The 101,437-nt window shown below is 39.1% G+C and overlaps 1 protein-coding gene and 1 pseudogene across 1 annotated transcript; one reads left to right on the top strand and one right to left on the bottom strand.

The window, feature by feature from the left end:
- Positions 1–11,574: 11,574 nt before the first annotated feature.
- Positions 11,575–74,017, top strand: LOC127631784 (tyrosine-protein kinase receptor UFO-like). Its single transcript, XM_052110123.1, has 20 exons — positions 11,575–12,097; positions 18,661–18,868; positions 20,494–20,591; positions 20,798–20,980; positions 33,512–33,592; positions 36,067–36,182; positions 42,363–42,558; positions 56,238–56,377; positions 57,466–57,610; positions 57,901–57,921; positions 62,409–62,538; positions 64,638–64,729; positions 66,182–66,277; positions 66,367–66,444; positions 66,533–66,625; positions 66,824–66,945; positions 67,530–67,639; positions 69,018–69,177; positions 69,313–69,449; positions 69,803–74,017. The coding sequence occupies exons 1-20, from the start codon at positions 11,959–11,961 to the stop codon at positions 70,254–70,256; spliced, it is 2,799 nt and encodes a 932-aa protein (XP_051966083.1). The 5' UTR covers positions 11,575–11,958; the 3' UTR covers positions 70,257–74,017.
- Positions 74,018–88,382: 14,365 nt separating this feature from the next.
- Positions 88,383–94,590, bottom strand: LOC127632047 (E3 ubiquitin/ISG15 ligase TRIM25-like; annotated as a pseudogene).
- Between the last annotated feature and the right edge of the window lie 6,847 nt (positions 94,591–101,437).

Below are 101,437 nucleotides of genomic sequence, written 5' to 3'. Positions count from 1 at the left end.
TCATTACTCTTGAGCTGTTACGTAATATCTGGTTTGGTTGAGGCTTTATTCCTAACCAATTTAGCCACAGTACTGAATAAACATCTAGGATTGTTGTGGTTATTTTCTATGAGTTTACTAAAATATGCTGACCTGGCAGCTTTGAGTGCGTGTTTGTAGCTACAGACACTATCCTTCCATGCACCCTGAAATACTTCTAAGTTTGTATTTTTCCACATGCGCTCCATTTTCCGAGCTGCTCTCTTGAGAGCATGAGTGTGATCATTGTACCATGGTGCAGGGCTTATTTCTTTAATTTTCTTTAATCGAAGTGGGGCGACAACATCAAGGGTGCTAGAGAAGACTGCATTTAAATTTTTTGTTATTTCATCAAGTTCTTCTGGGCTTTGGGGTTTATTGAGTATATGAGATAGATCTGGAAGGGTATTAGTGAAGCTATCTTTAGTGGTCGAAAGAATAGTTCTACCTGAACGATAGCGTGGTGTAAATTGAGCTGATTGCACTAAAGAAGATATGATTGTTTTATACAAAACTACGTTGAAGATGTGTTCTCTTCCTCTGTCCTCAAGAGGTAAACCCCCTGATCAACAATAAAATCACAATGGCATTTCTCAGTCACAAAATAAACTATAGACCCGTTGCAAATTATAATCAGCTTGATATTGCCAAAGACAAGTCCTTTGACATCCTTCTCTAGAACAACCAACATGCCTTTCTTGTACTTTGTACCTTTAATTGTGACATGATATGCAGCAATGGTGTCCTCTGGCTGAAGGCCCAAGTGTGCACCAGAGTGTTTTATCTTCTCATTTGGAAAGAAATCTGTGCCCCTTTCAAAAACTACAGAGGGTGGAAACACATCCCCAGCACAGATATACGTATGCTTGCAAAAGCTAATGTCTTTCAGCAAGCATGGAACATAGGTTCTTGATGTTTTGTAGTTTGTGAGTACACTGCTTAAAATATGTGTGTTTGCTCTCAAATCTAAGAGTCTATAAATGAATAAGTGGTCCAAAGCAAAGTATGAGATCTGGATAGATGCACTAATACTGGTAATTGGGCTTGAGTAGATGACTAGGAAATGCCTCCTGTCAACTCTGCAAATACTCATCAATAAGAATTTGCTGGTGGGCTACCTGGCTTTTTGCAATTGCAGGAGGACAAACAAATTCAACACTTTTCCTAAGCTGCAACAAAAGCTGCCAAACTTGATTTGACAGATTTTGTATTTTGTTCCCAATCAAGAGAGGCAAGAGTCTGAGGAAACACCAATTCTGAATGGCATGGCCACTTAATTTCATACTTCCAGGATTTACTTCACTTGACTTGTTGTTGGCATCACTGCCAATGTATGTGAAGTGATTCAGCCACTTATTCAGTTCTTAGAAAGTGAACAAAATCTCAAATGTTTAGAGCCAAGTCATGTGAGACCACACCTTCACAAAGTTTGTGGCCCTAACAAGGGGACAGACCAGGCTGGCAAATATAAAAATGGGATAGTTCATTAAATTTGGAATAAAATGTAATTCCAAGCGACGAGTCCAAGTTATTTGAAATAATGTGCTGCACACTGTGTTTGTATGACTCAACAGTCCTCGTTTTACCCCTTGCCCAGGTAGAGGATAACAGTGTTGCATGATCAATTGTGAAAAATCTGCAGATGTAGTTGCTTTTACTGAAATTGTCTGTAAAGCCACCAATGCAGTGTGATCCAAGATTATCACCAGCAATTGCACACAGTGTTGCATGGTACACATGTCCATCAGGTAAAACTATTCAGTTTTGTCCTAGATCTTTTAAGTCATTGATAAGAGAAGTAAAGGCTGTATCTAGACCAAAGTATTTATAATCCTGCTCTCTGCAAAGGAGACCAATCTGCATTTGGTCCACAGTGGATGTGTGATAAGTTGGTATATCTGCAATGCTAAAGTAGACTGTAAGAACCTTGTTTTCTCTTACCAGAGCCCAATGTATTTACCACTTCAAAGGCATCTTGGTACAATATAAAACCCAAAGTGTTATCAGATGTCTGTAAAAGTGCATTTTCTGCCACATTGCTGCCATTCCATATGTCTTCCAAAACATCCATAGACCTAGACAAAGACAGCATCTGCCTCTTATGGAAATATGCTTGCTGTGAGATTGGCTGACACTGTAAGAGTGATTTTAGAGTGACTTTGACTGAAACATATTGAGCAAAACATTATTTTCATGAATGATTCTGTCCAAGATAGAGGGGTAAAGGCTCAACAAATCTGAACTGATTTTTGAACACAGGTTTTCATCTCTGAGCAGATTTCAGACTAACAGTGTTACATGCTCGTAATAGATCTTCAGATCTCAGGACATATACAATATAATTTTTCTCACCATTAGGAATACCCAATACTGCAAGCTTAATTTAGCTTATGATGCAAATGAGATTGGTAAGATTTGATGATAGCAGTAAAAGCTTCACCTGCAATTTCAAGTAACACAGAGCCAAATTTTGAATGACAAGTAACTTCTGCTTTCTCTTGTGAAACTTCTGCTTGGATTGAATCACCAGTTAATTTCTCAGTGAAATCCTCATCTTTTACATTTACATTTACATGTACATTTATGCATTTGGCAGATGCTTTTATCCAAAGCGACTTACAGAGCACATATTACAGGGACAATCCCTCTGGAGCAACCTGGAGTTAAGGGTCTTGCTTAAGGACACAATGGTGGGGATCGAACCAGCGACCGTCTGATTTACAGTTATGTGCTTTAGCCCACTACACCACCACCACTCTATGCATTATATTGAATTGTTTTAAAAAGGAATTAATTCTATTTTCATAGCAGTTCTACAGTGCGCATGAGGTCATCATCTCTGTAGATTCATTTAATATTCTGTGATGTTTGCTGTAAGCTGTATGTCTGTGGCCTGAGTCGGAGTTTGTCCTCCAGCAGAGCTGACTGGATTACAGGCACAGGATTGTAATTTTCACGCATCTGTCGTGAGCGCCAGCAGCCGCTGCTAATCTCAGTCCATGCAGGCATACGCTCTTTAGCCGCTGCTCTCTGTAATATTGATTGTTTTGAGTTTAGCGTGCAAGAGAGAAAAGGAACAAGGAGAATTACGGTCTCTTCGGCATCCTGCCACAATATTGTTACGTAACAAACCTTCAACAGTAATAAAAGGTTCATCTTCTTTCTTAAGCCCACCACCTTTTTTAATATTTGATTTATCCTTTATTTACCCAGAAACGTCCTACTGAGATACAATATCTCTTCATCCAGGGAGTCCTGGTCAAAACGGCAGCACATAAAAAAAAAATTCACTTTTAATCGCCTTCTGGACAGTGCCTATAGAGAATACACATGACTAGTATAAGCAGACATAACTAATATTTGACTGACTCTAAACCAGAACTAGACTTGATTTAAGATTTTAGCATTTGGAGAACCCTTGATGTATACAGTATCACATATTATGTTTCCTACTATTTCATACCATTTTTGCAGGAGTTTCCTGAATATTATGTCAATTGTGTGCATTATGTTTGCATGTAATATTTTGTTGCTGCATTGTTGTTTGGTGAGTCCCAAACTGCACACTTCAGCACTCTTCAACCCCACTTTGTAGTGTAAGTAGTGTGAGTCGTATGTTAACACTGAAAATGCAACAATAAGAAGTGTACTTTTAGTTCCCAGATGATGCACTTTTTCAGCCGTCCAAACAGATTGACACTTCATGCACATGACAGTTACCTGGCTGCACTGCTGGCCCGAAAAATCAGTTGTAAATAATAAAGAATGTTGCAGCTGGCAAAACTTTACTGGTAACGGCACCTTTCAAATGTGAGTTGAATACTTTACCATCACACCACACTGTATGTACATTGTTTAAGATACATGTGTTGAACTACCTTACAAAAATTGAGAGTTTACTGCAAAATTCGCCTCAGAAAACGTTTACATGCAAATGAGCTTTGTGGCAAACATTTGCAGTGAATCACAAGCTCATTTCAGTGTGAAAATAACGAGCGGGAAATATGCTTCAAATTTGCGGCTAGTTTAGATTTTTTTGTAAGGGTAATTAAACGCACGTTCGTGACAGCACCACCAAGATACCACTGTTGGGCCCTTGACGCTATCTGCTCCAGGGGCGCTGTTTCATGGCTGACCCTGCACTCTGACCCCAGCTTAGTTGGGATATGCGAAAACAACTGCATTTCATTGGCTCTGTATCTGTACTCTGTACAATGACAATAAAGTTGAATCTTAATCTTAGATCCTGTTACCATTAAAATAAGTTTAAATCCGCAGAACACACAACAGCAATTTTCAATCCATCAAAGAAATGTATACGTTTGCATGGCATGAAAAACACAAACGTACATTTAGCAACATTATACGTCACCCCTAACAAAAATTCTAATATTTTGACAAACTTACCGCAAATTTCCCACTCATTATTTTCACACGTAAATGAGTTTGCAATTCGCCAGCTCTTCACTGGTAGTGGTGAACCTGCAGCAAACCACTGGCAAAAATGAACAGTTTGCCACAAAGCTCATTTGCATGTAAAAAAAATACAATAATTAGCAACAAATTTGCGGCAAGTTTGCCAGAACTCTGGACTGGCCCGTTACGGCACATGGCAATTCCTTCACTTGGCATGAAACTCTCACAAACTGGATAATCATTGATCCCTGTTGAGTAAATGAAGTATAAATTTCTTTTAAAGATAACTTTTATATTTTAAAACTAGCCTGGATGTCAATATATTAAAGTTGTAAAGCAGTTACCAAAGCATTGAGGTAAGAGGATATGATTGATCTGATGATGACTTGTTAGCAGACATGTGTTTACAGACCAGGGCTGCTAGCAAAAAGGCTGGAAGTCTGATCCCTAGCTTTCAGAGGATTTTGAAGCAAGCAAATAACAAGATTTCAATCCGCATCCAACTCTACCACCCTGGTGTTCTGTGGACAGGAGACTTAACCTCAAGATGCTCTGGGGGTTTTCCTCTATCCCCTCAGTTCTTTAAAAGAACCCTTAGCATTCTTTAAAAGCACATTAGATTAAAGATCTGTGACTCAGAAAGACATGTACTGGAATCAGTCTGAATTCCCAGTGTTGCCTTATTGTCACATAGGTGGCTTCCATGACAGCAAAGGTTGGCCATCTGAGTTTTACAGCCAAAATCTTGACATGACTGAAACATCTTGATATAGAAATGAGACATTTTCTTTCAGATCACCAGTAATTGACGACGCAATACTTATCAACCTTGTAGTTTTGTTAGCTCACCAGAGGAAGGCAGTCCAATACAGATAAATACATGGCCATAGCACTGCCCTCTTTCTCTCTAACTCATTCACTCACTCACTGTAATCAATCACATTTGTGAAAGTGCTGTGATTTTACTGTTTACTTTATTTTCTGTGAGATTGTGTACAGAGGCTAAGAGATAAAAGACTATAGACAGATGGAAACTCATACAAGTGACTCTTGTTGTGTCTGTTGTTGTGAGATATGTTAACACATTAGTTGTGCATAACAGGTTGCCAAAATAAGGATTTTTTAATATCTTGGCTGGCCCAGTTGGACAATTGTTCAGATTTTTACTTGTTTTGCAATTTAGTTTTCACTAAACCAAAAATAATAATACATTTGAAATAATGATACATGCATATTTTTGAATAATAATAACAAATATATCTAAAATAAAACAAATAATATATTACATTTTTAATTTGTAATAATAACTAGAACATTACACACAATTTAAGATTCATATAAACTATTGACTATAAAACAGGCAAACTGTATGAAATGATACAAAATGATTATACAAGTGAATTGGTTATAACTTTCAACCCATTTCAACCCAAAGTAACACTTTACATTAATGTTCCTTTTGTTAAAGGTTTATAAAATGGTTAATTGAGGACTAATAAGTCATTTAAAATGCATTATAAATCATTTATATACAATTGGCATATCATCATCCAATACATACTGTACTAAATGCTTAATTAATGCTTAATTAATGCTTAATTAATATCTATACTTATTTGTGTAGCACTTTATAATAATGTTTCATTTGTTAACATTAGTTAATGCAACAGGGATCATGAACTAACAATTATCAATATATGTTTTACAGTATGTATTAATATTTGTTAATGTTATTTAATAAAAATACAATCTTTCATTTTAATTCATAGTGCATAAACTAATGATAACATAAACAACTTTTGTTTAAAAAAATGTATTAGTTTATGTTAAAATGAACACAAACCAAGATGAATAAATGCTGTAAAGTGTTGTTAATTGTTATTTCATGTTACCTAATGTTAACAAATTGAACTTTTATTGTAAAGTGTTAAGACTTACGGTATATTAATCAAAAACATAAAATGCCATAATTCATGGTTTATATCACAATATAGTAAAATAGACTTTTTTAGTGAGATTAAAAGAGGGATTATGTCATTTTACAGTCCGCTTTGTGTTTACTACTGTAATGCCTTGACTCACTTGTGTTGTCACTTTCCTTGTCATGTTGATGTCAAAAAATTGTTTTATATAGTCCTGGTTACCTAAAGTCATCTGCATAAACTGTATATATAATTTAATATAGCCTGATGACCATTAAACCATACTGAGCTTTATATACAGGTTTTTATGTTGGTAACTCCTTAATAAATGCTAAATAAATGAGTTTTGCTACATGAAAATAAACAACATTTATGGTGAGGTCTAATTTGACTTACTTACAAAAAGTACACAGCATATGAGTTGTTCCTCAGGTTTTTCTTTGGTTTTGTGGTAAATCTCTGTAACTGATTTTCGAATGACATGATTGACATCGCTTCTGACTGGAGGTAGACCGGGTCTAACCTGTTTGGCAAGTTTAGTGTGGCAGTTTAATCAGCTTCTGAAGTTCTCTCTCTTTTTCTTGTTAACCTTACCCTCCACATTACCCTCTCTGTCTCCCCAAACAAAGTTTCCTCATTCTCTTTCTTTTTGCATGTTTCCTCTTCTCATTCTTTTGAGACCCTGTTTGATACTTTCTGCCCCCTTGTTCTCCCATCTCTCTCTGTGTTTGTATCTATGTGCTGTGTGAGCTCGATTCCTTGGTGTCTTTTGAAAAGCGAGAACACAATGGGTTCTTTCTCAGACGGGTTCAGTCTCCATTAAAGACCCTGGGAATACTGTGCGGCCCCATCAACCTCCTCTTAAAGGGCCAGTGAACTCGCTGTCCCGACAACCTGAGAGCACAACAACAGTCCCTGCTCTTTCATGGGAAAAAGAGGGAATCATTTATTCATGAAGGGTGCATAAATCCAGCTTCCGGTGCCTCCCACCCGTCCTTCATTCTCTTTCCCGTCACCCAAACAAACTTCACTGGTGTTTATCAGCCCTCAGTCTTGTAAGAACAGCAGATATAGCCACGAGAACGACATAACAACCAAGAATCAAACGAGTAATGACAATACTCTGTGTTTCTCTGTTTGTTTTCCTCTGTGTGTTTATAATGTTCTTGTGACAAACAAGTCAAGTACAACAAACAGGGTTCAAGCTTTCATGAGTATTTGTATTTTTTGGTGTTTAAATGTGTTTATCTGAGCAAGGATGTTCTCATGGAGATGTTGTGAAACGACTATTAGGCCAGTTACCTTTAATTGTTACAAATTAAAGTAGATCTTAAAGAATTGTAAATAACTGCGTCGAGAATATACCATCCCTGCGTCCACATGGGTGGACGTTATATTTTGACTTTCCTATATACAGTGTATAATTAAAATGAATTTTAACTAACTGAATACTGTTCACAACACTCTAGACTGTCATTTACGTGTTAAATGTCTGCCGCACCACGTCACGTGACACAATAGCATGACGTTGATTTCTCTGAATCGCTTCTGCAGGTGCAGCGCCAACAAAAGTGCCTCTGGTAAGAAACCTCTTTAGGTTTTTTGATTGAAACCAGTTTGGTTGTAAAGGGTAGCATCTCTAGTTTCATTTGATGTGCTGTTTAAATAATCAATTCATTTTTAGTGCGTCAGCGCGCAGATAAACATGATGTCCACATATGTGGAAAATGGGAACTTATTCCCTCAAAAGTTAAAAAAAACATGTTAGTTATTTTGAAAAACTTTCAGCGTTAACACATCTGTGGGTCATTTTGCTTCATTTTAATATAAATGTTGTTATATTTTATTTTGTTATTATTGTATAATATGGTTCTATTAATAACCATTAATAAATGCATTCCTATATTAACTGTGTATATTTACATTGAGAATTCATATAGTCATGCAAAAGCTGAAACATGTTGCTTTCAGAGGCTTTATATAGAGTTAGGATGAAAATAAGGTGCATTTCAAACTGTTCTGAGACCAGTGCAGACAGACAGCACACTGGAGGTTACGTCATTCACTAAATAGGGAGCAAGGGTGCATCTTATAGCTTTCCTGTGCAGTTAAGTGCATTCACTTCTAAAATCAGATCAAAAGTTCAGTTTCAGGCTGCAGATGATGTTTGGATCACTCAACATGTTTGACACACATGGGACAATGATAATAAGTACATAGATTCAGAATTTATAATGCAACATTTTATTTGAACATGGCTGGCAGTGACTGGATGATTCTGGACATTAATTTAAATAAGAATTGTTTATTCAGATTTTAGAGCAAATAGTTTTCCTACAAATGTATGTCCACACATGTGGACAGCGGGACTAAGTTGTTCAATTGTAAATAATACCAAGCTATAGAAAGTTTTTTTCTCATCAAATTTTTTATTATGTTTCCAATTCTGATTCAAAGTAAAGGCCAGCATCATCACTGCCAGCCATGTTCAAATAAAATGATGCATTATACATTGTTAATCTATGTACTGATTAGAAATGCACCTTATTTTCATCCTAACTCCATATAAAGCCTCTCAGTTCATTAATGCTCCATAAATATAGGATTTCTATGGGGAATATAGCCCTGTAGTCCACGTCTGTGACTGTTGTGTTTAACAGTGTATAAGACACATTTTCAAACAGGCATATTTGATCTAAAATGAATGAAACTACAAGACTCTAGACTATTGACTTAAACCGGTTTCAGTATAAAAATGTAATGAGGTTTCTTGCCAGCTGTATTTATGTTGGCGTTTCTCCCAAAGTCAAACTCTGCTGTGATCTGCGCCATAGTGTTTTGACACATGACATTGTGAAATTAAATTATGCATAGCATATAGCGAAGACAAAACACAATGTCCACACAGGAGGATGCAAGAATGTTGTTCCTTGTGAATAAATGGTGCTTTTTTAGAAGTGTAGATTATTTTCGCTATTGTTGTTCTTAAGTCATATATTCGGGTATACACAGGTCAATGCCAATGTCCCCGGATGAAGTATCTCCAAAATCTAGTCATACTACTCGCATGCACACCTAAAAGAACATACTATTTTACCATCCGAGATGTTTGTCTTTCATCACATACAGTCAACCCGATCTCATGAATTATCTCTATATATGTATTGGAGTCTATGAATTAATTTGAATATGAGTTGGCTAAACCGTAAAAGCTTGTATGAGTTCACTTGAATTCATTTGAATTCGTAGGAATTGTAGATGTAAAAATACCGGATGTGCAATGCAGAAGCAAACGTTACGCATTATAGATGTTGTGCACATACTTATCAAATGTATGCCCTAACCCAAACCCCATATCTACAAAGCCTCTAAGCATGATCTGAAGTGTAAAGATGTTGTGTGTGAAGGAAGTAAAAGTATTTGTTGCATTTGAGGAGATGAGCGAGAGTCACCTGATTGGCAGTTGTAAAAGTCGTACGCATTCGTAAGACACATGTCGTAAGATTTCATATGATTTAGCAAATCCATACAAATACATTTTTCATGAGAGTGTTGAATGCAGTGCATACTCTGACAGTACACGATTTTGGACGTAGGGATTGTCTCTGTGGTGCTATAAAATTCCTCAGCCCGACTCAACAACATTGACTCAACCAATTGCGTGAGTTGGGGGCGGGACTATCTGTTTTTGATCAACAGCAGACAGTGGTGCATACTGAAAAGTGTTTAAATACAATGATGATTTTTGCAATTCCTTTTGGTGACCAGCGGCACAGAAATTACCCACACAATCTCATGACAAATCGTAATAATTCATGCAAGATGGCGAAATCGTAAGATATAAAATGTACAACTTTAGACCAACCAATCACATACGCTTCCCTCATCTCATTTCCAAACCCTGATATTTTCTTTCTTTGGTGGTACACAAAAGTAACTATTAAAATCTCTTTAATAATCATTAAAATCAACGTAAGTGTGGACTTGATATTTAAGTTTTGGGTTATAATAGCATTGTGCGTTGCTTCATTTCTTTCTTTCTATAGCAGTAAAAGTTGTATGCTTTTGTTCAAAACTTGAAGGATTTTGCCGTCACATACTATTCTTACAACTTTTCTTGAGATTGGATTGGAAATTACACACTTCAGCTTTAGACATATTAGACGTATCAGCATATTGGTTATTTTGATTCAAATTTCACATAAAACAAACTTTTGAAATGTAACATTAAACACCCCTATGTACATAACTGATAGCAAAAATAAGAAGAAACATAACTATTCCAATAAAATATAATCAAATGTGACTTCTGGGAACGCCTGAGTATTGTTTTTACCGTAATTTTAACAGTACTTTACCATAGTAGTACATGTATTAATAACTTGTTAAACATAATATGAATTTCCACCATCAAAGATAAATCATACTTTTTATTTTACTATTAATAAAAGAAAATATATTTTATTACAATATTTTACTGTAAAATTACATGTATTTTCTTGTTAAGCAAAATAAATCTCTTCATTGTACATGTTAATGATTACCAAATTTTTTTTTTTTTTTACTGTAGCAGTAAATTTGTACATTTTATGTAATTAAAATGTATTTTTGTGGTGAATTTAATAATAATTTTTTCTATTGCAATTTCAAAGTACTTTATTTCTACGATTGTTTTATTTAATGACATTCTTTTTTATTGTACAGATGCAATACCAGTTAAAAGTTTGTGTATACTTTATTTTATTTTTCTCATAATTTTATGAGTTCTAATACATAAAGTACTGTGTATTATTTATGTAATTGATCTTTTATCTGCAGAGTGAAGGAAAAGCAGTGTAGTGATTTAGACAATTATAAAATCATTTCATTTTATTTATTTTTTGTCACTACATAATTCCCATACTTCCTTTTGTGTAATTTCATTGTGTTGATGACTTGATCTAATGGAATAGGCTAATAATAAAGTATGAGTAGTAGTTGACAGGTGACAGGCAAGCTTACTCAACAAACTTTAACTTTATCAATCACTAATAAACGACTGATTATTAGGTCAGATATTTCAGTAAGAATGTAAGGAAACATTTGTTGGGTGTGTTATTTTTAGTGGGTTTGCAGTCGTCTTCATGTGTATTGGAGTGATGAGAGGGAGGGCGCACAGGAGACACTGAAGGAGAGGGGGAGGAGAGAATGAGACAGAATGGACAGAAGTTGAGTGGAGGAATGCGAAGGAATAAAGGCGTCCTGATGGGAGAAAGAAGAAATACGCGTCAGGATTCCAAAAATAACACAACTCGGGTTGGAAAACTTTTGAGCGCGTTTTGATTCTTTCCTTAAAGGATTACTAAAACGTCTTTCGAGGTTAAAAAAGAAGAAAAAAAAATCAAAAGTAATCGTTTACACTTCACCATTGCGTTTGGGAACAGCTCTCAGCGGAACTTGGGGACACTTCGACAGATGTATTTTTGAAATTTCTGGGTTCGTGTTTTTTTTTTCCCTTCACGGATTTCTACTTTTTTTTACTTTTTCTTGAAGTTTGCTAAGAAAGCCGACTTCGTCCAAGAAGAAACGCTCGTCTGTTGAAAGTGACCACCGGAGCGATGCGATGATGCGATCTGATTCACTCTCAGCGATGACGCGGAACCGGAGCGGCCCGAAACCAGACAAAAGAATGACCGGACCGAACTTACTCACTCTGATGCTCATGATACCGATGCGCCTCGGCACTGCGGAACATGAGTCAGGTAAGAGGTCCACGAATTATTACAAACTGGACAGGTCACTTGCATATAACACATTAAGGCATTCAATGTTTTAAATGGATTTTGCAGTCTGGATCTTCCAGAATCCACGACAGATCGTTCATATTGAGTTTGGAGATAAACTAATCGATGTGGCGTATCAGGACGTGCAATGGTCCAGAAAGTTTTTGGACACTTATATCACCCTTCACAATAGAACATTGCAAGTGACAATTATGTTCAAGAAATATAAAGATGTATGTCGGAGGAACCTGTCCATATAGTTCATGTGATGAACTCAGGAGAGTAGATTCCGGGGAGGATGGAGGTACCCACCCCCCAATTTTAAAAACAAGCAACTACAACCCCGCCCAATGTTCAAGCCAAACCTACGCCCTTAGTTTAACTACACCTGTGGTTACTCTGCTAGCCCAGGACATCTGTGTGAACTTGAGGGGAAATGACATCATACATCCACTAAAAAACATAGGGACACCTGTTACTTAAAAGCCATTGCACACAGAAAGCACACAAATCATTTTGTGAAAGTCATCAGCAAACAGAACACTGACACCATGTGTGCCTCATGCTAAACTAACGTCCTGTCTGTGGACAATAATTGAACATTCTCTAAAAGAAATGACACGGTTTAAGGTACAGCAGCCATCACTGTGTGGGTGGTACCCTCAAGGGGGCCTTTTTTGTACATCTTGTTAAAAATATAACTTTTTTAGGTACATAATTGTACCCTTAGGACTTATTGTGCACCTTAAAAAGTAAAATAAAATATAGGCTATCTTTTTGTAAAATCTCACCATAATAGTTTTTTTCCTGCGTTTATAAATAATGTAAATATTAAAAAGTGTATTTATTAAGTTGAAATAAGTTAAAATGCTCACTATTTGGCAAGTGTTGCATAAAAGTTGCCCTTTTTGTTTTTATAACTGCATATTAATGATTTATAATACATTTACAAATGACTTATTAGTCATTAATAAACCCCTCTATAAACCCTTAACAAAGGGAATATTAATGGAAAGTGTTAAAGAAAATGTGAGTGGTGCTTGCCCATGCACAAGTCACTGTCACAATGCTAAAGTGTTGTGGGTGGTTGCCAGGGCATTGCTATGTTGTTGCTAAGGTGTTCTGATTGTTTTAAATACTAATCTGCAAAATGTACTAGAATGCAAGGAGAAAAAATGGATCAAACACACTCTCCTAAACCACTCTCATATGAATCTTTAGAAAGTTTGAGTGAATTGGTTTGTTTGGATGATTTATGTTTCTGAAGCTCTCATCAACATCTTGCTTGTTAGATTCAAGACCATACAAGAGGCTATTTTGGGTCTCAAAAAATATGATGTATATATATATATATATACACAGCTCTGATAAAAATGAAGAGATCAGTATTTGGTGGAATAACGCAGATTTTCAATCACAGCTTTAATGCTCTCTACCAGTCTTACACATTGCTGTTGGGTGACGTTATGCCACTCCTGGTGCAAAAATTCAAGCATCTCGGCTTTGTTTGATGGATTGTGGCCTTCCATCTTCCTCTTGATCACATTCCAGTGGTTTTCAATGGGGTTCAGGACTGGATGACAGGGTCTTGATCCAGTGGTCCTCCATCCACACCTTGATTGACCTGACTGTGTGGCGCGGTGCATTGAAACAATCCTCAGTGTTGGGGAACATTGTCAGAGCAGAAGAATGCAAGTTTTCTTCCAGGATATCCTTGTATGTGGCTTGATTCATGTGCCCTTCACAAAGACAAATCTGCCCAATTCCAGCCTTGCTGAAGCACCCCCAGATCATCATTGATCCTCCACAAAATGTATACAGTGGGTGGGAGGCACTGTGTCTTGAAGGCCTCTCCAGGTCTCCGTCTAACTATTAGATGACCAGGTGCAGGATCGGTGATGATCTGGGGATGCTTCAGCAAGGCTGGAATCGGGCATATTCAAGGCCAGACCAATCTCCAGTCCTGAACCCCATTGAAAACCTCTGGAATGTGATCAAGAGGAAGATGGATGGCCACAATCCATCAAACAAAGTTGAGCTGCTTGAATTTTTGCACCAGGAGTGGCATAACGTCACCCAACATCAATGTGAAAGACTGGAAGGGAGTGGAGTGTCTCAACTGCTTCTGTCTCTTAATGTAACCTCAGACTGACACGATGTTCAGTAGGGGACTTTGTGGGGGTCATGACAGCTGTTGCAGGGCTCCCTGTTCTTCTATTCTAATCTGTTTGCAAAAGTAGTCTAACATTTCTATTTCCTATTGACAGACTAAAGCTGAAGATATAAATAACCATCTTAAGACAAATGCTTTTGTGCCTAAACATGCAGTCTCTGTGTGTGTGTGTGTGTGTGTGTGTGTGTGTGTGTGTGTGTGTGTGTGTGTGTGTGTGTTGTTAGGAGATGAATACAGGAGCTGAAAGGGATTGAAAGAAAAAGTCTGAGACTGTGACAGGGGCCCTACTGAATCAGACAGGGGAAATGATGGATTGAGTTTGTGGCAAAGGAATGATTTTGAAAGAATGGAGAGCTAGAGGAGACTGAGATGGGCAGAGAAGAGACGACATAAAGGAAGAAAGAATCAATGATTTGTGTTAGACTGCAGCAATAATGCCAGTAATAGAGAAGGATGTCTGGGCAGCATTTTCTGAACAATTGTCCTGGACAGGAAATGTAAGGTTTTTACCAGTGAGAGAAAGACTAAAGAAACTAAGAAGGGAGAGATGAGGGAGAGGAAATGCAAGTAGAAAATGCAGAAGAAGGACGAGCACTATTGAAGTTTATTTCTGTGTGCTTTAATATGGCTTGACAAGCGCAGTATTCTTTATGTGTTGAGGTATCGTCTATTATAACAGGAAGTTGGGAACAGACATGCTGTAATGAAGGGCTCATCCTTATATATATATATATATATATATATATATATATATATATATATATATATATATATATATATATATATATATAAATATGTATCAGGGAAAATGACATCAAAGCTAACCTACTATTATTAACTCCTCCTCTCCAACCAACCACCGTCATGTAGACCATCTTTCACTTTCCAATCGATTCCTGACAGAACACTGTTTTTTCTTTCATCAAATTCGAGTTGACCGCTCCTTCAAAGTTGACTACCCATTTTCAAGCCATCATATACAGAGAGACGTTTAAAGGAACTAGTAAAGCTAAAATCCGTAATAGTCATAGAAAGAAGAAACTAGCCATGACAGGAGGATTTAGAAGGCCTTGTTTTTAACATCATCCTAGGACTCTTGCGTCTGGTGAATGTTTGTGTTTTCCACCGAAATAGCAATGGTTCTCTTGCCGACCCTTTGCTCTGCTGGTTCATGGCCGGGGCATTCTGGAGGCTATCATAAACTGGCTGCGATTTTCAGAACGGTGAAGTAACAGTTTACTGTCTACGTGGTAGTTTCACATGACTACCTCAAACATAAAAAAACTTGGCACATCACAGTGTGTTGGTATGCAGCTTTTTCTCTTGTTTTTGAGGATATATTAAAACATATGGATTAATGCAATCCATCGTTATTACATTGCTCAACAAGGATGTCAGAGACGACATCTACGCTAAAGATGACAGGCAATGTAATTACATTATACTGTATGAATTATGGCTTAACTTGCTAAGGTCAACTGTTACAGTGGAATCATTATTAACATATAATAATGTATCTGAAAGCAAGACATAATATGTTAGTTTGCATCTTAAGTACATTTCTCGTTTTAAGAATGTTGATATATTTTTATTGGAAATCAAGACAGTTTTTTGTAAATCATTTTGCTGACATTATCAAGTCTTCTTGTTTATCAGCTGCTCCCCTCCAACCACAATCTAACCTAATTATTTCCCCTTCTGTTTTACTTAGAAACGGGCCAAATTTCGGAAGTAAAATGGGCTGCAAACGCAGATTAATGTTGACTTTTCCCAAAGCCTGCCTTGTTACTCATTATAGATGAGGGAAGGTTGTGTGTTTCTAAGTGTTTTGGATACAATTGGTCACACTGGGTGAAGAAATCTTCCTAGGGTCAGAGGTTAGGGGGTCAGGGCTATGCTGACAGCTTTGAGAAAATCCAAAACTTGACTTATTAAGCGGAAAGGAATCTGGAATGAGTGGCGTCATCCAAAGCTAAACTACACGGATCTGCTCTAATACTGGATTACACGCCTCTGGTATCTCAATAGCCGTATCAGCAGAGCTTGTTATCAGGTCCATGCCAACACAGGAATGTCAAATATTTCAGTTCTTCAGGCAGATGGAAAGTGATTCACCGTGCTAATGTTTGCAGAGAGCCGATTTGCAAGCCTGCAGTCTTATTCACATCATAACAATTCATGATAGGGAGGGCTGGTAGTATTTCTCAAAGACTCCCTAGAAAGAAAATATGTTCTTAAAGTTTCTCCACCCTACTGGCTTTGTGAAGGATGATTGTCTGATAAGTTCAAATGATGTTATGGATGGGAATCGTAAGGAATTTTACAATTCTGGTTTATTCACCATTCCATTAATGATTCTTTTACATTTATGCATCTGGCAGACGCTTTTATTCAAAGTGACTTACAGTGCACATATTACAGGGACAATCCCCCCAGAGCATCCTGCAGTTAAGTGCCTTACTCAAGGACACAATGGTGGTGGCTGTGGGGATCGAACCAGCGACCTTCTGATTAACAGTTATGTGCTTTAGCCCACTACACCACCACCACTCCACTTTTAGTACTTTTAAAGAAGACATCTATGTAAATAAGAAAGGTAATTAAAAATACGAATAGATGAACACTTAAGAACTGAATCTACAGTTTGAAACATACAGCACAACCAGTGCGGTCTGATTCCCGAACAAATTACTCATCATGTTACACTCGAAATGAACCAAGAACTGTTTCTGTAGTATGTGGCTTGTGAGAACTTAATAAGAGTAATTACTGAATTGTAGTCGATAGGAAATGTGTATTTAAAGATTCACATCATGAGTTATGTTCCAATTCATTGTATTTTATAAAATATTAATAATAATTCTAAAAAGTCTCTGTCATCACACTTAAATTAGGGATTAGTTTCCTAACCCTTAGTATTATACTTAACCCTCATATGGTATTGAAAAATGGCACCTCCCTTTGATATTCACAGTCATTTTTGACCGGAAGGGTCAGATGTGTAACCTTTTTTTTATTTTTTTATTTTGATGATAATGATGATGATAATAATTATACCATTTCTTTTTTCCTGAAGAACAATAAAATCATGCATTTATTTTTAGATTTGATGCTATTTTGATCTTATTTACATGTACATTTTAATTTTACCGTAAATTTGCATATACCAAAAAGCTAAATTTTGAAGAAGAAAAAAACTATTCAGAACCTAGACTTCTATAAGCAGCATGAAGAAAATATGTGTGCAGATTGCTGCCATCTGGTGAACAAAATATAAATAATGTGACTTGAAAACCATTTCACGCCAGTAACAGCCAGTAGACAGCTTTAGCCGCAATGTGTTAAAAAACGATAATGTATGTGTTCTTCTGAGTGTGTTTGTTAGCATTGTGACTGATTTATTTATTTATTTATTTTTGACAAGCGTAAAAAAAAAAAAGGTTTTTTTTTGGGGGTCTGCATTATGTTTGATTTATTGATTGCATTTGACAGATAAAAAAACAAAAGTCGTTTTTGACCTTTCAATTTTGACCGCGAATACCAAAGGTGTCGCTTTTTTATTACGTCCACTTCGTTTTTCTTTGTATGTTCATATGGCAAATGGAGGAAAAGTCACCATGTCTTGTACTGCTCAGATAAAGGAAACCATTTTTTATAAAATGAGAATAACTTATTTAGGTCAAAAATGACTGAATACCATAGGAGTGTTAAGCATGTGACACGTCCCACACTGTTTGTGCTGTGAACACGAATGTTCCCTCAAATCATGCTGCTTGTTGAAGAGAGGACATGTTCGCCTCTCCATAAAATGAGTGGAAAAATCCCATAGACTGGGTTGAAGTTGAAGAAGGAACCTGAAAGCTCAGAATATCATAGAGACTCAGTGCCATGGTATAATCAAATTACAACAATTTTGGGGATATAATGTTCCATAATTAATTATCTTGTGAAAACAAACGCAAAAAGTGTCAGTGAAGAGCATGCTTGAGATGAAGTATGAGACAAGTGATGTTTGAAGAAAACGAAGAAAAATCAAGAGAAATATCACATGTGAGCAGAATTTGTTTCATTGGAGTCATTTCCAATCAAGCTGTAATTTTGCCAAATAATACAAAAAGAATGAAAACACACTGGTGAGACTTTCAGAAAAACATAAATATAGACATAAATCTCCTGATGTATGTACATACACTGTTGGACATTGATAGCAGACAAATGAAATACATCTATTTAGTGTGAACATTTTTAAATAATACTTTACTTTCTAGAAATCCACAGTGCTAGATGTATGTACCCATATATGGAAACCTAAATGATGGAGTTAACTGTAGAGTTAATGACTTTTCCATGATGTTTCTGTGCCGTGCAGGGCTGCACTTTGTGCAGAGTCCCGGGAACGTGACTTCCTCTCTGGGGAAGCCAGTGGTGGTGCAGTGCGTTCTGCGGGGTAACGGGGTGGACCAGGGGCCCCTGGACGTATTCTGGCTGAGGGAGGGACAGCCGCTGGAGTTTGCTGACACTAACCAGATGCAGGTGCCCGTAGATGAGGAGACCTGGCTGGTGATCAGCGAACTCAAGTAGGATTTTTATCTTTCTCTGTCTTGTGTGTCTGTCCTTTTCCATTTCATCAGCCATGATGAATTTATGTTGTCATAAAAGCACATTGAGGATAGTCATGAATCAGGATGTCAAAATTAACCTGCCATTTGGATGTAATCGAAATTCCTTTAAGATCTTTCAGATCACTTGGTGACCGTATTCGTAACACCTTCAGGCAGCTCTTTCTAGTCACACTCCAATCTACTTGAATGGGGAAAGACCAAATCTCCACAACTGATGGTCAATATAACATATTTCAAATTGACAATTAAATCCAACAACAATGATTTGCTTCTTTAGCCCTAATCATGCTAAAAAAAAAACAACATTTATTTCAAATTGGACTAGATAATCTTTGCATGTGTGTGTGTTATAGGTTTACACTAACTGAGGAGCCACTTGTGTCGCTTATAGTTAAAAGTAGTTTATTGTCGGACTCTCAAAAATGGATGATGCTTTTTGAATGTTTTTTATGTGAATAAATAAAAGGTTTATTTCTAGTTTCAACATTATTTGTACTTCAGACCTTTGTTTTTGTTGGACAAGAAAACTAGCTTCATACCGTTTGGTTTTCGACCATTGCAAATGGATAAAATTAACAATTAAAACAATTTATGTTTGTATCCCTGTTGAGAGCCCCACATCTCTGGGATTTAACCATAGAGGGCCTTAACAATGAAGATACAAATAGGAAAGTTTGTTCTGAAGCTGAATCTATTAAGATATTCAGATATCTTTGATATTTCTGGAATTATAAGCACTCCAACTTTCACAAACTACACAAAAAATAGATTTTATTTGGTGATTTTACGATTTTACTCATTGTTACACACGTTAACTCTCAACCTTTAACACATTACCCCGACACTGATTATAAAGTATATAGAAACCAACATATACATTTTTTAAAAAGCTAACAAATGATGAGAAACTATCTTTAGTTTTACAGCTAATTGGTCACTGATTGGAACATCCAGATCTCACAGTGAAATCGGAAATAGTATGTTGACTTTTCTTTAGCTGAAATCGATCCTTAATTACCGGATTGCGAAACATTGCCCCCAGTGGCCAAAGCGGTAAGTGTTGTTGGGCATATTGGCTCTATTTTATGGGTGTAATGTCCACTGTGGGTTCCAAAAGGAAGTTGTTTTCAGTTGTAAAGTGCAGTGCAGTGCAGTAAAGTGTACCCCCCAAACCTAACCATCAGTGGAGTAAAAATTTAATATTAAAAAATTTAAATCTCAGAATCGACCTCAACATTGATTAAGCAAACACGATAACTTCCTGGATTCAACACAAAATGTGAACCCGGGTATCCCAGTTGCATCACAGGAGAAGGTAATCAACTGGAGCCGATGCAAAAATGTCTGACAGGAGATGAAGCTTGTCCGTGAATAGGCACAATTTGGCTGTTCCTAGGCAAACAAAACAATCGAAAACAACATGCTGACTTCCCTTGAGATCATGTTGTAACATCTGTATCTCTTACTCAACCAATAGAGCATAGTGCTGACAACTCAAAAGGTTATTGGTTCAGGCACGTGCCAAATATGTAAATGTAACTATAATTCCATATTAATAATATCCGTGTCTCTGTTTACAGGATTGAGAAGGTACAGCTCTCAGATATGGGCGCCTATCAATGTGCGGTTTACTCACATAAGGAGACTTTATCCATTGAAGGACACATACAGCTGGAAGGTATGATTCACTTTTAGTGTGTATTAATATATTAAACACCATTCCATTCAAATTCACATAGTTTTATTTAATAAGAAAGCTCACCTGCTGACTGGTGATCACACTGGGTTGAGTATATAACAGTAGGCCGTACTGTTACGGGATCTCCACTGCAGTACAATAATGATACACTCATAGACTCCCTCTGTCTGTTCCTACTCCTCCAGGTCTCCCTCATTTCTCAATGGAGCCGCAACATATGTCAGTGGTGGCTAACATTGGGCTCAGTTTGAGTTGTGTGGCTCACGGTCCTCCTGATCCGGTTCGGGTCATCTGGCTGCAGGACGGGGCTCCACTCAATAATCTGAATGACCCATTATCTCTCTCACCCTCAACTCTCAACATCTCAGGTAATTACTCCATAAATGTCCTTACTGAGAGCCTTCCAGAAAGGACAAATACCTGTTCCATTTACCATATGTGTCCAATGCCACCACCATGCCCAATTCAGTGAACCATTCTTGAAATTAGGGAGCACCAATTGACTTCAATCCTCTAAGAATTATTTGTCTGCCGATCATTACACTAGTTTAGAACCAGCTTTTTGTATATTTGTCACCTACTTTAATGACCGCCTCATCACCCAATATACATAGGAAATATATATATAAAACCTCAAAGAGAAAAAAAGAAAAGCCAGTGGGCAGACAACAGAACAACAAACTCTCTCAGGCTGCATTAGTAAAATGTATGATGTTTAGTCTGCATTGTTGATCGAGTGCAGGCAATATTACCCACTCAAACCATTGATTTAATGAAGGCCATAGCTTGTCGTGGGCATGTAAAGTCTTGCATCCCTCCTTGGCATCAATTCTCAGCCAGGCAGGAAAAAGAATTACCTTCTGTTGGTGCTGTAAGATTTTACACTCTTTGAATCCATCCTGCATCACTTGTGTCGCTTCATCAATGTCAGGAAAAACCATGATGTTGTGGTCCTCCCAGCACAACTTGCCTTTATTCCTCACTGCTCATAGTCTCTGTCAGCTGACCGCAACAATCTTGTCAGGATAGATAGGGATCTGTCACCTGCTTTGGAAGCTGACCGAGAGCTCTGTGCGTTCTCGAGCCGGCGGCTCGCTGTGTCGATCAAATTTGAAACAACCCCTAAAAAATCCGCACCATGCCTTGACCTTCCTTTACCTGGGGGATTCCAATGAAACAAATATAATTACATCTGCTCTGATTTTCCATATGCTCTAGTGTTTCCCACACCCGTTCCACATCTGCCTTGGAAGCAGGCGGGTTAGCCTGTAGCTCTCTTTCGGACGACTCCAGAAACTCAACACATTTTTCAACATCATCCATTCTTGTGATCAGGTTGGAAAGTTTCGCCTACATAGATGTGATCGCTCGACGTATTTCTGCGAGACCATCCATGTTGGTTGAGATTTTCGTTAGTGCCGCATAAATGTTTTGAGATATCCTGACCTACGTCATGAAGGTCGGTGTCACTATCGACTGGACCTCTGCCATCTTGTTCCTTGAGGCGTCCGACTTGTGACTAAATTTTTCCGACATCCTGCACTCCCAGCGAAGTTTAACAAACAAAACTATTACAGTTATCACTGGTTAATATTGCTTGATAGGATAATTGTAGCAAAGTTTAGGAAGAGCGCTCCTCTAAGTGGCCAACCCTCGCATAGCATCACGTGATACACACCACACTTTTCAGCTACACTGATGGCGAAGTACTTCTTCACTCATCCCTCAGAGCTAGAAAGATGGTCGAAACATTCAAGCATTGGTATACTTTTTGCAAACATTCAGACACTGGCTATGCCGCAGTGGGAGACGTTTAGAAGAGCATATAAATATAAGAATGCTCAAGACTGCATGTAAAACATCAACTAATATGATATTAAAATGTGTTATTAATGACTTCATGCCTCATTCTATGAGTCGAATTCACTTGAGATCAGTAAAATATACCATCAACCCCTCGATGATGATCTTAAGTAATATATATGCAGTAGATAATGTGTAATTTGTAATGGTTACATTATGCATTCATGGCGCTAATGCGCTAACATGCTGTATGCAGCCGTTATATGCATATTGTTTTATTACACTGATACTCCTGCAAAGATGGGTGTATAACAGGGTTCCAGAAAGGTGTCAATGAGCAGAATGCAGACAAAAGAAAGATGATTAGCGGCATATCTCACTTTGAGCAGAAGTGTGAATGGCTGAACACAAATGAAGTAGCAAATGAAACAACAGAGTGAATGGGCATTTCAGAGACATGCTTAAAAAAATGACATGACTTATTCTTGGAAAATGTCTTTATGCGAGCGATCATACAGATGTAGGTCAAAGTCAATCAAAGTAGGTGGAGCACTGGGTAACGCCCGGACAGACCGGTCAGGGTTAGTCTCATGCTTTTCCCTCCATTGCAGACTGGAAACCAGACAAGTTAACCTCTCTCTCATACATTATATAAACACATGAACATGTGAAAATGATGGTCACAGCAGATCAAAGGATAGGTGGATCTATACAGCAGCTGCTCATATGCATACATACACACCCTTTTACACACACAAACTTAGCAGGCACCCGTGTGTGTGTGTAAACACACACACACACACACACACACACAAACACAGGGCTCCTTGCAGAAGATCGACTGTCTGGCTGTTTTCCAGCTGGAATCGTTCATTGAGACGCAGCTCTTTGATTACCACTGAAAGAGCTGCAGGAGACGAGAGGACGAGCTGACAGGAAGAAAGAGAGGAAGAAAAAAACACTGAGGAGGACGCAGCCTTTGAAAAGTTGCCACAGCAGAGTCTCAGACAGACTGGGCTGTTATTCCAGCTGTACTGACCTGAAGGGAGAGACAGAGAGACAGTCAGTGAGACAGACAGAGGGACAGTTGGGTTGTGAGTTGGATTGTGGCTTTGACTCATCACGGATAACTGACCATTAGTGATGCAGTCAGGTCTTTGGAATGAGACCACTTCTGCTTACTCACTCACACACAGCCACACACACACACACACACACACACACACACACACACACACATACACACACACACACACACACACACACACACACACACACACTTGTTGTGTTTCCATGTTTTATGGGGACTTTCCATAGACATAATGGTTTTTATACTGTACAAACTTTATATTCTATCCCCTAAACCTAACCCTACCCCTAAACCTAACCCTCACAGAAAACTTTCTGCATTTTTACATTTTCAAAAAACATAATTTAGTATGATTTATAAGCTGTTTTCCTCATGGGGACCGACAAAATGTCCCCACAAGGTCAAACATTTCGGGTTTTACTATCCTTATGGGGACATTTGGTCCCCACAAAGTGATAAATACACGCTCACACTCACACACACACTCACACTCACACACACACACACACACACACACATGTTGTGTTTCCATGTTTTATGGGGACTTTCCATAGACATAATGGTTTTTATACTGTACAAACTTTATATTCTATCCCCTAAACCTAACCCTACCCCTAAACCTAACCCTCACAGAAAACTTTCTGCATTTTTACATTTTCAAAAAACATCATTTAGTATGATTTATAAGCTGTTTTCCTCATGGGGACCGACAAAATGTCCCCACAAGGTCAAATATTTCGGGTTTTACTATCCTTATGGGGACATTTGGTCCCCACAAAGTGATAAATACACGCTCACACACACACACACACACACACACACACACACACACACACACACACACACACACACACACACACACAGTGTTCCAAAATGCTACAGATAAAATATGAGACAAGTGATGTTTGAAGAAAACAAAGACAATTACTGGTACTGGCATCATTTCCAAGCTCTAATTTTTCCAAATTACAATAAAAGTGTGAAAATAGGATTTAATTGTGTGTATTTAGGGTACAAAAAAAATTACATATGAAATTAGCCTTAGCAGGACAAAGGAGTCTGTCATTTTATTTCAAAAATACTTGAATAATGTCATTTCCAACAGTGTCATTTCCAGCTCATAATTATTTTTGGCTTTGTGCCACTTCATTAACATACCACATACACGCACGCGTATGTGTGCATACACCTATAATAGCACAGACAATTTCACACACACCCACATGCACTTTGCACTGGCATGAAAATTGCAATTAGAAATGGCGCACTCGTGAAAATTGGATAAGACATTGTGAATGGTCATTGTGCGTAGCGCCGTGCTTTGCTGTTCACGAAAAAGATCCCTTCATGTGTTAAACTTGCTATAGTTTACGTCCACGTTGTTACTTTGTCAAACAGCAATGTGAAATATAAATCAAGTAAATCAGTGAAACATCAGCACCAGCTTGAGTAACAAATAACATGCATAATATTTATGTCTACATGCATATTTCATACTGATAATTAACCATTGTCATACAGAAAATCAACATGATATAGTGACCCCCACAGTGAGTCTGGTTTCTCCCAAGATTATTTTTCTCCATTAATCAACATCTTATGGAGGTTTGTGTTCCCACAGTCGCCTACAGTTGCTCACTGGGGTTATTAATACAATTATTATTTAGTTACTTATTTTTAAACACGATTAACAATTGTATTTTATCTAATTACACAATGATGATTCATCGACTTTATAGACATTACAGTTTTATCGTCTGTTAATACTGATATTCTGTAAAGCTGCTTTGAAACAATGTGTGTTGTGAAAGGTGCTATACAAATAAAAATTACTTGACTTGACATGTGTCTTGTAATAAACCAAAAAAATATATCTCTTGATAAGAAACTTTTGTAGATATGTTATAATCATATAAATATTATATAAGGAAGTAAAAAAAAAAAAGAGAGACACCATTTCATATCTCGGGTCTTTAATGACCCCATACACTTCTGGTAATTAAGCAGTTATGAATGATATATTTTTGACTATTCAAAAAGAAATGTTGAGGAATACTAAAGAGGTGTTGGCATAACTCCAAAACATGGATGAGGTACAGGGGGTGGAATGAGGTCCCGGGTCACTAAAGACAGGAGGTATGCATTTAAGGGTTAAACACAAAACAGAATGTGAGATGTGCTGGAAATGACGCTGTGTTGGGAATTTTCATGACTTAAAGAAAAAATGACAGAAAACTGACTTTCTATAAGTTAAATAAATATATACTATATTATACAAATACTATATACAGTGAAATCACTTGTATTAGGAACACATTTAAAAGAGTGTTCTGAATGTCATTGCATTACAAAAGAAAATATCAGTGCAAGTGTCAAGTCAAGCTGCAAAACTAGACAATTTTTTTTTTTTATTATTGTGGGAAAGTGTTTTTATCATGCTGTGACCTTCATTCAGTATTTGATTAGATAGCAGAACTACTTTGAGTTGAGCAATTAATGACTTTTCACTGATAGAGGAACACAGTGGTGTTTCTGGTGATTTCTGTGCTGATGAGACCAATTGTGTTTTTAGGGAAGGAAACAGAGATGAAACTGAAATGTGGCTTGTTTTGATCTCTCTCTCTCTCTCTCTCTCTCTCTCTCTCTCTCTCTCTCTCTCTCTCACACACACACACACACACACACACACACATGTATGCAGTCCCTGTCCATCAGAATGTGATCTGGTGACCTCTGATTTTGAACTACTGTGCTCTTGCAACAATGGAAGATGTGTTCCACTATAACACACATTAGTGTGATTTTCACTGAAAGTGTGTAGAAGTGTATGTGTGTGAGTGAAAGAGAAAGCATTCATTTGACATGGCTCTGTGAATGTCAGCATGTGTCTCTGTGTGTGTACGCATGTGTGTGTGTGCGTGGACAATGTCCCATCGGTGATTTCCTCCTCAGGCATGGTTGTGTTGGCCGAGTCATGTAGCCAGCATGCCCAGCCACCGCATACCTAAACAGCTTTTGTTCGGCCGGATAGAGGGGGCTAAGCGGGCGCGGCACGGGCTGGAGAAGAGATGGAGTGATGTGGTACAGGAGGATGTGGAGCTGAGTGGACTTGCCAATGACTGGTACCAGCGGTGTCAAGATTGGCCTCTTTGGAGGAGGCTTGTGAAGGACGCTACTGGCCAGTTGGAGGCAGTCGCCCTCCAACAACAATGAGCTGAGCACCGGGTGGCTAAAGCACAGCAAGTTGGCGCAGTAGGGGGCACAGGTGGTGCATCAGCCAGTCACCTCAGTCAGTTGACCCATGTCACCTGTTGGATCTGTCTCGTGACCTCCTGCCAGCGGGCGTTTGACACTTCACATGGCCTCAACATGCACATAGCCTGGCACAAGCGTCACCCCTTAGTGGCGAATGGTGGTTGTTGTGTGTGTGTGTGTGTGTGTGTGTGTGTGTGTGTGTGTGTGTGTGTGTGTGTGTGTGTGTCTATGTGCTTTTCAAGGTTGTCCTGAAAGCAAAAGTAGTTATTTTCAAATTAGCTCTTTTTAAACCCCCACATTTCATTCTCCAAATTCACGTGCATAATTATCGGCTGTTAAAAACCACCAACACATTATGTAACTTAATGGAAGGTTTCAATACGAGTTAAGGTCCAATTGTGCAAAACACACGGTTTGGAAAATAGCAACAAGAGTTAAGCCTTACATGTGTCAACATAAGATTAAATCACTTACTGCCACCACATGTTTTGCTTGAGGAGTGATTTTTTCATGATTATCGACACAAACGCTGCTGATAGAACATAACCTATAACACAAAACTCCACAAGATGTTGGTTAATGGAGAAAAATAACTTTTGGAGAAACCAGACTCACTGTGGGGTCAGTTCCCCTCTGACTAATGCCAATATCAGTTATTTATGTGCAGTGTAAGTCATGGTTTAAAATTAGTAAACTAAGTAAGTGTTAAGGGCAGGTGTTTAAAAAAAGATTTTGTGAGAACTGTAAGATTAATGACTAATGTCTCTAAGTTTATATTAACTGCAGAATTTCATACAGATTCATTGTCCTTTGTTAGTTGGCTGATGAATACTTTTGTTGGCAATTAATTGATAGTGTTTGTATCCCATTTCAAGAGTGTAGTCCATCAATAAACAAAGGCAGAGATCAGTGAGGTGCATCACAGTTCAACCGGCAGGTCATTTCGGTGAGGTTCGGTGGGTCCATTCTAAGTCCAAGTTTCAGGCAATGACATATGAATTGTCCCATATCTTACAGTTGGAGTTGGCATCAGTTCATCATCTGAAGTGCATCGTAATAGACTGAAGCGATGTCTGTCTGGCACCGGCTGCATTTAGTCATCATCACTCAGAGACACGTAGCAGTGGAGTCTGACACCAAGCAGGAACAGAGCTGGAAACCTCGGAATATGAATCTCAGGGTTTACAAATACAATAATATTAGCGTAGATGCCATTTAATTTTTTTGCAGAGTTATAGTATATGACAAATCTTTCTTAAAAAATGTACAGGTATCCAATGTAACGATGATAAAATGGGGCTAATATGATCACATTTCTTGGTTCTCGTTAACACTTTGGCTCCTGCATTTTGCCATTGAAGTTTATTTATTGAACTTACTGGACATCCTCCCAGTAGTGCATTACAATAATCTAGTCTTGAGTTCATGAATGCATTTATTAATTAATTTTTCAGCATCAGCAACAGAGAGCATGTGTCATGATTTAGCAATATTTCATAGGTGGAAGAATGCCCAGCCTGCTGCTCTGCAGGTGTCTGCTAGGGAGGTGACGTTGGCCAGTGCCCACGAGGATGCCACACTTCTTGTCGAGTGTGCTCGAACCCGCAAGGGCACGGCCTGGGTCTTCCGCCGAAATGAGGCGGGAGCCAGGCGAACTGAGTTGCGTAGCCGAGTCGGATGGTCCTGGCCAACCAGCGCGACGGTTGACATACTGGACAGGGCTTTGCTGCAGGGGGGAGCAGGTAATAGCACATCGGGAGGCAGAAGAGCGTCCCGAGGCTTGGGTACTGAGAAAAGACTCAAAGCACTTACCTTGCTTCGTGCACCCTGCAGGGGATGTGTTAGAGACTGAGGAAGAGGTCCTAGAGAGGAGTCTTCAGAACTAATCAGCGCTGGCCTGCCGGGGCTGAGCAGTTGCTGGTCCAGAGGCGAGAGAGCTGTGTCTGGGGAGCCGGGACTGTACAGTTTTGGGGCCGGTGTGCCGTGAGAACGGCGGGCACCGGCTGGATGACCTAGGGTGTGAGGAAATCGCTCTTTATTGAGAATGTGGGTGCCGCAGCCTGAAGGTGGTGCGGCAAATGAAACAAGGATTCTCCTCCCGGCCCTCCACTGTGGGTGGGTACCAGCTCCGGAGCGAACGTCTGACTGCCTGGGTCGCCCATCTCAGGAGCGCTTCGGAGCTTTCCTGGTCCTGGAAGGGGTCCTGGAGACGGGGGGTGTATGCCGCCTGCAAGGTGTTCGACGCTGGGACTGAGAGCTGGGCCCGGGTTGAGGTGGATCTACCTGTTGTATAGCCGCAGGGGGATGCCCTCGGCGAGCAGGCGGGGCATGCTGGTTTGGTGGCACCACGGCAAGATTCTGCTTCTTCACCACTGAAAACTGCTGGGCGACGGTGTCACTGAAGAGGCCAAGACAGGGGCACTGAGAAAGTGTGCCTTGTCAACATCGCGCAAATCGACCATGTTCAGACAGAGGTGACGCTCCTGGACCACGAGGGTGGCCATCGCCCACCCGAGTGCCTGCGCTGTGACCTTCGTGGCTCTGAGAGCGAGGTCGGTGGCAGAGCGCAGTTCCTCCAGCACGTTGGGGTCGGAACTACCCAGGTGCAGATCTTTGAGTGACTTGGCGAACTTGCAGGAGAGCCATGGCATAGCCGTGAGGGGGAGACGGAGGTTTCCAGTACAGCCTCGCGCTCACAGCGGCCTGGGATAGCATAGCGGACATCTGCGCGTCAGCCTCAGACTGGACGAGCAGACCCGAATGTGGCAGCCCAGACGAGTTATCAGCATCAGACGCCGCTGTGATGCTCTCATCATCCAATTCCGGGGGCTCAAGGGAGAATGCCGACTGGCCGCGAGGCGAGCCGCACTCATCCCGTGCTCGGATGGAAGCAAGTAAGCGTGCCGGGGGCGGGTGGTTCGCAGGGATTTATCCGGCGAAACCGAGCCCGTCGTTATCCCCATATTGCCTTCATTGCCAGCCGGGTCGTCTTCAATCCCGTGGGAAGAAGGAACGACGCGGGGGCGGCTGAAGTGGCGTTCTCTCGTGAGAAAAGACCGCAATGTTCTTGCACTGAGAACACGAACCATTCATAAAACGCTGCCTGCGTGTGATCGTAGTCCAGGCACGCGAGGCAGCTTTTATGACCGTCAGAAGTGGAGAGAAATCAACCACATCCAGGAAATACACAGAGGCGGAAAGACATCTTTAAAAAGACGCGTTCTGAAATGGACATTCAACGTCTGCTGTGTATTGCTCATTTATGAGTGGGAACTCAAACTCCTTTAAAGGAAATAAACTCTTTTCAGGAGGAGAAAGACTCTTTCAGGCAATGAAAGTGCTGTCGAAGCGCCCAGGGGCGTGGACTGCTCAGCATGCAGAGAGAGAGAACGCCAGCTGGAAACGCGCCGTAGATCCAATAGCAGTGCTTCTTGCCAACAGAGGTGAGTGGAACAGTGGTGAACTCAGCTTTGCTGTTGCACAACCGATCGGCTCCGAAGAAAAATTTTGACTGACACTCGCTGCCCCGCTTCCCTTTATACCCGTATGTCCGAGGCGGGGCATGCAAATTCTGTCTTTGAACTTGACATTGGCCTTTTCTCAAGTTCAGAGGTACATTTGGCGTCCCAGGAAGACCCCTTGTGTCACTTCATTCGACACAACATCGAGTGAGTGACAGAAGGGGAACACCTAGTTAACTGTAGTGTTAAACATTCACTATAGTTACTTGTTTTGGACTACAAATAATACACTGTAATAATAATTACAAATTAGGAGTAAAATCCATATTTTCCTTCAATCCAGAATATTTCATAGCATTTAGCTTGTATATCCAAAAAGTCTCTCTTTGATTAATGGTCAATACGTTAAGAGTAGATTGATTACTGTTGTGCATTAATTTAAAATGTTTAGCCATAGGTTACCTTCATTACCCCTCCTAATGGCATATTTACATGTATGTTCAGCCAGATGGTCTTGCAATCGTCTTTTTGTTCTACCAATATAGAAAACCTTACAATATGGACATTACAACCTGTAGATAAAATGAGTAGTTTTACAGTTAATGAAGTATTTGATAGAATAAATATTATGTGTTTTTCTTTCTAGAAAAGGATTTCTTTATACTAAATGATCACAGTGATTGCACTGATGACATTTATAACAACCCTGTAGGGTTATCTCCTAACCAATGCTTTTCACGAGTGGTTGGTATGTAACTGTACTAATCTGTCACCTAAAGTAGTGCTTTTCTTAAAACTTATCATTGGAAGGTCTGGGAATGTATCTCTCAAAACATCATCTCTCTGTATAATGTCTGAAGTTTTTCAGATAATCCGTTTGACTTTTTCAGCAATAGTGCTATATTGTGTAACAAAATAAATGTTATTTGATGTTTTGGATTTCATTTTCCTTTTTAACAAATCTGTCCGTGTCATATTTTCACACGTGTTGTAGTTTTTGGATAGTTTTGAACTTATACCCTCTGTTTAAAATGTGTTTTTCTAAGTCCTTAGATTTATCCTCAAAATCTTGCTCTTTGTCACAAATCCTTCACAGTCTTTAAAATTGTCCAAAAGGTGTGTTTTGTATCAATTTAGGAGGATGAAAATTCTTAGCATGAAGAACCGTATTTCTATCAGTAGGTTTCCTAAATATTGATGTATGTAAAAAGCCATCTTTATCTTTACTGATTTCAAGTTCCAAAAAAATGATCCTTTCCTTATTGTACTCTAGGGATAGTTTAACATTTGAGGTGCTGTGACAGTTGGTTGCATAAGTCCAATTTTATTTCTGATTATTTTTATTTTATCAGTAAAAAAATGTAAGAAGTCATTACTATTGTGCTGGGATAGAATATCTGGTTCAACCTATGCTTTATTCCTAACCAATTTAGCCACAGTACTGGATAAACACCTAGGATTGTTGTGGTTATTTTCTATACAGACACTATCCTTCCATACGCTGCAAAATACCTTGAAGTAATTTTGTATTCTTCCACTTGCACTCCATTTTCTGAGCTGCTCTCTTGAGAGCATGAATGTGATAGGTGCAGGGTTTTTTCTTTAATTTTATTTAATCAAAGGGGAGCGGCACTATCAAGAATGCTAGAGAAGACTGTATTTATATTTTCTGTTATTACATCAAGTTCTTCTAGACTTTCTGCCTTACTCAGTAAGTGAGACAATTCTGGAAGATTATTAGTGAAGCTATCTTTAGTGGTCGAAAGAAGCTAGCATGCGTAAAAAGATAGTGTCATGTAGATTGAGGGACATTAGCTGATCGCAGCAAACAAGAGATGAGATAATGATCTGAGATGTCATCGGTCTGTGGTAGAATTTCTATGATATCAAAATCAACTCCATACAAGAGAGTCTACCATATGATTATGTCAATGAGTTGGTCCTGCCACATTTTGTCTGACTCCAAGAGAGTTGAGAATATCGATAAATGCTTATCTTTGTGTGTCATATTTATTATCTATGTGAATGTTGAAGTCACCAAAAATTAAAGCTCTATCTACAGTAACTACTAGATCTGATAGAAAATTAGCAAATTCACCAAGGAAATCAGAATACGGCCCAGGTGATCTATATACTGTAGCAAGATTTTATATCTGATTAAGCATTATTAGTTCAAAAGACTTAAACTTTCTTTTTTTAAAAAAAGGTTCATGTTTATAACAATAACTTGGGGGAATATATTCCTTTAAACTAATATATTAATCTGGTTTAAGCCAGGTTTCAGTCAAGCAGAGCACATCTAAACTGTGATCTGTAATAATTTAATTTACAATCGGTGCTTTGGTTGAAAGAGATCTAATGTTTAGCACCCTTACCTGCAATATGATATTTATCTTACATATTTTTTTTCGAAGTTTGACATTAATAAAAAATGTCCTAAATTATTTAGTGAGGGGTTTGTGTTTGGTAGTTCAGAGAACAGACACAGTCTCTATATAATATCTAGGTGATACAGTCTCTATTTGTTGTAGTTTATGTGACCTGTGTGATGTCTCATGGCAGCAAGCAGACGTTTGGATTAATCAGTTTGTCTGCTTCCTGACCTGGGCCCCAGTTAGTCTAATACTATCTCTATTAAGACTATGAGCCAAATTACTAGAGAGTGGCACCTTCCCTGGAGGATTGGAGTCTTTCTCTCTTTAGCGGTTCAGGTCTACACCAAAAACTTTTCCAAACAGGATCTACTGGCTTTTCTTTCTCACTGACCTCCACTAGCATTCAGATACGTGTCTCTAACTCATTAACCTTCTCTATCTGACTAATTCCTTACATTTGTCACATGTACAGTATATCCCTCAATGCTGACAATGCAATTGTTTGTTGTTGTTATGGTTGTTCTTGAGCGGCGAGGGTTTGAGATCAATGTGGAACAATGTGGTTCCTGATCAGCAGAGGTTTGAAATTGATGCAATAATCTGTGTAAAATACATTGGAGAAAACAAATGCACACAGTCAAGATGCGAGATGTGTACAAGCGAAAAAAAAAAAAGAGAAAACGGGTGCACACAGTAAAATACACATAGTTGAAACTGTAAAAACGTGGAAAAACCCGAAGCATGTAGTAAAATGACAAAGGATAAAACAATGAATATACAAGAAGAATAAGCAATGCTAAGCAGGGTAGCAAGCTACAAACACAGACTTGTGTGGTGTGCCAACAGCAACCGGAACAGGAAGTCAGCAGGAAATGTTTTTGGATGTTTTGCTAATGGTTTTTCTTTCCTTTGCAGGTTTGAATAAAACCAGCTCTTTCTCTTGTGAGGCTCACAATCGTAAAGGTGTGGCATCATCTGGCACAGGTGTTGTGACAGGTAAGTGTCACATCCTGAGGTGAGGCTTGTGTGTGCATGTTCAGTTCAGTTCAGTTTTAATAATTATCCCTTTGGGAAATTTCATTTGCACAAGAGTCACATTAAAACATCAAAACAGAAGTAAAAAAATTAAATAAACCAGATCAATTTTCAGGTCAAGAGCAATATGGATTTGTCAGGAAATACTTGTATATGGTTCATAAATTCTACAAAATAAAAAAAAAAAACGTCTTGTGTTGCTTCCTTAAGAAAGTGTGTGGACAAAAACATATTTTAGCTATAAAGGAAGAGTTCACTCGAAAATTAAAACTCTGTCATTATTTGCTCACTCATGACGAGATAAGAAGGAGCAATGCGGGAGGCGGCTGGAGTGGCGTTCCTTCTGAGAAAGGAAAGCCGCGACCGCAACGTTCCTATGGTCATGTTCTCACATTGAGAACATGAGCCATCCACAAACGCAGCCTCAGTGTGATCGCTGCCCAGATACACGAGACAGCGCCTGTGGCCATCAGGAGCGGAGAGCACTCTACCGCATCCAGGAACTAAACAGGGGCGGAAGGGCATCTTTATAAAGACATGTCATGAAAAGGACGATCAATGCCTGCTCTTTTAGAGAAATAAACACTTTTACTGCGCTGTTGAAGCGCCCAGGGGCAAAGCTGCACTGCCGTGCAGAGAAGGAGAAAGCCGCTGATATACGCCATAGATCCAACAGCAAATTCTGTCTGCCAATTTCTCATTGGCCATTTATCATAGATCAGAGATGCAAAAGGCTCTCAAGAGAGACCCTTAGTGTCACTTCTTCGACACAACGTCGCAGTGAGCGACAGACGGTGAACATATGAATATGTTGATAATGATAACTGCTTAAAAAAGGCAGCGAACAACGAACGTGCAGTATAATAGAATTAACATATTCAATTTAGACATGTTGTGGTGGAAATGAAGAAATACTTAGACTGGTTGCTGTTTTGTCTGGGCATACTGTGGCAGATGGCAGAGGCAAGAACAAAACTTACTGAACATGGGGGGAAGAAATTGAGCATTAAGTGATGTCTAGAAATGTCTTAGTTCGAAGGCACCATACTGAGTGATCTAAGTGGAGCGTTAGATCACGCTGGTGGAGCAATGAATCTCATCTGCTAGTTGATTAAGGAGGCATCAATAATAATAGCAGCCTTAGCTTCGTTTCCTGCAGGCCACAGTCAGTATTGAAAACATTATGCAGTTAACAGGCGTAAATGCGTAAAAACCACCGCTAATGTCACGATTCCCTTGTTGTCTGCCCTGGGTTTCACTTGTCATTGTTAAATGTACTACACTTCCCAGAATCCACCTGCCATCACCACTGCCATTTTGTTCATTGTTCTCACCTGTGTCTAATTCAGTCATCACTCCCTGGTTATTTAAGCCCTGCTTTTTGTTCACTCCTTGTCGTTCGTTGAATGTTGTCAAGCCTGATCTGTGTTTCCCTGCCTGAGTTCTTAGTTTATGTTTGTTTCCCCATCGAGGGTTTTTCCTTTGTATTTGTTTTGTATTTTGTTAATAATAAAGAAGCCTGCATTTAGATCCTCTCTCCTCGCTGCCTCATTCCTAACAGCTAAGCTGGTGAATAATGGATTTTTATTTACAGTTGCGAGATGTTATTCTACTCTCCTTACGGTTATTTAGAGGGGGCCGAGTTTGTAGATGTCGAACATTAATTTATATTTTCTGGATTAAATGCTGGAACATGCAAAGCAATCAGGATATATTGGCACACAAGCATACATATAAACTGGCGGCCAAAAGTTTGGAATAATGTACGGTTTTTGTTTCAGAAGGAAACCGGTACTTTAATTCACCAAAGTGGCATTCAACTGATCACAAAGTATAGTCAGGACATTACTGATGTTAACAGCACCATCACTATTTGAAAAAAGTCATTTTAGATCAAACCTAGACAGGCCCCATTTTCAGCAGCCATGACGCTATACATAATACATAATTATACCATGGTTACTGTAGTAAAACAATGCTTTTTGTTACCCTAGGGAATATCACCCTAATTAGATATATAACCATCAGGTGATATTATTGAATTCAATCAGAACTGATTGGAGAATTAATTATTACCATCCTGTTGTATATATACTGTATGTGTATATATATATATATATATTTTTTTTTTTCTTCAATAGCTTCAATGTAGTTAGCAACTTTTTATTAGTAGCGTGTTGTGTAGCTTGACGGTTTAACTTGAATAACTTGTTTAAGTTATGATTAGCTTTAGTTAGCTTGTAATTCATTGTATGGTAAAGACTAAAGAGATTCTTTAAAAATCATTTTATTGTGTTTAATGGAAGAAAAAAGTCTTTGGAGCAGCATTAGAATGAGAGTGAGTCAATGATGACAGAATTTGCAATGAATATATTCAATTTATGGACAATTCACATCAACTGAATAGTAAAATGAACTATTTTTTGTCTCTTCAGTCCTTCCTGCTGAGCCCCATGACATTAAAGCTGAAGACATCACAAATTCAAGTATACATCTTTCTTGGCAGACAGGCTTTGGAGGAATCTATCCCATTAGCCACTGCAAGGTTGAGGTACCTGGCAAAACAATCTTTCAATACAGAAAAGAATGAGTGCATACATTAATCTGTGTGTGTGTGTGTGTGTGTGTGTGTGTGTGTGTGTGTGTGTGTGTGTGTGTGTGTGTGTGTGTGTGTGTGTGAGAGAGAGAGTTTGTGTTGGTTTAATCATGTAAAGATCCATCAATTAACTTTGTAGCACCAGTGACACGTTTGATTTGTCCTACAAATGTGACTCAGAACACTTTTACCTGCTTACAAGTTCTGTTTAATCATTTGGTCGAGTATCACATTTCACACTTCGAGAGAGGCCCCTTATGCATCACATTTGAGGCCCTGTTCCCCCCATGTTCTGGGGCCCTGGTAGGAGACGAGCCTGTGTGTGTGTAGATGTGTGTTTATGTGTCACACACTCGCTAGTACACCACCCTAAAGAGCCTGTTTCTAATAAAAGCAGCTCTCGTGCCCGAGCTCTCACCCCTCCTCTGGTTCCCCAAACTCTAGAGGTAAATACATACGAGAAACCCGCCTGAAGGAACTGAATAAGTGGGAACAAAGAGAGAACTAGAGAAAATGAACAGAACTGAAACATAAGGAAAAGCACAAGAAACAACTGAAAGTGTATGCAGAATTTAAGAAGGGGTTTACTCCTCCCATTAATGGAATAGTTTCATCCAATAAATCAAGTCCTGTCCTTATTTACTCATCCTTTATATATTTACTTTCTGGTCTGATGTCTTTAAGGATAGACAGAGTTATATAGGTTAATAAACTGACCCACCATAGCAGAATTCAGCTGTTGTGTGAGTCAGTGACCACCAGCAGTCTTCAGTTAACTCTGTTTATTGACTTGACTCTGAATCACTGTGTGGTGACTCACATATAACCACTCACTTCAGAGAGAAGCCCTTCACTATAATCAGGAAGAACAGGTTCTTCATTGAGCTGTGAGTGTTATGACACATCCGCTCTTTCATACCAAAGCACTGACCCATTCATCACTTCATTCATTCAGTTATCACTCCATCACAATGCATTACAATAAACAGTCACATTATAATGCAGGAACTGAGCATTGATATTGCAGTGGTCGTGATCTCAGACTGATTGTATTGATCTTTGGCATTCACACATTGAAATGTTTTGTTGATGTTTGAAGACAATTAGTTTGATTTGAATTGTGATTTATTATGTCATTACGTGATGCGAAAGTTTATGCCTCTCATCCACACCCAAACTGTGTTTTCCTCCACTGAATACAGAGAATTTCAAAAATGCTGTCTTGCACTACATATCATCACTGTCCAATGAAAAACACGTATCTCCACTTTTGGCACGTTTGACTTTTTACCATATGACAGAATGCGCCAAATGACCCCTTCCTTCTGTTTGAATTGTGCATCGAAAAAGTTGTGAAATCAGGATTTTATCTATTTAACAAGTATCTCCATTGGCTTTGAGAAGTGTCCATCAAAACCATGTTTGTCCTGCCATTATGTTTTAGAACAAAAACTTCAAACATGTGACTGACCAAGATCATTACAATCAGTCCAAGACCACAAACATTGCAATAACAATAATGTAATGTGACTGTTTATTGTAATGCAGTGTGATGGAGTGATAACTGAAAGAATGAAGAGATGAATGGGTCAGCTCTGTGGAATGAAAGAGCAAATAGTAGCATGCATAAAAAGGGCAACATTCATCTAATACTTTCCAAATAGTCAGCATGTGAATTTACGTGTTATAAATGCTTAATTAATACACATATTCATACTTACCTTAATTATAATCATAAAATTCCACTTATACTCAATCCGGGTGGCGGAGGACAAATCTCAGTTGCCTCTTATCACATGGCTTGTTGAGTGTGTTACCGCGGAGACATAGCTCATGTGGAGACTTCACGCCATCCACCGCGGCATCCACGCACATCTCACCACGTGCCCCACCGAGAGCGAGAACCACATTATAGCGACCACGAGGAGGTTACCCCATGTGACCTTACCCTCCCTAGCAACAGGGCCAATTTGGTTGCTTAGGCGACTTGTCTGGATTCACTCAGCACGCCCTGGATTTGAACTCCAGGAGTGATAGTCAGCGTCAATAGTCATTGAGCTACCCAGGCACCCCTGAATAAGTGTTATTAAGCATTTATAACATGTAACAAAGTAATGTAAAATGGCTTACTATTTGGCAGCTATTACATGACAGTCTCACTTTTTCAATTATTTAAAACGCATTTGTAAATGACTTATTAATCATTAATAAACCCCTTTATTAACCCTTAACAGAGTAACAATTCATATAAAGAGTTACCCATATGTTTATAGATCATAAATGTCTTTGCCCCACCTCTTGTCACCCTGACATATTTACACTCTTTATAGTGTTTTGTATCATTTTAGATTTTTTTAGCAAGTTTTTCCCCAAATTCTCATTACTTTAATAAAACATTTTTTTTTATATAAATCTCATCGTCATTACCGTAATCCATTTATGAAAACATCCTGTCCAGACACAATGATTTGTTTAAAATATACAAATTAAATGCAACAAATGCTACTATGATGTTTACATACTTTACAAGTGAAATAATATTCAATTATTAGAGAACTGTGGGCAATATGTTTAATTGTAATGCAAATAATGCAACATGATCACCTGGGAAGTTGACAGATTGTTCCAGTACCCCAACATCGACCACATTCTACAAAGTTACTGACAAGCGCCATCTCCCATCAGGCATTTCAAATTTCAGAGTTCAAATGTGTTTCCCTTTTCCAGAGTGTGTGACTAATAGTGTGTTGCATTAGCAGTTTCAGAAACAAGCAAGTTATCGCGTGACGTGCACAATTCGGAGGTTCTATTTTTCCCTCTAAGATGACATTTTTACCCATCTGATGGGTATGGAGGGACGAGTTAAGAAAACATGCATTCCTCCTTTACAGAATTCCATCATTTACAGCTAAAAACAACTCTCTTATGGCGCCCCTCTGTGGACACAAGTATGACATTTCTTGGCAGTTTTTTGTGAGACTCTCCCTCATTGTAATTTCTTAGTTTAATTTGAGTTTTACTTCTGGCAAACACCTGTCTGCAAGCACTTGAATGATTTTGCATTATTGTAATCATTTACAGTCATGCCAGTAAGAGAGAGATCAGCCCCTCTTTCAAACTCCAGTCCCTCCTGTAGCTTTATACTCTCATTTCTAAACAGCTGAGAACAATTTGAAGCAGTATAACACCAGGTTGGTGGTTTGTGAAGTTTTCTGCTAGTGATTGATGTTATTGGCTGTTTGTTGTGCATCTTTGCTTCGACAGCATGTTCCTCCCGCTGCGTTCTGTGTGCTGTGTCTCCAGGTGGACATGAATGTTAATGACTCGGTGTGTGTTTGTGTGTGTGTGCTACATTACTGTGTTTTTGTTAATGCACACACATGTGTTTTAAACATATCTTATCACTGATTTCACTTCAAGACACATGCACAGAACCCTTTGGAAAGGAGAAGTGGAAGAAATTGCTTCTTCTTTGTACTAAATTGAAAGTGAACAACACACATATTCTCTCAAGTTATTTGTGGCCAGAGTGTCGGTGTTCAAGCACTAAAAACGAATTGTTTGCTCCTTGTTTTTCTTCTGATGCTGCAGGATGTCAGTTCAGTATACTAAACATGTAGAGAGATTTACACGATTTTCAGATTGATTACGACCTTTATTTAAACTATTCTGATATTGATCTTTAAAATCCCACGATTGGTTTTGTTATTTTTTGTTAAATAAATAACAATTGAACTACATATTTTGGGACCTGTAGTTTAATACATTTTCGCAACATACCAAGTTAGAAATGTATAATATAAAGCATTATTTGAGAGAGAATGTGAATAAATAATAAATCTGATCAAATTGTATCGAAATTGGAATTGAACTGAATCAAGTGCATGTGAATTGGAATCTGTATCGATATCCAACCCTAGTTTCCTCTGCTTCTTTTATCTGTGTGATTGTAAATACAGTAAACAAGTTGCATTGCATTAATATGAATGAATTTAGCACATTTCCTCTGGCACGTTTTTACTAGCAAGAGATTTTCTTAAGAATTCATTTAATTAATTTAAATTTTTGCAATTACTTTTTTTTTTTTCCAGTTTTTGTCACCATTTCTTTATTATAAACACTTCTCACAAGTTTGCTAGTAGTTTTGACAGTCAATAAAAAAATATGACAAAAGTGTAAAGATGCAAAAATGTCAAGAAGAACACGTAAAAATATACATATAACTTACATAAATCATTAAAATACTGTAAATGTTAAAATAATTGATTTACAACTTAATTTAAAATTATATTGTACTCACTAAAACACACAAGTAGCAGAGAATTGGGCTATTCTCATGAAACCTGTCCAGAAAATGTCATGGACCACTTTTCCCAATATCTTAGCAGTTAAGAGCGTTTTCTACGAGTGATTCCCCAAACTGCACATAACATGAACGTGCGAGGACGCGCTTTAAGTGCTACTTCAGAGAGATGCTGTCTATAAACGTGAAGTGCTGAAATGTGACTGTATAGAGCTACTCGTCATTGCAACTTCATTATATTTAACCATGACTTTCAAAACATTTGCAATTTACCTCACTGGAAATATTTGCAAATATTTTCTTTAATGTACAACTTAATTGACCACATAATTGCATTTTGTTTTGCGATCGTTTTGTGCAGAACGATATATTTCTTTCACACAATCACTGCTTCATTCATCAGATGTGAATTTTAAATTTTCATTTTCAAAATGAGCATTTTTACCGTTCTCTGCAACCATCATGCCACCACTTTGTTATTACCAAAAGTACACAAATAACTTTATTTGTTTACTTATTCATTTATCTGTTCACCCAATATTGACTAACCATTTTCTGCTTGTGTTATTGTTATTATTGTTGTTATTATTATTATTAGCCATGTCGGTCACAAATAATAATAAAATAAAACATATGTATACTGATATTATATGAGCATAAAGTGTACCTATAGGTATTTAAAATTGTATAAAGTGTAATTTCACGATTGTCCTGCAGGTGTCTGCATAAGTCCATGTGCTTACGATGCTCTTAGTGCTGTACGATTACTCCAGAGCAATCGTTAATCTACAAGCATTTTCAAGTACTACTTAAGTTATGATGATTTTGGGAAACAGGCCGCAAAGCTAAGATGAATCATAAAATGGATTCTACGATCTACTTAGACTTACGATCCTTTTGGGAAATGAGGCCCTGGTCATATTTAACCCCAAATCAGTACCCAAAAAGAAGTATTCAATTTTTTTTTTGCTTCAACAAAATGAAGCAGACGTTTTTGCATTGTGACATTATTTTCAGGACACTTAAGTACATTTTACCCCCAAATTCTCATTATCGTAATGCATCTGGACATTTAACTTTTAATATTCCCATTGTTGTCAATGAGGATTTACATTGCCATGACACATTTATATTGTCGATTTAACGCGTTAATTCAGTGCGATTAATTTGATAAAAAATAACACGTTAAAAAAATTCACGCAATTAATCGCAATGACCCCGGACCGTAAAAAGAAAGATTCCTGATAAATGCAAGCTTGTAGTACCACCTGTTTACTCCAAATGGCAGTAAGTGAAATTTCAGCTGTATGAGCAACTTTCTCAGCAAATATTTGTATATGCGATTAAATGCGATTAATCACGGTTAATTATTCGGGACACCATGTAATTAATTCGATTAAAAATTGTAATCGATTGACAGCCCAAATTGATATGTTTACTGTATCACAGTAGATAGATGCTATTGTACAGTACAAAGGGAGTGCTACTATGATGAATAAAAACTTTCAAATGTAAAATATACATATATATTTCACATTGCGGTAATGCGGTTTGATTTGCTTTGTGGTAATGAGAATTAGGGGGGTAAAATGCATGGAACTGGCATGAAAATGGCCCTTAATGGCCCTAAAACAATTCTTCATTGTCTATATGCAAAATATAACTTCTTATTTGTTTCTTTTGACTTTGGAGGTTCACAGTATTTTATTTTACTTGTTCCGTGAGAATCACCCTTTTATACAAATAGATGTAAATGCAGAGGACACAGTGGAATGCTTCCGACTAAACTCTACAGATGATCTAAGTATTATGTTAATATGATCATCTTTTAGGTTAAACCTTCTGGCAAAGACTTCATCGAAAATGCTGATCACATGATCTACAACCAGAATGTTAATGGATCAATCACCAGCCACCTGATGTCAGACTTGGAACCCTTCAGCCAATATGATTTTAGAGTGGCCTGCCAGAGCAGCCAGGGCATCTCTGATTGGACGGCATGGGTAACCATCAGCACCAATGAAGGGGGTAAGAACTTCTCCACTGACCAGAAGTCCAAAAATGTATTTAAGTGAAAACCATAGAAAGATTTGTTTTGAAGCCACAACTATTGTCTGTGATGTGATTAGAATAGAATCTTTATTGCACAAGGTTTCTGATGTAGCTACTCAACTTACATAGAACAATGTGCGAATAGCAAAAATGACATTTCTGACATTATTTCTGAATAACAATAATGATGACATTTTATACACCATCGTGAAGATTTCAGTTTTCCAGTGACACCTAGATTAAGTTTATAGTCCACTCAGAGGCCGAGATATTCAATTAAATAATGGGGAAGATACGTGGAAACACAAAATAGAGTGAACGGTGAGGCATATGGCGGGTGCTCAGCTGAATTAGAGCATCATCTGCATTTCAGATCTGTATATTACGATGGAAGGGGATTGAGGAAAACATATTCTTCCTTATACTTCCATCTAGTGGAATTTACTAAAGCTGCCTTTTCACTGTCTCCGACATTCACATACGACTGTCGTATTTCTCCCCCTAGTGGCAGTCATGATGAACTGTCGTTTTACTCACAATGGATTTTACCAAAGGTTTGCTTCCAAAGAATGACAACATTGTTTGTGACTTTGGTGTGCAGATGGATGAATTCAATGAAATTCATGATTAATATTCACTCATTTTGTATTATTAATAGTAGCCTATTATTTAATATTAATACTGTTTTTATAGTTAATATTATGATAATTAACAGCAAAAACAACCATAATTCAGAAAACGGGAAGCAGAAATTCATAGATGTGATTTTAAATATGTAGGTTTTGCGTGTGCAGAGATATGACACATGTAAACATTGAATCACACATTGACTGTAATTACAAAAGCTTTTTGCAATATACAGTATTTACAATGTAAACAGTCATTTCTGACTTTTACAATAATATTTGTCCAAAACTAAGTAGTAGGCATTTAGAATAAAGTTTAGAACAAAATCTGTTGATATTTCTCACTTTTTGCTGATAGTTTTACACAAATACATCACTTCAGGTCGGGCGGTCGCATACGGTCCAGTCGCACGAGTTCAAATATTGAAATGCAGCTGAAGCTCAAATTGGGTCCAAAAATGTCACATTCGGAGATGGTTGGAACCCCACGTAGCCTCCGTGTGACACTCAATTTGAAATAAATGACTTCCGGTTTGTCAGATTCAGTGAAAAGGGGGCTTAACACTTTTTTTGCAAGGACATCACAGTCTTTCAAAGACAGGACAAAAAATCATACGATTAAACATTTTATTCTGGGAAGTTTCAAATTCTTCTTGCACTCTATTTCCATTTCTTTCTCTCCTACTCTCTTTATCCGGAGTTCTACTCCAAGCTGTTTATATACAAGAGACATTTCATAATGCCAGTTAATGGAAAGTACCAAAAACTCACATACCCACCTCTCTCTCTCTTTCTCTCTCTCTCTCTCTCTCTTCAAAAACTTCTTCATTGATGAGCTGACATGGAAAAACTTAACAACTCAAGTACAGTTCTGCCATACAGATGCTCTGTGCTGATGTGCCGTGGAGAGGGAACACAGCCAGACCAAGACCTTTTACAGAACTAACACACACCAGAACCTAAAGAAGAATTTACTTTTCTCTACTCACACACAAATCACACAGAGAACAATAATGTTCATCAACAGTTCACACTTCACACGTCTCTTTCTGGTCTTTCTATCCTGGTACTTTCCATTTCAAACAGTGTTGAGTGTTTAGCAGTGACACACACACACGCACACACACACACACATACACACACACCTAACTAACAAAATTGAGTTGTTAAAACTGTGCCAAAAGAGTAAGCACAAAAAAGGAAGTCGAATGCAGAACAAATAGATTTTCTTACTGTGCACATGCAAATGTGTTTGCCATTAATTTAACTTCATAGAGATCATTTTTGAAAGTCTAGAGGAGACACGTGCGATCTAGTGGTCTAAGGCTGCATGAATTTACAATATTATAAAGTCAATTAATACCATATAATGATTTTCGAGTTACATCACAAATGAATTTATTTCGTCAGGGTTGCAGTATCCCTTAAGAAATATATATATATATTATTTTTCACATGTAAATTGTTAATTTCCATTCAATGGCCATTAACGCTGGAATATATATTTGATATATCATTGTTTTATGGCTTTTAATGTACTTGAAAATATATTAAATGTAATTTTGACACATTTATCTTAGGTTTATTGCATCAGATATCGAATGTTTCGTCCATATCGTGCAGCCATTGGCGTTTATTCTCAGTAGAAGTATTTGAGAAGCAGACGTCTCCATTTTATGTCATTGCTGTCTTGGAGAAACGATATTAAAGACATCTCATTTGGAATTTCTCTTTGGGATAGGTTCTGCCTAACTGGCTGTATTTAGTCTTTCCTCTCAAAATCCAAATCTCACTTTTCAGCCTAAAGTGAATAGCAAATAATCATATTTTCCCTCTCAGCTGTGTCATTGTGTGGGATGTGCAACAGAAGGACAGATTGAGAGGAGAGAGAATAGAAAACAAGAGAACTAGAGAGAAAGAGATGGTGTCATGTTTTCCAGGAGTGTTTTTTGGTCTTGCTGGACAGTGACAGAGTTTTTGACCTTTCTGGTGTGTGTGTGTGTGTGTGTGTGTGTGTGTGTGTGTGTGTGTGTGTGTGTGTGTGTGTGTGTGTGTGTGTGTGTGTGTGTGTCATTAGTGTGTATTAAGTGTATTTCTTATGTATTGCCAGGGGGAGCCTGCCTCTAAACTCTTCTTACACTCCTTCACTCTTCAATACATTTTCATTCTACAGTCCCTCACTCTATTCTGCCTTCATACATCTGGAGCAGTATAGAAATATAGTAGAAATATGTCAACTGGTAAAGATGTGTCAACTGCTATACTGTTTAAACAGCAGTTAATGTATTTGCACTGCTATTATTGGGGTGCAGCGGGACGTGTCTCAAACAAGTTGAGGAAGATCATATTATGAGCCGTTGATAGGCACGTGAATCGACTACTTACATTGACTTTGTATGTAGCTCATCCAATCAGAACTTGGGGGGGGGGGCCTGGGTAGCTCAGTGAGTATTGATGCTGACTGATCACCCCTGGAGTCGTGAGTTTGAATCCAGGGCGTGCTCAAATCCAGCCATGTCTCCTAAGCAACCAAACTGGCCCGGTTGCTAGGGATGGTAGAGTATTAGCGACCTCGTGCAAATTGAATCAAATCGATTCGTGAAATCTGTATCAATACCCAGCCCAAATAAATAAAAATGGTTTATTTTAAACCAGGATAAAAAAAAAAAACAGATATTTGCCTTTTATAATTACTTTGAGCAATTATTATTATAATTATGATATATTATTATATTAATGGTTTGGAATTAATATGAACAATTTTATTATGAACTATTTTAATTCCATAAACTTGTATAAATGTAACATTTTTAATAACATAAATGATAGGGACTAACTGTATCATTGGCTTGGCTTGAACCATGCGTAATATTAATATTAATACATCATTTTTCAGTCATGGACCTCTCCTGAGTTATGACAGAGTGATACAATTTCTCAGGGTCTCTCTCTCTCCATGATCTAATCCTACAAATTCTGTTCAAGAATGCATTTCCTGCATTCCCAAACATGTTACACTCCTTCTTTCTCTCCCTGCCCCCTTTCATGCAGCGCCCCCGTCTCCTCTGCACCAACTCCAGATGACCTTTGATTTATCCATGCCAAAAAAAAGAAAGAAAGGATGAAATACAGACATGCTCATACTGTGGGAAAAGTGAATGAGGCAGAGAACGACAAAGATGTGTGATGGATAGAACAGGAAAATAGAGAGAAGGGGGTTGTGAAAACAGAACAAAAAAACATGCTTTTTGCTAGTTTCCCAGAGTCCCACATTGCCCAAGGGATAAGAGAATATACCAGAGCTTCTGCTGGTATCCCAATGAAATTGGTTTGGCACTTTCTCTTTGAACGGATTAACTCAAACCTGTTTGAACAAGTTACATAATCATAATCACACATTTACTTTGACTCCCCGCATATTCCAACAGACTGTTTACCACACCACTATCCTGTAAACACAGCCCACCTCCAGCAGTACACACGGCAAAAAATCATTTCGAGGAAAAACATCTGGGGTTTATGCTTACAATTATTTGCCAATGGGGTAAGAAAAAATTACTTGTTTTACCTTTAAATCAAGTTTCTTTTTCTCACCCCTGAGCAGTTTGTATTATTATTATAAGAAAATACATTTCTGAATTGATTTAGATCTCTCTAAAAAACAAGACAAAATATCTAGATTTAATTTTTTTAGTGCAGTGACAAAAACAAGCAAAACTTCCTTAAACATTACAAACATGTCCTAAAATAAATCCAAATCTCCCAGTGGGATAGGTGAAAATGAATCTTCAGAATTCTTTAAACTAGCAATATATGTAGTCACTAAACCATTAATGGATCTTCAAACTAGACAGAAATGCTTAACGCTTGACAAGTTTAACATTTTAGAAGCATGCTTAATTTAGTAAGGGATCATGTATTGATGTAATTTGTTGGCAGCCATATCACCCTGCAGGTCTTGCCTGGTTACCCACTAAAGCTAAGCAGGGTTGAGCCTGGCCAGTACCTGGATGAGAGACCTCCTGGGGAAAACCAAGGTTGCTGCTGCTGGAAGTGGTATTAGGGAGGCCAGCACGGGGTGCTGACAGTATAGTGATGGGGACACTATACTGTAAAAAGGCACTGTCCTTCAGATGGGATGTTAAACTGAGGTCCTGACTCTCTGTGGTCATTAAAAATCCCACACACTTCTTGTGTCCTGGCCAAATTCCCCCCATTGGCCCCTATCTATCTATCATGGCCTTGTATTAATTGTCATCCCTGAATTGGCTACATCACTCTACTCTCTCCTCCCCACCATTAGCTGGTGTGTGGTGGGTGCACTGTGGCTGCTATGTAAAGCGATTTGAGTGCCTAGAAAAGCGCTATATAAATGTAAGGAATTATTCATTATTATTATTATGTACAGTCAGCCGATTGTTATAGCACAATAAACCCTGACAGGGTGATCAGGACAACGGCACAAAGCGGAGGACCCTTATATCACCCTGAAGGGGTTTATTTTGCGATAACAACCGGCTGACTGTACAATATCCCTCTTATTTCACGGCTACTAACCATATAAATAAATACATGGACATTAAATATTGATTTGTGTTGAAATGATGTAATTTGAGAAGAAATAAATCACTGAACTGCTGAAATCAACCTCCGGTTTGCATTGGAGTTCTGTTGGTGTTTACTTTGTCCGGATGTGCGGTTGTTACAGAGCAATATCTGACCACTGGATGGCACAATTGACCAATCAGAATGGAATATTACAGAGAGCCGTGTAATAAGCAATTTTAGTGCAGCTTTGTAACCAATTCCTCATGTCAAAACACTTAATATATTTATGATATATATATTCAAAATACATTCTAAGAAAGCAAGTCATGGATTATACACAATAGTGGTAACACTTTACATTAATGTTCCCTTTTTAAGAGGACATAAAGGGGCTTATTTATGACTAATAAATCATTTACAAATGTGTTATAAAGCATCAATATGCAGTTATAACATGCAGAAAAGTGGCAATTGTCATGCAATACCTGCCAAATAGTGAGCCATTTCACCTCACATGTTATAAATGGTTAATAACACTATGAAAATGTATCTTAATGTAAAGTAGACAAATGTGAAGCATTTATTAAGGAGTTACCAACATTAGAAACCTGTATACAATACAAGTTCAGTATTGTTTAATGGTCATCTGGCTTTATTATATGATATATGCTTTGAATGAGCAAGAAGAGCTAAAAAGTGTTTTTTCAGAGGACTTTAGATAACTAGGACTAGATCAAATCATACTTTTGACATTAGTGTGACAAGAAATAGAGACAACACAAGCAAGTCCAGACATTACAGTTATTAATATGTTAGCGGAATGACATAATGCCTCCCTGAATCTCACTCTAATAGACTGTTTTTGCTGCATTGTGACATAAATCATGAATTAAAACATTTTATGAAGTTGATGAAAACAAGTATGAAAAAGTGTATTATTAAACATTTATAACATTTCAGTTAAGACGCTCATTGTTTGGAAAGTATTGGATGAAAGTTGCCCTTTTTATGCATGTTGCTATAACAGCATATAAATGATTAATAACGCTTTTGTAAATGACTTATTAGTCAATAATGAACCCCTTTATAAACCCTTAACAAAGCGAACCTTAATGTGAAGTGTACCATAATAATATATGAAAATTGTGCTTCTCCAGTAGATTTATCTCGAGGGTATTAATGAAGTTTATATATTTTTACTGAAAAACAAGACAAAGATAAGGACTAAGAAAAGGATTGTTTGTATGACACATCAGAGCAGTCAAAGCAAAGCTTTGTAACAGCGCATTTGACACTTTCTTGCGACCGCAAACAGTAAACAACACAATTATTGACTAATTGCTTTAACACAGAGGTTCAGGTCTTGTAAAGCAGCACATGTGTTTAAAGAAGCGCTCGATTCATTTTACAGTTAAACAGTTCGAAATGCTGACTGAGGTTTATAGTTGTTTTACAGTCGAGAAGCATGACTCCTCCTGGGTCAACATGCAACAGAACGGTAGTTTATAGAGCGTTACGAAAACCATCCACTGTGCGTTTTTGGCTAATATGTGCCAGCTGTACATGTGTGTAGGATTTTGGAGGAACTCTGAGACTGTTTTTCTGTAATGTCTCATGCATTTCCGTACTGTCTACATTTTAGACAAACACAATAAACACACACACAGACATTATGGAGTTCCATCAAAAGAAATGGGTTTGTAAAGTGTTCATATTTACTTCTGAAGAAACCACAATTTGGTGTGATTTGAACTTTTTTTGTAATTTATTTTTTTTTATAAAAAATTTGTTTTTTATAGCCAAATTCCAGCTGAAGGACTACACTACCCATAATCATGAATTGAGATCCACCAATCAGAGAAGTCACTACTGCCATGGAAACAAAAAGCATTTCAAATGGCCACATCAAATTCTCCTCAAACTCTCAAATTACTTAGATATTTGTCTATATCTGAATATTTTACTTAAACACGCTGGTTTCGTGCTTAAAATGACTAAGTCAGTAGTTTTATATTGTAGTGTTATTCAATTTGATTTAAGGGATAGTTCACCCAAAAATGAAAATGTACTCACCCTCATGCCATCCTTGATGTGTCTTTCTTTATCCTGCTGAACACAAAATAAGATTTTTAGAAGAATATTTCAGCTCTGTTGGTCCAATCAGTTTCCACTTTAACTTTCTCCTTATTCAGTTTTTTGTGATTCACATTATTCATGCATACCACCCCCTACTGGGCAGGGAAGAATTTATGACAAAAAAAATGACTTCGATCTGTTTCTCACCCACACCTATCATATCGTGTCTGAACCAAGTGTGCCGCACAAGCCCTCAAAAGTGAAGCCAAAACATCTCAATCGCCCCCCGGTGACTGGTCCTAGTATAGGTCAGAAACCCCGCCTCCCATGTTATTCAACGGGACGTGAGACCAACTAAACAATTGAATTACACTTCACATATCTTTTTTCCAAAGATAGTTTCTGTCATTTACTGTCGTTTCTATCACGTTGATGTCATTTCAAGTGTTTGTTTTCAAAATAAGTTTGATTTTAGTTATTTGATGCTATAAAAACGCTGCTGTGACATCATGATTGACAGCTGTGATTGACAGGTTCTCTGAGCGAAGTAGTCACTGAAGCACCAACTGACTTTTTTTCGGGATCTTCGGAGGACTGAGGAGATTGGAGCTTTAAATTTAATATCTAAATTTCTATAATTAATTATTTCACACCGTCATAAGTCAAAAGTCAAAAGTGCAGGGGCGTGTCCTTGCGATTGATTCAGCGAGAGTGAGGGCGGGGCCTTGATTTCGCGGCCCCGAAATCACAACTGCGTAGACTCAAGTCCCAAGATGTCAGCGCCATATCGGGACACTGGCGGCTTCAGTTCTCACCAATGGAAAAGAGCGAAGGGTCGTCGGCCATCTTTTTTTACAGTCTATGGTCTGAACACATGGATTAAACCACTGGAGTCATATGGATTACTTTTGTGCTCCCTTTATGTAGAATTTGGAGCTTCAAAAATGTGTGACCCATTCACTTGCATTGTATGGACCTACAGAGTACTCAAATATTCTTCTAAAAATATTCATTAGTGTTCTGCAGAAGAAAGAAAGTCACACACATCTGGGATGGTATGAGGGTGAATATATGTGAGAGAATTTTCATTTTTGGGTCAACTATTTATAAGTTGTAATGCTTTATGCGGTGAGTTATTCATTCATCTTTTTTCTATTTTTAAGTATTTTACCTTTGAATAAAATGTTTAAATATGATTAATCTCAGAGCTACAGAATTTGGGAAATGTGTGGGATAATAAGAATCATGTGGGCAGTCACTCTTGCAATCTAATAGGATTATAAGAAATGAAATAAGGCTATTTCAGTTAATCTAGTAGGATATTATTTGACTCATAGTGACTCTTATTTGATCCATTAGGATCTTCTTGGATTAGTTCCAAATAATGTTATAAATTCCAATAGGAATCTCGTACACATTTCATTAGGATTTTTATCTTTGGTTTTTTTTTTTTGTGTCTCAGACAACTTTTTCTTTTTCTGGTTTTTCTGGTCCCCTCACATTTTTTGCTCATATGTAAGGTGCTGTTCTGTGTCCTTTTGTTGTTCTGATCTCTTGTTGAAACATTATTGAGTGAGGGAAAGTATGCTAAGAAACAAAGTGAGGTGTCAGAGGAAGGTTGGAAGGTTTTGGCGAAATTGTATTTTCACAGCCGTGAGCCAGAGCCACATGTGGAAACAATCAGACTTGAAACGCCTCCTGATAAGATCATCTACCGTGCCATGTTCCTCAGCGTCTCAAACACAAGGACGAGGAGTAGTGTGCATTTTCAGGATGAAATAAGACACAATAAGACTTAATAATCTCACTCGCAAAGGGAAATTGAAGAGAATTCTTTCCTGGGATGTTGGCAAACACTCACACCCATTTATGCAGCTATTACTCCAGACCGTTACTCCAGCAGTTTCCAGTGTGTGTTGTTATTTCTGCTGCTCTGAATTGGAAACAGAGACAGCGTGAGAGAAACGAGTTTAAGATAATGAAAGAAAGAAAAAGAGGTAGAGGCACTCAGCAGCATATCTGGCATAGGGCAAATGTTCAGAATAGCATACTACCATACTCTTTATATTTCTGTATTATGTGTATTGTGTATAGTATGCACATTTTCTGCATTACTTCATTTTCCTATTTGTGCACCCATAAGGGCACACTGCACTTGTTTTTGTATTCCACAACAATGAATTGTGTTCAACTAGTGTGACCAAGTAATATTAACAACACATTTTAACTGCTTTTTCTTGGCTCATTATTTGATGGGACTGTGAAATGTAATGTGTTGACACATGATATGACATGAAGTGTTGTGGAGTAACTAACTAAAGGTAGCATAGCGACTGGAGCCTGGTTAGCTCATCGAGTATTGACACTGACTACCAGACCTGGTGTTGCAAGTTCTAATCCAGGGCGTAGTGAGTGACTCCAGCCAGGTTTCCTAAGCAACAACTGTTGCTAGGGAGGGTAGAGTCACATGGAGTAACCTCCTCGTGGGCGTGATTAGTGGTTCTCGCTCTCAATGGGGCGTGTGGTGAGTTGCGTGTGGATCGTGCAGAGTAGCATGAGCCTCCACATGCTGCGAGTCTCCGCGGTGTCATGCACAATGAGTCACGTGATAAGATGCGCAAATTGACTGTCTCAGAAGTGGAGGCAATTGAGACTTGTCCTCCATCACCCGGATTGAGGTGAGTAACCGCGCCACCATGAGGACCTACTAAGAAGTGGGAATTGGGCATTCCAAATTAGGAGAAAAGGGGATAAAAAAAATAGCATAGAGACCAACTTTCTACTTAACTTTCACAGCCTTAAATATAGTGTTGTTTATCACGATAGAAAATAGGGTGTTTTATAGGGTGTAAGTTGATGTTCAATTTAACATCATCCTAATTAAAAATGTCAGGTGATATTACATTTAGCAATTAGTACTTCTACATATAGATAGCTTTAATGTAGATGTAATGTAACTAACTACTTTTTAAAATAGTAGCATTACTCTAGTTTAACTACTTCAAGTTATGAGAAGCTTGTAGCTTGAAAAGCTAACGTTTTGAATAGTTAACATGACTATGAGGTCATGTGACTTATTATGTAGCATGCCATTGTTTAAAACGTTTAGCAAAAATCATTGTCAAGGAGCTCAATGGAAAGGAGGAGGCGAGAACCGGCTTACAATATAAATAATAGTTTTAATATAAAACTGAAACAAAAGACACAAACATACACACATGACGGTCAGCCACCCATAAACAATCTCTCTCTCTGTCGCACCACCATCCGCAGTTGGCCTTTATCCCTCTCAGAGGCTCGATTAGCCTGATAAGGGACTGGGTGTGCAGCATCCTGACCTGACCCCGCCCTCTGCCCTGTCACATTCCTCCCTTGTTCTCTCAGGCTGGGGAGCCCCCGGCTTGACGTACACCCCCCCTCTTTCCCTGGGGGAGGGCGTGCCCTAAGCCCCGTCTGCTGGCAGGTCATCCCCGCCTTCCTGAATCTGTGAGGGGACAGGGGGAGGGAAACAGAAATAATTAAAATAGGGGGGTACTTCCTGTAACAGTGTAGTACCTCCCCAAAAAACACTTTAAAAGAGAGATAAAAGGCCAACGCGGAGCAGCAGTGAGAGAGAGAGGAGACAGAGATGAAAAAAAAAATACTTACTCGCCAGTTCTCTGATACGCCGTAGCTTGGTCCTCGGCCATCCTCCACCCTCTAACGGACGACAGCCACGCCTCCCCGGGCGGATCGGAGGCTGTCCTCCAGCTCCTGACGGACGGAACGCCCCGCTGCATACTCGGGGAACAGAAGGGGTCTCCCCCGCCCCTTGCAGCGGTTCTCCCGCTCCAGGTGGTCGGCAGCGAGCCCCTCCCCGCGTGCAGTTGGCAGTTTCATACCCAGCCGCCTTTCAGCAGGTGGTAGGGGACTCCTCCGCCTCTGGCAGCAGCCCCGACCATTCCAGGTGGTCAGTTAGGAGCCCCTTCTCCCCTCGCGTTCGGACATAAACGCATGACGGTCATCTGCCCATAAACGATCACTCTCTCTGTCGCACCACCATCCGCAGTCTGCCTTTATCCCTCTCGGAGGCTTGATTAGCCTGATAAGGGACCGGGTGTGCAGCATCACGACCCAGTCCCGCCCTCCGCCCTTTCACAATAATTTTTCACATGCTATATTTGACAAAGAGTAAATAATATACAGTATAACATGAAGCAATAGTAACCATTGGAAGAGAGTCGCGTTTCATGTTGCATTTCATTTTAAATAAGTCATTATAATTCGCTCTATTAAGTTATTGATGCTTGCCATTCATTGTATTTATTGATCGCAACATATGATTTTTTATTTAAATATTTCACCATATATTTACTTAATATTGTCAGCTGTTTTACAAAGCATAATTCATGTCAGTTTGTATTTTACATAAATAATGCCCAAATTGTATGTATTTACAGGTATTTCATTTTGTCCATTGTGTACCTCCATAATTCTGGCCCTTTTCTGGCCTCTCTCATTCTGTATCTGTTTTTTCTCTGTCTCTCTTCAGTAAAGACCTCTCATTCCTCTCATTCTTTGACACTTCATTCTCACAGCTGGAACACATGTACATTCACAGTAAATGAATACAGTCAGAACAGCTCTATGTGTCCTTTGAGTTGTTCCCAAACCTGCCTTTTCTATTACTCAGTATTCTACACTGCTGTCAAAAAACTGTAATATGGCCATGCAAATACATTTTTTGCATTATTTTGATAAAAAAGGTGGCTTGTTGTTATTTAATGTTGTACAGAATTTTTGTAGAAAAGATTTTCTTTCTTAATATAAAGTACAAAAAAGCACGAAGACATTATATTCCTTAGAAGCAAATCAAGACAAGTGGTTCTGGGGAGGAGGAGGATTTCAGAAAAGATTATTGTGGTACGCTGCAGTGAAACCGGCTTACCTGCAACCAACTGAGCTATTTAAATATTAGACAAAGAGAGAGTAAGCAAGTTGATTGATGATTACATGATTAGCTTGTAGCACCATGTAGAATTTCATGATTAAAGTTAAAATCATTTATGCCACAAAAATTTAAAGAATAATCTTTTGGCTTCCTAGATAAACTACTGATGATACTTTTTCCACTGAGATTAAAGTTGTTAACAGTAACTTAACTTGTTTAGGTTTGTATCTGTTGTATGTCTTTATATCCTTAATATCTCCTTCATTTTCGCAAGTCAGTGAGAATCACATTGTCATTAAATTACGAAGTAAACATATTATAGTGTAAATTCTAAAAATGTTTGTGGTTTAGTGCAAATTACGCTCAAGTGACAGCATTTCTACCACAAAAAAATAATGTTGTCCTATACTGCGTTTATAAAAAAAAAAAAAAAAGCCTTGACAATGGATGTGAATGGGGCCAGTCCATAAACAATAAAATACTCACTGTTTCAAAGTATTATCACAAAATGTAAACATGTACGTTTTTGTAAATTACGTGTGCTAACATGATTTTAGTGTGATAAAATCGCTTAAGAACCTTATCTGTGTAAAGTTATATCTGTAGCGAAGACACCGGGGCAGTACTGTTAAGATCCATATGCTGTTTAGTAAAAGTACAACAGTACAACAAAGTAGCAAATAAAAGGGTAAACAAAAGGCAGGCAAGGGTTCGGTACATAGGAAGACAGTCCAGAAAGGCCAACCAATTAAATCCAAGAGACAGAGTAGTAATCCAGTAAACAGGCAATAAGTCCAAAAAACACACAAGCAGGCTGGGAAATACAATGAACAGGTAGGAGTCAAAACACAGGGAGAACAAGAATGGAATTTAACGCTCAGAATTGCAGACTAGGCAGAACAAGACTTTGCACTGAATGCGGGTAAACCAGGAACATAAATAGACAGAGCTACGTTTTGGGAAATGTAGTTCGTAAAGGGTTAGTACTCTGGAGATGGCGACCTCTGGAGGCGTTCAGGAGAGATAGCAGGTGCTGCAGGTGTAAAAATATCCAATAATACAACTTTGTTATAATGAGGGCATAACGCTGATACCTGGTAACCGCCGTAACACTGGTAAATCACCAGCACACTAAAATCATTAATGGTTATGTCTTGTGGCTTTTCGTTTGAAACAGTAAGTATTTAAATGTGTATTAACTGGCCCCATTCACTTCCATTGTAAGAGTCTTACTATAACTACAATTTATGCTGTTTTTTGTTATAGTTTTTTTTTTATCAAATTTTTTTTTCAGCACTATGCCAGATGCTGCCAATTGAGATTAACGTGTATTGAACCTGCAACATTCATTTAAGAATTAAGCTTTTTATTGACCTTCTATGATGCGAGTGTGCATGTTGTTTGGTGAAGGATTAGTTTTCAGCTTGTAACGCACAATTTGAGTGTCAATTTGTTTTGTTTAATTTGTGTTTCAGTTCCGGATTCAGCACCAGAGAATGTAACTGCTGTGGTGAACGGGACAGAAGTTCTGCTGAGATGGTCAGAACCTTCTGGAAAGATAAATGGCGAGCTGCAGGGATACATGATGGAGTACAGTGCACCTCATATGGAACAGGTTAACATAAAACATGCACTCATACTGACCCCAGTCGCTTTGATTTACATACGCTTTGATTTTAGTTCCTGACCTTTGTCTAGTTCGGTCGAGTCAGCATGTTGTTTGTGGAACTTTCAGTGGATGATGCAGTCGAGCTGTGATTGTTGTGCTCCTTAACAGGGTTTGTCATGGTTGCAGTGTAGGAGTCTGTAACAGGTAAAAAACAGGCAAGGAGAAGGTGGGAACTGGCTGAACAGTAAATAAGTTTTAATGAGAAACTCAACTTAAAACAAACGTAAACAAACACATACATACAGTATATGCAATGCGGCTGCATGTGTCTCTCTCTCTCCCGAACTGGCGGCTCCGGCTGCCCTTTATCTCGCTCTCCCGCTGATCAGCATATCTGGAGTGGTGTTGGTGTAGTGGGCTAAAGCACATATCTGTTAATCAGAAGGTCACTGGTTCAAGCCCCACAGCCACCACCATTGTGTCCTTGAGCAAGTCACTTAACTCCAGGTTGCTCCGGGGGGATTGTCCCTGTAATAACACATCTGTAAGTCGCTATGGATAAAAGCATCTGCCAAATGCATAAATGTAATGTAAATGTAAATTCAGTGCCGGCTGTGCTCCATCATGGTACGGCCAGGCCCTCCTCGATGGTTAATGCTTCTGTTGAAGCCATCAGTTGTTGCTTCATCTTTTAGTTTTTAAAAAATTGTGTTTAATAGCAGAATTCCTGGTGAAGAACTGCACTACCCATAATCCTGAAGAGAGATATATACCAATCAGAGAATCGCAGCCAGCAAAGCACACCAAAAGAGCTCTGCAGTGACAACCAAATCGAATAATGCAATCGAGTCAGTCCTGATCTCATTTTAAATGATTCGTCTGTGCATGTTAATCCAAAGAAACGTTGTAATGTTTCATTAACTTCGCAACCACCTGTTATATAGGGACCACTCTTTGAATATCCTACTCTGAATTATTTCCCCTTTCGGAAGTAAAATGGGTTTCAAATGTCATTTTATGTTACCTTTATATAAATGACATCATTACATTTAGTTGTTTATTGCTGACCAGTCCAATTTCCTCTGTTGCTGTAGGTTGTGGTGGTCACGGGTTTGGACACAGAACTGTATGTCAATCTGTCTGCCCCCCTATCCAATGTGTCCTTCAGAGTATGTGCGTACACTGGTGCGGGACAGGGGCCCTGGACACCCCTCCAAACCATCACACTTATCCCTTCAGGTGAGACAGCAGGCAGACTATAAAAAGCATAGTTGATGAATAATATGTCTGTGGATGTTAAAGATTTTGGTTAAAATTTATTTGAATGCATAAGTGTATATCTTTGGTCCTGTTTTTAAACTTATTTTAAGTTTCACCATTTATAATCAGAAGTGCAAATATTGTGTGTAGTTGAGGCATACATTATAATTATAAAATATTTATATGTCAACTACCCAAACACATCTAAAATACTTCCCGATTACTGTAAACAACTACTCTGAATGGTCTTTTCTCCCAATATTTTGCAGAAATGCTGCTTCTTTCTAGAGGTGAGACACACACACACACTCAAAGAAAAGTTTTACATTTCATCGCTGTCCAATGAAAAACACGTATCTCCACTTTTGGCAATTTTGACTTTTTACCATATGAAGGAATGCACCAATTGACCTCTTCCTACTGTTTGAATTGTGCATTGAAATGACCAATGAAAAGATGTGAAATCAGGCTACCTGTTTAACAAGTATCTCCATTGGCCTTGAGAATTGTCCATTAAAACTGCATATGTCCCGCCATTATGTAATTTACCTCAGCTGTCCTGCAGTAGTGTAGTGAAGAGATTGCCTACATCATGCCTACAACCAAAAAGTAGACTTTACCAGACATATACGGTTGCCAGATTTTTATCTTCACGAAACCGTGAGTGAAAACTTATTCTGTCAGACAATTTATGCCTTGGACCTGGAAAACGTGTCTCGAAATCAAAACTGTCCACTCAACAACCGGACTAGGAACCCTAGTCATAAAACTGATTTCGATCTAAAATAGTAAGTGAAAGCTCAGATTATATCCAAAAATAAATAATCTACCAACATTAAAGATTTTAGCCAGCAGGTGGCGACAAAATACAATTTTCCTGTGTTATGAGCCAGTTAAGTTTGACATGCATTTAGTCAGCACATTTGAGTCAGCGAGTGGTTTCTTTGAAATCATCGGAATTTTCTCTCACTCCATGATGACTTGGATTAGTACTACTAACTAACAGATTCAGCATTAAGACTTTTCACAGCTAAGATACACATCTGATGGAGAAATCACACAGACTCATGATGCTTACCTGATACCGGAGTTTCTGCATTGTGAGGAGATGTAATCAACAGTGAATGGTCTCTATAGTGGAAGATTCATACGGCTATTTTTACTCTGAGAAAATAGGGTATATTTGACCAGAATTCCCATTATCTTCAGCAATCTAACACTACACTACTGCTTGGGAGTTGTGACAGTAATCACACAGGCTCAATAGTTCTTTCTCTGTCTCTCTCAAACATACACATACAGCTCAAGACATTGCTACTAGTTCTGAAGTGATGTTTTTGAATTAGTAACAGAGACTGTTTTTTTTTTGTGACAGTCCTTTTCTCAAATCTTTTTATTTACCTGTTCTTTGAACTGTTGTATAAAAGCAATATCACACTCGCAATTGTGCTGTGTGGTCCTAAATCAGCACAGCTGTTATTACCTTATGCCGACTCTCAGCCATATGTAGGGCCATATCGCACTCTTGCTCATTTGATATTGCTTTAATATTATACTATATTCTGCAGCAAAACTTTTTAATCACTTTATTTTTAAAAAGTCTATATTTTTTTAAGTCGTTTCTCTGAGTCACCTAGAATTTGGTAAAAATCATCTAGAGATTCTCCTGACACATAACGATCAAAAGATTTGATGAATTGAATCGATTATAAGTTAAGCGCCAGTATGTTTTTGGGTGTGGCCCATAATGACTAATTGGTCTGTATCTTGTGAGAGCAATATCCAAACATAACAAAACTTGGTACACATGGAGAACAGAACATTTTGAGGGTACATCCTAAATAACATCAATATACGATGCTAGGGGGCGCCATAACTCCTAGCTGGGCAGCTGTGATAAAATAAATTGAAACTTGGCACTGAGTCAACGATTCACAGCAGCCACAAGATCTACAGTGCATGTAGAAAGTATTCAGACCCCTTAATTTTTTTCTTTTTCAAATTTTTTTATGTTGCAGCCTTATGATAAAATACTTTTAAAAAAAAAATCACATCAATCTATACTCCATACCCCATAATGACAAAGCAAAAACATGATTTTTGATAACTTTTGAAATGTATCAAAAAGAAAAAAACTAGTATTCAGACCCTTTGCTATGACACCTGCAATTTAGCTCAGGTGCATCCGATTTCTCTGGATCATCTCTGAAATGTTTCTACACTTTGATTTGAGTCCACCTGTGGCAAATTCAATTGATTGGACATGATTTGGAAAGACACACACCTGTCTATATAAGATCACACAGCTGAAAATGTATATCACAGTAAAAACCAAGCCATGAGGTCAAAGGAACTGCCTGCAGAGCTCAGAGACAGGATTGTGTCGAGGCACAGATCAGGGGAAGGCTACAAAACATTTTGGCAGCATTGAAGGTTCCCAAGAGAATAGTTGCCTCCATAATTCTTAAATGGAAGAAGTTTGGAACAACCAGGACTCTTCCTAGAGCTCTTCCTCAAACTGAGCAATCAGGGAAGGGCCTTGGTAAGAGAGGTGACCAAGAACCTGATGGTCACTCTGGCAGCCTTTTTCCACTGAAATTGCAATGGTTCTCATGCTGAGCCTGTGCTCTGCTGGTTCACAGCCGGGGAAATCTGGAGCCTATCATAATCCGGACATCTGAGAGCCGAATGGTGAAGTAACGGTTTACTGTCTACGTGGTAGTTTCACATGACTACCTCAAACATAAAAAAACTTGGCACATCACAGTGTGTTGGTATGCAGCTTTTTCTCTTGTTTTTGAGGATATATTAAAACATATGGATTAATGCAATCCATCGTTATTACATTGCTCAACAAGAATGTCAGAGACGACATCTACGCTAAAGATGACAGGCAATGTAATTACATTATACTGTATGAATTACGGCTTAACTTGCTAAGTTCTGTCAACTGTTACAGTGGAATCATTATTAACACTGTTGTAGCAGATAGTTGTATTTAGATTTTTTTCCATAGCATATATAATATTATTGATTCAGAATCCAACCGTTTTACTTAACAGATAGCTGGGATCTTCCAAACTTAGTGCGTAGCTGGTTAAAAATCCCCTTACAGATCAAAACAATGCACAAAATAAGATGACAACTATGTAAGAAACACTAACAATGTTGGCAAATATAACAACGTATTGAGATAATCTGCAAAGGACACTGGCAAGTCACTGTTCATCACAAGCATTACTGGCTGAATTCAATCCTCCGGTTAGTTAGCAGGCTGGTCGTTGTCGGAGTACAAAACATTGTTGCTCCGTCCACTGTCACTTTTGCTTATGTCCTTCTTATGGTCTGATGAAACAAAGATTGAAATGTTTGGCCTCAATTCCAAGCATCATATCTGGAGAAAACCAGTCACTGCTCAACACCTGCACAATACCATCTCAACACTGAAGCATGGTGGTGGTAGCATCATGCTGTGAGGGTATTTTTCAGTCGTAGGGACTACTCAGGGTTGAAGGAAAGCTGAACGCAGCAAAATACAGAGATTTGCTTAATGAAAACCTGGTCAAGAGCACTCAGGACCTCAGACTGGGCCAAAGGATAGCCTTCCAAGAGCCAGAGCCCGGACTTGAACCCAATCAATCGTCTCTGGAGAGACCTGAAAATGGCTGTCCACCAATGGACCCCATCCAACCTGACAGAGCTTGAGAGGATCTACAGAGAAGAATTGCAGAAAATCCCCAAATCCAGGTGTGCAAATCTTGTCGTCATACCCGAAAAGACTTGATGCTGTAATTGCTGCCAAAGGTGCTTCAACTAAGTACTGAGTACTTTATGTCAATGTGATATTTATGTTTTTGTATTTTTTTTTTATGAATTTGACAAGTTATCAAAAATCAGGTTTTTGGTTTGTCATTATGGGGTATAAAGTGTAAACTGATGTGGAAAAACAAATAATTTAAAGCATTTTAACCTTAGGCTGCAACATAATAAAATATGAAACAATGAAGGGGTCTGAATACTTTATGAATGCACTGTATTCTTTCAAATTTGGTATTTGGATGCACAGTGTATGTGATTTCAGGTTTTACTATCCTTGTTGGGACATAGGGACATTTGGTTGCAAAGATAGTAAAACCTGAGACACACAAGATGTGGAAGTGGTCTTTTCCTTTTACTTCCCTTAGTTATTTCCCTTTTGAAATGTTGGTTTCTTCTGGCTGCTGTTTCACATTTCAGAAAAGAGGAAGAACAGAACAAAATAAGGAAAGAAAGAGAGCAAAGGAAATTAGTGACTGGCAAACCCTGTGAGGAGGTTTTTCAAGTTTGAGGCATGTGGAAAGAAAGATAGAGTCAAATAGTTTAGAGCATTAACAAGAAGCAACACACCCTGTTGTAAATCTTGCACAGAGGTCATTTTCATGGGCTTATCCCACCAATGACCAGCTGTTCAAAGCACACATCCACCTCCAAAACCCTCCAAAAATGGACCCCATTGACTTCCGTTTTAAGTACCTCAATTTTTGCTTTTTTTTTTTAAAGAAGAGGGATGACTTGAAATGAATTTTTGTGGTAACCAATATTATGCCACAAATGCTGTCAATTGAGCATTACTTGAATTAAACCCAGAATATTCCTTTAAAATGCTATCTAGGTAGTTTGAGGCAGCTTACTAAGCTTAATTGAATTAACATATTGATACTTTCACACTTTTCCTCTTTGTAATCCTGTTTATATGTAATTTGTCATTTTAAATCTAACTCTGTTTGTATGTGTAAAGATCCGTCAAGTCCTCCTGCGTTCTCCTGGCACTGGTGGTATGTGGTGATGTCCATCGCTGTTGCCATAGCTCTTGCGGTGCTCTTGGCCGTATACATGACCAGGCTGAGGCGGAAGGAGACACGCTTCGGGTGGGTAGTGATGATCGGTTGGGCTCTATCCTTTTTCATTCTATGGTTCTGACACTGTGGAGAATACAGCAGACAGCAGTTGTTACTTCAACTACGAATTAAAACAAAAAATTACAGGAAACAGATTAACTTGGAAAAATATGACTTAAAGTGAAACTCTACATGGCACAAGCTGAAAGGTCCTTTCAACATGTCATTTGTTAGCCAATCAACCACTAGCATTCTGTCTCTTTGTCTAACATTTAAATTGCTCAGATGTTTGCAGTTTCAATGTAGCATGCTACAAGAGTTTTCTCAGTAAAACCCTCCTCCTCCCCAGCTTCACTTGTCTAGATATGCTTCTGTACATAAGTTCGGACACAGTTTTAGTTTTGTATAGCCCTGCAAAACAATGACTTGCTACTAGCTAGTGCTAGTTAGGGGCAGGTGGTCTTAGAGGCAGGACATTCTCATTGCAGAAAGCATTATATTGGACAAACGATTTGTTTACTGAGAAGGAGATGATGTAATCAATAGTCTATTCTCCAGCAAGAGAAAGACTATACATTTGAAATGTGGACATATGTTTAAGGTTTACAGTGTACTGTAAACTTTTAGCAGTACAATAGCAAATAGGTGTTTCTTCAAATTCTGGAACCTTTAGCACTGTGGACTACTAGAAAGTAAAGTCTCTTTGAAACATTTTTCACACACTATCTATTTATACATTTGTCCACTAACAATGTCCAACAGTGGATGTGAATACATGGATCATCGGCTCCGATACTGACATTTTAAGATAGTCCTAAACTGTGTGTTATTCAAGCTCCAAAAAAGACATAAAAGTAGCCCATATGACTAGTGAATTTTATTCAAAGCATTTGAAGATTTGCTTCAAAAAGTTGTTTAATAAGTAAATATATACTGTAGTATGCATGTTCAGCAAGTTAGTGAATGCTGCTGCTCTGTAGAAACACACACATAGCATGTGCAGGCTGGTGAGGTGGTCGCGGCTATTTTCATCCCTCAGTGCTCACGGCTATTTTCATGTGTGTGCGCTCCACATGAACAACATTTCTGATGTAAATACTCAATAGTTCGGTTCGCTTATAACATGCATTGAGAACGGCACCGGTGGTGCCGAGATTTTGAATATGAAGCACCAAATTTGGTCACTGTGACCAAATACGGACACTTACAGGATTTCCTGGAGTCTTCCAAGCGTCAAAATAAAAGCCCATAGGTTTTAAAGTTAAAATGCACGATTGAAATACAATATTAATGCTGTATTTTAAAATGATAAAGTCAATAATAATATTAATAAAAAAAAGAATTCATTATCATTATTATTTGTTTACAAATAATATAACAATATGAATAAAAAGTGGACTGATGTCTTACAACTAAAGTGAACAAAAAAAGAGATTGGAATCCTTTAAATGTCCAGATATAAGTTGAAAAAAACTGAAGACTTTCACTAGAAAAACTGTTAATTTTGCTGCTGCTTTTTCCAGTAGACTATTTAACAATACAAATTTTCTAAATAGGCTGTATATTTATATTGAAATAATGTGTAGATAAAGGTTTGTGTTTCTTTACATATTAAAGTGTTACCTTAATTAGTATCACAGAGTGAGGTAGGAGTGGTGGTGGCGTAGTGGTCTAACGCAAATAACTGGTAATCAGAAGGTTGCTGGTTCGATCCCCACAGCCACCACCATTGTGTCCTTGAGCAAGGCACTTAACTCCAGGTTGCTCCGGGGGGATTGTCCCTGTAATAAGTGCACTGTAAGTCGCTTTGGATAAAAGCGTCTGCCAAATGCATAAATGTAAATGTAAATGAGGTATAGATATAAAAACAAAAAAGTAACACTGGTATTGGATCGATACTGAGATTTAAGATATCGTAATTGTATCAAAAGAGAAAAAGTGGTATCGGTGCATCCCTAGTATAGAGAATGGACAAAAAGAAACAAAACTACAATGTTGATTTCTTGGTGTTTCTACATTTCAGCACGACATTATAGAAGACATAATGTCATAATGAGTATGAGCAGGAAAAAAAACCTTGCGACAAATATGTACAGTATGTATAATATTTATTTGTGTGTGTTTTACAGCGAGGCATTTGAGCCCATGATGGAGAGCGGTGAACTTGTTGTCCGATATCGAGCTCGACGCACATACAGTCGACGCACGACGGAAGCTACACGTGAGTTCATTGACATCCTAAACTGACACCTTTTTAAAACACTTGTGCATGTCGCTGTAACCTGATCAATCACTGCTGGCCAAGATCAATGCAACTTTGATTTGATAAGTGTTCTCACAGCCACGGAGCTCAACATTTGATTATGTGAAGACATTTTATATGAAGTTAAATGCATTTAAGAGTTTACTTTATGACGGATGATCCGCCTACATCCATTCTGAGTACTCTTCAGAGGTTTTCTTTCACTGTTGTTTGGCAGAGTTTAAGGGAAATGAGCATGCACTTGTAACCTGGAATCACATTTCATCCCTGAAGTCACTGCTTTAGGTCTTACAAGACAGTTCTTAACATGTAGGGAAAAACTAAACCAGAAAGAGCCAGAAATGCCAAGGAACAGTGTGGAACAGAGGAAGAATTGAATAGAAACTTGAGAAATGGGTGTTGATTTGAAACCTGACTGACAGATAACCGCTTCACACACACACACACACACACACACACACACACACACACACACACACACACACACACACACACACACACACACACACGTCCTGTGAAACCTGCTGGAGGAGCCCATACCTTCACTAATGTCCTCTCCATATGTCTGTGTACATGAGGACTGTTTTTCCTGTACCTTAATACATGTTTGACTAAAGCTTTGATCTGAGAACTTCAGGTTTCTGTGTTTCATGGAAATGATTTCAAGGAAAAGTACAAATATTATCGTTGGCCCTGATTTAGAGTTAACGAGACTAAACTTGTATTTCCAAGTATTAACTATATATCAGATGCGTATCTGACTGCTGTCATGAGCTGAATCGCCGAAACAAAAGCTCAGTGTTACTCTAGAGATGAAATACTGTATCTCAAGGTCTGCGTTTGATCCAGAAGAGCATGACGTCATGTGTTGTGAGATAGTGAAAAAGGACGAAAATGAGAACATTCACATGAATGCGAGCTTGTTTTGAGCGATTGTAAAGGGTGGAGGTTTTAAGTCATGATCTGGACAAATTCCATAACATTTTCTTCTCTCTCTCTCTCTCTCTCTCTCTCTCTCTCTCTCTCTTAATTTCTATAAGCATTTTCAACATTTTTGGCTTCTTGATAACTAATAAAGTTCAGCTTATATTCAGTGTTGTTGGATCTCACCTTTAAATCTGATTCAGACAGACTGTTTGGTTTGTTGTGTGGAACTTGATGATGAAATTAGAATACAGTGTTTTATTATTATTATTATTATTATTATTATATATTTTTAAATTTATTTTGTTTGTTAAATTTTGAACAAAAATGTGACCCAGACATGCTTTTGTGAGGTTCACCCAACCAGTTTATGCCAATACAAAAGCCAAGTTTCTCTGTAAAGACTATTTTTCACATGATAATGAAACTTGCATAGAGGCTTTGAAAACTGATGCTAATGTCTCGGATGGCTCGTTCTTTTCTCAGTAAACTCTCTGGGGATCAGCGATGAGCTGAAACAAAAGTTACAGGACGTAATGGTGGACAGACACAAACTAACACTGGGAAAAACACTGGGAGAAGGTGAGACTTACATAACGGCGGTAGACATCTGTGTCTTGTTTCAACTTGATTCAGATCATAAATGTGTGTGTGTGTGTGTGTGTGTGTAGGTGAGTTTGGCTCTGTTATGGAGGGTTTGCTAACTCAAGAAGACTCTGTGCTCAAAGTGGCTGTGAAGACCATGAAAAGTAAGTCAACCGCAAAAGCATCATCTCTGAAATCATGTGCAGTCATTTTCAGTGTACTAACTTCAATCTTTTACTGTTTTGTCATCAGTTGCTATCTGCACTCGCACTGAAATGGAAGATTTTCTGCGAGAGGCGGCCTGCATGAAAGAGTTTGACCATCAGAACGTCATGAGGCTTCTGGGTAAGAACGTGTTTTGATCAGTGAATGAAACATGGTAGTGTCAGCCATTGGATCTATTACTTTGTCAGCAAAACAGTAAACCAACCCTTGAAGTTGGTGTTTGTCTATTTGAGCAGCCTTTCCTTAGCATTTTACCTGGTCTGCGATAGTTTGCAAATGATACATTTACTAAATGACTAATTACTGTTTGTGTGTTAGGTGTGTGTCTGCAGACAGTAGAAAGTGAAGGTTATCCGTCTCCTGTTGTTATTTTGCCCTACATGAAGCATGGAGACCTGCACAGCTACCTGCTGTACTCCAGACTGGGCGACTTACCTGTGGTCAGTTCAACATGCTCACTACACACACACACACACACACACACACACACACACACACACACACACACACACACACACACAAACTCACACGTCACTTAATTACTTGTGAACGCCTGAAATAGTGAAGGAAGCCAAGGCTGCTCTTTCTGATGCAATCACATTGAGGGATTTTTCTGGTCAACAACTCTCTTAAGAAGATTGTTTTGAGGTTAGATGCTCGTGGTCTGTTAGGAAAGTCCGTTGTAATCATAAATGAAGTTCCTTAGAAGAGCAGACATCAGGCAAATGCTCAAGAACCACAGTGCACTCCCACAGGAACACATAGTACCGCAAAAATGTTCATACAGCCTACTGCTCGGCGGTGTTTGTTATTGTCAATGGACATGTGCCTGTGGTCAGCAGAATCTAGGGGAAGGACTCTGGTGCCATCTACCTGTCACAAGAAGATTAAAAATAAAGAACAAAACATGTAACACTAAATGTTTCATTAGACTGGATGGTACATCAATCTTGTACTCCTACTTGAAGACAAAAATCTGTGATTTATTTTGAACTTACCGTACTTTCTTTGTCTTTTTTCGTAGTACTTGCCCTCTCAGATGCTGGTGAAGTTCATGACAGACATCGCTAGAGGTATGGAGTATCTGAGCGACAAAAACTTCATTCATAGAGACCTGGCAGCTCGAAACTGCATGTGAGTACACACGTAAAACAAACTTTCATAAAAGTTCATGCCAAGTTGACATCTATTTTACTGCCATAATGAAATGGGATGTTCATTAAGAAAAATTTTTGGATTGGACTATAAAAAGTGCACTCTATATTTACGTTGGTGGTTGGAGAGTAGGGGTTTAAAAGTAAGGGATTTGTAATGTCAGCCGAAAAAGAAGGTTGTTTCTGAGGCTTTATGTTGACAACTGCAATGTACAGATGAATTGAGCACAATAAGAGGGAATATGCATTGTAAGAAAGTAAACAGGGTTGATTTTAATTTCAAGTCAACTAAGTAAAATAAGTATGAAATATAGGCACAAGAGGCAATTATTGGGATCTCCAAGCAGTTTTTGAAAAGTGAACAAAATGTCAGAACTTGCCAAATTTGAAAGGACAGATCTGCCGGGGAAAAGTAATTTAATTACTAAGTACTCTAGTTACTTTGAATGTTTGAGTTTCATGAAAAACATACTACTTCATCCGATTCGCACAAAATTTGGCATGTATCGTCTATGACAAATAGTTATGACAAAAAGTTATCAAAAGAATTTTGATTTGTCAAATCATTTAGAAGATATATGTAAGCCAATGAATATTTTGTCAATGGCCCAATTCAAGCTATTTCTTCTGAACGACTTGATGAATCCTAATTATTTTAATAACTTTTTGTCATGAGGGTCTCTAGATGATACATGCCAAATTTTGTGTGAATCGGACCAACGGTCTTGGAGACAAAAGTAGGTCTCTTTCGAAAAAGTAGGTTTTTCGGAAAATTAAAAATGGCAAAAAAACGAATTATTGTAAAGACAAACAGAAATCAGAAGAATACATTTTGTATTGGAATTAGAGGAAAGAAGACGTTTTATTCATGCGCATACGTTTGCAAAAATATTGGCAAAAATGTTAACAGAATAATAACAGAAAAATAGGAAAACCTTCAAACTAGCGGATTTGAGACCATCCGATCAAATCTGGTGTCTCTAGGACTTGTCTTATGATTTTTACAGCTACCTTTGGTGATCGGATACCTATAAAAATATATGCAGGACCACATGGAATCTGTGCTTCACAGAAAGAGTCCATAATTCTCAAAGTTTTACACATCCCTCATTCCTTGAGTGTTCCTTTATTTAGTATTTTGCCTACTTTTTTATACTTCCAGATATCTATAATAGTGTTGTACTCTCATGCTACCTTTAACACCTTTTACCATGTTGAAATTCAGTATATTTCCTTAGATTTGCCCTCAAAATCAGTGTAAAAATGGGAAAATGTGTGCAGATTGCTTCTGGGCCTCAGATTCCTGATGTATATTGTTTTGCTGTTTTCGATAGAAACTTTTGTATTTTTTTTACAAGGTTAAATGAGAACATGAACGTGTGTGTGGCTGACTTTGGCCTGTCGAAGAAGATCTATAATGGAGATTACTACAGACAGGGCCGCATCTCTAAGATGCCTGTAAAGTGGATCGCCATTGAGAGCCTGGCAGACAGAGTGTACACCACCAAGAGCGATGTGGTAAGACGTCTCAGCTTCTTTCTGTAAGGGCTCCTGTTGAAGAACAGAACGGAGACTATGAGTCAACTAAAATCATTTTAGAAAATGATCATTATAGAGCAGCCCCTAAGAAATATCGATTTGTGTGTCTTACAGTGGTCATTTGGAGTGACAATGTGGGAGATAGCGACTCGTGGTCAGACGCCGTACCCTGGCGTGGAGAACAGTGAAATCTATGATTATCTGAGACAGGGCAACCGACTCAAACAACCTCCAGACTGTCTGGACAGCATGTGAGTGTGAAAAGGACTTTTGAGGATCCAATGATGTGATTCATAGTCATGGGTGTTAGTAAAAGGAAAAACTGCCTGTGATCAATATAACTGTTGCATTTTCAAGCCATTTGTGGCAGCAAAATAAGGACAAAATACAAAGGTTTAAAGATTCAAAGACTTTAAAAATGGAAATGAATGGAAAATATTGATTACACATCAGAAATATTAATTAAAATTGTACCTTTTAAATGTCATTCACACTTGCAATCAATTCAAAACATTCAAATGTGTCACAATCAGTCACAAGACTAGTGAGAACCACTGATGTTTGAGGTCATTGACATCTATGTGTCTCTCTTTGTTCTGTACAGTTATTCCCTGATGTTCTCCTGCTGGTTATTGAGTCCAAAGGACCGGCCAAGCTTTGAGATCTTGCACTGTGAGCTCGAAAAGGTTCTGGAAGATCTGCCGAGCCAAGACCCAGATGAGATACTCTACGTCAATATGGAGGAGTCATCCGGTGAGCTGGGGGCCGTGGGAGGCCGTGACCCCATAATGGGGCTCCCTTGTGCACTCGGGGCACTGAAGGGCTCAGGTACTGTTGCCACTGTGGAAGTCCACCACCCCAGCCGGTACGTCATCTGCCCTCAGCACGAGAACCAGCGCCTGCTCAACACCGACTCCATGGAGAGTCTTAACCTTATTGGGTCTACACCCACACCGGCACTTCAACCTTCGTCCTGTTCCACTCCAGTGCCGCCCTCTGAAACTCAAGCCCTTGAGGAGCGAGACGGCCAAGGGGGAAAGAAAGTTCCCTGGCAGTGATGCTGCAGTGACTGAAATTGATTTATACTGCCTCTTGTGGCGAGAGTTACTGCTCCTATCCCAATTTGCACAAACATTCCACACACTCCTCCAGACATTCAGTGCTTAAAATGATTTTTTTCCCCTTTGCTTTCCAAATGATCTTTTATGCTTAGTGTAGATTTTGAGATGTGTATGGGTCATAATTTATGTTTTCACACACAAAAAAACGTAAATTCTTCATATAAATCTAGTAAAAATGATTATTTATGTCAATAATAACATTGCAACTAGTGCAAATGGCTATTCCGATATAAAAAAATGTCATTACAAGTAAAAATAAAAATGATATCTAGTAATAAAGTGTTTTAAGATTTCTTAAATTACTCTTCATTTATTGATATCTGAAAACCCTTTCCAGATAACTTAAATACCAATTCTAACTTATTGAAATAAATGTAAAGATATAAAATTAGCCATTTTTACTTGTAATTCAATTGTTGATATCAGGAATGCTTATTTGTACTAGTAACAATGTAATTATTGATTTAAATAGTATAACTACTAAGAATAACATGTATTTGGAATTTCAACCAGTAAAAATAATTATTATAGAAATCTGTAATTGCGGTTGGATTGAATGACATATCATTGTGAAATTCTACTAGTGAAAATGCAATTACTGATATCAATAATTATGTTTTTTTACTAGTTCATGTGATTACATTTTTTTAATCAAGAATGGGTTTTCCACAATTAAATATAGCAAAATGTAAAAATAACTTGTAGCTCGCCACTTGTCACGTTCATGGACAAAAATTCTAACTAAGGGTGAACTGTGTAATTTCTGCGTGACTTGCGTCACCAAATAGAATTGCAAAAATAATGATTGTTTCAAACAGGTTTCCCAAGCACTTCCCGTCCCATCGCAAACTCACGCCATTGGTTGAGTCGGTGTTGCTGTGTTGGGCTGGTTGGATGCAAACATAGCTATGTTTTGAAAGTGCCACAAAGCTAGTGTTTACGTTTTTCGAAGAAACGCACCTACGAATGGCTTACTTACAGTTGTCTCTGCATATTAGCTGGATAACGGGGAAGTTACACACATCACCTTTAACATAGAATGGATCTATTGCTTGTTGCTTTACTGCATCACACGTGATTTTAGATTTAAAACAGATATTCCAGAAAGGCACAGATATACAAGTACAGCACATTTACCGGCACATTATTAGATTAATAGCAGTCAAACTAATGGAATGAGGCCAGTTCTCAATTACATCAGGTCTAAGCTCATCATATAGATGGTGTGCTGCTGATATTGACTCTTAACAGTGAACTCAGGAGGTGCTTGCATCAACAATGACCAATAATACAAAGGTCAGATTAAGCAAAAGCCACAAACTAGCATGACACTGCCACTGTCCAGATTGAGATGGAGCTGTTCAAATTTTTAAAGGAATTGTTCAGCCAAAAATTTTAATTCTGTCATAATTTATTCTCCATCATGTTTCAAACCAATATGGTATTTTTATTCCATAGAAAACAAAAGGAGACATTTTTGAAGAATCGTTACACAGCTTTTGCCATACAATGGCAGTTAATATTGACCATGTCTGGCAAGCTCCACAAAGGACAAAAAACACAAGAAAAAAAACACAAGATATAATAATTTTACCGTACGACTCCATACAAATTTTGTGCTATATTAGAAGTCTTCTGAAGCCATATGATAACTTTTTTAAACATAAACATTTTTTGTTCCCTCGCAATAGTTTTGCATTCCCTCGCAATAGTTTAGAATTCCCTCGCAACAGTTTTGCATTTTATCACAATTAGTTTGGAATTCGCTTGCAATAGTTTTGCATTCCCTCATAATAGTTTTTCATTCCCTAGCAATACGTTTTGCATTCGCTCGCTATTGTTTTCCATTTTATCACAATTAGTTTTGCACCCCTTTTGCAACAGTTTCTATTTCTTCGCAATAGTTCTGCAGTTTTTTTGGCAGAATTATTTTGGTTTTCCTGTGTTACTGCTACAGTTCTACCACAAATATCATGGGTAAAATATGGTTTCTGGTAGCATAGTAAAACCACTGCTTTTATGGCACGTGTTGTCCTTTTTGGAGCATATATACCGATTCTTCTACAGAAAAAAAAACAAAAAAAACACTGCATTTAGGTTTGTAACAACATGAGGGTGAATCGATTATGATGACAGAACTTTTAATTCTGGGTGAACTATTTGTTTAATCTGTTTCTGTCTTCTATGACACTTTACACAAACTCTCTCAAGCCTCCTTCTGACAAACATCCTTTCCAAAGAAACACATGGAGGGTGACAATAACATTCCACTGCAGTCAATCAAATCAAACCAAATCGTCAGTGATGTCAATTCAGTTCAAACGTGTGATTTACACGCACTCTAACTATCCTCAAGGTGTACACATACATGTTTTAACTGTTTCTGAGGTTTTCAGAATCAACAGAGTGAATAGAAGTTGTTTTTTTACAATGATATGAGACCAATTTTGTGGTTTCTTTCAAGATGCATGTTATGTGAAGCTGATTTTCAAAAGGGCTACTCATATGCCAGGTCTTTGCTCATCAGAGGCCCTGCCCCAGACTCAAGCACAGTATTATATTTTGTTTGTTTCTTGATGTTTTTGGTCAATTTGATATTTTGCACTAGTCATTTTTATAAATGTTTTGTTTGTTTGTCTTTGTTTATTTTGTATTTTATTGTTTGCATCTGACATGAAATTTTAGACAATGTATAATGAGCATACAAATACCATATTATAATATCATCATACAAAATATTTTGTATTATCATACAAAAAGACTCAAATGCAAAAGACATTCATAGTCAATCACAAAATGATTGTTCTATATTTGCAGTCGTATTTTGATTTTTTAGCTTTGTTAACATTTTTTAGATTCATTGTCATTTGTTTATCATACATACAAGTTTTTGTTTTTCTTCCAACATAACTTAACCATCAAATCTGCAATATGAGTAAAAGTAGACATTCTGAAACAAACCATTTCACAACATAAAACCAATGCAAGTGTTGTATGGTGCATTTGTATGTAATGTATTGTGGTACTAGTAAGACTAGTAAGGTACTTTATCACATACATTACTTTGTAAATAATTATACTGAAATGTAAATTTGATGATGAACTCATGTATGAAAATTGTTTTATGTCTACAAGCCTTTTAAAGAGCATGAAATTCAGTAAGCTCAGCATTAACCTGACGGAATACAAACTGTTGTTTAAGACATGTAGTGTGTATGTTTCGGATGTTTACATTTTCAATCACTTCTGTCTTCCACGATGAAGCAGCATTGTGTATTTAGATGTAAAACTGGCTCCAGTCTTTGAAATAGATTTGAAGGTTTTTTAATGTTTCAGCTCACTGCAAATGGACACATTGTTAAAAAAAGACTATTGATTAAAATGCTTTTACTTCTAAGCACACATTTCAAAGTGCCTTTGACAGCCAGTATTTTGCCTTAAAGTGGCTCAGTTTATGGTGCACAAATCTTTAGCTTTAGGTGTATACTATGTCTAATGTTGTCTATATAACATCAATGTCACTATTGTGATTTTGATATGCTTTTTGTATTAAATAAATACTACCTGCACAGTTGATGCATGGGTCTCATATCGTTATATGGATTGCTCAAAATTGAATTTTAAATTAAAACGAGACTAGATATAATCAATTATATTTACATTTATAATTCATGGATCTTGCTCTTAGTAAAAAAAAAAATCTAATTTATTTTTAACAGTCAAAGACTGTAAAAATGCTACATTAAATAATTGATTAATGGGTAGTTACCGTAACAAATACTGTTAAAAATTATAATATAAAAAAGAAACGTCCCTTTTTTATGACACTGTATTTTAAATGTAATTTTGTAAAAATCCAAATAACTTTATAGATCTTTATTGTAAAGGGTTTAAACAATGTTTTCCATGCTTGTTCATTGAACAATAAACAATTAATAAGCATGCACATATCAGAATCAGCTTTATTGCCAAGTGACTTGTCAGAAGATTGGCACTGAGTATACTCGCTACACTTCTTTCAAAGTTACAGCTGAATGCAAGGAAGTAGCAGAGATGTATGCGCCGCAGCTGTGGCCTGAAGGGACCTATGTAAGGCGCTTCTATGAGAATCGCAAGCATAGGGCTGCGGTAGGGGCAAGTATTAAAGCACCGCTTGACACAGAGATGAGTGCGCCTGAACCAAAGGGCGTCCCCTGCATGTAAAACAATGATAAACTGCTATGAGAGTTGTGTCCTATAACTACCGTGGTCTGCATATTGGGCAGGATGCTGGAGCGCAGGGGCGTAGCACCAAATTTTGGGCCCTGGGTACAAACCATCTTGCTGGGCCCCCGTACCAAATATGTATGTATAGAAAACTGACTTCTAAGGGGCCCCCCCTGCCTTGGGCCCTGGGTACTCGGTACCCTTTACCCCCCCAGTCTGACGCCCCTGCTGGAGCGAGAGCCCAACGCACTGTTATTGACAAGCTCTTTGAGAATGCTGATGTGGTATGTTTGCAAGAGACTTTTTTAGCTATTCAAGATCTGGATAAACTCAACACTGTGAACAATGACTTTCATGGGGCAGGGGAATCCACAACAGACTTAAACACCTGAATTTTGCGTGGTAGGATCCCAGGAGGTGTGGCCATATTCTGGCACAAGAAATTTGACCCTTTGGTCACTGTGATCAAGTTAGATGTGGACTGGTGCATAGGAATTAAGGTGGTGTGTAATAAGAGTGTTTTTATAATCTTAAATGTATATACTCCATATGAATGTCACAAAAATGAAAATGAGTACTTGAATAAGCTTGCTTTTATAGGGTCTTACATAAGGGAAAGTGAATGTACATCCATATTTGTCTTGGGGGATCTGAATGCTGATATATCAGATATTAATTCACTCTTTGGTCAACACTTCACACAGTTCTGCGAAGATAACAAGGTTATTCCGTCCACTAAGGAATTACTGCCAGCAGATAGCTATACACATGTGAGTGAAGCCTGGCATACAACATCTTGGTTGGACCATTGTATATCTACTGCTGATGCACATGATTGTATAAAGGAGGCTGAGATCCTATATGGTTTGGCTATAGCAGACCATATTCCTGTCTCTATGTTCATAAATACTAAGGGTTTACCTGAGATTGTCTATAGTGATAGCCATAAATCAGGTGAGATACTGGACTGGACAAGGCTTACAGAAGATGATCTGCAATATTACAAGTTATTGACTGATGTGTACTTGAGAAATATTGAGTTACCTGTTGATGCAATTATGTGTGTGGATAGCAACTGTAAGAATGTAAGTCACAATAATGACCTATGTGTAATGTATTATAGAACTGTGAACTGCTTAGTTGATGGAAGTGAATCACTGAGAAGTAAAGTGGTGAAACAACATATCGTAAGACCAGGGTGGAATGACTATGTCCATGATGTTCATATGGAGGCAAGAGATGCATTTAGAAGATGTGTCTTAGCAGGTAAACTTAGGCATGGCCCGGTCTGTGAGCACAAGGTACGGTCTAATGCTAGGTTTAAATATGCTGTGCGTTTTATAAAAAGAAATGAGCAGACTATGAGGGTGAACTCTATGGCGAGAAAGTTACAAACTAATAATGTTTATGAGTTCTGGAAGGAGGTGAAAGTGGTTAACAACAGCAAAATCCCACTGCCTTCTAGTATAGAGGGCATTTCTGAACCTGAAAACATTGCAGAGCTATGGAGGAGTCATTATGAGAACATTTTTAATTGTGTGAAGAGCGATGTGTTTAACATAGGAGAGATACCTCACAGTGAAGATGTAGTCATCAGGCCGGAGGAAGTATGTTATGCTATTGACAAACTTAAAATGAACAAAGCCTGTGGGCAAGATAGAATAGCAGCAGGACATCTGAAATACGCTTGTCAAAGTATTTCAGTTTTACTTGCTGTATGCTTTTCTGGGTTAATGAAGCATGGCATACTTCCTGGATCCATGTTATCTGTCTTGCTAGTACCTGTAGTCAAAAATAAGACTGGTAAATTAACTAGTATAGATAACTATAGACCTACTGCACTTGCAAATACACTATCTAAGGTGCTGGAAGGGATTCTTATGGATATGCTTGCAGAATATATAGCGTCAACAGATAATCAGTTTGGTTTTAAGAACAAGCATGGAACTGATATGTGTATTTATGCACTTAAAGAAATTGTACATAGGTACAGATCTCGCAATAGCACAGTCTTCATGTGTTTCCTGGATGCGTCAAAGGATTTTGACCGTATCAATCATGGGAAACTGTTTGGTAAACTACTTGAGCGTGGTGTCCCCTATTACCTAATTAGGATACTGCAGTTTTGGTACTCTCATCAAACTATGCACGTCATGTGGGGGATGAGTTTGTCAACACCTTTCTATGTCTCCAATGGAGTGCGGCAGGGTGGAATTCTGTCTCCATTGCTATTTAATCTGTATATGGATAATTTATCTATGGAGTTAAAGGGCTGTAGAACTGGATGCTTGGTGGGGGATAGTCTCATTAATCATATGCTTTATGCTGATGATTTGGTGATACTGTCTCCCTCCAGTGCTGGCCTGCAGCAACTTCTTGGAATATGTTCTCAATATGGTTTATTGTTTGATATAAAATTTAACTCAATGAAGAGTGTGGTGCTGATCGCCAGAACCAGGGAGTATATGAAATGTGTCTATCCTTCTTACTTATTGGCAGGTGAACCCCTAGAGGTTGTAAAGAAAGTGAAATATCTGGGCCATGTGATAAGAGATGACCTCTGTGATGATGATGATGTGCAGCGTCAGTGTGGAAAACTGTATGGGCAGGCGAACATGCTGGCACGCAAATTCCATATGTGCACTCCTGATGTTAAAATCTCACTCTTCAAAACCTATTGCACTTCACTATATACAGCCCAATTGTGGTGTAATTTTAGTAAGTCGAAAATGAAAAAACTTCACGTGGCTTATAATGATGCGCTGAGAATTGTGCTTAAAATTCCTAGGTGGAGTAGTGCCTGTGAAATGTTTGTGTCTAACAATGTGCCAACTTTAATGCTGTTTTAAGAAATTGTATGTATAGATTCATGTGCAGACTGACAGGGTCTAAGAATATGATCATTGTGTCCATAGTTGATGTTTCTAAGAGTGACACAAGGTATACATCTTGCTTTTGGAAACATTGGACCCGAAGCCTGTATATGTTTTATAAATGATGCCACTTCCGCATCATTTTTAACTGTTTGTATTGTTATTTATTTATATATATTTGTACGGTGTTGTCTCTATGGACCTTTGTGTCTTGAATAAAGTTGTAATAAATAATATTCTTACACATACAAGGAATTTGTCTTGGTGACAGGAGCTTCCAGTGCACAACATTACAAAAACAGCAGAAAGACATAGATATATATATATATATATATATATATATATATATATATATATATATATATATATATATATAAATATATAATTATACATATATGTACATACACACAGACACACACCTTCATACATGCACACACATACGTAGTGCAAATCTAAAACAAATACGTTATATACCGTAATTTCCGGACTATAAGCCGCAACTTTTTTCCCACGCTTTGAACCTCGCGGCTTATACAATGACGCGGCTAATATATGGATTTTTCCCGCTTTCAAATTTAATATAAAAAAAAATAAAAAAACATTCTGTGACGTGCTCAGTTTTTTGGCGGCGTGAAGCTTTCATTAGACCAATTGAAATTGCCGAACGGGTTAAGGTCAAAACAACTTTTTTTGTTTACTGTTTAGATTAAATCGAGCGCGCTCAAACTTCCCATCATTCTGATTACGGTAGTCATTTTGTCACCCTCACCATGGCAAAGACATGGAGAAACGCATATGATGCTGCTTTCAAGTTGAAGGCGATTGATCTGGCTGCTGCACGGGAGCTTGGTCTTAATGAGTCGATGATAAGACGCTGGAAACAGCAGCGTGAGGAATTGACTCAGCGCAAAAAGACAACTAAATCTGAGGCTATTCAACTCCGACACCGAAGGAGATGACTTCAAGGGTTTCATGTGCACAAGAGGAGGAAGATAGTGACCAATGACTTTCTTGGTAGGCTACTGTTTACTGCAAATGTTTTATTACAAGCCGTGTGTGGCAGCGGGGGCGTGGTCAAGCGCCCGTCCGGGAGAGAAAAGCTGTAAGGGCGCTTACACCTGCGCTAAATTATGTCTAACACCGGTGTCTAATTTCAAGTGCCCTGCTTCACGTGTCCTTCTTGGGAAAACTGTCACACATGCACCAGTGTGACAGTTTTCAGCAGGGCACTTGACGTTCCAGGTAAGGCTTTTAATGGCCACAGCAATGTTTACAATCAATTTTATAAAGTTTCTCAATTCTTCTATGCGCCAACACTAGACTGACGTGTGTCACTCTCTCAGCTCTGTGGCTGCTGCCTTTTTATGCCGCTCTCCCCATGCTTACTGAAATTAGATACCGGTGTTAGACATAATTTAGCTCAGGTGTAAGCGCCCTTACCGCTTTTCTCTCCCGGACGGGCGCTTGACCACGCCCCCGCTGCCACACCGTGTTTCGTTAAAGCCTGAGTAAAGTTCATTTGTTTCAATGTACCGGTAGGCACCTGCGGCTTATAGACAGGTGCGGCTTATTTATGTTCAAAATAATATTTTATTTAAAAATCAGTGGTTGCGGCTTATATTCAGGTGCGCTCAATAGTCCGGAAATTACGGTAAGTACAAAAATTACAGTATGTTATGTACAGTGCAAAAAGTAATTTTTTTTTCTTTGTATGTAATTGCAGAAGAGGATATGTTAGATAATATAAATAAATGTGGCAGGGCAGAGGGCGGGGCCGGGTCGTGATCATACACACCCGGTCCCTTATCAGGCTCATCAAGCCTCCAAGAGGGATAAAGGTCGACGGCGGAGGATTGTGCGGGAGAGAGAGATAGTTTACGGACATGTTACGAACCGGTTCTCGCCTCCTCCTTTCCATTGACTGCTTTACACAAAAACACACATGACGGACATGTCCGTAAAATTAAGTCCTGTGATTTTTGGTTTCTTAGGGACAGGGATAATAATTGAGCGTTTAAAGCAGCATGGGACTTCAATGTGGTTTTTCCAAATATTAATAGGGACCGACGACGACAACATCGCTTCTTCGATGCTCACATTTTCTCACCATGAGGTGTTATCCCCAATTGCTCCAGTTCTATGGCCTCAAGATTCGAGAAATTCACTGTCTCTTAGAAAAAAAAGATGACGGCTTGCGTCCCATTCTGGATTTGAGATGTTTGAATTTCACTCTAATGAAATGTCAATTCAGAATGCTGACACAGTAACAAATAATGTCACAAGTACAGATTGGGAACTTGTTTGTGACAATAGATTTAAAGAACGCTTATTTCCATATTCAGATTGCACAAAAACAAAACAGACGTTTTCTTAGATTCACTTTTGGGGGCAAAGCATACCAAATTTACGTCCTTACTTTTGGAATTGCTCTGGCACCACACACATCACAAAATTCATGGATGCAGCTCTGATGCCCTTGAGGCTTCAAGGCATCTGCATTTTGAATTATCTTGATGGGGTTAGCTCACTCATAGACTTTGGCTGCCTAACATTGAGATGTTGTTGTCAGCCATTTGTGCAATCTAGGGTTGCATGTAAACCTAGACAAGAGTGTCTTGTTGCCAGTGCAACAGACTCTGTTTCTATGTGTGGAGCTGGACTCACAGGTGATGCAGGCGTACCTGTCTCCAGCTCGTGTTCTGTCATTACATCAGTGTCTAGCAATAATGATCATGGCGTCGGCTGTCATTCCCCTAGGCATGTTGCATGCAAATACTTTTTTCTCGCTGGAAGAACTTCAACCACTGGCGCATGCACTTCATCCCTTCAGAGTGATTGTGGAGATCGAACCAGCGACCTTCTGATTACCAGCTCAGCACTTTAGCCCACTACGCCACCACCAGATAAATAAAAGGTAAAATCAGGGACGATTCGATTTAATAGAGCAGCAATACTTAGTATTTGCATATGCAATAGTATAGTCACAGGCCTTCAGGCTGCATATACAGTGATATGAGGGAAGAGCAGTTACACATCACAACACCTGAAGAATCATACACAAATGCTGTATAATAATAATACAAATAATAATAATAAAAAACAACTGCAGAGCTGAGGCATACCAGCAGAGGCCACCTGACAAAATGGACGATGGGTCCCAAAAAAAAAAATGACTCACAATAAGCACAGCACTCAGTGAGAGTACACCACCAATGAAGGGGGCAAAAAGTAGAAACTACCTCTCTGCATTGGGCACACAGCTCCTGCAACAAATAATAATAATTATAAAAAAAAAAAAATCTGACAGAACCAGTTGGCACACAATACAATTGAGCCCTCAACATAAAACTGGGTGACACTATAACTGATTCAGGAAAAATAGCAACTATGTCATATGTACACAAAAATAATTCAATGAAAAACAAAATACAAAAGTCAAATCAAGCAAACCACAAGATTCACATTTGATAATACAAAAGAAAAAAAGAGTCAGTCTAGGATGAAACAGTAACATTCACTCAAGTAATTTCAAAGAATAGATCCAGAGCCCAACAGACCACTGAAACACACGAAGGGCTCAGTAACTACTAGTTAGTTTGTCAGTGCTTAATTTGGTTGCACCACCTACTCTTAAGGCAAGACTAGTATGTTGTAAGCTCTCCGTAAAGTAATGCGTAGTTGCATAATATGATGTTCACCTGTATTGATCCAATAAGCAGCCTTCAAATGTATACACAGAAGTGTTAAAAAGCCATGAATTTCAATTTGATCTTGAAGACCCGGCGCTTTCAGCGAATGGTTAAGTATTGTGGCTGGCGGGACACAAAGTCTCGTTCCCTCCATCAGGGAACGGAGGTTACGTCAGTAACCGAGACTCTACATATGTCTGCTGGAGAGGCGCCATGGTACAATGCCCACGAAGCCGCAACACCCCTGGTAGAATGGGTAGTCAAGCGGCCTGAAGGGGGGTCTCTGAAGAACCGAGAGGACCACTGAGAGATCCCAGGAGGGGAACAGGTTTGGCCGGGGAGGATTCAGCCTCAGGTACCTGATAATCAAGTTGTGCTTGCCCAAGGACTTGCCGTCCACGGCGTTATGGTGGGCCACAATAGCAGCTACATACACCTTCAAGGTGGAGGGGGACAGCCTCCCCTCCAACCTCTCTTGCAGGAATAAGAGCACTGACCGTACTGCACATCTCTGTGGGTCTTCAGATCAGGGAGAACACCAATTCGCAAACAAGCGCCACTTCAGGGCGTGAAGTTGCCTGGTGGAGGGAGCTCTGGCTTTGTTGATCTTGTCTACAACTGTTGGTGGTAGGTCACTCAGATCTTCCACATCCCATCCAGGGGCCAGATGTGTAGGTTCCAGAGGTCTGTGCGCGGATGCCAGAGTGTGCCCCGTCCCTGGGAATGAAGGTCCTTCCTCAGGGGAATTTGCCAGGAAGGTGCTGTCACAAGGAGCGTGAGATCCGAGAACCAAGACCGAGTGGGCCAGTAAAGAGCCTGAAGTCCTAAGGTGATTTGTTCTTCATCCTCCCTGATCTTGCACAGCCCCAGTGCAAGAAGGCTCACTGGGGGAAATGCGTACTTGCGCAGCCCCCGGGGCCAGCTATGTGCCAGGGCATCTGTCCCGAGAGGGGCTTTTGTCAGGGACTACCAGAGTGGGCAGTGCGAATTGTCTTGGGGGGCAAAGAGGTCTACCTGTGCCATGCTGAATCGGCCCCAAATCAGCTGGACCACCTGGGGGTGGAGCCTCCATTCATTAGGCGAAACCTGTTCGCTGTCCTGTTGCAGTTGCCCGAGATATGAGTGGCGCTCAAAGACCTGAGTCGCTGCTGACTCCAAAGGAGGAGATGGCGGGCGAGTTGTGACATATGATGAGAGCGCACGCCGCCTTGGGGATTTATATATGCTACCGTTGTAGGGCTGTCTGACCAGATCAAGACGTGCTTGCCCCGAATCAGTGGGAGAAATCTCTGTAGGGCAAGAAATACAGCCAGCAACTCTAGGCAGTTGATGTGCAAATGCAGCCGGAGCCCTATCCAGAAGCCAGCGGCTGCGTGCCCAATGCACTCGGCACCCCAATCCAGTTGAGAGGCATCTGTGGTGACCACGACACGTCTGACCACCTGCTGTAGGGGGACACCGGCCCGAAGAAAACAAAGGTCTGTCCAAGAGTTGAAAGTCTGATGGCAGGAGGGGGTGATTCACACATGGCCATGCCCATCTCAGGACTTGAGTCTCAAGCCAGTGCTGAAACATTCTCATATGCATCAACCCGAGCGACGCGACCGCGGCCAAGGATGCCCCAGGAGCCTCTGGAATTGTTTTAGAGGAACAGCTGTGCTGGGCTCGAAGAGAGCGAGGCACCTGAGCACAGACTGCAGGCGCTCGTTCGTGAGGTGTGCTGTCATTGAGACTTAGTCTAACTCCATGCCAAGAAAAGAGATGCTCTGAACCGGGTTGAGCTTTCTCTTTTCCCAGTTGACCTGAAGCCCTAGATGGCTGAGGTGATCTGACCTGATCACCTGGTCCCTGTGAGCGCATTGTAACTCTCGAGAGTGAGCTAGAATAAGCCAGTTGTCGAGGTAGTTGAGTATGCAGATGCCCACTTCCCGTAGCGGTGCAAGGGCTGTCTCTGTGATCTTCGTGAAGACGCGAGGGGACAGGGACAGGCCGAAGGGGAGGACCTTGTACTGATACACATGGCCGTCGAACACGAACCGTAGGAAGGGTCGGTGTCGAGGCAAGATGGAGACATGGAAGGTCCTTCAGGTCTACCACCGCGAACCAATCTTGATGACGAACTAATCTGTCTTCTGCGTGATATTTTGAACGGGAGTTTGTGCAAAACCCGGTTGAGAACTCGCAAGTCCAAGATTGGCCGCAACCCACCTCCTTTTTTGGGTATGATGAAGTAAGGGCTGTAGAAATCCTTCTTCATCTCAGCTGGAGGGACGGGCTCTATCGCATCCTTGAGTGGCAGAGTTGTAAAGTGCTGGCTTTTTCGCCGCGCACTGAGGTGGAGCAAATACCGCTGAAACTAAGCGGGAGCCTGGCGAATTTAATCAATGTAGCCGAGTCGGATGGTCCTGGCCAACCAACGTGACGGGTTGGACAGCGAAAGCAATGCGTCCAAGCTCCACGCGAGGGGCACTAGAAGGATGAATTAGATAAGTGGGGAGGAGCAGGTAATAACCCGTTGGGAGGCAAAAGGGCGTCCCGAGGCTTGGGTGCTGAGAAAAGACTCAAAGAACTTAGCTACCTCCGCACACCTGGCAGGGGGTGGCTTAGAGGCTGAGGGATGGGCAGTCGCGGGTCCGGAGGTGAGGTGACTGCGTCCAGGGAACCGGACAAGCCTCAGACTGGGTGGGCTGAACCGAATTTTGCTGCCCAGTCGAGTCCTCTGTGTCAGACGCCTGAACGCTCTCCGATACAGCGGCAAATTCATCATCCAATTCTGGGGGCTCCCGACGCGGGGGGTGGCTGAAGTGGCGTTCACTTTAAGAAATGAAAGCTGCGACCGCAACGCTGCCATGGTCATGTTCTCGCAGTGAGTACATGAACCATCCACAAACGCTGCCTCAGTGTGATCGCTGCCCAGGCACACAAGGCAGCGTCTATGACCGTCAGTCTTGGAGAGATATCGACCGCATCCAGAAACTAGGCATCAACGAGGCGGAAAGGCATCTTTAAAAAGACTTGTCCTGTATTGCTCTTTTGTGAATGAAAGTAAACTCTTTTAGATTAATCAAACTCTTTTAGGAGGGAAAACACGACCAGGGGCGTTGACTGCACAGCATGCAGATATAGAACGCCGCTGGAAATGCGCCATAGGATCCAACAGCAGTGCTTTTGCCAACAGAGGTGAGTGGAACAGTGGTGAAACTTCAGCTTGCTGCTGCACAACCGCTCGGCTCCGAAGAAAAAATCTGACAGACGCACGCCTGCTTCCCTTTATACACGTATGTCTGGGGGCGGGACATGCTTTTCTGAAGCAGAAATTCTGTCTGCCAATTTCTCATTGGCCTTTTCTCAAGTTCAGAGGTACGCGAGACTCCCAAGGAAGACCCCTTGTGTCACTACATTCGACACAACGTCGAGTGAGTGACAGAAGGGGAACTCTGCCCTGGGTAGAAGATGAAAGTAGGGCACCTAAACCACCCCCAATATGGACACAAAATATGGGAAAAAGAAAATAGTCTCTTGGTCCAATTGATTTCCCACCCAACTGGTCAGTCAAGTGAGAACAATTTTAAAGCTGGTGTGAAAGCTTTAATAGCAGTCCTACCGGGCTACATTAGCCGGAGAACACCCGTGACGGGTAAAAGCATTTCAGAGTCCCCCTTCGCCCCCAAAACATACCTGATCTCCCCTAGTACACGACTCACAAAATAGTCAAGAAGGGCGTGGTCAACACCACCCAGACGAGGAGTCCATATATTGGCATTAACCTCCTCATCCAATTATTTTACCCTAAAGGGTGCTACAAAGAAGTCTGGCAACATCGCAACATTTATTATTAAATAATTGATAAAAATATATTATTTTTTAAAAGAATGTTGTTTCTAGAGTAGCAACAGTATTGTTTACAACAGCAAAGTCACTATAAACTTTAGATTTGTCTCACTGGAAACAAATCTAAAATGACAATAAAATAATTATATCCAATGACTGTGAAGAAAGCAGGGAAGGCTGTCATCAAGGGGCTGTGTATGATGTCAATCAAACTGCGCAAATTATCCTACACAGTGCGTAAAATTTAATTGCTGTTTATTTTTTAATTTAGATAGACGTCATTTAAATTTTTTTGACTTCTCAGCATTGGTAACGTGTCCCACATTAACATAGCTACTCTTTGTCCCACATTTGGTTTGTTGGGATCTGGTCCTCTAGTGTGTGTGTGTGTGTGTGTGTGTGTGTGTGTGTGTGTGTGTGGAGCGCAGCTCCGAAACAGATTAGAGAAACTGCATCAGCGTGATTATAAATTACACCAAAACGTAAAAAGAACCGTAATGTCGGAGCTTATCAATACTACGGTCTTTAATAATTTAGCACCGGGGCCTGTTTAATACCGGGTTTTGGTACCCACCCCTACTTATAAGGGCATTTATATCTATCTTTTATATTAATATCTTATCTAGTTAAGTGAACGTGCTAACGTTATTTAAAGGTTAAACTAGCTATCTGCAGTTTTATTTGCTAGTCTACACTAGCTCCTCGCTTTTGCCACGTCATACCTAGTGCTTCATGCTTGGCAAGAAATTTGGCCATCGCCTCTCTGCTTCTTTCGTTCACTTTTGCTCTCTATTTGTATGCTTTTCTTTTTTGTGCCCCTCATTTTAGCCTTTGGTGAGGGATTTTGACTCTCTAGTCAGTCCCCGCTTTGCACAATGCACATTGTGTGTATTCTGCACATCTGATTGGCCAGGTGTTTCGACCGAACCATTTTTACAATAACAGCGGGGGGATGGGGTATCAAAATCAGATGACAAGTTGAAACGTGTTTTAATGATAAAAATTAATCTATTTATCATGTAAATACATATACACTCATTTTTTGGTGATATAAGTCAGTAAGTAAATTCCTGTACTTGATCCCATTAAGGGTCAAACATAGACCTTGGCATGGGCCCCCCTGGGCCTTGGGCACAGGGTCATCTGTACCCTTTGACCCCCCCCACCCCCCGACAGCGGGCCTGCCCACTGGCACCCATAGATTAGTGCAGACGAGCAGGAAACATATTCTAACTTATTCACCTACAGTGAACAGCGGATAGGAATAATATAAAAATACAAACAGGTATCACAGCTTTCCACTTCAAATTCATACTTATGGTGCCAGCACCGCGAAAGTCAGTGAAGCACTGGGATAATTCCAAAACAATGTCGAAAACATGAACACATTTTCTGAGTGCAAAACACATTACCACACACATACCTCTGTTCACTACGAGGGGATCAAGAAAAACAAAACCTGAAAAATGTGTCTTTGAACTTCCGATCTAGCAGTTGCTATATACAGTGAGGAAAATAAGTATTTGAACACCCTGCTATTTTGCAAGTTCTCCCACTTAGAAATCATGGAGGGGTCTGAAATTGTCATCGTAGGTGCATGTCCACTGTGAGAGACATAATCTAAAAAAAATAATCCAGAAATCACAATATATGATTTTTTAACTATTTATTTGTATGATACAGCTGCAAATAAGTATTTGAACACCTGAGAAAATCAATGTTAATATTTGGTACAGTAGCCTTTGTTTGCAATTACAGAGGTCAAACGTTTCCTGTAGTTTTTCACCAGGTTTGCACACACTGCAGGAGGGATTTTGGCCCACTCCTCCACACAGATCTTCTCTAGATCAGTCAGGTTTCTGGGCTGTCGCTGAGAAACACGGAGTTTGAGCTCCCTCCAAAGATTCTCTATTGGGTTTAGGTCTGGAGACTGGCTAGGCCACGCCAGAACCTTGATATGCTTCTTACAGAGCCACTCCTTGGTTATCCTGGCTGTGTGCTTCGGGTCATTGTCATGTTGGAAGACCCAGCCTCGACCCATCTTCAATGCTCTAACTGAGGGAAGGAGGTTGTTCCCCAAACTCTCACAATACATGGCCCCGGTCATCCTCCCTTAATACAGTGCAGTCAGCCCTGTCCCATGTGCAGAAAAACACCCCCAAAGCATGATGCTACCACCCCCATGCTTCACAGTAGGGATGGTGTTCTTGGGATGGTACTCATCATTCTTCTTCCTCCAAACACGGTTAGTGGAATTATGACCAAAAAGTTCTATTTTGGTCTCATCTGTCCACATGACTTTCTCCCATGACTCCTCTGGATCATCCAAATGGTCATTGGCAAACTTAAGACGGGCCTTGACATGTGCTGGTTTAAGCAGGGGAACCTTCCGTGCCATGCATGATTTCAAACCATGACGTCTTAGTGTATTACCAACAGTAACCTTGAAAACGGTGGTCCCAGCTCTTTTCAGGTCATTGACCAGCTCCTCCCGTGTAGTTCTGGGCTGATTTCTCACCTTTCTTAGGATCATTGAGACCCCACGAGGTGAGATCTTGCATGGAGCCCCAGTCCGAGGGAGATTGACAGTCATGTTTAGCTTCTTCCATTTTCTAATGATTGCTCCAACAGTGGACCTTTTTTTCACCAAGCTGCTTGGCAATTTCCCCGTAGCCCTTTCCAGCCTTGTGGAGGTGTACAATTTTGTCTCTAGTGTCATTGGACAGCTCTTTGGTCTTGGCCATGTTAGTAGTTGGATTCTTACTGTATGGGGTGGACAGGTGTCTTTATGCAGCTAACGACCTCAAACAGGTGCATCTAATTTAGGATAATAAATGGAGTGGAGGTGGACATTTTAAAGGCAGACTAACAGGTCTTTGAGGGTCAGAATTCTAGCTGATAGACAGGTGTTCAAATACTTATTTGCAGCTGTATCATACAAATAAATAGTTAAAAAATCATACATTGTGATTTCTGGATTATTTTTTTTAGATTATGTCTCTCACAGTGGACATGCACCTACGATGACAATTTCAGACCCCTCCATGATTTCTAAGTGGGAGAACTTGCAAAATAGCAGGGTGTTCAAATACTTATTTTCCTCACTGTATATATATATATATATATGGTGTTGATATCAAAGTGTAAATAATTAGCGAAGAGGATTTTCAGGTTATAGAGTTGTCAAAAGTAATCATGAGTATTTTATGTATTTATTTGATTTCATGAGTATGAGTATTCATAAATTTACAAGCTCTTCCCATCACGCTGTAGACGTACTGATATGCCTCTGTGCTCATAAAACTCCAGAAGACAAAACAAGGACATTTAAAATACCTCTGTACGACACCTCTGTCCATCTTCTCATGTTATTCACACATCACATTATAGTTAATATGAGCAACCGGGATGGGGGAGGGGTGCCACTATACACACACACGTGTACATATGAAGAGTATGTTTTATTTACATTTCGTTTACAACAATTTTAATCACATTTAAGCATTTTAATTAAATTCATTTAAAAAAAAGTACACATGTAATTTCCTTTAATGTCATGAACGTGCATGTGATATAATACGAGCTGTCACTGTTTGAAATTTCATGTCAACTGCACATTTTAACAAAAATTACGAAAAGTTGAAAAAAAATAGTTTTTATCAGAATTACACGTAAAAAAATGAAATGCTTGTATCATGTAAAAGTGCAGTGTGTCATACGAATGTGAACTGCCAGCTCCAATTTACCTCCGAAGATGTTGGAAAAACAAACACCTCATTTTCATTGTGTCCAATCAAACTCAACAGTATTTTATCACAAATTCATCCTGAAAGAAGCTTGTCAACATGGACTGGTTGTGTGACATGAACTCATCCTCAAAATACATCAACAAAACTACACAAGTTAAAGAAAATAAAGATATAAATCATGATAAACATTGATCTGTTTAAAGACCATCTAAAACCATCAAACAAACTAAAATCATATTCAGCCTATATGACATGTTAAATGTTGATTTTAAGGAGTTTATTTCTCTTTTGTACAATAAATAATTTTATTACTGTGCGGTACAAACTTGATATCATGAAGCGAAACTTCTTTTCTAATTTGTTACATCACACAGTTTCACTGATGATCCCCAATTAATAAAAAACGCAGGATATAGAGGTTGAGTGAATGTGGTGTGGACTCTGTGGATGAGGGTCAGTGTGTCAGAGACGTTGTAGAAGGACAGAGTTCCTGCACTGTGATCCACATACACTCCTATTCTACAACATCTGGAGGAGACACAGAGATCAGTCTGTATGTTATTGTGAGAGAATGAGTAACTGAACGGAGAACAGGACAAACTCCAGGACTGATCATTACGTCCAAACATACACTCATTACCCCGTCCCTTCCTGCTGATGCTCTTATATGACACTGATATAAACGCAACACCACTCCACTCGATCTCCCAGTAACAGCGTCCACACACACTCTCTCTACACAACACCTGATGATAATAATCAAATCTATCTGGATGATCAGGATAACGCTGGAGTGTGTCAGTGTATTTAATCACTCTGTTCTCTTCAGACAGATGGAGGTTTTCATTCACTGTGTTTAGATCCACTGTGAACTGATGGAAATCTGATGAGATAAAAACACACGACATTTCATTTCATTGAGTCAATCTTGTCAGTGTGTGCATGTATATACAGTACTGTATGTTTCTGTGTGTGTTTGTTTCATTGGGTGAAGGTGAGCAACAATATTTAATGACATACTTATAATATATATTAGCATCTGTAACTAAGAATATATATTTGTATTCTCAATACTCATATCTGTAATAAATAACATTGTTATCGTGTGTTATTGGATACATGTCAATAATGTATAAATATTAAATATTTACTTTTCTTATATTTATTGTACATTTGAACTTGTTTTGTAGCAATTCTATGAAGTTTAATAATAACTCGAATGTAATTTATAATTCTGAGACTGAAGAATGAAACTCCGTTTTTTTCTGCTGTTTTAAAGCTGAACAGATTTTTAAGACCAAACCTTCTCAAATCTGCTCTCATGTCTGTTAATCTTGTGTTATTTCACATTGATATGTATATATATTTCATCTTACAGTAGCATGTGTTGTTTGATTCTTTATAGTGACTTACATCGTACAAGGTCATTCCTGGTCTTGGGTTCATCAGTGATAATTTCAATGCATGTTACTATGGTAATAAACAGACACAGTTACTGTCATTTTCACATTGTATGTACATTTATTATGTTTGATTTCGATGAATCTCTGATACTTTACCTCTGTCAGATATCTTGTCAATGTGTTCTGTGCAGAAATCCTCCAGTTGTTGTTTCAGTTGAGAGACAGATTTGATCACCTCATCAAAAGACAGGAGAGAACTGACAGTGATGTTGGGTAAGACTGAAGATCCAGGAGGTGTAGAGAAAGACTGAAAACTCTACAGAAAAACAACATGATAATACAGAGACAAAAACCTTCATCACCTCCACTACAGTCACATACTGTGATGATTCAATGAAAATGATCAAACACTTTGACTGTATCTGTTCTGTATGTGCTATTATTCTATGATGTTCTTGATGTTCTCAGTGTGATGAATATTAATGAGGAGATGTGTTACCTGCAGGAACTGGATGATGTGTATGTGAAAGCTGCTCCAGCTCAGTGACTCTCCTCCTCAGATCAGTAATCTCCTGCTCCAGTCGCTCCAAGAGTCCTTCAGCTCGACTCACTGCAGCCTTTTCCTGATCTCTGATCAGCTGTATCATCTCAGAGCGTCTTCTCTCAATGGAGCTCATCAGTTCAGTAAAGATCCTCTCACTGTCCTCCACTGCTGTCTGTGCAGAGCGCTGTTACACACACATTACAATCAGCTCTTACTGACACCTCACACAGTCTGTGAGTCTCAAACTTCTCTTTTCCTCTTCTCAAAACTCACCTTGTGAGACTCCACAGCTCTTCTCACCTCCTCCATCTTTTTCTCGCTCTCCTGGATTCTCTGTTGGGATTTTTTCTGTGTCTCCTCCAAGTGACTCTGTTGATCAAACAAACTGCATTAAAATCTCAGATCTATACTGTATGATACAAAATCATTATTGTTATATTTCAGTTTTCACAAAACATGATTTCAAACAGGAACTAAAAATGATTCTTTTTTATTATTATTCTTTTAAAATTTTTATATGGTTGGTTTTGTATTAATGTTGTCCGTTAGATCATCATTCAGTTCTTCAGTCAGTGGAAAAGCAGACCAATCCAGTTACCCATCCAACCGGCTCTAGTGTGAGCAGTACAGTGGAAAAGGATGTGTGTGTCTGTGTGTGTGTGTATTTGTGTGTGTGTATGTGTCTGTGTGTGTGAGCGTGTCTGTCTCTGTGTGTGTGTGCGTGTCTGTGTGTGTGTGTGTCTGTCTGTGTGTGTGTGTGCGTGCGTGTCTGTCTGGGTGTGTTTGTCTTTGTGTGTGCGTGTCTGTGTGTGTGTCTGTCTGTGTGTGTGTGTGTCTGTGTGTGTATGTGTCTGTGTGTGTGTGTGTCTGTGTATATTTGTGTGCGTGTATGTGTCTGTGTGTGTGTATTTGTGTGTGTATGTGTTTGTGTGTGTCTATGTATTTGTGTGTGTGTGTGTCTGTATGTGTGTGTGCGTGTCTGTCTGTGTGTGTGTGTGTGTGTGTCTGTGTATATTTGTGTGCGTGTATGTGTCTGTGTATTTGTGTGTGTATGTGTCTGTGTGTGTGCGTGTCTGTGTGTGTGTGTGTCTGTGTGTGCGTGCGTGTCTGTCTGTGTGTTTGTGTGTGTCTGTGTATTTGTGTGTGTTTATTTGTGTCTGTGTGTGTGTGTCTGTGTGTGTGTATTTGTGTGTGTATGTGTCTGTGTGTGTCTGTGTGTGTGCGTGTCTGTCTGTCTGTGTGTGTGTCTGTGTATTTGTGTTTGTATTTGTGTGTGTGTGTGTATGTGTCTGTGTGTGTGTGTGCGTGTCTGTCTCTCTGTGTGTGCATGTCTGTGTGTGTGTTCTGTCTGTGTGTGTGTGTATCTGTGTGTGTGTGTATGTGTCTGTGTGTGTGTTTATCTGTGTGGCAGTCTGTGTCCACCCCTCTGTCTCGTCATTGTCCCACTGCCTCTTAGTGCCACCCTTCATCCAGGCTCACGATGGGAGTTGGGCAGAAGAGCGAGAAGAGGTGCATAACTAATAAGACTCATTCTGACAGCGGTGGATGAAGCACACCTGATGTGAATAATGCTTCATCACCGCTGTCTTTAAAACATAGTGCATCTCTTCTCGGGGAGCCGGCTTAAAATCTCCATGTGTGCACCCACTGGCATCCTCGCAAGCCCAAGACCAGAGCTGGGAGGGTTCACGGAACACCCCGGGCCGATTATAGCACTTTTCCACAGCATGTTATGATTTGACTCGACTCTGCTCGCTTGACTTTTTTCAGCTTGCTTTTCCACTGCTGTTTGGTGCAGACTCAACGTGGGTGGGATTAAAGGCTGATTGTCATAGTTGCGCAGCTTCTACTGTCATGACATCATCTTAAATGTGACACAAACACACAACAAAGGAGCAATGAATGAATGGTGTTCTTGATTCTCGGCATGTGGCAGTTTTTCACAGCAAAACGACAAACTTTGTTTCAAAGGAGGCTGTCGGCAGCAAGACAAAATACAGTAAAAAAAAGTTTGGGAAATCATACACCAAAGCGCAGAACATCACTGTGTTAGCTCAAAGACGGCACACGAGGGTAAGCTAACCTGCCATCTAGCTAAAAGCAAGGACACTGGTGGTGACGATTTTCTCTGACCAATCAGTGATCTTCAAGGTTTTGACATCACATTTAGTATCGGCTCAGCTTGCTTGGAAATTCAACCAAGGGGGTACTAAAAATACTTCCACTGTTATCCACAGTGGAAAACCCCCCAAAAGCAAGCAGAGTCGAGTTCAGTTGAGCTGTACCATGCAGTGGAAAAGCGCCATTAGATGAGTCACTGGGGGAGAACTACACATGTTGTGCCGTGGACCCTTGAGGGGAGCATTTGCGGCTTGAGGACCCAACTTTCACTATCCCACCATTCACAGAGCCCCGTCTTAACCGCGAGGATGCCAGATTCCCCCTTTGTTATGAACACTATTCCCCCCAAGAAACTTTATTATCCCATTTATGGACATTTTCCTTTTATTATTATTTCCAATTAATGCCTCCCACTGTATCTGTCTCTTGTTCACCCCATCACAGTGTGTGTGTGTGTGTGTGTGTGTCTGTGTCTGATACAGGAAATACGTCACAACACCCAATAGAACTACAGCCATCAAGGAACCTCACTGCGACTTTATTGCTGTGGATTTATTACATTAAAATAGTCGGGGGTATTCATTTAACAGTTTTTAAGATCTGGCCATAAATTACTTCTGAAGCTTTGACTGACGAACAGAACGACTTCACAACCTCAAATTACAAACAGGTCTTTATGAACTTTACTTTGAAAATAAAAACATACTTTTATTGAAAATAATATATTTTAGTTCATTTATGCACCGATGGCGTGCAACGATGAGGACTGTGCACGTATACATATTTTTTTATCTGGAGGGCAAATGAACCAGATTTGGCCTGTGGGCCACTAGATGACTAGCACTGCTGTAATGTGTTGTCACTCATTGCTTGATGCGGATGTGGCTGGTTAGGATAAAAACACAGTTTACAGGTGCATTTACTAAGACAGATATTTGCAGTGACAAAAGCAACCGTCATTCATTACCAATGTGAGTTGGCGAAATTAAAATTTGAGCATTTAAGAATAACTTTATGTAAATATGAGCAGGGACCCCATGCAACAACTACCAATAAAGTGCAGGCAGTGGAGCTCATGTTATCTGTCAATAATGTCATCCTGCAGTCGGAACCAGGGGGTCAGGAATTGTGGGTTAGCAGGACCCTGTTAACACCTGCTGGTAGATGCTGGAACTACACCCTATACAATTCATACCTGCTTCTTAGTCCTCTCGGCAGAAGCTGATACGGTGTCGTGATTTTTGTGATCATCCATCGTGCACAACATGCAGATACACTTCTGATCAGTACGACAGAAAACCTCCAGAAGCTTATTGTGTTGATGGCAGATCATCTCCTGGAATCGTCCTGTAGCGTCCATCAGATTGTGTCTCTTACCTTGGAAGAGATTCTCATGTTGTTCAAGGTGATTTTGACAGTAAGAGTTCAGACACTCCAGACAGGACTTGACAGCTTTGTGTTTTCTTCCAGTACAGACGTCACACTCCACATCTCCAGCTCCAGCGTAACAGTGAACAGGAACAGCTGTTTGGAGTTTCATCGTCTTCAGTTTCTCCACCATTTCAACTAGCATGGTATTTTTATATAACACAGGTCTTGTAGTGAATGTGTGTCTGCACTGAGGACAGCTGTAGACTCCCTTCACATCATCCTGATTCCAGCAGTCTGTAATACAGCTCATACAGTAACTGTGTCCACAGGGAATGGTCACTGGATCCTTCAGTAGATCCAGACAGATAGAACAGCAGAACTGCTCATGAGCCACTGGAATATATTCTGCCATTTTACTGCATGTACTCTGAGATAGAGAGACACGTACAACAGCTCGACAGCACTTTAGTTTCTGTTTCCCTGAAATGATCAGTTGACACAGTTTCCTGGTTCAATGTTTGAGAGGCGTGTGCAAAACAAGTTTGTGTTTTTACAGATAATGTTCACTAGGTGTCAGACTCACGCTGGATCTTACTGCCATTTCTGTTTGTAATCAGTTCTCATGTCCATCTGTAGTTTTTCACTAAATCAACAGATGTAGTTCAGGTTTAAGAGCATATTAGTTCTGATGCTGTAAAGCTTCATGGATTCAGTCTTCTCTAAACCTATTAATTTCAATTGAACTGTACCAATCACAGAATCCCTTAAGATAGTTCAGTTTGTCAAGAACTCTCGGACCTTCAGTTTATCAGACTGTGATCACAGTGTCCTGGACACACAATCAGCCAATGGTGAAGTGGAATTAAATCTGGAAGAGAGTTCAAGAGGACTGTGAACCTCAACCTCACTGGTTATCTCCTTCACTGGCAGGTATCGCCGGCGATCTTGTGATTGGAATTGTTTGCATTAACTGTATGTTATTAACATTCAAGTCTTATTTATTCATGACTAACTATGCATCATAAAAAAGGTATAATACTTCGATATTTAGCCAGTGTTTCACAATAGAAATGTTACTGCCAGCATAATTTTCTCAATTTTCATGTAATATTCGCTTTTTTTGCCAATGTGTGAAAGCCTTGTAACGCTACTTAAAAAAATGAGCCCTTCCCGGACTTTCAGGGTTGTAGCCTGTAGACTGATTTTCATATGAAGGGAGCGGGTCACTTTTGCAGGGAAAATCCAAAGAAAGCTTCTCTTCCGCTATTCAACAGCGACAACAAACTGTAACATTAGGTAACGTTATCTTAGAAATGGATTCCAGCAAACATCCGGCTTCCAGCACGACACAGACTCCTTCACAAACTCCAAGAATGCCAAAATAAAAAAAATAAAAAATATATCTACTGAATCCCGTCTGGCTAAGAGGGATTGTGATCATGGTGGAGCGAAAATTAGAGTGAACATCACAGGGCATTGGATTCCTGGAGGGACATTCGTTCGGTTTTGGGGATCAAAACTGACCCTGAATTGGCATTCTTCTTATTGGACAGGTAAGCTTACATAACTGCAAAACATGTGAAATATAGTGCCATAAGGATTGATCTGTGTCATTTTAGCTAACTTGAACTTGCCTGCTAACGCTGACGAATTGCAAGCTACCTTGCTTTATAACTTAAACGCTGGTGTCTTATTCGTAGTACAACATATGACATACAAAACATAAAATAGTGCAACAAAACAGTGCAACTGTCACGATTTCCTTGTTGTCTTTCCCGTGTTTCACTTGTCTTTGTCTAAAAACTACACTTCCCACAATTCCCAGATCTCATCACTGCCATCATTGTGTCATGGTTCGCACCTGTTTGTCATTTGTGATCCTCCTGTGTCTGTGTATATAAACCCTGTTTGTTCTCCACTCCTTGTCAATCGTTGTACGTTCATGAATGTTTCTCACGTGTTTAATGTTTCGATCGTTGAATGTTGATGTTCCCATGTTTACTCAGTTTCCCTTCCAGCTGTGTTCATCCTGCCGTGTTTTCCCAGTTCCGTGTTCCTCCGATGTGTTCGAGTTTTAGTTTCATTTTTCCCCACATGAATGTTTCTTTTGTTCCCGCTTGTTTGTCTTCACTTTGATTTAAAATAAAGAACCCGCATTTAGATCCCACTCCTTGTCTGCTCTCGTCTGCATTATAACAGCAACAGTAAACTGTCTGATATAGTTCAGTAGTATGTAGCTGAATGTGTGTATCAGTATGCTATGTTAGCTGATAAGTAGTTTTAGTTTAGGCTCAAAGTTTGTAGTAAAACAATCATAACTGTGTAATTTGAATTATGCTACCTCATCTGTCAGCATGATGCCAGTGGATCACATTCAGTCTCTTTGTACGTTACGTCATTGTTTTGGCTGATGCTAACTCGCGCCCCTATGTAGTGTGTGCACGAGCTCGAGCACAAGCCACAGGTGTCATTAATAACAAGGGTTTCTGAATCTTACGTACAGCACCTTTAATTTATGTCAACATATCAGAATATCAAATGAAATCGTTATAAAGTCGCACGTACATATTCAGTGATGTAATCTCCATATGAGTTGTCCTTAGCAGTCTTCAAAGAACAACATCCAATAAAACATTTAGCCCAACAGTGTGCACAGTTACTGAAATTGTTATATATTTTCATATTTACTTCATAAAAAATATTATTTATGTCCATTTTCCACTAAATTATGTGATATGATCTGCTGACATGCTGTAATTCTTTCATAAGTTAGAAGATGCACAATTTCATTTCTTTGTCCAAATATTTGAGAGGTACTTCTCCATCCCATCCCATAGTAGGATAAAATATGTATCAAGCATAAAATGAATCAGTTGACTGCTGAGACTTATTGTAAATAAATAGATGAATAAAAAGATATGGTTTGTCTATTATTTCCATGCAGTCTCTGGTATTTGTATATGATTATTGACAGTTCTGTAGCTGTAATGGCAGAAGAGCTGTACACCTGCTATCATCTTCACCTGCCAATAATCTGCTTTCTGTCCCATTATATGATTGAACACACACTGCTATATTCACTCAATCATGATTGGAAGCATAAAATATATGTACAAGATAATGTTTATTTTATAATGTTTACTATTCTGTATGTAGGCGCTAATGCTAACGGCTAATGCTATATGCGGCCAGAATCACAAGACATGGTCTTGGGAAATTATTCACATAACTATACGTTTTTTAAAGTTATCATCCTCAAATTTGAAATAGAACTTTATCAGATGTGTGGCTTCACTCCATTATGTTTCTATGGATCAACAAGGTCAGTGTAATATATTATTTCATATAATTATTTATGAAATAAAATAGTTGATAACTTTACAATAAATTGGATCTTTTCTAACTATATTCTTTTCATGACTTTTATTGATTTAATCGTTAATTTAACCTTAATCGTTGATTTAAACCTTAATCGTTTGGAGAATCGTTAGTGCGAGATCATTTACACAACCTTTATTAAGTCATAGGTTGAGTAAATTTTGTCCGTATTTGTCAGTTATTATGCAAATTGAACTCATCTTTGTAATGTCTTGTGTTTGTACAGCATCTACAGCACACACCTCGGCCTCATCTCTGATAACTTCAGAAGCCAGGCAAGCGACATTTGGTAGGTATATAAATTGATAAAGGGTTTGTTTAGGTTTCTGTGACATTTTATGTAATAACTGTACCTCTGATTTGTTTGAGATTATTGAGTATTGCTGAGCAGCTCACTTCTAATATGTAACGTGATGAGCTGCCTTGCTTCCTACATTAACACCACCCTAATTGCAATAAAACCTTACTAGTGACTTATTTGGAACACTATAGGCCAAGTATTGATAATATATGGAGAAGAGTTCATTAAGGGAATGTACAGCTAGCTGGTCATTATAGCAAAGTAAATCCCAACCGGTTGATCCGGGAAGTAGAGGACATGAAATTGATGGAGATCATTTGGATTTTAGTTGAAAATGTTATATTATTAATCGAGAAGGAAGAGGCCACAGACTGTTAAATAACTCTAAACCCCTGTGAGTCTTTTCACTGATCTGTTTATTTTGCGATAATGATCAGCTAATGGTATAAACCCGCTTCTTAAACAGTTACTTCTCAAATAAGTAATAAATTGGCATGAAATATTGATTTGACTTAAAATAATTTGTTACTTGAAGAAACCATGACATTTTAGTATGACAGACATGAAAGTACCTGAATGGCCGGTGTTCCAATATCTATCAGTGTAATCAGAATTATTTGACCGCTGAAAGTTGTGATTGACCAATAAGAATCGAGTATTCCAGAAAGCTGTGTAAGTATGTTGGTATAATTATTTACACTCATACCTGTCTGATTAGAGACAACTCATTTGCTAATCTCTGAACCATTTTATGGAATCCACTGTAATCATGCTAATCACTATTCTACCTCTTTGCCTTTTCTGTTCATGGTTTAATACTGGCAGAAAGTTCAGGAAATATCCAGACATCTTCTTCCTCGTTTCCGGTGCCTAGACACCCAGTTGATGGTAGATTAATACTGATGTGAGATTTTCTTTAAATTGTTTGCATCTGTGTGTATAAACCAGAGATGGGACCAAGTCACACATGTGCAAGTCTCAAGTAAGTCTCAAGTCTTAACCTTCAAGTCTCAAGTAAGTCCCAAGTATTTTTTTCTTGGGTAAGTCAAGTCAAGTCACAGGCTATGTCAAGTCCAAGTCAAGTCACCTTATTATTGTAATTTTACTTGCAGAATCTGATCATAATAAAGTGAAAAGACAAGATATAAGTAACTGTCAGTAAATTACAATACTCATGTTCAGTAAAATACATCATGGAATCAAACAAAATTGTAACTTCATAAAATTATTTATTTTTCACTTCTGCCAACAGTGTTTGAAATGTTTTAAATTTTCAACATTGAGTCCATAAAACAAATAACAGCTTAACATCCAACAGACTCCTCTCTGAACACCTCCCTCTCTCTCTCTCTCAAACACAGTTACATACATTAAACTTTGTTACATTTCTCCTCTCTCTCACACACACACTCTCTCTCTCACACACTCTCTCTCACACACACACACTCTCTCCCACACCCACACTCACACACACTCTCTCTCCCACACTCCCACACCCACACTCACTCTCACACACACACACACTCACTCTCGTGCTCTCACACTCCCACACCCACACTCACTCACACAGTATATCCATAAGACTATTTTTGCAATGTCTGTGAGTGGGAAACGTTAAGGTACCAGTGCGTGTGAACGTCATGGCAACGTACAAAACAAAGTACCTCGCGCGGGAAACACTTAAATGCGCGTAACTAACGTAAATCAAGCAGGCTAGTATGCAGCATAAGCCACAAAGTGTTGGCGAAATAAAAAATTAATGGACAGATTTTTTTTTTCCAGAAAACTTCTTGCACAAAATAAATTCAAGCACTTTCAAGGACCTGTATCTATGTATGTTTATGTTCAAGAACTTTCCAGGGCCTTGAATTTTATATTTCAGATTCACAAACTTTCAAGGATTTCAAGGACCCGTGGGAACCCTGCTATTATTACATTAGCTAACTACCAACTAACCAGATAAAATTAACAAATTGACAAGCACTTACTGGGCAGAATGGCTCTTCAAATGGCGGATCGAAATTGGAGGTTGTCGTCTGGCTGTCCGCGATCTTAACGTTGCATGTCTTGCAAAGCTGTTCGTCTTTTGCCATCTTGATAATAATTTTTGAAGCCGAAGCGATGACCCTCGGTAACGTTACCCCTCCGGCTGACATGTTGATGTGTTATCTGATCTAAGTGGGCGTGGTGTGCGTAAGGTACGAGAGGGCATGGCTGATGATAGCCTATAGTGTCGTGATCCAGTCATGACAAAACTATTCTCAGCCTGCGCTCCAGCTGGATCAACTTTATTTTTTAAAATAATGTATATATTTTATATTCAAACTGAAAACATGATGTGATTAACACTCAAGTCATTCAAGTCTTCGTGTCTCAAGTCAAGTCAAGTCCCGAGTCTTTAACTTCCAAGTCCGAGTCAAGTCTCAAGTATTTTATTTTTTGTCAAGTCAAGTCACAAGTCATAAAAATAGTGACTCGAGTCGACTCGAGTCCAAGTCACCAAGTCACAAGTCCCCATATCTGGTATAAACCTTTGTGTCTGTGTAACTGTGTTGTTTATTCTCATAGCGGAGTTTCATCAGTGCATCTCAGGCTTCAGGGAGATATATTTTCAAGATGGAGACAGAAAGAGTTCAGGCATAGAAAATAGTTTCAGAGAGCAAAGTTGAGGTGCATTTGAGATGGCTTCAGATACTGTCGAGGAGATTGGATCATTTCATTTTATTGTTTACTTTAGTAATATGATATAAGTGACATATTATACTGATTAGATTAATTTAAATTATGGCTTACAAATAACTTTTTAAAGCTGAATGAGAGTAAAACTGACCAAGACTTTCTCTCACCTTATTGGAGCATGTGTGCTAGGCACTTGGGTGTTCAGTTTGACAGCAAACTTAAATTTGACAAGCAGATAAGCGCTGTGGTAAAATCATGTTTTTATCATCTTCGATTGTTAACTAAGGTTAAGCCACTCTTGTCATTAAGCAAGTATGAAACAGTGATGCATGCTTTTGTTACTTCTCGCCTTCCCACCGGTCTTTATTTCATTGCACTGGCTTCCTGTAAAATGTAGAATTACCAATGCAGGCGGGGCCCCGTCCAGGAGCCAGCGGCTGCGTGCCTGTAACACACAGCACCCCAACCCAGTTAAGAGGCGTCTGTGGTGACCACGACACGTCTGGACACCTGCTGTAGGGGGATTCCTATCCGCAGAAAACAGAGGTCAGTCCAAGGGTTGAAAGTCTGATGGCAGGAAGAGGTGATTAACACACTAAACACCTAAACGGCTGAGGTGTGCGAGCACCTGATCCCTGTGGGCGCATATTAACTCTCGAAAGTGTGCAAGAATGAGCCAGTCATCGAGGTAATTCAGTATGCGGATGCCCACTTCCCGCATCGGGGCAAGGTCTGCTTCTGCGACCTTGGTGAAGATGTGAGGGGACAGGGAGAGGCTGAAGGGGAGGACCTTGTACTGATATGCCTGGCCATTGAATGTGAACCGTAAGAAGGGTTGGTGTCGAGGCATAATGGAGATGTGGAAGTACGCATCCTTCAGATCTACCGCCACGAACCAATCTTGATGCTGAACTCAGGTTAGAATTTGCTTCTGCGTGAGCATTTTGAAGGGGAGTCTGTGTAAAGTCCGGTT

This window comes from Xyrauchen texanus, chromosome 38 (genome assembly GCF_025860055.1).
Source record: "Xyrauchen texanus isolate HMW12.3.18 chromosome 38, RBS_HiC_50CHRs, whole genome shotgun sequence".
Lineage (NCBI taxonomy): Eukaryota > Metazoa > Chordata > Actinopteri > Cypriniformes > Catostomidae > Xyrauchen > Xyrauchen texanus.
This window is presented reverse-complemented; position numbering and strand designations above follow the sequence as displayed.

What these genes read in the sequence shown, in the direction of transcription:
- LOC127631784 (XM_052110123.1), top strand. Translation starts at nt 11,959, where the DNA reads ATGATGCGATCTGATTCACTCTCAGCGATGACGCGGAACCGGAGCGGC. An exon ending in GAACGTCATGAGGCTTCTGG is followed by an intron (nt 66,626 to 66,823) that starts GTAAGAACGTGT and finishes TTTGTGTGTTAG; the next exon opens with GTGTGTGTCTGCAGACAGTA. An exon ending in GACTGGGCGACTTACCTGTG is followed by an intron (nt 66,946 to 67,529) that starts GTCAGTTCAACA and finishes CTTTTTTCGTAG; the next exon opens with TACTTGCCCTCTCAGATGCT.